The following is a 144,179-nucleotide window of genomic DNA, read 5'->3' as shown; positions in this document are numbered from 1 at the left end:
AAGAGAGTAAAGAAGGACAATATGAGCAAAGACTCAAAGGTGAGAGAGAGTACAGAGTGCTCAGGGAATTTAAAATTATTCAAAAATGATTTGAGAAGTGGCCATTTATCCCGAGATAATATAAGCCATTAAAAGGTTTTGAAGCAGCACAGTAATGTTATGAGTTTTCTCTTTTAAAAACAGACCCTCTGGCTGCAATCTGGATACTCGAATGGGGAGAAGTAATGCTTGAGACAAGGAGGCTAATTAGTAATTTACTGTACAATCAAAAAAGGGGAGATGAATTGAAGACACACTGTTGGATATGGAAGCATATGACCAGATTTGATAAATACTTAGTTCATAGACTCTCTAGCGCTTGGTACGTTTTTGGTTGTGAAATGAAACAGGATAACTTCCAGGATTTTTGTTCAGGCAATTGATTGGCTGGCTTTTCTCTTCACTAATATCAGACACAGAATAGAAAGAGAGGCAGTGGTAAGAGCGGGGGAGTATGAGTAGGGTAAGAATATAGATAATAGGTCACCATGTGGTGTGTAGAGTCCTATAAAGAATCAATAGTCATTTGAACTAATGAGAAAGGTCTAAGTTAAAGATTTTTTAGTTAGCATATAATATCATGGGTTTGAATAAATTCATTCATAGAGAATATATATAGTAAGGAGACAAGACTGATCTTAAAATCCTGGATATTTAATAACATGGTATATAAGAAATGCATTTATTATCTGAGTCAATGAACCTATATAGAATGGTCAAATCCTTTTATCATCTCTTTGAGCTTTTCCAAGTTGCATATTTCCAAGTTGCATAAAATGGCACCTCTAAAATAATAGGAAAGGGCATAAAAATGTTAGCCTCTCTCCCCTCATGGACATGTCATTGGCAGAAAATGTGGCATCATTGGTATAATAACTTAGTTCTTAAGGATAAGGAAGTCTGTTTAAATCCACTTGAGCCAAGAACTAATTTAAGATTACTGATGATATGTGCAGGAGGTGAAATAATATGTCCTCTTGAAATTCTAATCCCTAGAACCTGTGAATATATTACCTTACCTGACAAAATGGACTTACATGACAGATATTAAGATTAGGAACCTTGAAATGGGGAGATTTTCCTTGATTCTTCAGATCAGCCCAATCTAATCACATGACCCTTTAGAATTAGAAAAACTTTCCTGCCTGTGGTCATCAAAAGAGAAGCAATGTCAGGTAAAGCAGGGCCAAAGGATGTGACATGAAGACTCAACCCACTGTTGCTGGCTTTAAAGATGGAAGAATGCAGCCATGAACCAAGGAATTTGAGTCCCCTCTAGAAGCTGGAAAAAGCAAGAAAACAGAGACTTTCCTTGTACCTTCAGGATAACATGTTGATTTTAGCCCTGTAAGACCCCTATCAGACTTCTAACGCATGGAACTGTAAGATAATAAAGTTGCCTTGTTTTAGCCACTAATGTGGGATAATTTTTTATACCAGCAACAGGAAGCTAGTACATCATGTGCTGGCAATGGTGTAAAGAGTATATTATGTTGTAGGTTACAAAACCTACTTTGAACTCTTCATCTCTTCAATTTTCTAACTGGAAAACTCACTCACCAATCAAAATGTGATTTGAGCACCAACCCCTCGATAAAGTGTTCCATGACCCTTGCAGACAACACAATGGCTTCTTTTTTTATACTACTTTTGTATTTTGAATACTTCACATTGTACATATTTGGGATCCTACGTGGCTGTCTCCACATTTGAGGTTAGTCCCATGAGTGTAAATACTTTAAAAAAATTGTTTTTAATATCCTAGTGGGGCAAAACATTATCTATTGTATAGTATGTGCCAAATCAATACCTTAGGATTAAACTACTTACAAATTAGGTAAAATTGAACAAATCTTGTACTCTTTCCACACCTCCATTGTTCATCTATAAATAATAAAACTGACATTAATGGCTGCTCAGGAGATCAAATGGGATATTAGTGAAAAACAAAAAAAAAAAACAATCACTATACGTTATTTTAAAGATATGTAACCATTAGCACCCAAAAACTGGAATCAGATAATTTATATCAATAAGCTTAGAAGTAAGTTTCTGACAATTAAGTTCTGTTTAACAGTACCAAAGAGGTAAAAATTTGTCTAGCAGGGATACCTGGGTGGCTCAGTGGGTTAAGCCTCTGCCTTCAGCTCAGGTCATGATCTCAGGGTCCTGGGATTGAGCCCCGTATCTGGCTCTCTGCTCAGCGGGGAGCTTGCTTCCCCTTCTCTCTCTGCCTGCCTCTCTGCCTTATGATTTCTCTCTGTCAAATAAATAAATAAAATCTTAAAAAATTTGCCTTTTAAAATTATGATATAAAAACAATGTTGAGGAGTTATAATATTTTTCAGCAGTAGGTTTTTTTCATGAATAGAAAATCTGGACCAAAGAAAAAAAATAATCATTGTGAAGGGCTTTGCTATAGGAAGCTAATTTTCTGAAGATAGCTTGAGAAGTAAAATATCCCTAATGGTATAGAAAGAACCTGTAATATGAGCAAATGATCTAGTACAGATAATTGCAATGATCAATGTAGAACAGGGACTACTTTGCTAACTATTAATTTAGACACCATTGTCAGTGTTGATTCACATAATTTGTGTTCCACGCATTGTTCAAGAAGTAAGCAGTTCTCTTTTTAAAGTTCTATTTTTTTCCCATTTCCTATGAAGGGATGCCAGCAGACAGAACTTTCAGGTGCATGGTTGAGAAAAACTGAATGTCCATTTTACCTTTTTAGTGAAGATTATATCATATATATTATTCTCAAGTGCTGTAGTCACCCAAATGCTTAGGGTAGATTCATTTTTGTTCTTGCTTTCTTTTCAGAGCCACTTTTCTCAGAATAACTAATCTGTTTTCTTCTACTCTATATTCTTCATAAGGCATATTTCCATTGGTTGTAATGTTTTCATGTTATTGTTATCTTCTGACTATAAAAATGAAATTACGTGCCAATGGAGCAAACTTTTCACTCTGCACATAAAAGTTAATGGCTTTTAGAACTCCATGCATTTCAATCAGATAGTTTTGCAGCTGACATTAAGTTGGCTTCTTGGATGGTTGACTTAGAACATCGGCTACCTAATGTGATAATACCAATTCAAGTAGAAAAATGAAGTGATAATTATCATTCATCAATAACTGCCTATGAAGAAACGGTAATTACAGAAAAAGGCTAATCTTTCTCCATCTGAATGTATACTAAATAAGAATTATAAAATGTTATTGTTTCACAATGGCTATATTTTTATGAGATATATTAATCTTGAGACATTACAGAGATGGATATAAAAACCATAAAAAAGGTGTCTTTCAATTTCTAAAGAAACTGCAATAAAGCATTTACTATTAACATTTTTTAAAGAATATAATTTTGGTGGTTACGGCTTCTGTCTAGTCTAAAACTTTAGCTTTATTTTTTTCTCTTAATGACACAAGTGATAATTATCTCTGATCTCATCAAAGAAGTTCATGGAAATGGCATAGTCAATTCCTACTCCACCTCTGAAAGGAGTTTTAGAGTTTGGTCATCAGATCTTGCTCTTCCTCACTGAATGGTTGATATGACCTCTGCGTAATCCAAGTGGCAAAAACACAGACAATTGTGCAATTACTGGCTTGTGCCAAATGACCGTAAAGTACAGACAGACACTCAAAGTTAATCAACAGGAATTGGACTAGATAAACACCAGTTTATTTATATTTTTTTAGTGCAAAAAAGGTGTTTTTTTATTAAAGCATGGGGACAGGACCAGTGGGCAGAAAGAGAGAAAGGGCTGCACTGGGACTGTGAGGACTGATTGATTGTATACTTTAAAATGGGGGAGGGGAAGGTGGAAGAAAGTAAGTTTCTAAAAGGCTTTTCACATGTTAAAGAAGACTTAAAGGTCACGGAGAGCTGGCCATTGTCAAGCTAAGGCTGCTTTTGCCTTTAACAAAGCATTAACATTAAGACTGTTGGGAGTTCTTGGAGAGGTATCTGAAGTATTTGTCTCAAGTCTTTTTCATTGGGTTGCAAGTTGTAATGAAATTTAATTTTATAAATACCATTTTAAAGAACTGGATTTAGACAAAATGGTGAGTTGGTTATTCTGACTTTTGATCAGGTGATTGTAGAGAGAAGCTTCAGTAGAGACTAAAAGGAAAGAAGTTTGTGATATGGTCAATACATGTTTTGTATGTGCTTAAACTCAGTCTTCTGTATCCCAAACGCTAAAACATAGACTACAATTTACACCTAAGTTCTTCCTGTCCTTTTTTTGGTACAGGATACTGGTACTTAACGGAAGAACAATTTCAGAAAATTACTTCATTTTTCAGTCAAACAAATTTCATTTTAGCACACATTTTTTTATATCTCACTGAATATAATTTGAGATTATTAAATTAGTTGAGAATTTCTTTAAACATCTCAAAAATAAAGCAAAAGTGCTACAAGAAAGTGACATTAAAATTTTTCCCTTATAAGTTACTTTTGTGCTTCTATGTATGCTCTATCAGTGCTCTAAAACACTACTATTTGTATATATTTTACACTTCCTTTACTTAAAACAAAAATTTAGTATGATTAAACAAATAAAAAAGAAAAGCTAGGTTTCTGTTGAGCTTTACTATTAAGGTAGATGAGGACAGGACCTAGGGATAAATTAGCAGCCCTGAAGGAAAGGTGAGGATAGGTAAGAGGTTCAGCAAAGAGGAATGAGAGCCAATAGGCCAAAAGAGGCCTGTGTGGAAAGCTCAACTAGAGTGGATCTGATAACGCAAGCTATAGCCAGATGAGCCACTGGTAGAAGAAAGTCAGCTTGGGATATGATGCACACTAAGGTTCAAGACCAAATGAGAGAAAGAGAGTCAGAGAGAAAGAGAGACAGAAAAAGAGAGAGAGGGAGGAGAGACAGGGAGGCAGAGAGGGTTTGGAACTAGAAAAGGGACACAAAAGCTAAACCACTAGAAAATTTTATTAGTCAATGATTCTATGGTTGTATGAGATAAAAATGAACTGGGGATCCATGTAGTTGCTAACAGTTGATATATAGAGCCAAATTCATGATGTTGTGTAAACTAGCCTAATTCCCAGACAGGAATGGGCTTTGATGCGTTCCGTAATTCTTCCTGGTTGGTTCCATCTGAGCATTAGATATTCAGCTGTATTTGTCACCTGGATCCTCCCATTCTAAGTTAACAATACCTTAAAGGCACCTTTTCCTTTACTTTATAGTCAAACTGGAAAGCTTCGTTGAGAGTGGCTGAAACTATATTTTGGGAGGAATATTAAGCAGTTTACCAGACAGTTACTACACAATAAATTAGGGTTCACTGGAACAACAAGTCATTATGGGCAAAATAATAAACATCCAAGAAAAATTCAGGCAGTTGTTCCAAAGGAAGCTGTAGGTAGTTTGAGGGCACATTTTAGGTAGGGGCAGTATAACAATTTCAGTTGTCTAGCAAACTATGTTGTAGACTCATATACATAACCCATATGTGTAGATACATCTAAGTCACAAACTTGAAATATATAGTTAAATTCAAGTATTAATTTTAATCCCTAGCCAAGGTAGGATAACAAAATTATCTCTATCATCACCCTGTTTAAATCACTTTTTCATCACCTTGGCTCTGCATTATTCATGAATCTGCTTCAATGATCCATATGGTTCCAATTTGTATTCCAATCATCGCTTCCTTATTATCTCAGCTTTTATACATAATTTTTAGTGTCTCTGCCATCATTTTGTTCATGTTCCCATTTGCACTTGATCAATTGACTATCTGTAACATTAGCTACTGTTATTTTTAGGTTTCTACTACACAGCTCTAAGCAACACCAGCATTTAAGAAAGTGTGTATTCTTCAAAAGTGTTCTCTGCAAATTCTAGCTACATATTTTGCAGAAATGATTGTCCCCTTAACTTTGCAAACCACCATGTGCTTCCTTTGAAATAAAAGGAATGAGTTTGTAGATCACAATGTTGTTTGGCAAATAAAGAGCAACTATCTGAATGAGTACAGGGTCTAAAACCAAACACACATTTAGAGGAAAGTAAGATCCCTCTTGACATACGTGTATTTACACAAAATCTGAATTGAGCCCTAATGAAGCATGTATACGAGAATAGAAACAATGATCAACCAGAGAGATACATAGAGGAATGTGAATCACTAGCCACATGATAAGTGTCCCAGAGAAAACTTGGGCCTTTCTTCAGGATGACAGCAGGTGCTTTCCTGCCATGTCAGGCGAGAATAATTTGAATGACTAGTAGCTTGAGTGACTGTAGCTTACAGAGGTCAGCCATGTTTTGAGCTCCATGAAGTATGAGCTACTGGTTTTAGGCATTCTTTAGGAATTCATGCAGAGGAAGAATATTTAGTAAGCTGCTACAATCACCCTTCAGGAGAAAAGTGGTAAGATTCAGCACAAAAGAGATGCTGAGGCAGAACCCAAGTTAGCTTTTCCTGCCTATTGCCCTGCAGTTACATTAAATCATTTAATGTTAGCTGGATTTTCTTTCATTATTAGAATGTCAGCCCATGACATACAGCAGAGTCTTTCATTCTGCAACAGAATCCTACATCCTGAGAGATCTCAAGATACGCAGATAGAGATAAACCTTAAGTATTTTCATAAATGAAATTGTACTTTTGCAATAATGGATACACCCATTCCTTTGGCTTTTTCACTGAATTTCCAAATCAAAGATGAAGTCAAAAAGAAAAAAAGAAGAACCCTCTCAATAACAGCTGTTAAACTGATGGTATAAAGAATATAAGGCTTTGGGAAAAAAAACATAAAACTCTGAGCACTGAGTGATGTATGAATTTTGAATCACCATCACCATAGTTATACACCTGAAACTAGTCTGACATCATGTATCAATTATATTTCAATAATAACTTTTCAAAAGTTTTAAAAAGAAAATAATTTTTTTTTAAAAACTGAAAGAAAAATAAAGCTTTAAAAGGGGCAGTTTATCATATTTTTTTATGATATTAAAAAAGCAATTTAAAGTGATGGGATACACTGTCACATTTCACACAGGGACATGCAGAAATTCATTAATTCATTAAAATTACTCACATGAGACACAGAGTAGAAAAAAAGATATATGTGTATACTAATTCATAGTATACACGGCACATATACTATGGATATATACCTGTAGCATGTGTGGCAGTGGGGGAAAAAGCATGTGTGTGTGCATTTGAAATACTAAAAATCTGAATATTGCAACTGCTTCACTCAGGGAATTTTGAACTCCAGTTCCATTGAACCCTGAGGATAGGATGAATTGAAAATCGTTGGCCACCAACTTAGGTTTCAGAAATACTGCAATGTTTTTATCTAGTTTTATTAATTTATTCGTTTATTTTATAAACTTTTAGTGAGTGGCTAGTATGGTACAGAATTTGTACTAGGTCCAGAGATAGAGATGTGTAAGACAAAAGACTTCCAACAAGTACACTTCTGTCTTCTGAGAAAAAAAAAAAAAAGGCAAACTAAAGGGTCATCATACACTATAATGAGGACCACAGTATAAGGATGCAGATACTGAGAGAGACAGAGAAATGGCTTCTCCCTAGACTGAGCATCAGGGAATGCTCACAAGCTGAGTTGAGGGATGAGAGTAAGTGACGTGGAAAAATTGCACGGGGCTCTCCAAGCAGAGCAAAAAAGTAAATGGGAAGTTGGGAAAGTACTGGGTAATTGGGAAGTAGCAAAGAATTCAATATGGTAGAAGAAGAGTACATGTGAGAATACTGTGAGAAATAAGTCTGTGGAAAAAGGAGGAATGTTCTTACATATTTAATAAGCTATTCATCCTAGGACAGAGCAAGAGCATGATCCCCCACACATGATGAAGCATGCCATGTGAGAAAGTATAAATCAGTGCTTATGAATATGAGCTCCAGAATCAAACTGGGTTGGTTGGAATCTTGGCTCTGCCACTTACTAACTGCGTGATCTGGAGCAAAAAAAAAAAAAAAAAAAAAAAAAAAATTTTAAGATTTAATTAATTTATTTATTTCACAGACAGAGATCACAAGTAGGCAGAGAGGCAGGCAGAGAGAGAAGGAGAGGCAGGCTCCTAGCTGAGCAGAGAGCCTGACGTGGGGGCTGGATCCCAGGACCCTGGGATCATGACCCAAGCCGAAGGCAGAGGCTTTAACCCACTGAGCCACACAGGAGCCCCTGGAGCAGAATTTTTTAACTCACATGTCCCATATAATCATCTATATAATGAGGATAAAAATAATACCTATCTCATGGTTTAAGATATAAAGGATTAATACTTATGAAGTAAGTATTTAAAAGAGTGTCTAAATAAACTGCCTTACTACTTTTATTAAAAGAACAAAGGAGACACGTTTCAGAGGAGGCAAGCTCGTTTGGTCCATTTATGTCATAAGCACCAGTTTCACAGGGTCAGAGTTAGGAGTGGGGCCTTTCTGACATATTAGTCTAGGAATTATGAAGAGTTTTGCCCTGACAGAGGAAAACACTGGAAGTTCCATTAGTCATTTATTTTTTAATGGAAATGAGTACATAATGTCCATTCTTCTAAAAAGGAAACGATATGGAGAAAATAAGGGAAAACAAGAAATCTAAGTCACAAAATGGAAGAGGACACCAGAAATAGAATAAAAAATTATGAGTGAGCCCTTCCTGTCTTTCCCCAAAGTCTAGCCACAGTCATCTTCCTGTGAATGCAGTCTCCCTCCATCTAGTACTCACATGAAGCTTAAAGCAGAAAAATATTAATTAATTAATTATTTAATTATAGAGACAGAGAGTATATATATATATATATATATATATGTGTGTGTGTGTGTGTGTGTGTGTGTGTATATGAGTGGAAGGGGCAGAGGGAGAGGAAAAGAGAATCTCAAGCCAATTCCATGCTGAGCACAGAGCTTGATGATATGGGGCATAATTTCACAATCCTGAGATTACTCCCTGAGCCAAAAACTAAGAGTCAGATGTCCAACCAACTGCGCTACCCAGGTACCCAAGTAGTAATACCTTTAAAAGTCTTCCCCAAAACCCAGAATAGTTCCCTGAGGGGATTAAAAGTGCCAGCTCTGGATTGATTCTGTGCTGGTGTTGAGCAAGTCAATATAAAACTTCATGGTAAAGGTTTAAAATTTATTTATTTCAAAAGTTAAGAATTCAAAGTCTTTACTGCCACCATTAGAGACTCTAAGATAGGAATATTCATATATGTTTATATACACACACACACACACACAAGTTATAATACTATAATTCAATTCTGGCACTAAATATCCAAAATCAGTGTAAGTTTCATGGATTAAGGTACAGTCCCCAACAAGACTGCTTTCATTTCAGATGCCAGCTGTAAGTTCAGAAGTCCTCAGTCTACCCCAAATCATTTTTTAGGTGTAAACTCCGAGTAGTCATCCCAGTGGCCCATCATGAACACCAAGGACACTCCTGTCATTCAGGAAACTCCAAGGGTTAGAAGCTCTATCCCAGGAATCTGGGGCAAAGGCCAGATAAAATTTTTACAAAATGCATGCATATATATTTGTATATACACACACATATTTACTCAAATGCCATGCAGCTCAGAGCCTGATATGTTTAGAATGTACTGTTGTAGACACTTAGGGAATAGGGAACACCCTGAAATTAAAGAACTTAAGAGTTTGATTACTGAACTGGGGTGAGGGTGGCATGATACCAGGATATCTAGTAATGTTAAGTTCTGGGAAGAAAAGACAAGCATCAAAGGCCATGAGCAACACAGCAGGTACCCACTAATACAAACGTTGCCTGGCACCAGCCCTGGTGGTCGTGTCATTCCTACCCTTTCTCTAGCATAAACCTAGGTAAGAAGGAGAATGAGGACAGAATTCCATTTCTCAGCAAGTCTGCCCTCTTTAACCTAGCTTCTCTTTATAAGACCTGGAAAATTATAACCCTTTAAAACACTGAAATTTTGATTCACTTGGAAGCTTTTATTAAAATATAATTAATACTTAGAGAAATTTTCCTAGACATTTGGAATGAATTGAACCATTGCCTAATTACCATACTAAGAAATTCCTTTGAGAAAAAAAAAACTTGGGTGTCCAAATCACTTAGGAAACTTAAAAATATAATTTTAAATGATTTGTTGTGGTGTTTATATGTTGAAACTCTCCAAAAGAAGTACAAACTGGAAACTATAAGCCTAAAATGAATACTTTAAAACCATTAGCACAGTGAGTTCCTTGTTAATTGTGCATTTTTATATACAGTGAAAATTTAGAAGAGCTTAAGTTTTTCATGAGATAAGACCTTTTGAATTTGAAATTTTACCGCACTGCATTGCACTTTCAATTTATCAGTTTGTGTTATGTTAATATATCCATTTACATTTCAACATTTTTGCAAATGCCTTTTATTTTTAACTCCCCAAGAATCTAAGAACCTCTAAAACAAGTGATAGTGCACAAGCAAGGCACTCCAGCTCCACTTGTCTAACCACAGATGAAAAAAGGCATTAAGCAGGGAAAATAATCATTAAAGGATCTTTTACAGTTGGCTGAGGGATTGTTATGATTGGGATGGGGGGGACATTAACTTGCACATTATTCAAAGCAAAATATAATGATATATTTTACAAGTTAAAGAGCCTTTGCATTCTACCCAGATCATTTTCAACAATATAGGGGTAACAGCTGAGCAGTTTGAGTATCTTTTTATCTCAGTGTGTTGAATTTAAGCATAATTGATCACTAACATATATTAGGAGTTACGTACAATTGCCCACCATGAATGCAGAATCTATTCAAATATGCCAGCACTGTACAGCATATTTCTACCTGAATGACCTGCTCGGGGAGTTAGGAGCCCTTTTCCAACAGAGAGTCCTCCCAGATTTTGGTAAAAGCTCAGTGCAGCCCCAGTTTGTGATAACAATCACATCATAACCTCTTTAAGGGGGTGCTGAACAAATACTATGTTTGCAGTCAGGTGACTACATTGTTAAACTCTTTGAATCCTGTGATCCAAGTTCCCCAATGCCACAAACAGAAAAGGAATATGATCACAATGAGTGGTCTTTGGCATATATGATCCTTACAGACAAAATTGGGATAATTCAAAATTTACAAATCCTTCTTTTCTGGTTTAAGCATATCCAGGATTTCTCAAATGTGATTGTACATGGCCCTTTACGGTGCTCTTTTTCACTGATGTCACCCAAATATCCTGCTCATTTACTCAGGAAACCAAAGTTCAGAGACAGAAAGAAACTTGTTCAAGGTCACAGTTCTAAGAATGAGTGAAACTGGAAATTTAACTCACATTTTCTGAGAGCAAAGCCATTGTTCTTTCTCCTACACTAAATTTCCACCCTGACTGATACACAAAATTGGACTTTATCTAAGGTTAATCTAACTTTACAACCACTAGACAAATAGGATCATCTTCCCCTATCTCTGAAGGTTGGTTCTATTTGGATTCTGTTGTGGTTGAAAGGTTTTATTACAGCTGTCCTGGGAGTTTACCCTGGTCTGAAACAACTCAAGCAAACAGCCTTATGTTCAGTTAATGAGTAAAGTTTAAAGGAGTGCTTATTACATGCAAAACTCCATTCCAGACTCAGTGGAGAGAAAGACATACATTTATGAATGGAATCATCAATCTTACACTCATACACAAGTCACATATGCAAGGGCATCAACCATCACATTGTAATAGTGTGCAGTTGGAAGCAGTTTAATAATTTTCTGGGTACCACTAGTCCTTTCCAATCCACCCAATGAGTTGTTGTAACTGCTACTTCTGAAAGCTTGGCTCTAGGCAGCCCAAAGCTCAAAAACTCTGTTTCCTTTGCTTATCTTCACTAAATAAATGTGACACTCTCCATTTACCATTCATTGGACAGTTGCTTGGTCTTTAGGAATATATATATAATATATTGCATATAATATATTATATATTAATAATAATCAATATTTTAATGATTTTAATAAATAATATATTGTATTATATATCATATATTACATGCTATATATATTATATACATATATATGTATAATTTATACATATGAAACGTTAATAATATATTTATTTCAACCCTGGATGAATACAAAGGGTGATAGTATTCCAGCAATGTTTGTATGGCCCCTCCCACATGATTCAGCTCCTTACAGTGCATCATTCTATGGTACAAGCAACTTAAGACCTATCACAGAGGGTTAAAATACAGTCTATGTTACAACCAGGAGCTTCTTTTTCTAAAAAAAACTTTTACCTTCTCAATTTATTTCACAAGATGGATCAACAGGTGAGAAAAAAAATTTCTAATTATGGTGATTTTGTCCATGGGAGTAGGGAATAGGGAGGAAACTTAAACAGGCCCTGCCCTCCTTTAAACTTGGATTCATAATGTCAATCATGCATCCTCTCTCTTAGCCCATCAGACAAGTCTTCATTTGTCTGAATTACAACTAGAAAGAGCGTTAAGTTTCTATCCAAAGTGATTCTAGGACCTATCAAATAAGGGAACATATCAGGATTAGCAGGCCCAGTACGGAGAAAAATATTTGATGGTCCCATTTTCCGTACACAGGGGACCAAAAGTGACTTTCAATTATCAAAGTACCATCTTTCTATATCAGAATAAAAAACTGATGTGAAGAAGTAAGTCAAACATAGTAATTGGAGACCCAGAAGGAGTAGAAGAGAAAAGAGAACTATGACCAAACTCTATACGCCTGCACAGACAAACTGTAGTACTGGAACCTGCTATTCAACACCTTACATCAGCATCATCCTTTATCTTTCTCAAGGCATTTTATGTATACTATCTTACTTAAATAGAATTTCTATTGCATTTTGACAGCACTGTGATATCAGAGATGTCTATATATTAACTTTATGGAAGCTGTGAATATTTTTGGTTCCACAGCAAAGAGCAATTTTGATTGCAAATGGATAAGGGAGGTTACTTTGGATTATCCAGATGGACCACAAATAATTCCGAGAATCCTCAAAAGTGAAAGACAAAGGCAGAAGAAGAAAGTCAGAGGGAGACATGATTGCTGAAAGGGATACAGTGTTGAGAGCTTTGAAGAGAGTAAAAGGGAGCCACCAATGAAGGAAGTGGGTAGTATGTAGAAGCTAGATGAGAAAAGGAAACAGATTGGACTCTATAGCCTCCATAAAGGAACACGGCCCTGAAAGTGCCTTGATCTTGGGGAAACCCATGCCAAAATTCTGGACTAGGGACTTTAAGATAATAAACATATATGGTTTCAATACAGTACCTTTATGGTCAATTGTTACAGCATTAATAGGAAGCTAATACAATACACTGGAGAAATTTTTTTTATACATACTCCCTATTAAGCGTCTGTGTTCACACCTTCTCTCTACTGCATATGTGTTCTTTGTGGGTAGTATTGCCATAATTATTCATTTGGCATCTTTCAACCCAGAACATTTAACACAGTGTTTAATTTAAAAAGAGTATAACTGACATACCTCTTGCTTCTTATAGTCTGTAGTTAATATTTTAGATTGTGAGTCAAACTTTCAGATTTTTGTATCATACTTTGGTGTTTATATATCAATTGCCACTTTCTGTGAGCTCTAAGAGGACCAAGTTCACATTTCATTCATCTAATGCCTCGCATATAAAAGCAACTTAAAATTTGGCAAGGAAAGAGGGAATAAGAAAGTAAGGAAGCAAGGGAGAGAGAGAGAGAGAGAGAGAGAGAGTAAGCTATGACAGCTGAGGCATGATCAGAAATACTGAGATAGTAAATATTTAAGAAAGCTTAAGTTTATAAATTCACATGATGAGCAGTGCCTGCTAGTTCAGGGTAGGTGTTCTTTCCGTATTTGCTTAATGACGTTCTAAATTTGTTAATTTTTTGTCAAACAAACATATATCAAACTTTTGGAAGTTCAGCTGACCAGTGGATTCAGGAATACTGCATATTTTGTTATTGAATCTTTTTTTTTTTTTTTAAAGATTTTATTTATTTATTTGACAGAGAGAGATCACAAGTAGACGGAGAGGCAGGCAGGCAGAGAGAGAGAGGGAAGCAGGCTCCCTGCTGAGCAGAGAGCCCGATGCGGGACTCGATCCCAGGACCCTGAGATCATGACCTGAGCCGAAGGCAGCGGCTTAACCCACTGAGCCACCCAGGCGCCCCTTGTTATTGAATCTTTAACTCTTTACATGTGGATAATAGATTGACTGAGACTCCAAACGAACATGTATAGTCAGACAGTAGGATGACAACACTATGAGAATTGGAAACATTTTATCTCTTCTTGTAGGGGCAATCTGCACTTTACCCTTATTTAAAATAGAGACTTGAAATCTTACGTTGGAAGTAGGAAAAATCATCACCTAGAAGTTGCCAATTTAAGCATGAAAATTCTAATATAATGTGAACCATCTGATGCCCCAAAATTATGCAAGAAATTGTTTCCTTACAACTTAAGAACTTTCAATATTATTAGCAATGACTGTGCCAAACCAATTTTAGACTTGATCCCTGAACTCCTACCTTTTTACTCCACCACAGATGCTAATAAAATACTTCAGGTAACCTATTTTATAGGGTAAAGTGCATCAAATTGTTTCATTGCTTGAATTTTCCTGTTAGTCTCACTTCTCTTTGGGTAGTTTTTTCTTTTTCCTTTTTTTTTTTTTTTTACAGTTTTGTTTTTAGCATATAAAACTGATTTATTCCTTTAAATCGCTGATTTTTTTAACCAGATGATCTTATAACCAAGTTTATACTTATCTGAGGTTTTTATAAAACAGAGCTATTTATCCACTAACTGCAACTATATTTTCCTTTCTTAGTGATTAAAACTTCCAGAGCCATATGCTCATTCTTGTCCAAGTTGTAACCTTTTGGGTTTTGGCCTAAGTCTTCCCTGCAAACAAAAGGAAATACTTCCAGTATGTAGGGCTCCCCTCTTGTGAAACCTGTAAACCCAAAGGGGGCACTCACTTTTAGAGGTGGATTTAGTTTTAAATTACCTTTCCAAAGTAGGCAATTCTCCAGGCTCCCTCTCAGATTGATCTGCCAAGCCTGCCACTTTGTTAGCATTAGCATGGCTTCTTGAATTTGAGAACTACAGATGGGGAAGGCATATAAACTTAGTGGTAGGAAAATCAGGGGCTTCTAGAAGGATCCCTAATGAGCATATATTATGAATGTATTCTTCATGTGCCTCTGAGTGCGGGCACAACAGGCAACCTAAATGATTTACTAAGGGAAATCTACTGCTAGTTAGACTTGCCCATCTTAGTCTGTTCAGCAAGTTCTGAACGCTAAAACAGAAAACATATTTCTTTCTAAGTAGGTCACAGATCTGAATACTATTAATGAGTTGAGCATAAGGTATTTTCTATTAATAATTTATTTTATCACTGCAGTTCCTTCAGTCTTTTTATATCTCCATTCTAGTTTCCATTTTATTACTGTATTTACAGTATATACAAACAAAATTATGCCTACCTTCTTTCATTTTTAAGTCACAGTTTCCTGATTTTGCTGTCTCTTGTTCAAGCAGAACAAGCAATTGACCCTGAAAATGGTTAAATATTTATCTTCCACACAAAAATGGACAAGAAAGACTTTCTCTTTAGTAGGTTTAGTAGTCTGATTTCTCTTCCCTGAATTTTTACTATCTCATTTTATTAACTAAACAAATTGTTTGACCTCTTTTAGTCTCTATCATTTTAAAATAAGCCTAAGATTTGTTTTCATGTATTACAAAGGAACTATGAAAATAAATGTGGTCTAGTTAATATAGATGTAATTTAAATTTCCTCATAAAATCAGTACCCTCTAATGGGTACTTTTGTTCTCTCAAAATTTAAAGCCAACCACACTGGGATCTGAATATTTGCCACAGTGGACATATTTAGAGCATCATCATTTATTTAAGAAAGCTGGTAAATCTTTTTGGATGAAGAAAGATTCTTTATTTAGTTGTTTCTCTTTATCACAAAATTTAATTGCTACTGGTAGAGAAATATGTTGTATTAGTGCATTTTCAGCAGGTAAATGCTGACTGTAACCTACATATCACTCTCACTTGAATGGATTGCATTGGTGGAGTGGGTGGGTGTGGGGGAGGGCAGAGGGGTCAACATAGGTGTTGCACAACTGTTCAAAAAACTAGACATTCCAAAATATTGTACTCCAGATACACAATCCCAGGAATCCATGGGAGAATTAAATATCTAAACCACTCAACATACCTACAAAACAGTTTTGTGTTTCTTAAAATTAAATAAAACAGAAGCACCTTTTAGATATTGAGTAAAACATGTCCATTTCAGAAGTGTTAAGGAAGGGGCACCTGGGTGGCTCAGTGGGTTAAAGCCTCTCTCTGCCTTCGGCTCGGGTCATGATCCCAGAGTCCTTGGATCGAGCCCCACATCGGGCTCTCTGCTCAGCGGGGAGCATGATTTCTCCTCTCTCTCTCTGCCTGCCTCTCTGCCTACTTGTGATCTCTGTCTGCCAAATAAATAAAATCATTAAAAAAAAAAAAGGAGTGTTAAGGTATATACATGTATATATAACATTTAATCCTCACAAAAACTGTATGAGTTAGGTACTGTTATTCCCATTTTCTTGATTTGTAGACTGGGGTACATAGGAAAAAGGTAATTGACTCAAAGTCAAAAAGTCATAACTAGTAGTCATGGAGCCTCAGTTGTTATCACATTATTATTAGGTTGTTTTAAGACACCAATGGAAGATATTTTATCAGTCTCAATTTTCCTTTTCACTTGGTTTATTATTTTCAGTCCTATTACTAAAATTAAAATTAACTTTATTGCCCCGAGTGCCTAAACCTCCCTACCTCCATCCCCATCAAGTAGCCTAAACCTCCCCACCTCCATCCCCATCAAGTAATCTTCTACAGCCTTTATGAACACATAAGCACTTTTCTTCCATAAGCCATTTTTACAGTTCTCTATCTTTAAGCTAATCCTGGTATCTTCAGCACTTTGTAAAGACATCTAAGTATACAAAAAGTAATAGATGGCCAGGATATGATCTCATTTCACTTCATTGTGCCTTATGAAAAGGAACTGTTATTTTCAAAATTTGATTTAGAAACACTGTATGTACAATTGGATACATCACATAGAAACAACTAGTAGAGCAGGTTTCCATACTTCATTCAGACTTTGGCCATTTCCAGGTCATTTTATTTTATAGTTAAGCTTACTGTCTTCAGGGTTAGACAGACATGAGACTATTTTATGGTGTTGTTTTTTTTTTTAAGATTTATTTATTTATTTGAGAGAGAGAGCACGCAGGCAGGGGTAGGGGCAAAGGGAGCAAGAGAGAGAATCTCAAGCAGACTCCCCACTGAGTGCAGAGCCTACCACAGGGAAGAATCCACAAGCCTGAGATTACCTGAGCAGAAATCAAGAGCCAGATGCTTAACCGACTGAGCCACCCAGGCACCCCATAGACAGACATGAATTTAAATACTCTCCTACTACTTAATAACTCTGAAACCTTATGTAACTTATTTAATCTCCCTCTAAATTCATGACCTTGCCTTTAAAATTGAGATATTTTATTTCTTATCTCTCAGGTCTGCTGTGAAGATTAACTAAGATAATAGATATAAAATACTGAATTCAAAACCTAGCTTATGGTACTAATTTGATTATTATATCAAAAAGACCTTACAAGTTCCCGAAATAACTGACCTCCTCCTATTAGGAAGTTCACCTTTTGCATGAGATGGTACAATAGAATGTAAAGAGCACAAAGTCTGGAGCCAAATGCCTGGGTTGGAAAGACCTCTTGCCTACTTGCAAGATGGGTAACCTCAGACACATTGGTTAGCCACTCTAAATACTTCTCAGACTTTCTCACATAAAAGCACAGAGAAATTAATGCAATTTTTTCTGGCCCACTCAGGTAAATAGAAGAAGCTGTTTGCAGCCCAGCCCCACCACATCTCACCCTGCTGCTCGGTGACATCAGCATGTCCGCCCAGCATTAGCCTGTTTGCATGGGCTGCAGCATGACGGTAAATCAGATCTACTCTAAGCCAAGTTCCCAATTTGTAAAAAGGCAACAATGGTACTAAACTCCCCAGGTTTTAGAGGAGATAGATGCCTGAGAAACAGTTGACACACTGATCAGCATAGAGTAGGTTCGCAATTATTCTGGTCTCCTACTCCCTCACCTTGCCCTCTGTGGTTTATCTATAACAAGCTACTCAAACATTTACAAGACAGCCATGCTTTTACACATCTCTTCTCCCTTACCTGCCATCCCCTCTGGGAGGAATGCTGTATCAGTTACTGTGTCTGTGTAACAAATTACCACCAACTCAGAGACTTAAAAAACAGCATACATTTATTATCTCACGGTTTATGTGGGTCAGGAGTCCTAATGCAACTTTACTGGGTCTTCTGTGTAGGATCTCACAAGGCTGCAGTCAAGGTGTCAGTCAGCGCACATTCTTATCTGGAAGTCTGGCTGGGTAAGAATTTGCTTCCAAGTTTATTAACAATGTCAGTCCAGGCCAGGCCATCGAATTGTTGTCTAGGCAATACCAGTGCAGTTAAAAAGTCCTATTCATGTGAACAGACCAGCCGCACTTGGTCATCCCTTTTCTCTGTCCCTTTTCCTCTACATTCCAAGATGGCAGATAACAAGCTAGATACATGGCCTCCTCAATGCTGTGTCTTCCCAAGTTATTAAAGCAAATCCCAACCACTGATGGAAGGTCAGGAAAGAAAGACTCTGGACTCCTAAATTCTTTGCACAGGGACTGAGCCCCTCCTCTCCTCCTAAATTCACCTGGCATGCACACAGGAGGGGAAGGCCTTAAGCCTCACATAGTACACATTACCAGACAGAATAGCTACCACCCCAATAAAATGAGCACCGGGAAAATGACCAAATATAAAAGGAATACAAGACCCATGGAGAAAAGACAAACTGAATGAACCATCTGAACACTGGAATTTAAAATCAGTATGAACCTTGAGGAGATGAGGGAAAATATTATGAATATAAGCAAGAAAAAGAAATCTTTTTAAAAAAAAATTGTGGAGGGACGCCTGGGTGGCTCAGTTGGTTAAGCTGCTGCCGTTGGCTTGGGTCATGATCCCAGGGTTCTGGGACTGAGTCCCGCATCAGGCTCCTTGCTCAGCAGGGAGCCTGCTTCTCTCGCTGCCTCTGCCTGCCTCTCTGCCGGCTTGTGTGTACTCTCTCTCTCTCCAGCAATAAAATAAAATCTTAAAAAAAAAAATTTGTGGAAATGATGAATATAGGAGTTGATAAAAGAAGATAAGATAACTGAGGAATAAATATGTAAACTGAAAATTAAAAGGAAATGAAAACTGAAGGAAAAAATAAAAAGGAAAGCTATAAATTAAAGCTAAAATATATGGAAAAGAGAACTCAAAATGACAATATTCAGACCTCAGAAGTTTTGCCCTATTAAGGCCCACCTTTGGAACACTCTTGCTAGAAAGCTCACGTAAAATAAAAGAATGATGTTATAAAGTTTCTGTTCCCAAAATAACAATAATCATAAAAACAAACAAACAAACAAAATCAAAGAACAGTGGGATATGTGGTCATGTTAGGCCTCCCTAACACCATATACAAACCTCTATCATAGGACTTTCCATTATGGTTTTATATCATCTGTTCATGTACATGTCTCCTTTGACAGTCAGTAATATCTCTTAGAAGAACCAGGATAGGCATATTTTACCTCTATCTTCTAACATTTCCCCAAAGGTATTACGATCTATCAGAAATCCTGGCATATAATGGGCATTTTCCATGTACTGGTTAAATGCAGCAGAATTGGTTTTCGCCAGCCTCCTCAATCGTATTGCTCTTTTTCTTGAACTCCTATGGCCTTTGAGTTTTCAGATCTCAGGATTTAGTTGACTTCAGATAACTATTTTTTTTATCTGTCTGTCTGTCCTGCAATTGGTCCTAAGACTGCCTCCTTCTTGGACCAGTCCACTTCATCTTCTGTCCTATTACATTGTCTGAAGACAATAATTAGGTGCATGAGAGATACAACCCAGACTCGCCATCCTGTTTTTAGGTGCCCACATGCTGGCACTGACATTTAGAAAAGGCTTAATTAGGAGACTTGATAGAGGAAAGAATGAAAGGAATGGGAGACTGAGAAACACTATCAGACATACTATACAAAGTACTATGTGTAGAGGAAGGGGGGACATGCCTGAGGAATAAAAGCAGCCCCCTCCTTATGTGGACTTATCCACAAAGGGAACATACCTGCATACCCAAGAGAAACTTTGGGGACAAATTGGATAAAAGTTAGCTGCTTTTTTTTTTCTTTTTTTAATTTTCTTGCCCTGCTTTTAAAATTTTCAATAATTTACCTTGCTGTTGATTAGGAGATAGATGTAGAATTATCTCTGCAGTTAACTTTGTGTTTGAAGTTCTTACATTACAACCATCCTTCTAAGCCAATTAAGCATACCTTTATCATGCCTCCTGGTGGGGTTATTCAGTATGTGCTAAATGGTTTAATTAAAATCTGTCCTCTTTCCCTAATGCCCATTTGGAGGAATACCTTTCTCAAAATAGCAATTAAATATATAACAATCCATTACTTAGGAAGAAAAAAGAATCACCAATTGTCCCCTAAAGATAAACAAGCTGACTTTCAATTATCTCATTTTAAATCCTACTTTGCAAATATGTAATGGCATTTTTCTTTCTCTTTCTAACTGTATTGGCTAAAGTAATCCCCCAGCTGGGAATTTTGGTGTGATATAATAGAAATTGTCTTGTGACTATCATTAGAGTGGACAGGGAAATATATAGTGACAAACACAGTGATGTTTCCAATAGGAAAGATCAATGATATGCATGGTCAGGAGAGAGTAGGTTTACAAATGAGCACTAAGTAAGTCTACATTAGACAACCTCTTTGTAAATGACATTCAAAATCCTTATAAGTTATTATAATTTTATTATATTATAATTTAATATATAAAATATTATTATTCCCCTTTTATAACAGATGATAATGAAGCTTTAAGTGGTTTCCCTCAAATCAGTCAGCTACTAAGTAATGGGGCAGAATTTGAGCCCAAGTTTGTGTGATTCAGAATCCATGTGCTCTATAATTCCTCCTTCCTTTCCACAAGAAATCAACAGAAGCTTCAAGTATCTAATATGAATCCAACAAGTCAGATATGTGTTACACATTACAACCCTGGTTGAACTTTACCTTACTTTCTCTTCCAAAGATCTGAATTTAAGTCTCTACCCTTTCACAAACTAGGAATGTGACTTTAGGCAAGCAATAGCACCACTCTGGACCTCGGATTGAGTGGAATCTTTTTACTTTCACATTGTAAGATTCCTCCTCCAGGAAAGAGCACAACAGTGAGAATGTGCCTTTGGATGCTTACAAGAATTAGTGATATGTCAAAGACTAGCAGTACATAGAGTCATAAGCTAGAAGATGGACCTTAACCTAAGGGACAAAAGAGGTGAGACAGTATGGTTGAAGTAAAGTACTGAGGTATCCAATCCTTACATTGTTGTAAGGATTTTTAGCCAAATTCTTAGCTCTCCTTCCTTAAACCAGGTCTTGACACAAGATGGTTTGATATGCTTTGCAAAGTTTACTATATACACGCTTCTAGTGGTGCTCCCCAATCATGTCTAATGTGGACTGGCAGAGCAGCACCAGTGAATCCCAAAAAGCTAACCATTTCTGCTAGATCCATTATGTAAGGTATAGAAGACTTAATTCTCCAAGGCTGGATGCTCATGAATTTTCTGCCAACAATAAATTCACTGTAAATGAAAAGAAAACATTAAATTTTAAACCTATGAATATCTTTAAATGGCTAAGATACACACCAGAATTGAGTTGTCTTTGTACTTACTAAGTCTGTTCATTGATTGAAAATCATTTGAAAATGGTATTCTAAATTCAATGATTAATTTACAATTGTTCTGGGAATCTCTACTTTTGGCTGTTTCTTCTGTAGCTAATAAAGCAATCCTTGAATATAGAAGTCTAGAATTCTCTCCACGCAGGAAGCAAAAGCTCAGACTTGCTGGTGCAGGTTATACTGAGCTCCTGGAAATGCATTTTTTAACAGGCTGGTTTACAAAGGGAATTGCTGTTAATCCTAGTGCACATTAGTTTTCCCAAAATAACATCGTTTAAATCAAGAATCAGGAACATAATGAAAAACAGAGAGAAGGGATATAGAGGACGCTGCTTAGGGACCTGTCTTGAACAACATATATTTACTGATACAGAGTACAACTGATGTGGATTTTCTTTTGAGTTAGAGACTGAATTTACAAACGCACAAGGTGCACAAGGAAGAAAACATAACAAGGAATCCACTTGAAAAGATTATCTGAACAAGTTCATTCCATGTAACAGCAAAATGGAAAAGAAGACAGTATTTGAAGGGGTAGGTAGGATTCAGCCAGGATCATATAGAATCCTCTCAGAAAACCAAATGAAAGGAATCCTCCATATAATAAAAACAGCTCCTCTCACTCAACTCTGCTGCCATGGGCACATCAAGGTGATAGAATCTCTTTCGCCAAAGTTCCACTTACTTTTTCATCTTTCTTTTTCCTTTCTGCCATTTTTGGCACTAGCTCATAGGCTTCAGCCCTGTCCTATGGCCCGTGTCAGGGTCATACAACTCTATTGGAGCAAGAGTATTGGTTAGAGCTGCTCTTTCTTTGTTGGAGCTCTAATTAGTTCCCTCCAATGATACTGAACTACCTTTTCCTCTCCGCCAACCACTAGCTTCTCTGCACAAATGTACCACAGGGAGGAGAGTGGTGATTAGAAATCAGATAATCATCCTAAGAAAGGATGGCACTCATTACGTACTTTAACACCCTCCTCATTCTAAATAGTTAATTATGGATTTCAAGCATTAAAGAAAGAGCCTCACAGCCTGTACAGAAACTCTCATGAAGAGATTGTTTTCAGAAAAGTGCCAAAAGTGTCTCATCTTCTCCCATAAAAGCCAGAGAAGATGATGACAGTCCAGCTGCTCGGCAAGGATTGCTCAGCCTTTATGGGCTCCCAGAAGCTTCCATGCAACATAAAGAAATTCATATTTTTATTGCCTCGTATTCTCTCAGCATGAAGAAGAATTTACATTTCTTAATTGGATTTCTTTCTCTCGGCATGAGAAATTGCAACTATCTCACTAGACTCTACTGCTTAGCAGCCCCCAAGAAGCAGCTGTATAACTTATTTATAAGGCAGGGTGTAGGGCAAAGTTTTACAGGAAAGTCCAAGGACTACTTATAGTAGGATTGCCTAAAATGCACTGTAAAAATGTAGTTCCTAAGCTATACTCCAGCGCTAAAGAATCAGGCTCTCTAGGGATGGGACTCAGGAATCTGCATTTTTAAAGTTCTGTATGCTTTTTATGTATGCAGAAATTTGAGAATTACCAATTTAACAGAAGGTATAAGGATTTGGGAACCCATCTGGGAAACACTTCAACTGGTTTTTGTCTTGTTTTTTGCTCTTTGTGGGTTGAACAGTATGAAATGGTAACCAGTACCATGCCCTTTTAAGTTCTATAGGTATGCTATTTGGAAAAGATGACCTGGATTTCATGCAGTTAGAATAATCCTGAATGCTTTTATCCAAAAAGGAAGCTTGAGGAGACTTTTAAGCCCACACCTCTATATTACAGACACACCCAGTATCTTCTCAGCAACTGTGAACTCTGTAGCCACAAACTTATGCCTTAAGAATATTTTCTAGAATGAGACTGTTCCATTTCAAAGTGCCAGGGAAGATGGACATTATTGTTTAGGATCTGTCATTTATCACAGTTCTAGGGTCTAGCGATGGGACCAAAGCTTGGCTGCCTGTTTAGTAGTTCAGCGTAGCACCTATATTGATTAAACAACTTCCACTGGTAGTTGCAAAGATATAATGGACTAATCTAACCATAATTTTTGCTCTACATGCTGATTAGGTACATATAACCATATGAAATAACTAGATGGTTCTTTTTTTTTTTTTTTTTAAGATTCCATTTATTTATTTGAGAGTGAGAGCGAGAGTGAGTGGGAGGGAGAGGGGGAGAGAATCTGAAGCTGACTCCATGCTGAGCTCAGAGCCCAATGTAGGGCTCAATCTCATGACAGTGAGATCATGACCCAAGCCGAAACCAAGAGTTGAATGTTCAACCAACTAAGCCACCCAGGCACCCCTGAAATAGTTATATATTCTTGAAAGCATTAAATTACTGACCTGGAAACTCCTAGCTTTTCCTAATTACTAGCTGCCTCAGATTCTACAGGGAACTAAGCTGATGGGGGGGGAATGAAGGAAATGTGCCAGATACTTCTACACATTAGTCCATGTGTTAGATATTCTACATGGATTATTGCAATTAATTCTAACCCTAAAGGATGTATACTATCTCCTTATTCCATATGATGAAGCAGAGAGATTATAGAAATGAACTCATTTTTCCTGACACATTTTTATATGTGACCAAAATAAAACTTAACCTCAAAGCTGGCTGACTGGCTCCAAAGAATGTGCTTTCTTTAAACAGAAATGAAAAAAGGGGATTACCAGAAAAGGGAGGTGGAAAGAAGCAGAGAGGTAGATATCAGGAGAGAAAAAACCCCAAAGGAGTTTCCATGATAGGCTTTACTAAAATTGGAAAGATCATTGTAATGAGCCAAAATGCAGAGAATGGGAGCTACATTATATATTCCAGAAGCAAGACAGTTTTCCTACAAGAAGTATTTTGGGGCACCTAGGTGGCTCAATTGGTTGAGTGTCTGATTATTGATTTCAGCTAAGGTCATGATCTCAGAGTCCTGGGATCAAGTACTCAGTCAGGCTCAGTGTTGAGCATAGAGCCTGCTTGGGATTCTTTCTCTCCCTCTGCCCCATCCCCATCCCCCACACCACTCATGCTCACTCATTCTCTCAAAAAAAAAAAAAAAAAAAAAAAAAGAACATTGTAATGGTGTCCATAAGAATCTGTTCTCCTTTCAGAAAGAGTACAGCCCTGGAATTCCATTCCGGCATGAACCCAAGAGAACTACAGTGACTTATCAGAATGCCTTTACCATTAGTATAACAGAAAGAGAACAAAACTATCCACCAACCATCCATTTTGCAAACACAGCGCCAAGTGTTTTGCAACAAAGTTCTTTTTCTATCCACAGTGTCAACTGGAGACAATTTGGCTCCTATCACAACATTGTCACTAAATGCTTTCAGTGAAACAATTTTTCTTTCGCTTGGCCAAATATAGTTACAGTGTGTAAAAAGTAGAATTTCCTTTAAAATGTAAGTCTCCAATAGCTGAAATCTTTATATTTAGACATTTTCATTATGAAGTGTCAATGATTCTAAGGCTAGCAATGAGCCCATTGAGATTTTTTTAATGAAAGATGAGAAGTCCAAAGGCTTCATATTTCAATAAAGTTATAGTTCTTTCAAGTTTTTCATTTAGGTTTTGGGAAGTAGGGTAGAATAGTGGCAATTAACAAGAAAAGATGGGTGGTAGCTGAATAAGTCTTAGCCAGAAAGTTACCTTCCTAAACTTCAACTATTTTATAAAATGCTAGTAATATTTGTATAAAGGCCAGATCTTTCTTCCTAAGAACCTTCATGGTATATATGACCAAAGTTTTTATATCAAAACTGTCAACTCAATAATAATGAAATGGGAGTCATCAATAGTATTAAGCTCAGAATTTGGTATTTCACAAAGAGTCGAATCTAATGTAGTACGTCAAGCCCAAGGACAGCAAGTCCACAAAAACACTGTTTGGGTGCTAAATGATTGCATAACTGATTATTTAGGAACTAATTTATAAGCAAGCATTGTCCTTCTACTACAATGGGCTATTTCTGAGTTCTCTGTACTCTTAAAGCTCTTCTTTGCTGCATTATTGGCTACATCAGAGAGACAAAATGGAGAAATGAGGAAGTCAGGAGAACAAGGAATCCATTACCTCATACTCCAAAAGCATGGCTGCTCACTTATATATGGGATTTCCATAAGATTTTTCATAAAGGGCTTCCACCAGATGGAAGGGTGAGAATGGTTAACAGGATCAATATTTAACATTCTCTATAGCACAGCTGGATTAACACCTTCATGTCAATCTATAATATTTTAGCCACCTCATACCAACATCCTGGGTCATTTCTGTCCATTTGATTCATGCATTATTACTAAGTAGCCATCTCTTCCTTAGAGTGTCCACTTGTTCTTCTCTCTCTCCCCACACATTTGTATTCAATATTTTATATGAGAGAATATATTCCTACAAGTGCATGATAAAGTCAAATAGAACTACTCCATATTCTTTGCCCAGTCAGAATACATTCCTATCAAAGTACTTTTTTTTATATTCTTTTTTTTTAAAGATTTTATTTATTTTATTTGACAGACAGAGATCACAAGTAGGCAGAGAGGCAGGCAGAGAGAGAGAGGAGGTAGCAGGCTCCCTGCTGAGCAGAGAGCCTGATGTGGGGCTCGATCCCAGGACCCTGGGATCATGACCTGAGCCAAAGGCAGAGGCTTTAACCCACTGAACCACCCAGGTGCCCCTCAAAGTACTTTTAAAAGACAGCCTGAAGAGAAAAACTGGAGAATGATATAACGAAGAAATTAACATAAAAACATAAACAGGCAATATATTTGAATAAATATATTTGTGAGTAACAAAAAACCCAATTAGAAACCATAATGTAGTATCAATTCTTTACCTATCAAATCAATAAGCAGTAGCAAATGAAACTGAAATCATCAATTTTATTACAGAAAATAAATACTCTGGAGGACAAAGTTTAGCAAGAAAGCTTAGGCAGACTTCTTTCATTTACACATAATGCTGGACAAGGACATGTATATCCATTTTCCAGGTAAAATCTTGTTCCCTACAAGCAGCAGTCTCCCAACACAAAAGGAATGGAACTAATCTGAGCATGCCTAATTCCTTCTCTCCAAATTTATCTATCAGTCATTCCACCACTCCAGGTGGGTGATAAGTAAAGGAGCAGAGAGAAGCAAGTTGTGTAACACATAAAAGGCTGTGTTCACTTGAAAAGGAGTATCAGGATCTGGGGCAAGAATTCCACCCTTCCCCCAAAACAAAATCCCCATACACAAGAATTTCTCTACTTGGTCTATCACGGTTTTTGAAAATCCACTAGAAGGGGTTCATTCCTTTGAATTAAGATGCCTTAGATCGAGTTTCTTTTTCATATAAATGATCCTAGAAGTCAAAGCAACAAACACTAACTCCTAAAGTCCTTACCATATTAGCAGAGATTAGAGCAGCCCTGAGGAAGAGAGAGATAAGACAGGGCAATATAAAAGTGACTAGATTACTGATCAAGACCAGATAAAGTGTTATAATAAATGGATCACTGGGCTGAGTCAGGAGCCCTAGCTACAATATTGATAGTTTGCTTAACATCTGTTAACTCGGCTATAAAGACTGGAAGACTTACTGTATTGAGATCTAGGGTTCCCTCCAATACTAACCACCAATGATAGTGTACCTGGAAATAAATACAGAGATGGAACTGTGGTTTAAGTTGCTGCGGCTTAAAGTAGAGAGAGAAACCTAACAGGAATGTGCAGCATGATCAGACACACATAACCTCTCTTCCATTTCCTTAGACAGTCCCAAGATGTCAAGATTTGTTTCTGTTGTGCTTCACCTACCAGTATAAAAATAATTTGGAAGAAGTGAACTGTCTTCATCTATTTTTTTGAGTGGGGGAGGGGCATAGAGAGGGGGGAAATAGTATCTTAAGCAGGCTCTGCACCTAGCATAGAGCCGGGTGTGGGGTTCAATCTCCCGACCCTGAGATCATGACCAGAGCTGAAATCAGAAGTCCAACACTCAACCACCTGAGCCACCCAGGCACCCCTATCTTCATCTATTTATTTTGGATGGGCCTTCACAACTTACCTTCTTGTCACCAAAAGCATAAAGCCTAGAGAAAATTCAGGTAAAAATCTTTATAGATGTACATACTAAATATTTTTATAGATATATATGTTCTACTCTTAAGCCAAGGTCAGGACAGAATTCTCCTCGGTCTCTCTTCACTAGGAGAAACAAAAAAGGGGCACCTGGGTGGCTCAGTGGGTTAAAGCCTCTGCCTTTGGCTCAGGTCATGATCCCAGGGTCCTGGGATCGAGCCCCACATCGGGCTCTCTGCTCGGCCGATAGCCTGCTTCCCTCTCTCTCTCTCTGCCTGCTTCTCTACCTACTTGTGATCTCTGTCTGTCAAATAAATAAATAAAATCTTTAAAAAGAAAAGAAAAGAAAAGACCAAGAGAGCAGGCTGTGGTGGAGGGTGCATTATAAGCTGAAATCTGAATCACTATAATTATACAAAGTTCATAAGTGCAAATGGTACCCATTTCTTGGCAGATTAAAAAGCCAAGTGATGAGAAATATTGCTGAGCTAAACATGCCTGTTTAATAAGCCACTCAAGTCAACACTGCTGTTATCCCTTGACACACACACACACACACAAATTGTATCTGTAAGTCTAATAAGATCTCATTTGTTTTACCTGAAGTTCCTATGAACCACCTGGTGCCTCTCTTTACACTTCTTATTCTCTATTAACTTGTGCTTGGTAGAAATTAAGGCTTTTATATGATCATTCTTTCCACTAGCTTTAAATTATTAGGTCAATGCATGTATTTGGAGCCAGCAGTCCAATATGAAACTATTAGAAAAAAATGAAAATACTGAATAGTATTAGCAATTTTAGTTTGTAAAATTTAGACTATAATCAGGCCTCTGATTTTTTTTTGTAAAGACAGCTTCTTGGAAATACTATACAATGCGAAGTTATATTCACAAAACCTATTTCCAGTTCTAGATTTTGTTAACAAAATTTGATGCATTTCTGACCACTAAATCTATAAACTTTCCAGCATGTCAATATCACTACATGCCAGTATAAAATCTCTCCTTAGCATTAAGTTTAATGATGTTTCTGCTGAAAAATAACAACAAAGCTGAACATGAAAATGCAATGAATATTGTCAAACTAAAAATAATACTGCTCCAGATAAGTTTAGTAATTAGGAAAAAACCTAAGAAATTAAGATACAAATTTTGTGGCCCTTTATTACTAAGTGAAGGAGAAAATTAGTTGCCAACTATTTGCCTAGCCTTAAATTAGTTGAATTTTAGTACCTTACTAGAAAGCCAAGTTCTTAAGGAAATCAGCCATGCTAAGGAAAACCCACCAAGGGAAAGCTTTGTAAGTCAAAGAAAGGCTGGGCCTATCACAGGCTTAATTATCATACCTCTATGGAAAATTGCTCACTGGTAACAAAATATGACAAAATATTCCCAGATTCTGATGATGAATGAGCAGGGAAAGAGAAACAGCCTATCATCAAGTATAATTGTCAAGTCAACAAGGTTTGACTTCATACTCTCTATTCCGTTCTTTATGTTTTTTCATCCTGTGTTGTCCTCTTCATCTGGGATTTTGGATGTCCTGTAACCCCCTCTGCTCTTCCATAGAACCTTGATAATCAGAGGAAACGGACATAACTAGCCACAGGCTTATGTTTGGCATCTTCTCTAGTCCCATCTGTCACTGGATTATCTTCTGTAACTTCCTTGCCTTACTGCCTTCCAGAATATGAGCTGATCTGCAGGGAGCTCATTGCTTCCCAAGATTGCTCATTTCTGATTTAGATAAAACTAGTATATTTCTTTTTAAAAAGTTACTCCTTGTGTTAAACTGAAATCTTGTCCTTTTATTTTCTTCCCATAGTTTCCAGTTCTGCTGCCTGTTTTCTACATGATAGCCCTTTTAAAATATTAAAGGTCAGCTTTCCTATGTCTCTGAGTTATTTTACTTTTCTCCACAACAAATATTAGCAGTTCTCTATACCATTTTTCATACAAGATACTGCTTGTTGTTATGGAGACATGCTGTGGTTTCTACCCCAGGGCAGAGAAACTACTCAAATTTGAGATGGTGAAGGATCTTCAATTGACTGTGGGGTGGTAAGGGTAAATGGGTGGGAGAAATCCGGTTGATATAATAATTCTGAAGAAACATTAACGTAAGAACATGAGGGCAAAGAAGATATTCTTAGACAGTTCTCATTAAACTCCATATGGATTTTTTGCTCTGGGGGGGATAGTATGTAAAGGCAGAGACTGTGGTCGAAACATCTGGCTTCAACTGCTGGCTCCAACTGCTGGTCCCACAACAGCATGCTTGTGTGATGCCAACACTGCCACCTCTGAATACCATTATCTGAAAAGTGGGAATACAATAGTTAATTTGAACTTAAATGAAATAAGGCATGTACATTTACTCAATGGTGAGCTTAGAGTAGCTCAATAAATATTGGTTTGTGCTTTAAATTTTCATTAGACCAAAATTAATAGCTTTCCAGTGCAAACGAACAGTTAATAAATGAAAAAAAAAAACCTATGGATTTCATCATTTTGATTGGGAAGAGAACTTAATACCTAGAATATTAATGAATATTAGAATTTTGGGCTAATTAACTCAACAATTATGAGTATCTTTGGGAAGCCTGGAAAAGAAGCAATTTGAAAAATGAATTCAAATGACTTAGTTTGCCTTCTGATCCCTGATGACTTTAAACATGATTTTGAGGTAGTGGCCGTCAAAGATGAGGTCACAAGTTAGTAGTGGTAAAACAAATACTATTTTCTTGAAACAAAATTGTTAGAATGCATTATGAGCAGTGGGTACTGATGGTTGAAATGTGAAAATCTCAATTTTGCTCACTGAAATTGCCAGTAGCACCCAAGTTTAAGTATATATACACATATATTTAACGTAGGTTTCTATTTAATGTAGAAATAATATTAAATATATATTACATATAAAAGAAAATAATACATATATAGATGTATATATAACCATTAACAGGTTAAAAATTATAAAAATGGAAAAAATGAAAGAATTGGGTGGTGTAACTTAACATTTTCTTTATGGAATGGCAATTTATCCACACCTTCTGTTTTATTTTGCTGCTTCCATTAGATTATTGGAGTACTAATAGATGAGTGAAATTTTTCTTTTTTTTAAGATTTTATTTATTTGTTTTGAGAGAGCAAGCACAAGCGGGGCAACGGACAGAGGCAGAGGGAGAGAAGGAATCCCAAGCAGACTCCATGATGAGTGTGGAGTCCCTTGTGGGGCTCAACACTACAACTAAACAAGCCAAAACCAACAGTTGGGCAATTAACCGACTGAGCCACCCAGGTGCCCCAAAGAATTTAACTTCTAATAACCAAATATTTGTTATGCATCTGCCATTTACAAGGTACTTTATAATGTGCCTTACATAAATCACATCATTTAAACTTCCCCCCAAATCATGGGATATAATTAAAACTGTCCATTTGACAGATGTGGAACAATGACTTTCAGATTGAATAATTTGCCCAAGTCTTGGAGCTACATGGGTCTGACTGGAAACCTGGTCAATCTGAGTCTCAAATCTGTGCCCCTATCATAGGTTTGGTATAGCTTTTTTAATCAGAAGAAGTAAGACTGTGGATATTTGCATGACCTGGAAAATTAGTCTCAGGTACTCAAATCCCACTTTTATATAATGTAACAATTTCTGGTTTTAAATTTTGTGGGAAACATTTGAAACTCTTGTGACATTTCAAAATTTCATTTTATAAAATATTGACATGAATGCATTTAATAGGTGTTTTCCAAAGAGCTGTAAGTACCATATTAGATCCATATCGGCTATCTTTATATGCATTGTTGACAAGGATTCTAAGGAAAATGGCCCTTTCCCTATTTGCAGGATATGGAAGATATCAAAAGTGACTTTACCAAGGAAAAAAGGAGACAACAGAGTACTTGATAAAGAACTTTGGGTCCCAGGCTTCACTGTAAACTGTCCACTGATCTTACCAGACTATGTTGTGTTTTCTCTTTCTTTATGGAAAAGACTACTTGAAAAATTACAGATCCAGAAGTCTGCTCAGTGGGATGAGGCAGACAATCAGTGTTAAGACTTCCTGGGAGCTACAAAAATGGCACAAAGTACAGATGAGAAGCTAATTTTAGGTACCAAGGGTATACATGATTTTAGTTGTCTCTCTTATAAGTAGGGTCTTTTTTCTCACTTTATGTTCTACTTCTGTTTGAAATCTTGATTACAGTAATATTAGGCAGTATTTTCAATTATCTTTCTATTAAAAGCTCTACAATTACTAAAATTGGAATCATGAGCATTGTTCAACATATCACTCTTGCAGAATGATCTGAAGATGCTGGCTATTTGGAAGGTAAGTGGTTTAATTTACACGGCAGATTTCCAGGCTACATAATTACTCTAGTACAAAAGGCAGACTAGAAATATTTGGGGTATAAACCTTCTAGTTACCAGATGATCATAAGAAACTACATGGCTCTTGTTCATCTAAATGCTGGCCTGAGAGAAGTCATTTCTTTCACTTCTTTAAAAAAAAAAACCCTCTCCACTTAACTGAAATACACATGTGTAACTCCTAGATGAACTATAAGCAAACACTTTCTGTGGATTTGCCATGTGCCAGGTACCATGCAATGTGCTTTACCTAAATCATCCATTTCATCCTCTCAACAACCACGGAGTATAACTCAAATGAGGAACAATGACTAAGATTAAGTGCAACTGAATCTCAAAACAGATTTGCAATTTACCCAATCTATAATAGGTTTCAGTAATCTCACATTAAAAACTAAAAACACATTAAAAATTAAGGTAATTTTGAAAAAAGAGATGGTTTCAAGCAATATGTAATCTGGATTCCATTAATTTAATTAATTCATTCAATTGCTATTTTTTTTTTTCAATTGCTATTTTTTGAACAAGAATTTCAAGTCCTTCCTTAGAATACCAGTTACCCTGGAGCTGAGGTTGTAACTTATTCACACTTAATATTTTGGAATCTAGCATCTTTTTCTGTTTCATTTTCTGGTTTATAGCTCCTGCTTTTGAACTTTTTGTTACTGCTTTGAGTGTTTACTCTTGTTTTTGCATTTGACAGTTACAGATTTCCTTGTAAATCCCCTCAGTTGTGTTTAGTTTTCTGCCCCAGCCAAACAGGCAAGCACCCAGCAACAAAGTCCCTAATGTAGGAAGTGTGAATAAGAAAAGGAAATGGGTAAAGACAAACTCTTTATGACCTGATCCATCTAGCTATGAATGGGAGATCTGAGCCATTTACATTTGTTTGAGATTACAGTGTGAAATTCAAACTTTCCCAAAGGAAATAAAAAAAAAAAAATGCTGCCGTGTTCCACCTCACCCCAACTGCTGATGACTGTAGTTATCCCTGTTAATTCCCTGATCATGCTTACTTTATAACTTGGGGTAAAGATCTACCAGATTAGAAGACAACCACATGCATTGTGCATTGGGACAAGCATGTAACTGTCTGACCACTGGTCCATGATGTGAATATGGTGTTCCCTTCTCTCATCTTAAATTCCTTGAAATTATGCATTACACTCCTGCCCACTGCTTTATCTCAGTGTGAAATAACTTAACTGGAAAAGAGAATCTAGTAATAAGCATCTGCAGGTCAGTGGCTTAGCAGCAGAAATAACGAACAAACTGTTGATAGTAAGTCTGGGTTCCTGAGCTGTGAAGTTAATTTTTTAATAACATTTCTAGTCAAATGGCAATGGGGTTCTTGCTTTTGCAATCTCTGTTTCATTTGAAAACAACAGTGAAGCTTTCTGTTAAATCAAATAAATATTAAAAAGGCATTTACTGTATGTACTTTGGTAGTGGTTACCAAAAATAAAAGCTAATATTAATTTAGTATATTACCTTCCTGGTAACATATTAAGAACTTTACATGTATTATCACAGATGAGGAAGATACTCTTTAGAGAGGTTACGTAAGTCACCAAAGTAATAGAGCTGACAAGTGACAGAACCAGTATTTAAACACAGAACAGTTTCTCTTTGGGATCTGGTTCCTTAACAGCTATTCTAATACAGTTTTCCTAAATAACAGCAAACACTAAGGTTCTGTTCTCTGCCTAAAAGCTCATTTTCAATGAAAGAGATGGATAGATACAGACACACAGAAACAAGCAAAACATTAATGAAGATAGCAAATCATAGATGCAAACAAACTGTAAAACAAAATAAGCAAAGCATAATACAAAAGACATGAAAGAAGGAAGAATTCCTAATAGGAATGCTGTATCCATTCTGCCTTACATGGGGCCAGAAGGACTTGTTCCATATGCTCCTAGCTCCCCTTTACTTTTTTAAGCTATTTGTTTTCCTCCATCTTGTATAAACCCCCATCTATGATAGATGCTGCTGATTATCTCTTGGGATTTTTTCCTTCTAAAGAAAGATATATTGATGTTTTATTTTGGCACATGCCTACCTGGAATGGAAACTAAATTTCAATGTGAATCAATTCTGACTTAATGACATTTAAATAGTAGTGTATGTATTTCCAACTTAAAGAAAGTTGTCTTAATTAGAGTAGTATGCCCCTTCACCCTCCTCCCTCTTGTAAGCTAGGAAGTGGATGGAGCTGGATCAGTGTCTGAGACTATGAAGTAAGCTTGGGAGTGGAGGATGCAGGTGGGAGAGCTGTAAGATCTATGAAGTCTGACACAATGGATTTCCCTACTTTCCCTAGAATGTTGACCTCTAAAATTTTACTTAAAAATTATTACTTCACCATAATAATCAAAATCTTGTACTTTCGGCTTTCTGATTCTAAACCAAATTCAAGCCAATCTAACTTCCTTATTTGGAGTTCATGAAATCAGGGGCTTTTTTTGTTTGTTTTTGTTTTTTTAAAGATTTTTATTTATTTATTTGACAGACAGAGATCATAAGCAGGCAGAGAGGCAGGCAGAGAGAGAGGAGGAAGCAGGCTCCCCGCTGAGCAGAGAGCCTGATGCGGGGCTCGATCCCAGGACCGTGGGATCATGACCTGAGCTGAAGGCAGAGGCCACTGAGCCACCCAGGTGGCTGAAATCAGGGTTTATTAGCTTATCATTCTTCAGTGCCATCATCTGTTAAGCTTCTTATTAGTTCCTCATATTTATTAAGAACATTGTATTTGGCTTTCATACTTTCCTTCCACCCTAACTCTCATCACCACCATATATAATTTCAGTATTCCTAGACTTGATCTCCTTGGGTAAAACCCTATTACCTACACTATACTTAAACACTACCTACCTATCTTTCTTTCCTAGAACTGTCCTGTGAGAAGGGCTGGGAACAGCAGTAAACACTAACAATGAACACAACTGGATCCTAGCTTGATTTCCTAATAGCATTTTCCAACAAAAGAAATAAGTATCCATGGGTATATGGCAAATTTCAGAGCTGTATGAGATAATATGGACCTGTTATATCTTTTTATGCCAGAAAGCAAAGAAGTGCTCAAAGAACAATGAGGGCATGTCAAAAGGGCTTTGAAGCCAACTTCAATGGGCATCCCACTGTTAAATGTCCCTTTGTTAGTATCAAAATATAGTCAATTTTCATTATTCACAGATCCCGTATTTGCAAATCTGCCTGCTCCCTAAAATTTATCTGTAACCCCCAAAACTATATTCATTGCATTTTCACAGTCACTCACAGGAATACAAAGAACAGCAAAAATTTTGTGTTGTTTGACGTGTATGTTCCGAGTTGAGGTCAGACATAACATCCCACGTTCTTGTTTGAGCTCTCATACTATAAAAAGGTATCCTTTCACAGTGTATTTAATGCTGTGTTTTAATGTTTAATGATTTTCACATTTTATGCTTTTTTTGATGAATATACTGTTTAAAATGATCCCCAAGCATAGTCCTGAAGTGCTGTCTAGGGTTCCTTGACACAAGAAAGCTGAAAAGGGCCTTTAAGAAGAAAATAGTGTTAGATAAGTTTTGGTAAGGCATGAGTTATAGTACTGTTGGGGGTGAGTTCAATGTTAATGAGCCAACAAAATATATTAACTAAGTTCCCTTTAAACAAACGCGCACACACACACACACACACACACACACACACACACACACACAAAGATTATTTATTGATCAGTGAATTAAAATGTTCTAACCACAGGCTCACAGGAGCCGAGCCTGTATTTTCCCTAGGGGAAATGCTTGAATATTTGCAATTCAGTGTTCATGGCAACTTTATGGAACACAGAACTAATCACAAAGATTGAGAATTGACAGTAAATAACAAAGCAACAGATTGTAACCTATTGAATAAAACAGGAAACCAGGAAATCCATAAAAATATAATTAATTAATTAATTGGAAATCTGATGAAAAAGAGGATATTTTCATAGTCTCAGGATTGTTTCCTACCAGATACTTATTAATTGAAAGTATGCACCACCTGATAAGGTGCATTAGAATGTGGCATCTCTTCTGAGATAGTCCTACAAAAGTTGCATTTTCTGGGTGTAATCATGAGGAAACAACAGTCAAGCCAAAAAGTTTTAAGGCTATGAAATCAAGGAAGGACTGAGGAACTCTTCCAAAATAAAGAACACTAAAATGACACAACAACTTCATGCAACAGAAGATCCCAGAGTGGGTCATTTTGCTATTAAAAACAAAAACAAACAAACAAAAAACACTATTGGGACAATTGCCAAAACTTGAGTGGAGTATGAGGATTAGATGGTGGTATTATATCAGTTTTGATTATCTGATTTCTATGCCTGTGTTGCATTTATGCAGGAGAATTTCTTATTTGTAGGAAACAGGAGTGATTAGAGCATTCAGTTGGCAAGTTACTCTCCAATGGTTCGGAAGAAAAAAGTGCTTTGTGCTACACTTAAAATTTTCTTTAAGCTTGTGATGCTTTCAAAATTAAAGTTTTTTTTTGTTTTTTTTTTTTTGTTTTTTTTTAAATAGAACTACTGGTTAAAGGAAAAAAGGTATACATGCCATGTCTCCTACATATATATATATACACACACACACAATATCATTATTTTGTCTTAAATAGTATGTTAAAGAGGTTTATATTCCAATGAATACCACATGACTTTGTAAGGCTAATGTGATCATGTAAATTAATTTATACTTAATAGCATGATTATGTATCCAGCAGCACGGAGCAACTTATTGGCCTATGACTCCCACTCAATGGGCCATTTCCAGGACCCTATCCTTTTCCCCTTAACCTTCATTTTTATGTTGTTGGTTCTCTTATTTAAACTACTTTCTCAATTCATCTCAGAGGGAGTTTTCTATAGAAAATTCTGAAATATGTTTGTGCCTCATGGAATAAAAGAAATTCAGTGGTTGCCTGATACAAAGCTCCCTACCGCATCCTGTAGTCATTTTTTTTTTCCAATTCGTACCTATGAATCTCAAATTCATAGGCTTACTGATGAAATTTCTTAACTCTACTTTCTTCATTGGACAATGCAATATAAATGCTCAGTAGTCAATCTATATGCTTACACTAGTGTCTAACTGCTATTTCTTAGGCACACGGGCTTTGTTCCCAGGGGTCACTTGCAAACTACATCCACATAAATGTAGAAACATTTACACCACCTAGGTTATTATTATTGTTCCATTTTGAAATAAGAATCCTGTGCTAATTTATTTGAAAATCCTACCACCCCAAAACATTTATTCAGCCACATTCCCCGAAGAATTTTCTTAGTAACCAGGCAATATAAATGGCATTTGTATCAAATGTAATCAGAGTATCTCTGTCAGTTGCGCATCATGATTTAAACTTTAAAAAATGCAGTTGGCTGCTGTTGGTAGTGACACATTTCTCTCTGCTCTTTTTATTCTTTCACATTCCTCTGTCTAGTGGATTTACTTCTATTTATTCTTTTTTTTTTTTTTTTGCTATAGTAATGCAATTTTCAAGGTCCTGAATTTCTTTTTCATGTACAGTGATTGCTATTCTTATCCCAAAGGATCCTTCAGTGAGGTACTATTTGATTTTGGTGCTCCTTTTGTCATTGACTCTAATATGTGTGACTATATTTTATTGTTTATTTTTAAAAGGTTAAGTATACAAAAATTATAATAGCATATATTAAACTCTAAATAAAAGAATTTAAAAATATCATTTACAGTATAATCACCCCTTGCTAAATTTTAAAAGCTTGTATTTAAGTTATGAGAATATAGCTTTGTTTCTTAGTTTGGGCTGCAGTTGAAAATTCCTTTGGGGGTGCCTGTCCAGCTCACAGTGACCCCTTTTTCTGAGAGTTGTGTCCTTGTGTTTATCATTTATAGAACCAGTAGATCAAATTGGAATCAAATTTAGCCAAACCTATTCTTCTCTTAAAAATTTAGAATTGCAATTAAGAAAAACAAAATATGCCAGTCTTAGCTGGACTCATGAATGGGGGCAAAACTTACTAAATGGGGGGTGGCTGTACACACAAAACATTAAAGAAAGCAAATTTAGGCAGAATGAAGCTGATATGCAGTGAGAATCAGAGACAGGGAATGGGAACAGAGAAGAGCCTCCCAGATTCCTGACGGATTAGTTGTTCTTAGATTCCATAAGATTCCAAGGATTTTTTCTTTTTTTGGCTTAAGCCATTTTGAATTTTTTTAACTATATTTTAAGACAGAGGGGACAGAAGGACAAATTATTCACAGCCCTTGAGCTTCAGATCAAATGGTGATATCAGAAAAGTAATAACTCTATGGAGAAAGATTCAGCCATACCCAAATCCCTGCCCACTCCATCCAAACTATAAAGTCTACCATAATATTAAGAAAGAGATTAGGAGTCCAATACTGAAGGACCGTTTAACAGAAAGGAGTGTAAGAAAAATGATTCTTGGGGCGCCTGGGTGGCTCAGTGGGTTAAGCCGCTGCCTTCGGCTCAGGTCATGATCCCAGGTCCTGGGTTTGAGCCCCACATTGGGCTTTCTGCTCAGAAGGGAGCCTGCTTCCTCCCCTCTCTCTGCCTGCCTCTCTGCTTACTTGTGATTTCTCTCTGTCAAATAAATAAATAAAATCTTTAAAAAAAAAAAAAGAAAAGAAAAATGATTCTTACTCAAATCTTCTCAATAGATACCGTAAGTTGCACTATTTCACCGTAAGAGGAAAGTCTATATTTCTAAGGCTACGCACACACACAGTAATGAGAACCCACTGTATTAATGTATTTATGTGTGTATATATATAGCCTATATAGTTTGTATACGTGTGTGTGTGTGTATATATGTACATATATATATATAAAGAGTGTGTGTATATAGTCATCTTAGAATACATTCATTTGTATGTGTACATATATATATTTAGCATATATATATTCATACATATTCTATGTTGATATAGAAAATATTGATAGTGGTAAATATTGATAACTAGCTATTGTAACTATCATGACCATGGTCACCATATAGTCACTATCGTGACCACAGGATTTAGTTTATACACAGCCATATCAATTGTGCCACTGTTTGACATAATTTCAAACACTGTGTCATGAACTCATGAGAGTATTCATTTTGACTGATAAATGTTATGGTCACCCAAGTGGACATTGATTTTAAATTGTAAAAACATAATATAGTTAGGAGTAAATTGTTACATTGCACATGTAAAACAAACATAAATCAACTAATAGCTTAAATTTGTAATAATTCCATGTTATGAATTTTATGACCCCAAAGTTATAAGAACTGGAGTCTCTCTAAGTTACATCATAGTCTCTCCACAATGTCCCATAAGGACTTTTAAAATATAATGAGTTAATATATAAAGATATTTATCCAATATGATATACAAGTTACAGGTTGCCAGATGTAAGTCCTGTGGCATAACACTAAAACAGGGGAAGAACCAACAAGGATGAATAGGGAGAATTATTCCTTGAGCTCACCAAGGTCTGAAAATACTTTGTGTTTATATCAACCAAAGTGAAAAGACTTCCTAATACAGAGGACATTGGGTAGAGCCCTCAGAGTATAATGGTATTAAAAGTAAGCCCAAATTAACCTTAAAATAAAAGCTCCCATGCACTTGTCCCAAAAAACTTAAAACCAGGTTTCAAAAAGGTCAAACTAACTCCATGTAATTAACTACAATCCCAAACAAACTCAACAGCACTTAAAGGCATAGCTCAACGTCCAACATCCAATAATGGATGGTTCATAACATCTAGTACACAGTAAAAATCAAAATCAGGAGATAAATCAAACAATTTAAACACTTCTAGAAATGTCACACATGGTAAAATTAACACACAGTTATTAAAAAATCTATTATAAATAAACTAAATATAAATATGAACATGAGGAGAGAAATAGAAAATCTAAGAGTCCCAAATAGACATTCCACAGATGAAAAACATAACTAAAGAGAAAATACACTGGATGTGATTTACAGATCAGAAATTTGTAAAGAAAGAGATTAGTTAATTTGAGGACCTAGTGAAAGAAATAATCCAAATTTAATATACAAAGGAAAAAATGAAATATTGAAAAAAAAAAACAATGAACAGAGCATCAATAACATGCAGGAAGTCTCAAGCTACCTAACTGATGTATAATTGGAGGCATAAAAGAATAGTAAATGAGGAGGACAAAAGAAAGTATTTGAAGAAATAATGTAGAAAATTTGCCAAATGAAAATTAAAAGGATGCAGGCCCAAGAAACTCAAGGCGGAAGACACATTTTAAAAACATTATATGTTTTCTCTTACATTCCCACATTTGGTATTGTTGTTGTATATTTCTACATATGCTAGAAATCCCAGAATTCTTTGTTTTTATTTCAGACAGCCAATTGTCTTTTTTAAGTTAAGCAGCAATAAAATATATTTACCTGCACATTACTATTTCTGACACTTCATTCCTGTGTATGGATCTAAGTGTGTATATGCTATCATTTCCCTTCAGCCCCCAGAAATTAACTTTACACTTCTTAGGGTATAATTTTGTTGGTGAAAAGTTCATATAACTTTTATACATTTGAAAAAGTCTTTAATTTGCCTTCCTTGTTGAAGACGTTGTCTAGGTTGACAAATTTGGTTTTTGTTTTGTCGAGTTAGAGATGGCCTTCCCATTGTCTTGAACCTTGCATTGATTTTCTGATAAATCAATGTAATTACTTATCAGTGTTCTATATACAATGTATCTTTTTTCTATGATGGTTTTAAATTTTTCTTTCAATATTTCATTTTCAACAATTTAATGATCTAGATGTGGGTTTCTTTTTGTTTATCTGCTTGATATTCCTTATATTACTTGGTTTGGAGGGTTAACATTTATCATAAAACCTGAAAAAATTTTAGCCCTTTCTTCAAAATTTTCCTTCTCTAATTTCTTCTCTATTTCTTAAATTTCAACTGCATATATATTAAATTAACTTTTTGTTGTTTTTAGTTTTTGTTTTGCAAATCACTGAGGCTTAGTTCATTTTTACAAACTTTTTTTTTGGTCTGCATGAGTTTCTGTTCCCCTCTCTTTATGTTTATTGATCTTTTTTTTTCCCTGCAGTATCCAATCTGCTATTAAGCTCATCCATGAAGAATTCAATTCAGATACTGTACTTTTCAGTTCTAGAATTTTAATTTAATTTTCCATAATTATCCAGTGTAATTTCTCTGAAATTACCCATCTGTTCATTATGTCCATTTTTCCTTTATATACTTAAAATATTTAAGATGACTGTTTTAAAGTTCATTTTTGCCAACATTAACATTTCTGTTATTCTATTTTATTTGTTTTTCTTGATTTAGATCATATTTCTTGAGTCTCATTTTAAGCAGGTGTAGTGATTTTTATTGTATTCTGAACCTTGTGAATGGTACATTGATGGATGTTTATTGTTTTCTTTTTTAAAGTGTTGAGTTTTGTTCGTGAGGACAGTTAATTTACTAGTAGATGAACTTGTGTTTTAAAGTTGGTTGAGAAGGTGTTAGTGTCACCACACTCTAGAAGTAGAGAAGTTCTACTCATAATACATACCTTTTCAGGAGTCTCAAAGGTTTCCCCAACCCTGGCTGATTAGACCTCTTATATTTTTCAATACTCGAGACCTCTGGAATTTCTGTTCAGCTAATATTTCCACTAGTTCTCCTCTGCCATGCTTTATAAAAATGTTTACCTATATTTATGATCCTAGTATTCATCCAAAGAATTAATGCTACTGCTACAACAATTTTGGAGCTCTTTCTCGGTGTTCTTCTCACCTCTATGAGACTCTGCCCACACCAAATTGAGCTCTTTCTACAACCCCAAACTCAGATCTCTTAACTTCTCAGTTCAGCAAGACCAACAAAATGCACGTGAGCTTGACTTTCCTGCACTGTGGCCTAAAAATGCATCCAGGATAAAATACCTGGAAATCATGAAGATTACCCTTTTCTGAGAATTCATAGTTCTCCACGGTCTACAGTAAATTGCCTGAAACAAGCTTCACATAGTTTGTCCAGCTTTATATAGCTGTTTATACGAGAAGGGCTAGACCAATACACATTATTTCCACATGGCAGAACAGAAGTCCACCTTAAAACAATTTTAAATCATAGGATAAATGGCTTATTTTCTTCTCATCCCTAAATTGAATTGCAGCTTAATCTCCACAATAGGAGTGACTGTTACCTTTATCAAGCAAAGAAGATTTAAAAGAAACTACTTCAAAGAAGATTTTATAAGAGCCCCTGTCTTACATTCTACTTTATCTTCAATCTCTCTACAACTGCTAGTGCTGGGTTAACTTCAGTTGGAGTATTTGGCTTCTCCAAATCTCCAAGCTCTAAATCAACAGCCTTTCAGTCAATGTGAATTTCAAGCTGTAGATGGAAAAGACTGCTCTTAGAAATACTGAATTGTCTTCTCTTTTCACTTTCAGATAGATCTCATTTCAAAGCAAGCTTATTTCATGTAATTGTAAAGACTTAAAGGAAGTATAATCTCAAATTATGTTAGATTAGAGTCCTGGCTCTGTGATTTACTTGGTTTCATTCTTCGGCTGTGTGTCAGTTTCATTGCCTAGTTAACTTCCTTTATAATGGCAACATGACCACAGCATTTCTAAGCTTTACATCTACACATCACACCATACTAGAAGGAGAAAGATCGTTTGTGTAACAGAATTTCCATGAAAAGTCTTGACATGGAACCCAATGATTGGTTTAATCTAGTTTGCATGCTCCATCATTAACCTAGATAAGTTCCCAGAGGAGGCTGAGTGCTCTGGAAAAGAGAACAGCAGCTGAATGTTTGGGAGGGAATCATAGTGCTTATTACAGTTGTAGTCTGATTTTATTTGTTTGATGTTGTATCACAAGCAATTTTTAGTCTAAAATTTTTTTTTTGTTAAGATCATATGATACAATAAACTATTCTTCACAAATTCCTGTAATGTTTTGAAAACAGAATTGTTTTCTTGAAGTCTCAATGGGTAAGAATATTTTCCGAAGAAACTTAAAATAATTCCTGGGAATAGCTTGTTTGAGAGAGCTTTTGTTTTTAAATTCTAATGATGTTACTATGAAAGCTGTTAAAGAAGATATTATTAACCTACCCCACAATTCACAAATAAAATAATTATGTCACAATATGCTTACATGACTAGGCCAAATTTATAGACTAAATCAGTCCAATGTCAGTTATTAAACCAAAATTTCACTCTTCAGACTATACCAAATTTAAACATCCATGTTATAGGAAAGATAAAATCATAATTTCAGCCAATTTAGTTAAGTTTTAAATAAAGAATTTCAACTTTTTTCAAATAGTTGAAGACAAGATATTAATCAAAGGGTACATAATGGAAATTCGTTTGTGAAGGTTAATTTATAAGACATTTTAAAGCTATAAAATCCTTTGTACTACTGTGCTGTTAGTCATTATCTATAAATTATTATGTTCTATCGGATATACATCACTCTTTTCTCAGAAATTCTTTTTGTGTCACTAATTTGATACCCAGTCCTTCTTCCCTCCCTGTCCTCTTTACTTTGTCTTTCCATTTTCACCCTCCTCCCCACCCACACCTATTAACTCTGCCTCAAAGACATAAATAGGTAAAATGGAAAGACATAAGCACCAACAATTCATAAAACCCTACCACTGTAGGTGCTCAAATAAAAGCATATTACTATAATTTTATCCCAACTATATTCACTGTTTTTTGTCACAACACTGCAAAACATACTATAATACTCTACTTCAATTATATAAATATGTCTTACATAAGTTTTATCCCCTAATCCTCATATTTATTCCTAAGAGTCAAAAAGGAATCAGTTTATACAGAGTGCTTAGCACAATGCCAGGACAAAGTAAATACCCAATAAGTATTAGCTATCTTTATTAAGTGATATAAGAAAATAAAATATATTTTTAAAATCTAGAATAAAAATTTCAATAGAAAAACTCACTTAGTGAAAAGCTACCCTGCTTCCTATTCTTAAGTGTTCTTTAGTTTGTGGATGGCACTATTTCTCATAAAAAATTAGTTTTTCTACTGCTTTCCTCAGGAATCAGGGCTATCCCTGTTTAGAAATTTCAGGAGGAAAAAAATTCCAATGAGGTCTATGACTGAAGCTGTAAGAAATACAATAGGGGAATTGAAATATGTACAAGAAAGAGATTTGGTGATTAGAAGAGCCTGGAAATTAATATTCCTAAGCTATAATCAGCATTTTAGAAGAATAAGATTCTACTGGTCTTTTTGAGCTGCTTGATTCACCCGTTACTTTATTCAAAAAATAAGAACAGCAGCAAATTGCACAAGATGAAATGTTTTGCATGAGGCCAAAGACTTTGTAACCTTAAGTAAGATTAAAGAGCTTTTCTCTAGAGGATCAACTTAGACATACCCTGAAGTGTTTTCCTGGTCCTCTGACCTGAGACAGAGCTCTCCAGCACAGCCTCCCACTGAGCTAGCTGGTTACCACCTTCTCACTGTGGGGCAGAATTAATTAGCGTCTCTGAAACTCTTCCAAGCTACTGTCCAACGGACATAAATAACAGTGGACCCTCAAGCATTATCATCCTGTCAACCTTTTACCACCTCATGGCCCATTTACACAGCTGCTGTTTTAACACTCATAGTCCTGCAGTAAGTTCAGCACAGCAACATGCGAAGTGTTATTATTCTCCAGGGACAGCATATGTAATATTTTCCTTTGCAGATTAGCAGCACTAAATGTACTCTTTCCTTCGTGCTATTAAGTATAGCCTTGTATTTTAGCATGTGACCTTAATAGAAATGTTTTCCTAAGCACTTGAAACACAAACAGCATCAGAACAATTTCCAGACAGGGCACCAAATGAGTGCCTGTCGGAACAAGGGATCTCGAGCTATAAAGGGATTGAAGACAACTACGCGCAAACCATCCATCATGTTTCTGTGTGAGGCACGGAGTGGGGAGAATTTGTCGCCTATGCTGCTCCTGGGAGCGCAGAGCCTATCAATCTAGCCATTTCAGCAATGTCCGCTATGCCTTTCACTCTCTACTCGCGTGGTAGATTTGGAGCCTTTCTGCAGACGATCCCTGCCCTTCCATCTGCTTTGGCATCTGTGCTAGGAGTAGGAGCAAAGCTTCACAGCTGTGGTTTCCCTTGCTCAAGCCTCCAGGACCAACTCTGCAGATGCTCTAAGCACATTATAATTGGGATATTCTTTCAACCACTGCTCATATATTCCTTTTGAGTAATACAGAGAAGAGAATAAAATCCATCAGAAGTAATCCTGAAAAGGAAGGTTTCTCCTCTTTATCCAAAGAACCACAACAAATTACCAAGGCAAACAATTTACCAAGAATTCTGCTAAGGATGACTCAAATAACCAATGATCTCCTATGGAACCGGTAGGAAAAAAACACTCAATGGTACTAAAGATTTAAAAAAAAAAAAAAAAAGAGCAATTTAATTTAGAAAATTTTTATTTTATGATTTGTTGTTGTGTGTGTATGTATGTGTATTTATAGAACTAATACATGCTTATTATAGAAACTCGGGAAAATATGGGCAATTATTTAAAATAGGGATTAGAAAATTATAGCCTGTGAGACAAATCTAGCCCACTGTCTTATTTTTAGAAGTAACATTTGACTGGAATACAATCATGCTCCTTTGATTACCTATTCTCTATGTCTATTTTCATGCCACAACCAGAGGATTGTCTAGCTGTGATAGGGACAAGATGGCCAGCAAAGCCTAAAATATTTATTATCTAGCCTTCTGAAAGAAAAAAATAATTCATAATCTGATATTTCAAACATAACCACAGTTATGATTTGCATAATCTCTCATTTTTAGACCTATAAGGAAGGGAAATATACCCTCCTCTGAATTATACTTTAATTCTCTTTTAAGAAGAAGAAAAGTCAGATCCAAAGAAACAGATACAGGGTGCCTGGGTGGCTTAAGGTGGTTAAGCATCTGCCTTTAGCTCAGGTCATGATCCCAGGGTGCTGGGATCAAGCCCTGCATCAGGATCTCTGCTCAGTGGGGAGTCTGCTTCTCCCTTCCTCTGCCCCTCCTCCTGCTCTCCTGCTTGATCTCTCTCTCTCTTCTCTCTCTCTCTCAAATAAACAAAATCTTAAACAAACAAACAATAAAGACAAAGAAACAGATCCACATTTCCTAGTGAATGAAAAAGCTAGCAAATAAATCTTCCTTCTTCACATGGGCACTCTCCTCTCTGCTGCTTCCTGTCTTTAATGATGCCTGGCCAATGGTGAAGTCTAGATTTGGGCTGAGTCAGTGAGTGAAAGCCTTTTAGGCTTTCATCCTAAGTAGTTTGCTTTGGCCTAGGCTAACAAAGAACACTTTATCTTGGCATTTTGGACCCAAACCTAATGTCACAGTTAAAATTCAAAGTATCAATTCAGCCACGATAAACATACATAGATTTTATTTTTTCTAGTACGTAACATCAATTTTTTAGACAGCTTGATGAAAAATTATTGGTTCTTTGAGATGTATCTGTAGCCAATAAAAGATCATCAGCACATAGTATCACCAAATGCCTTATTATAATTCACTGTGCCAACACAGTGTCAGGATAGAAATGATTAGAAAACAAACTTCCCCATTTTCCATAACTTTAGTTACTATAAATTACTTTGCATTCCTTGATTCTGCTATCTAAGTCTACTCTAGAGAATAAGATGGTCTTTCTCAGAGATGTGAAATCATAGACAAGCAATAGGCTTGACTTGACCTCTGTTGGGAAATGATGAAAAGGGATAAATATAGTTTTTCATGAATAATTCACTTGGTACAACTCATAAAGACTTCTCATTTCAGTTGTCCTTCTGATTAAAAAAATTAAGTGGAGCATATAATAGATGTTGATTATGGCATCAGAGAACAAGGTTTTTAAAAATCCATTGAGGAAATTTAGAAGATCATGGAACCAATAAAATCAGATTGTGTCTTATTTAATATCTATGATAAGAAGGAGCATTTACTGAGTGTTTACTTTCCAGTTCTGTACTAAGTATTATTTTTATTGAATCAGTGTACTATCATATTAATATATTAATCCATAATATTAATATTAAATAGTATATTTATATATATACTATCTAATCAATTCTGTAAGAACTTTACAAAGAAACCAAAGTTCAAAAAGGTTAACTGAACTGTAATTCTTTGAGATGACACCAAATTATTACGATAATCATTTTGCAATTTATACATGTACCAAATCATTATTTTATATACCATAAACATACACAATGTTATATGTTAATTATATCTTAATAGAGCTGGATGAAAAAGAAGAGTTAACTGATTTGCCAAGTTGTGTACCTTCTAAGTACCGAGTTTTTTTTTTTTTCAAGTTTTTAAAATTTATTTGTCAGAGAGAGACACAGCAAGAGAAGGAACACAGTCAGAGGGAGTGGGAGAGGGAGAAGCAGGCTTCCCGCCGAGCAGGGAGCCTAATGCAGGGCTCAATCCCAGGACCCTGGGAAGATGACCTGAGCCGAAGGCAGACACTTAACAACTGAGCCACCCAGGTGCCCCAGTACTGGAGTTTAATTCAAAACTCTGGCACTCACAGATTTCCTATAGCTTTGATTTATTAATATATGTATTTATTCACAGATATTTATTAAACATGTTATGGGCCAATCACTGTGCTAGATGATGAGATACAAAGCAAAATTATACATGACTCTTGTCCTCAAGGAGCATACAATCTAATAAGATAAAATGTCCATGGAGGCTGATCTGTCTTACACATCTTTGTATTCCCAGTACAAAGCATAAAATACCTGACACTGGAGCAGAGGCTTAGAAGTGTACATGGCAGCATGTACTTATCAGAAGCGTGAATATACAATAGACTATTACTCAGCCACAAAAAAAGAACGAGATCTTGCCAATCACAATATGGATGGACCTAGAGGGTATTACGTTGGGTGAAATAAGTCAGTGAGAAGAAGACAAATACCACGTGATTTCACTTACATGTGGAATCCAAAAAACAAATGGACAAATAAGCAAAAAGCAGAAATCAGACCTATAACTACAGAGAACGTGGCCGTTTCAGGAGTAGAGGGGAATCAGGAGGGGGTAGGTGAAATGGGTGAAGGAGCTTAAGAGGTACAAAGATCCAGGTATAAAATAAGACAAAAGAATGAAAATCACAGAATAGGGATATAGTCAATAATACTGTCATAACTTTGTGTGGTCACAGATGATGACTCCACTTACCACAGTGAGCACTGAGTAATGTATAGAATTGTTGAAGCACTATGCTGTACACCTGAAACTAATATAATACTGAATGTCAACTGTACTTCAGTAAAAATAAACAAACGGATAGATTGATTGATAAAAGTGTGAAGACAGTATGAAAACACAGATTTCTAAATCAGCTGTGAGGGTGAGAGGAGCTTTCCAAAGGTGATGATGTCTATGTTCAGGAGATGTAAGGGCAGTCCAGGCAGCATGCTGTCTCCCAACTGTGACCTTGGTTGTGCACATCCGTGCACTCCAAAATGCTGTTCCTGGGGAAATTTGTATTCCCTTTTCAGAGGCTGTCTCATGTGGCTCATATTGCCTATTATGTGTCACATAGACTAATCATATCAAGGTATCCAATTAAGACTCTTCTAAGCATGGATTCTCATGGGACAAATATTCTTAGGAATATGCAAACTACTTCCTTCCACTCAATGTACAATCCTTATAAGGCCTAGCTGGAGATTCTTCTCCCTCATAAAGTCTTTCCCAACTATGTAATAGTTAAGTGAACATCCCCCTCTTTGAAGTCCCTGAGTGCTCCTCATCTATTGTGATAGGCAGGCACTTAGCATAGAGAATCTTATGCTGTTACTCTGGTTTTAAGTATATATGTAGTTTAACTACTCATTCCAGCTGGAAACATGACTCATTTCTTATCCTAATATAGCATAAGTTTTCCGAGCCCACTGTCTTATTTTTCTGTGTCCTCCAGAAATGAGATGAAGTTAGCAACCAATGACATTATTTCTATCAGCTCTATGACCCTGGAGGGGAGCACACTGCTCTGTAAACAGCATGCATTCAGTAAAAATTTCTTGATGAGAATGAATAAATGCCTAATATTTTCCTGAAATATAATCACATTTAAAATTTTTTGCTTATTTGTTTTTCAGGTTATTATGTTGAAAACGGCTTTACACATCATATGAAGGAATATCCTCCCTCAGCTAATATGTCCGATTCATATAAACACTTTTATGGAATAATCATTTTCCTCTTCCCATTAAATGATATCAGGAGATGATTTTTAAAACCTGGCCTAGTCTTTCCCTGAACATCAAATTCACCATGTTGCTGAAATTGTGATTTATTAAAGTGAAAATGAGATATCTTATGCACTACAGCATAGAAAATTTTTGCAATGCTGTTGGTATTACTCTTGTCTTATTTCACTCACAGTCTGGTACTTTACCATAATTAGTTAAATAGCTGGGATAATGTATGTAACCAAATGAGGATCATGCTCCCAATATTACTGAAATGCATATAATTAATTAGTGAATATCTGGGAAACTGGTAAAATGTTAGATCTGACAAGGAAATACAGTTTCATTTATTTCTGAGAAAACAAGTTTGTGGAATTGAGAAAACATTTAATAAACAAGGACCAATCAAGCTTAGGATGTTGTGACAATCCTGGATGTTAGGCACAGAAAGTACATGAAGATGAACATACACTATTTCACCTTTGCTTTTATCCTCCTATGTTTTTTCTATTAATATGCATTTCTTATGTGGACAGTCAAGAGCAGCTTAAAAGAATTATATAAACTTAATATTATTAAATCATTGTTTCATAACAATTTTTATAGAATTTTTTTGTTAAAGCTTTTGAATCGCAGTAAGGTAAACAGAAGAAACTGAATAATATTTACAAAAATACCCAAAACAGTAAGATTTAAAAAGACAGTCTTCATTGGTAGAACACTTATCTTTGGAGGCAAAAATAAAATAGGAGACAGAGCTTTAGGCATGGTAGAGGAAGAAGGATTGGTCACCCCTACTCACTCCAGCAGCCCTCGAACCTTCTCCCACTTCTCTTGGAATAATTCTCCATGCTTAAAAGAGAAAAAAACGGAAGTTCTACAAGTCAGGGTGCTGTTTGAGCCCCATGTACGTGGTCTCCATTCAAGCATGGATCAAGTCTCACGCATACCTAAGAGGATTTTCTTGGTTAAGAGTTTCATGCTCTACCGACTGAGCTAGCCGGGCAGTTGATTTTCTTGGTTAAGAATCATCCAGGGGGGAGGGGGTTGGGAGAGGGGGTGGGGTTATGGATATTGGGGAGGGTATGTGCTATGGTGAGTGTTGTGAAGTGTGTAAACCTGGCGATTCGCAGACCTGTACCCCTGGGGATAAAAATATATGTTTATAAAGCTGTTAAAAAAAAAAAAAAAAAAAAAAGAATCATCCAGTTGCATGAAGTGAAACACAGTGATCACATCAGCTAAGTGCAATGGGGGAGAAAGAGATGTCGGGACATTGTATCTCAATAAACCTTAGGAAGAGGGAGAAAACTAGGAAAGCAAAGTTAGCCAGAATCAAAGTAACAATTCTCTGGGGCTGCATGCTCTCCTCTCTTCTCTTCTCTTCTCCTCTATTCTCTTCTCTTCCCCTTCCTCTCCCCTCCCTCTCTCCATCTCTCCCTCCCTCCCTCCCTCCCTTTCTTTTTCCTGCTTTTCTCTGCTTTATTCTTTTTCCCTATAGACCAGCTTTTTCTGATACCCTTCTTGAGCCACCACTGCTGTGTCAGCCCCAGCTCACTGAATGCCCTGAAAAGAATAAGCAAAGTAACTGTGTCTGAGATTCAAATTCCTGGAAAAGATAATCTAACTGACTTCTTGAAAGCCAAAGGTTAATCTCCTGCTGGATTAGCTGTGGTCAGGGACTACAAATCATTTAGTACCAGTACTGTCCCTCCTAGAGCTATCAAAAATTTGAGCTGGGCTAAAATCTGACCTAGTTTCAACTACAAACTGTAAGTATAAGAGCACTACAGACTTTGCCTTAGCCAGGGCATCCATAAACTCAGCTCCAAGGGGAACAGAATCTTACCTAACTCCATCTGTGAGATTGAGATATTAGATCTAGCTTTGTTCCCAGACTACTGACTGATTCAAGTACTACTACTTACTGTGACCAAGGAAAGCTGTTTTCTGAAAATACCTTATCCAACAAATTATTGACTTTCACATCTTTTGGGATGGGATTGGAATACTACCTACATCAGTAAATATTTAGAATACAGACCTTAATTTCTGTCGCCTGTCTTACTTTATCCATGATGCCAATTCCCTCAACTCCATGAAAAACAACACAATTAAAAACAAAACTCCAGATAATTTGAAATCAAGGACTATTACCATCTTCACATTATCAATTCTTTTAGAAATTTTCTTAAGATTTATTGCATCTGTTCCCCCTTTCTTTTCTCCTTTCCCTTTCATTCTGTTCTCTCCCTTCCCTCCCTCCTCTTCTCTGCCCCTCCTGAACAATTTAGTCTAAAAGCCATTTGGTGGAACGAGCAAGGCAGGTATCCATATGGTAGGAGGGAAATCATAGCAGCCTGCCATGGTGTGCTGGAACTCAAGAGGGACGGCTATGGCATCTGGGCAAGAAAATGGCCTAGAACCAAGAAGAGGAACTAGGGCATGGATGCAGGAGGGCATCCTAAGGTGGGGTGTCAGAGACCAGTCAGGATGAGATTATCCACTTAAGAGAGTGTGGTGAAAATGGCCTGGTATTCAGGTCCCATATGAAGTGAAGAGAGTGCACATTCGAGTGGAGAGGTGCTGTAGGGATCTGGTGCAGGGTATCAAAGCCCGAGCAGGGTAAGGAGGACATCTAGATAGATGCACAGTGAAGTGGACAAAGCAGTGACAGTGGCAGTTTGGGTAAATGAATATGTAACCAAAATGAAGAATGCATCAAGTAACTCTATGAGGATAATAGGAACCAATTCTCTCATTGTCAAAGAAGAGAGAAACTAGAATAAACCCTGTGCTGTTGGGTTTAAATTGCAGATATTAGAGTTACCGTATGGATTAAAATACACAGAGATAGAGATATATAGAAGTATACATAAATAAGTATTTTTATAGCTAGATAAATAAAATCTTTAAGTGTAGATGTAATATTCTCTAGTTCTGTCTACTGAGAGGGCTAAACAGGAATTACTCCCCTCCCCCAAAGAAGCATACCTATTTTCCATATCTTAGTTTCTAAAAGCCATTCTACAAAATAAGAAGCCATGGAACCCTGGAAAAACAGTTGGTTTCAGGATGGGGACAGACAAATATAAGATGACTCTGAAATACCATTTTCATGTTAGAAAATAAGGAAGTATTCAAAGAATGATGAGGAAAAGTCAAAAGGATACAGAACCTAGAAGGAAGAGGCTCCTACTAAACAAATCTGGGACAGTTTGAGCATCAATAAAAGTAACAATTATAAATTATGAGCCATTAAATGAAATAATATTTCATAAACCCATACTGTTATAAAACATAAATGAATATATTAAAATTCTGGTGAGGACCAGAATTTTATATAGCCTCAAAGAAATTCTTCACAAATACCTAATTACAAAGGGCAAATGAGTATATTTACAGTGGAAAAGTCTTCCATATCCCACCTTAATCTAGTAATCAAATGAACACCACATATAATGGGACAAATAAAAAAACTGTGTCCTGAACCATGAGAGACTATGGACTCTGAAAAACGATCTGAGAATTTTGAAGGGGTGGGGAGTGGGAGGTTAGGGGCACCAGGTGGTGGGTATTGTAGAGGGCAGGGATTGCATGGAGCACTGGGTGTGGTGCAAAAATAATGAATACTGTTATGCTAAAAAAATAAAAAAATTTAAAAAAAAAACTGTGTCCTATGTGATGGGATGAGAAGAATATGGCATTATTTCTATGATATTCTTGCCAAAGACACACATTCTGAATCTCTTTCATGAGGATGCATCATAAACCCAAATTGTGACATATTCTACAATACAACCAACCTATAATCCTTAAAATTAACCAGATCACAAAAATTAAGGAAATTCTAAGAAAATGTTCCACATTTGATGACACTACATATCAGGACAATTAAAACACAATAAGCGTTTTTGTTTTGTTGTTATAAAGAACCCTATTGGGACAATAGGTAAAACTCGAATAGGAGATCTGATTGCAGTAATTAATAAATGGTATTTTCCTGATTTTCAGCATTGTATTTTGGTTATATAGAAAAGAATCTATTGAAAAACATGAATATCTTAAAGCTCCAGCATTGTTCGGGTCCAGAAAGCAGGAAATCAGAGACAGGCAATAGAAACAAAATGCATATAGTGATTGAGCATTTGTATTTAAAGTGTTAAGTTTAAATAACTAAATACAGATATTAAAATTCTTCACAATTATAAAAGAAAACATTTATTGAGCCCTTTTTGCCAAGGCACCATAGTATATTTATTATACATTTTCTTAATTTAAAAAAGCAGCAGCTAAAAAAGAATTATACCTTCTTTATTTCCAGCATAAAAAAATTTATCTTAATCATAAGAAACAAATTGAGGGTTGCTGGAGGGGAAAGGGGTGGAGGAATGGGGTAACCAGGTGATGGACATTAAGGAGGGCTTATGTTGTAATGAGCATTGGGTATTATATTAGACTGATGAATCACAGGTCTGTATCTCTGAAACCAGTAATACATTATATGTTAATTAATTGAATTTAAATTTAAAAATGCTTTTAAAAAAAAGGACAGTTATTTGCTTCAGATCACATCGTGTACACATGTTAAGGCCAGAAAAGTACAGTAAATGTTTAACAACTGGCTTCCTAGAAGGAGGAAAATCCCTGCTTTGTAGCATCTGCCAATTTCTGTGCTGTAAATACTCCCACCAAGGCTGATTTCAAGCTACCATCAAACATGGGTCTCTGAGCACAGTGTTAGGGAGAGATACCCACAAGCCAATGCAAGCCAGCTTTCAGGACAGCACTGGTTAAGGTTAAGATTTGAAAACAGGCAACTGAAGTCTATAGCCTACTATGTCATAATACCTGTATTTAAATTTTCATATAAAGGGTGTGTGTACCATCTAGACATAAGGGCCAGCACAGGGGTCTGTATGAATGGATAACATACTCCCTGGACCGATAAAGAAATGACAGAAAACCTTCAGATAGATAGATAGAGTCTCCACATAAAGAAAAAAATCATTTTAATACATAGCAGGTACATATTTTCTAAAAAAGATTAAGGACACATTCCCAAGACCACACTTTTTGTCCGAATAGGATCCAAATAGACCAGAATATTTGGCTAGAGTTTAACCAATTATTAGTGAAAAGGAATAAAAAATAATACAGATAAATAGATGTAGGTAGATAAAAATGAAATCAGTGCATTGGATGTTATATGCTATACATTATGGATATTAAATTACATGTTGCATGTGCAATATATAATGAACAAACAACAACAAATATGAAGTTGGTTGACATATCTCCCATCCAACCTTTAACAGTCATTTTAGGTATCAACTTGGCTATGACCATTCTGAATGTTTCTGTGAGGGTGTTTTAGGATGAGAATTACATTTAAATAGGTGGACCCAAAGTTGGCAATTATTCACTGTGGGAAGCTATCTCTAATGAAGTTTTTCCTTCAGAGACAAAGAATAACTGTAACTAAACTACTCTTTGACGTCATGATTTTTTTTTTTTTGCAGCCATTTAGCTCTCACTGATATATTTCATTCATATCTATTGTATGTTGTCATCAAATGAGCTTCCAGATCAGGAAAATCAATTAATTTGTATTTACTATTTTGTTCCCCTTTTCTAGAATCACAGTACTTCGAAAATTAGAGGAAATAGCACATTCATCTCTGGGCCTCCTTCTACAGTTGATTGTTATTTACCTGTTGATGACCTATTTCTTCTGCTTTGGGCCAACAACTCTGGTTCTCCTCTGCTTTTTGCTCTACTACCTCCAAAATGTTAACTATGGGCTGCCTCTTAATTGTGGCATCTAGAGTAAATTATGATACAATTCAGTTGTTGGATGAGGATATTGAGTCTCAGGAGATATAAGAAACCTACCTGAAGACAGGCCCAATGACAGATGATAGAGCTCGATTTACAATTCCTAGTTCAGAGTCGAGTTGTGATATTGGCAAATTTTTACAACTGAATTTTTTCCTTTGGAAAAACATCTGTCTTTAGCAATCTTCAGTCATATTTTATTTTGTATTAAGATGGCAAACTATCTTAAAATTACTGGTCATTTTCAACAAATGTCTTTTTGTTCTCGGTGCTATTAAAAACAGGCTTGTGCAGTTATAAACAGAACAAATTAAGAAAAGAGCCCTGATTCTATCTTTGTGCGTCTTACTTTATAGAGTGTATCACATAATTATAGATACATATAAAAGAGATGAAGAAAAATCCTCTGGGATAAATGAAGAAAATATTGTTCTAGATATGAACAAAATTGTCAAAATGTAGTTGTGTTCTTTCATTTCTAGTACATTCTTTGTATCTTATGACCCTAATGAGGAAGGGCACAGGGAATAGAAATTTAAATACACACACACACGCACGCACGCACGCACACACACACACACCTCCCCCCCTCCCCCAGGGGCGCCTGAGAGACTCAGCTAAGCAGCTGACTCTTGATTTCAGCTCAGGTCATGATTTCAGGGTTGTGAGATTCGAGCCCCCCATAGGGCTCCTCACTGGTCATGAAGCTTGCTTAAGATCTCCTTCTCCCCTTCTCCTTCTGACCCTCCCCCGCTTCTCTCTCCCTCTCTTAAAAAAAAAAAAAAAAGAATCAGGGAGGTTAAATAATTTTTTTAAAGATTTTTAAGTGAGAAAGTGAAAGAATAAGGTAAGAACTTGAACCTGGGATCTTATGAAATCAAACCAACATCTGTACCATGGATTTTTCTTTGCTTTGGAGTCCCATATACCAATCAATATTTGGGAAGATGGAGAAAGCATTTACAGTTATGTAAGAGTTTATACTAATTTCAACCATCCAGCCTCAAGGCAATATCTTAGTCAAAGGAACACATTTTAGAAATTTTTTTAAAAATTCCAAACAATTGAAAATCTTTACCTCCATTTTACTAGTATAATGAAGAGACTTAAAGGCCATAGCAATGCTTCTTTGGAATTTCTTTTTCATCTCTGATGAGCTTTTTTTTAAATATTACTACTTCTCTTGTGCATCAAAACTTCCAATGTCTCTGTAAAACAAAGCACCAGTCCTAAGCCACACACCATTCTTTCTTCTTCGTCTTTCCTTCTTGTTCTGAATTTCCAAGTTCCAATGATCTTTGCATAAATTATTTAGTCCAAATAACAATATGGCAAAATAAATATTAGTCTCAGAGATGCTACTTGACCAAGGCCTCACATCTAGAAAATGGTTAAGCAGATGTATCTAATTGTAAAACCATATCCTTTCCATTATACCACACTACCAGCTGTAGAGATAAAGAAATCCTAGAAACTACTATAGAAAATTGAATTTTTGATTTTTAGATGATTTCCCTTTTGAACAGTTCATCTCATACATGTATGGGATAATGTCTTTTAGTCTAAACCGAAGGAAAGAATATCAAAGTAATCAAAAGATGCCAGTTGGAGTCATGAACATCTGAATATCACCGGAGTTCACACTGATGCTTTGTATGCACTGAGCTTGATAGCATCCATAGAACAGACCAAAACTTCTACATTCTGCATGTAAGAGTGACTATGGGGTTTCTGAGGCTTAATGGGAAGGCCCCTAATTAGACAGCATGCTGAGGCCCCTTCTGCATCTTGCTTCTGTACGAATGGCTAAAAACTAGCATTAAAAACAAAACAAAACAAAACAACAACAACAACAACAACAAAAAAGAGTAGCATTTATTTTTCCATCATTTCCTAATCTTCAGAAACCCTGACTTATTTTCTAGAGGAGTCTTTTGCTAGAAAGACAATGATTTCCCAATTTAGATATTTGGTGACTGAACCCCAGTTGTGCTTGTCATCATGGTTGCCTTGGTCTAAGTTAAACATAATGGTTTAGGGATTTCAATGATTCTTAGAGCTCTAAAGATTGCATATAATGCAGCCCAAGTGGTGCTGCATTATTGGCAATCATCCTGAAACTATTAACAGTTATCGGACCCATGATCTCCCTGGAATTAACAGCCAAACTCTTCTTTTCTCAATTTGCAGGACACTGTCATTACCATTAAAAGGCAGTTAAGATGATAATGTGCTCCTGGAACCCAGACAGTGGGCAGCAAAGGGTTATAAGTGAAAACGCTGAGACAGCAGCCCTGACTCAGTCTATAGACAGAATGTTCTTCCTCTTGGGCTGCAGTTGGAAGAAAATTTTAAAGTGACAGGAAGTGAGCACTCAAGATAAATGTTTCTGTTTGTTGATTTCTTTGGGAGGACTCCCTTTCTAGTGGCACTGCAGAAGGTCGGTTCTTTCTCACTCAAATGACAGGACTTCCTGTGGGCCTCCTTATTCTAAAATTTATAACAATAACCAAGAATTTCAAAACAAAGGATTGCAGTTACAGCACACAAAGAGAGGAAGAGAAGTAGAAGCCTGAAGGGAGAAAAAGCTCTAAGAACTACCCTCAGGTAAGATGATACCATGGATTTATTGGGTACAGAGTAGAGAAAGTAACAGAGAAATGTGACTCAAATCAATAAACACTTGTTGAGTTCTACTGTGCTACCGGCATCATGCTATGTAGTGGTGATAATACAGAGATAATAAACAGCCTTCATGACCCCTTCCGTCTTGGAGCTTACACTTATCTGAGAAGATGAACACATGTGGTAACTATTATAAACACATATGATAAATATTTTCTAAGATAAGTAAAGTACAGGGTACCATGGGAACATAGAGCAAGGAATTCTAAATAGAAGTACATAAAACACTACCATGGTAATATGATGGTTACCATTTACTTAGCGTCTGATTTATGTCATGCTAAGTGTTATATGAAAGATTTTATTTGAATCTATAGACTGCTTGATCAGGTGAATATTAACATCTCCTATTTATAGGGATGTAAACTGTAATGTGGGTAAACTACCCAAGAACAGCCAGCAAATATCAAAACCAGGAGTTGAATTTGTATCAGACTAAGTATATACTTCATTCTGTTGACCAGCATACTACATTTCAATCCCCAGAACAAAATGGAGAATAACATTTAAGATTCAATTGACAGCTCCATTAACAGAACCAAAAATTACATTAGGGACTGGAGGGAAGACTAGAGAATAGAGAAATGCAATGATATTTGGGCCTCTAAGCACATGAGCTCTTTACTACTAATTTGCCGCTCAGGTAGGATTGGTTCAAATTTAGTTGGCTTTATATAGGTTACAAAGAGATCAAGTTAAATAAATATAACTGCTTTATTTAGCGTACCCATAGGTCTGCAGTATATTAATTTCTCAAAGCTTTTTGAATGATTTCTACTTGTTTAAATAACATCTGCTCCAAAACACATTTGAAACACTTTAAACAAGGATGATAATAACAGCAGAATCATTTAGCACCAGAAAAACAAAACAAGCGTCGGAAAACAGTAACGGTAGGCAAACATCAAAAATTCTGATTCAGGAGACCTAAAAAAAAAAGGAGAGAATAAGATTTCTTTCTGAACTTTGTAGAACATGCGCTGCCAAAGCTAGCACTTTCTAAGCTTTGTAGAAACAAAGGCAAAGAAAGATACAAGATATGATACATAACTCTGTCTACCAGAAAAGCAATCCATTTAATAATAAGAAATTATTTTTTTTTCAATCTAAGCATTAAGAGGAATTTGCCACTGGCATCTTCATACAAGACAAATGGAGCCACATAAAGAATGCATTAATAATTTCCTTCATAACAATTTTAACAGGTTATTTTCATATAATCTCTGTCTTTTTAAAGATGTTTGTGCAATGACTTTTGAGGTGTCTGCATAACAGGTAAACCACAGGGTCCAGCTGCCAGTGACTACATCTCTACTGACTCATGCCAGATACATGATATTCAAGTTATGACAAATGCGCACTGGTGAGCCGACTTGGAGGGGAGAGGAAGTACATGGTGGCAGAATTTAGAACCAACATTCATCTATTCCTTTTGCTGTTGTTCCCAGGGCTCCTTCCTTCCTGAGGTCTGGTTCTCTAACTTTTCCTTGAATTCCTTGAGATATTCCAAGAACCTCCTAAAAAATGCCACTTTTGTAAAGTTAGCTTGTGTTGTTTTTTTTTAATTTGTAACCCAAGTCCTTAATTAGTACAATTCCAGATTTAAGAATCATAGGTCTACTTAGAGGATACCTGAATCAGTATTGCTCCCGTTCACCAGCTGGTTTTTGCTTACTAGTTAGCTTACACTCTGGGACAGTCATGACCCGCCCTACTTACCCAAAAGAAGAAAAAGCAAATGATTCAGAGATAATATCTAAATAGGAATTGGCATATCAGGTGGTATCTAATCAAGGTTTTAATGCACTATTTCTGCTTTCTCCTTGCAATTTCTAACCAACATCAAAAGCACTAACATTAATTAGGAAGTAATACACAACCACAAGGAAAGCACATATTCCATAATTTAGGTACTTTGCATAAACTTTGTCTTTAAGAGCCAATCATTGGGTTGGTGTGTGCTGGGGTTTGACAGCCCTTTGCAACTTTCAGATACAGGAGTCAAATAGACACATTCAAATACAAAATGATTGGTGGGGATGTCATAGAGTCCCGCTTGGGCCCAAGGACAAGATAGTCTTTCTACTCCTTCCCCCTGGATCCATGTTCCTCACCAGGTCCACAGTAACTGATCAGCGGTTTCCTCCTTGACACCCCCTGACACCCCCTGTCCCCATTTCTTCACTGCAGGAGTACAGACTATGGAGCTTTTTTTGACCCAGTAAACAGATGAAAACCTGCAAACTAAGGACAGACCAAATCAAATCTAGAAAAAGGCGGGAGAGGATTTTGCAGATTAAGTTCTCTTTTTCCAACCAGAAATGAGAAAATGCACCCACTCACTCCTCTCCATGAATAAAGATGTGGAAAAAGAAAACTAAAATGTTGCCCAGGTGCCCCTGCCACCTAAACATGAGAGTCCCCTCCTCTCTGCGGTACTCCTCAGTACCTCACAGTATTATTATCTCTCCTGAGAAAAATGGATCCAAAATCCTAAACACTTTGTTGAAGTGGGTTTGAAATCAAACCTATGTATTTGAGTCCAAAGCTCATAATGGAGTGTTCTAAAGCTATCCTACTCTAAGGACATTTCGGAATAATAAATAGAGCCCAAACACGGGAATGATGAGTTCAGACAGAAAAAGGACAAAAACAAAACAAGAGCATATGTACATTTAATTAAAATTGGGAGAGGCAGCACAGTAGGTGGGTGTGCTGTCTTGGCAAGCAAGAGTCGGGCTCTGGCCGTGCCTGAGCAAATCAGCATCTGTGTGATGTGACCTGCCTGGAGCAAAACGCTGAAACCCATGGGAACACCATTCCCTCCTATTTAGTCTATTTGAAAGTGTCACGAAAGAGTTAAGCAAATTAATCATTCCTAGTTTGCCTTCTCCTCTTCTTTGGCTGTCTCTCTCTTTTTTAATGTCTTTTAAAAGTATGCTATATAATAGAAAATGCCAACATGAAGTATAGCCAGACAATCAAGCTCTGATCCTACCATCTCTTCACAGAATCTGGGACAAATCACTGAGTCGGTCACTGCCTTTCCAAAACTTCAACTCCTTTCTTCAACTTATAGATTTGGTCCAATTATGACCCAGGTAGCTAGTACTTAAGGACTGTCAGAAACAGAGAGGACTGGAGGCCTTTCTATCCTACGCTTGGTTTCCAGTGTGACTGAGAGTTCTAGGCTCAAAGGCCTTGATAACTATGGAATCTTAGTGAGCTTAGCTCAAGCATTAAATCCCTGCCTTGCTCCTACCCTGCCCTGTCTTTATTCCACAAAACAGACCGAAATACATGCCTGTACCCCTAATTCTCTAAGTTGGCACTCTTATGGACTGACCAATTATGACATAATAATAGCACACAGTTCCCTGTAAGGATTCATGGGCAACTGCATCTCCTGATGGCACACCCTTTCTACCACATTTGACTTCCTTGTATATTGTCTCTAACCTGAAGTAAGCCTGTCTCAATTCCCTATCTCCCTGCTGGTATTTCCCATACCAAAACTAGGAGTTGTTTCATTTCTTCCCACTCAGGTCACTCCTTGACCTTATTTTTTTCCCTTTCCACTGGCCTATTACCATCATCCCAGCATACCTCATAGCAGAACCCATCTACTTTATGACAACTTTATGCTTTGAACCTTGAGTTCTTCACCTATTTAATAAGAAAGGTGGGCAAAATAATGAAAAATATCTCTTTAAACTTTGAAATTCATTCACAACTTTGCATTACATACCTAATAAGTAACTCCCCAGTGTTCCTTTAGATTTTATATTTTCTCTTCATCCATATACTTTCTATATATAATTATAAGATCTTAGTGGTTAGGGACTTTTTTTCTTCATCTTTTATACCTTTGCCTTCTTTTCTCCTTTATCTAATAATAATCTTCCTGCCAGTAGCTGAAGTAATGCCTTGCATCTAAGAAACACTCAAAGTTCATACAATTAAATTGAAGCCATTTTCATTAGCCAGGCAGATTATATAACATGCTTCAGAGAGAAGATCAGGAAGCTATTGAAATAATATAGGTCCAAGATGGTAGTGACAGAAGAGATGAAAAATACTCAAATTGTGGATATTTTTAAAATTAAAATGCAACAGTATTTGTTGAGGGACTGGATATAAGATATGGGAGAAGAGGGTGTGAATGTCATTAGAATGTTCTACAAAGATTTCTTTTCTCCATTCTTTGGACATGTGGTAAAATTTTCTCTGGGATCAGATGCTTTTTTATTCTGATCAGTGAATGGAAGCCTTTCCTGGGCTCAGCAAATAACTGTTGGTGGCCCTCAAGAGCAGTTTGGTTGTTTTGTTTTGTTTTGTCTTTGGTTGTTCCTTCAGTTTGCACAGAGATCAGCAGTGTTTGAGTTGGTGACCCTCTTCGCTAAATGGGAAAATTCCCCCAGTTGACTTATGATGAACATGTACTATGAGAGAGAGAACTCTCTGCTGTTTAAAGCACTAAGATTTGGAAGTTGATTCTTAGAGCACAATACCTTAGTCTTCAGTACTGATAAAAAAAAATTTCCCCTAGAAGTACAGCGCTACTTTAATAAACTCTAAAAACGGCATTGGTTATGACTAGGTGGTGTGGAAAGAGTGATATCAAAGGGTAGAAAGATGGTAGTTCATGTTATCCAAAATTATAGCATAAAGTAAATCATCACTTATAGTGACTTGAAATGCAGATAGCGTACCCAATGAACTTGTAGCTTTATAGGAAAAGCTGAACATTAATAGGATGTGGTGGCTACTATTGGCAGCATTTGAAGAGTGTTACAAAAATAATAAGAAAAATGACCAGTTTGCAACCAGGATTGAAAAAGATTGGCCAGGTCCACAATCATAGGTTTGTGGCATTGGGAAAAGCAACTGTAAAAGTTGCTGTAAAAGTAAATGAAAATTTATAAAACATGTTGGATGACAAGACCAGTTAAATCTCAGCCAGTGGCAAGGATCAAACCAAGAGACTGGTCATTGCAGACATTTTTTAAAGGTCTAAATGAATTAACAGGTTGAATGAGTTAAGGTTGTATTTTAAAAATTCTGGCAGTTCTACAAAATGCCCTCTGGAAAAAATGATAAAAATGTGCTTTTCCACCAAAATCTCATAGGCTCAAGCATCCTACAATTTAGTTGAGAAAGAAAAGTAAACAGATATTACAAAGAGAACCATGCATTGGTTACTGGCACATGTTTCTTACTAGAATCAAACAGAAAAAAGCTAAACACATTTCTGAGTGGATACTTTGGAGGAGGGGGAGGAAAGAAGAAGGGAAGGAAGGGAGAAAAAAAAGGGGGAAAAAAGACCATCAGCTTGGACTTAAAAGAGACTAAAATTGTGCATCTGGGTGGCTCATTCAGTTAACCGTCTGCCTTAGGCTCAGTTCATGATCCAAGGGTCCTGGGATCTAGCCCTACATCTGGCTTCCTGCTCAGCAGGGAGTCTGCTTCTCCCTCTACCCTTTCCCCCTGCTCGTGATATCTCTTTCTCTCACTCACTCTCTCTCTCTCAAATAAATAAATAAAATCTTCAAAAAAAGAGTGAGAGAGAGAGAAAGACTAGACCTGCTTAAATTCTACTCTAGAATTTACTCTTAACTCTCAAGAATTTAGTCACTACTGCAAGACCTTTTAGAGCTCTCTTTTTTCATTCTGGCATAGGGATCAGCAATTTTAAGAAGGTAACTACTCCATTTGTCTGGATCCCTGAATGATCACAATGACAGAATATCCTACATATCCATAATGGAAAAGTAATGTGAGCACTTTGTTATTTTGTTATTTAACTAGTAAGATTCTGATTGATAAAGAAAGGGACATTTCCATGTAGTATGTGTTGTAATAAATAATTCATTTTGTTGTATTTATGGTAAAATGATACATATTTCTTATTACTGCTGGTAGACAGTATGCGTTGTTAAGTTGAGGTTAATGGAAAGTCTTAATTTCTGAAGAGATTCCACTTTTTTAGCTTTTACTGAAATTTGTGAAGCTTTTTGAAATTTTGATCATTCCTCTCTTGAAAAAAAACAAAAACAAAAACAAAATAAAATGGTTAAGTGATAGAATGACTCCACACCACTGATGTATGTTAACCAGGCAGGTATCTGTTTGCTTTATTATTAAAGAAACTTTCTTTTGAGTAACTCAACAATGTTAGAGTTAATTTCTTCTGGAATAGTCACAGCTAAAACTGATATGTAATCTGTTTTTCTTCTACAACAGTATGCACCAAAGTTTAAAACATAATGGGAAACTCCAGTGAAATCAAAGAAATATCAACACAACTGCAGATTATAGATATTCCTTGGATAGGAGCATGCATTTATTTCAATAAATATCATTACTAGGAAGACAAATTGATGAAACTGCAAAGACTAAAACCCTTTGGGGCAGTCAAAATTCTTTGAGTCTCTTAAAGAACAATGTCACCAAACACTATTTCTTTCATCCTAGTGGAAAGTGACAGCTTCTTCTCATTCCCTAGGGCCTATTTCAAATTCTGTGTTTGGAGATCTAACTTCTAAAGCCTAAATCATCCTTGATCCAGAATCCAACAATGTGGGTGAAAGCAATCAGCTTCTCTGCCCAATCCTGTTTCGGGCAAAAGGAAAATAATGAGTTTAACAGAATTGAATTTTATTTTTCCAGATCATAATGTTCACTCTTCAGTGAGCCAAGGCAGTAGTTTATATGAGAGCTCAGATAAAAGCAAAGTTTTTAAAATTATTTGGATTTCTTAGCCGGCCATTATCAAGTGGTCAGAATAAAAACAAAAACAAAAACAAAAACAAAAAAGATTAATTTAACTCAATCAGCTAAAACCTCTTTGGATGTAGTATGAAATCATTCAGTGGCATCAGACTGGGTATTTTTATTAAGATACTGCAAACAAAGCAGTTCAACTTTATCCATTTCTCCAAATACTTGGTTTCAATAGCCCAGTGTTTTCATTCTATTAACTAATGACCCATTTTCTGTATGAATTGCTGGGGCAACCTATTGTAGTTTTTTTAAAATAAAAGACCACTATTTTCTAGATAAGATATGAATAATTATCCTCTATAATCCTCAATCACCGAGGCCTTACTCCCAAGAATATATTAATTTATTCAACTACTTGAAAGAGGGCAATGATAGTAGTTAAGGCTTCAATTCAGACAGGCTTTAAAAAGTTAATCAAGTTCTCAAAATTTCTTTCTTCTACATCTTAAATGGGTATAATAACATCTACCATAAATGGTGGCCATATGATTTTGGTGCATATAAACACTAGCTACACAGCCTAAGGATAAGTAAGGGTTCATTAAATAACAACTTCTAATAGGTCATGATGGGACAAAAAAAAATAACACAGGATGGTTTAGGAATGATAGATTTGTATCAGAGACATAGTAACTAACTCCTTAATGTTTTAGTTGATAGTAAGTTTTCTGAGAGCAAGGATCATGTTTCACACAAGTTCTGGGTCCTTAGACCAAATACCATGACTTGTACAAAGTAGGTATTTAACAAATGTTAGACAGGTGACTAGATTTTCACAATTATGAAACTGAAATTTATGTCCATCTTGCATTTTTCTGGCAAGTTTTTGTGTTGTGGTGGCACAATTATCTTGAGTCTACCAATTTCATTAAGGTGTGGTGGGGGTACATGCAGAGAAAAGAGAAGAGATTCACTGCTCAATTTGGTGCTCTGTTTTTATTTGTTGGCTATATACTGGTGGACAGCATAAAATATTTTCCCATATTTAGAAGCTAGTCAAACTACAACCCAAACTTTGGGGTTTCTAAATTTATTCTTATTTGGCAAAAAGAGTGTTTTCATTTTCCAAAAGGACTTAAAATGCTCAAACAGTTGCAAACAACTCTTAGAAGGAACATTTTAATGAGCCAAATGTAAATATATGTAAATAAATTAAACCCACACAAATTATCTTTCCATACAAGTACTTATAATTAAGAGAAAAAGTGTCTGACAGTAGAAATTTGGGTTTTGCTTAGCTTTAGTTAGCCAAGAGAAACAAATTATGTCCAAGATTATACTGAATCTATTATGTGGAAATGTAGAAATATCACTGATTTCCTTGGGCTTTCACTGACAATGTAGCTCTCAGGACTCAGGACAAATCCAACCTGCAGGGGAAACGCATTAGCATCCAATCCATGTTTTGTATCTTCTTCCCTCCCCCACCCCTCCAGTTCAGTGCAGCAACTAATGAGAAAATTAGCCTAATTCAATAAAGATAAGCCTAAAACAAACCCAGTAAATTTATGTATAATACTAGCCCTCTGTCCTCCATGTCACTACTATATACTCCTAATATTGGCAGGTACCCCAGCCCTAGGCAAATCCATCAGTCTGTTCTTTCTATCTTAACACAGACATTGTTTTTCAAAATACGGATCACCAACCTTAGCAGCCTTCTTGCAGGTGTTTTCTCAACATCCATTTGACTCTGTCCATTCTTACTTGGTGACTTCCTAAGAACTCCTTCCTAAACTGAATCTAAACTCAGATTGCATTAAGAAATTCCCCCATAAACAGCAGTCCTTTACAGTAATTAAGGGTTTTCACAAAATTATGAATAAAACAATTAAGAAAAACCAAACCTAAGATTTCTTCTGAAGCCAAGAATCCTGGGTCCAGCAGCAACAAGGACACTGTAGTAGATTCAAAGCACAAAGGATGACATCAAAGAGAAGCAATTCTCGGGGCGGGGCGGGGGGCGGGGAAGAGAAGCAATTCTCTATTCACTAGACAATTCCTGTGACTTCCTCTCTCCCTTAGGTGTCAATAAGCCTTCTATTTCTGTGGGGTCTCTCACGAATACTGGTGATAGTATGCACATTAACCTAGATAATTGTTGTATGAGTCCCCAAAGCTCAAAGCTCAACTTTTCCTGACTAGAAACCTCCCTTTACTACAGAGTGGATCAGATGTTCTCTGCCCCCTCCCTTGGCTTCTCGACAGAAGTATAAATCAGGATTATAGGGGTCCTCTCCTGCAGCAGGATCCACTGGGTACCTAGGTATACTCCAGCCAAGCATTCCTCTCATGGGATGAGAGCTTGGGAGTCTTGCTGACTCTTTGCTTATGTCTTCTTCCCCAATAAACCACACTTTACACTCAAGTGGTATCTGTCCTTATTCTCTGGCTGCAGATACTTTTTCCTTCCTATAAAGACGACCTGGACCAACATTCTAGCTAATGCAAAATCTCTGTCTAAAGCATCCTCAACGTATTTCTTTTATCTTCAATAACTTTAACTTTTTATTACCTATTTATTCATTGTCATTTGTTACAAAGAAATGATTAAGTACCCACAAGTGCTGAGTTAGACCCTGTACTAGTAAACAGCAATTAATAATACAGCAGTCCCACAGCATTCAATATCTTCTGTGGTCTGAGAACAATCCACATTTTTCAGCTTTATCTCTCACTAGTGAAAATGACTAACATATCAAGCACCTATAGTAACCCAGGCACCATATGTTTAATTGTCATTGCTCTCAAAAACTGTCCCAATAATACCATGAAGGAGGCATACATGTAAATATGAACTTCTTACCCTACTTTTGTTACCCTTCCTGTGGACTGATTCTCAGTATGTGCTTTCTTTTCCCCAACCCCTACTGAAGAGAAAAAAAAAAAAAAAACTCAACCCAAACAAAAAAGAACTCTGAGGCTTTAAAGGCTATTTTCTTTATGTATTAGCACATACCTAATAAGTGGCAAACAGAATTCAGATATGGGTTTGCTGGTTTCAGTGTCTTAAGAGTTTCCTAGTATACCATATAGTTCCTATGTCTGGCACAGAGTAGATGTTTGATAAATATTTTCAAATATGCGGATGAATAAATAAATAAAATTTAAAAGACAATATCACTTTGCCATTTTATAACTGCTTTTGACCTGAGGCTTTTAGAAATTTGACATTATTTTCTGTACTAAAGAAATTATAGCAAACATATGTTCCCCAACAATTTCTAAGTATACATTTAAAGATTATTTTTCTCTAGTTTTTCAGTGATCTCAGAAATTGTTCTCAAATTACTCTGTATTCCCATCTTCTGCCTTTAATAAATGGATTGCCAACTACCACAAAACATTAGCTTTAAAGGGGATAAAAATGCTGTTTGACTCATAGGTTGGCTGAGCTGCAGAAGTGTGAAGGCAATGTGAGGCTACTGATGAATTTTATTTACTGACTTAAGGAAAAAAAATCATCACTTAATTTATAAGGCCTGACCTAGATGAAACCCCCAAGAGCCAGGCTCTTACTTGAGAATGCACATCAGTGTCTTCAAATTCGATTAGTGTGATTTTCCAAGACATAACCACGGCTCCCAGCAAAGTGTCCAACCACTGGAAACACAATCAATCATGCCAGGCATCATAAGCTTAATGCAAGCCCCCTAAGTGCATCATAGAAAGACATGGGGCAAACAACCAGGGGGGAAAAAAAAGGTAAAGCCTTGCTAAGTAAACATAATTCACACAGAATTTAAAATTGCCCTTCTCCCACTCAGTGAAAGAAGATTTCATGCTGATGATAAATAGTGGAGATTTGATACCTGAGCAAATCTCCTCTGGAGATATCCTTTGACAATGTAAGAAGCTAAACAGAAACAAACAAAAAAAATTAAGAGATAGCTTCTCATACTGTCATATAAATAATATAGGCAATATCTTAACCATTTTCCCCCTCACAGTTATAAAGCACCTTCAAGAGCAGTTTCTTACATGTAAAACAATTAAGTGAATAATTTGTCTGTAGTACAGAACTCCTTGAGAACAGGGCTGGAACTCAAACCCGTCTCTGGATTCAGCATTCAGAACTTTGATCACCCTATCATGCAAGGTCCTGAGATACACAAAACACTGAGCTACCAAGGGACAAGAAAGTGAGAAAAATATTATTACTTTTCTGCTGTTAATGAGCTTATCTGAAATGGGGACTGAGCTATTATTACACAAACAGGGGCTACTAAGATTCAAGTAATATTGTTAATGTGACCTTGATGGTGCCCACAACCTAGTAATACATGAGTAACTTCAGTTCACTTAAAAAAAAAAATCTAAAATAAGACTAGGAGCTGTTTAATAAAGAGTAAGCAACAGCTTCAGAGACTTGGTACCATGGAAATACAGAGAACAGCTTCATTGTGAGTTGAGCTGATCAGGGATGGCTACAATTATCTGAAAGACCAGTTTATAGAATAAATGATGAAACTGAAGAACAAGGTGGAATAAAGAAACTCCATAAACTTCAATATTTCTTTTGGAGTCTTGGCTATATCAGTGAATTCTGACTTTTAACCCAGACTAGAAAAACATTATAAATCTTCCAGTCTTCTAAAATCATTCTCAATCTTCCAAGATTCTACTACATCTGGCAATTGCATGAGACATATGAATTAAATGCCAGTTGGTGAGTTATTTGGTTAATTAAACAGATTATTTTTTTAATCTGTCTCTAAAATAAGATCACTAAGTTTGGAGATAACTCTCTACACAGTAGTAAGAAAAAAAAAAAAAACTATTGCTGGAGAAAATACCAGAGGTAAACCAACTCTTTTGTTTTTCATGTGGAGTGGATACCAGAAGTATACATGAAGCGCTAGAAATATCTACATGTCACTACATTCATGGTCTCTGATTTGTAAAAGCTCCATTAATGACTTTGATGTGCATCTCTGATTGAGAAGCTTTTATTGAATGTCTTTTCCTCCCAACATACCAGCCACAGCAAATTGGTAACCAGACATAGCTTGATATACCTTAAATGTATTTCAATTTCATTTTTGCACAGCTCTAATTATTTGGGGATTCATCCACTTGCTAATTTAGGGAAATTCCATTTCCCTATATTTTCTAGTTACTTATCTTGGTTTAAGAGCAACATAGGGGCACCCTGGGTGGTTCAGTTATTTAAGCATCAGGCCATGATTCCAGGGTCTTGGGATTGAGCCCCCGGTTGGACTACCTGTTCAGCAAGGAGTCTACTTCTCCATCTCTGCCTGCCCCTTCCTCCAGCTCATGGATACACTCTCTATCTCTCTCTCAAATAAATATATAAAGTCTTTAAAAAAAAGCAACACAGAAAAAGTCTATTTCCCTCCACACTAAGTCACCCCAACTTTTAAAATTTATATATAAGCAAACAACAATTTCAGAAGTAATCTGGCTCATGTCAAAACTGGCATTAGAACTCAAGTGTTCAAATCCTGATGTGGTCTATCCACTAGCTAAATGGTGCCCTATCTACTAGGTAGGCTGAATTCTAATTTTTCTTTCACCATTAAAATGCTACAAACTTCTATACCTTAAGGCTGTGGTTCTCAACTCTATCAAACTCAATGTCCCTTTACATAAGAAGCATTTAATTTAACTCCCTTAAAATGGAATTCATAGATAATACAATCTATCTATACACATAATTTTTTTTAAAAACAATATAATTGTGATATGAAGTAACATATTTAAAAATATTCTGTATTCCAAAATAAACGTTTGGGCTACACTAGTAGAATGCCTGCACATATGTGTAGAACTACTAGGAATGTGACAATTACAGATGCAGACTGACAGGTGTGTCATAATATCATGAGCAGCACTGTAGAGAGTCACATGCTTTTCTAAAACGATGAGTAACTTTAGGTAAGGAACAAACATTGTACAGCCTTTTCCAATTTTCACAATACCATAATTCCTGGAAAATTATTTTACACTATGCAAAATTGTTTTACGTTTATATATAAAATGGAGTTTGTTTCTCAGCTCAAAAATTATAAACATTTGTTTCATGTACATTAATGTCGTGCAAAACGTTCAAAAGTTGTGAAGGAAAGAACAAATTTATTGTTTACATCTCTTGAGCATTCAAGGTATCGGCATCCCTAGTACCACCCATTAAATGCCAGTAGTGCCACCTCCAATTATGAGAACAATGAATATCCTCCCAACAAATTTTCAAAATAATCCCTAGGGAAGGGAAACACCTCATAGAAAAAGAGAGTAACAGCAATAATTATAAGAACTACAAGAAATCCGATAGGGATTTCTACATAAACTTAAATCAATACTCAAAGAGAACTTAAATATCAGCACACTGGTTTTATTCAACATACCATCAGATACGTTAATAACTTTAAACCAGGAATGTACTTCTCTTTAAATATCAATTCCTACTAAAGTACACACTTGTGGGTTAAAAAAGAAATTAGTGAATCTTCTTCACATATTTTTACATCCCTCCCTTCCTACTTGTGTCAATAGTTACTGCCTACTCTGTGCCTTCTATTACTTTTACCGGAATACATTTCTATTTTGTCTACACTTCAACTCATTTTATAAAATGATATTAAATGTAGCCATGACTTCACTGGGCTTACACCCACAATTGCTGCATCCCTGCTACCAGCTAGTAGACATATTTTTCTAAGTATAAAATTATTTCATTAATATGAATACTAAATTAAACTGGAGTATGAAATACAAACTGAAATATGCACCTTTCTCCAAAAGAGAAGATATTTCATAAAAATTCCTTCAAACATTTGATAACATGTTTTACAGAATTAGAGATATTAATAACAGAAATTATCTAATGCAAACTCATTTCAAACCTGTAAAATGAGATGAAGGGAGATGATGTAACATACCTGGCTAAATTACATGCTGGAGCAATTGATAACAGAATAGGAATCAGAACCTGACTTGGTTCCTACATTCCTCCATAGTTGTTGTTTTTTTTTTCTTTTTTTGGTTGGGCCAATCAATTTATCTGTTAGTCTGTTAGTACTTAAAACTAGGTATGTTAGGTAATGGTTTAACTCTCAGTATTTACTTAAGTCCAAAAATTAAGTTGTGAACCTGGGAAAGACAAGTTGTGTGTGTGCACATGCATGAATGTGTTTTCAGTATTTGATATTATTTTTTCATTAAGGAAAATCCAAGTCAGAGCCATACTAAAACACCTTCATCGGTCCCCCACTGATTGGTGAGTCATGGTAGATCATATTAGGATCTTACTGCTCAGTATAGAACACTGAAATTGAAGTTTATTGGAATTGTGACGGTTGGCCATTTCCAATCTGTGTGTGGAAGACCAAGACAATGCCAATTTAATACGTGAGAAGAAACAATTAGAAAGAAATTAATTCTCGGAAACGACCATTGATTCTGATGGGAGGCAAGCATTTAGACATCCAGGTCATTGTATTTCCTTTCTGTTTTATTACCGTGCCATTCTATCTTTCTATCTCATGAGAATTGAAGTTTATATCTTAGTTTTTACTAATGCATTAATACAATGCATACATTTAAGTAAAATATTATCGGACTCTATAAATAATGGACAGACACGTGTACAGAACTCTCTAAAGACGATTTCCTTTCCAACTGCTTGATGATTTTACATTGAACATTTGGCAAATCTGAGTTTTAAAAGTAGCATTTTGTCATTCATCCAGAGGTAACTGTTTGGCAATTAATATGATCCTATGGTTTATTTTATCCCTAAGAAACAGGGCATAGTTTTCCAGGAAAGCTAGGGGTGAGGAGGGTAGATTAAGCATGATTCCAATAAGAATTAAAGAATTGAAAAAGCAAGAAATAGCACTAAGGAAATAACCATCTGAAAAGAGAAAGAAGACTCTTAAAAGCCATGTGGGTTTAGTTAAATCAGTTCAGTAGACATGGATAAAAGTTAAACAAAATGCATAGGAAAAGGAAGTCAAGATCTAAAATCTAAAAGAAAAAAAAATGGAAATGAAATCCTAGAAGCAATAATAAAGTACCAACAACAGAAACACCACTATTACTCAAAAGAGAATTCATTTTGTCTACAATTAATAATTGACATATTGCACTCTAATTTTGATAGTATTATAAATGAAAAAAAGATCTTTATTGTTCTTAGTGTTAGCCCTCTGGCATGACTGTAAAAACTCTCTAGTACCCACGATTAAGAAATAATGGTCAATGGGGCGCCTGGGTGGCTCAGTGGGTTAAGCCGCTGCCTTCGGCTCAGGTCATGATCTCGGGGTCTGGGATCGAGCCCCGCATCGAGCCCCGCATCGGGCTCTCTGCTCAGCAGGGAGCCTGCTTCCTCCTCTCTCTCTGACTGCCTCTCTGCCTGCTTGTGATCTCTCTCTGTCAAATAAATAAATAAAATCTTTAAAAAAAAAAAAAAGAAATAATGGTCAAGACTAATGAAGCTATAGATTTCTTATTACATGTTATTTCTTTTTAAAAATATGTTTCAACTCTATTGGTACTTAACAAATCAAATTACCTTTAATTATTCTGCCTATCACATCTTCTTAAAATGGTCCACCTAAACTTTATGAGTTAATGAGGGAAAATTTGGGATGTGGAAACAGTTCTGAGAATATATATTACTTTACATTACAAGCAGATACATAAAAAACATCTGTGTAGAAAATTTTTGAGAAAAATCCTATTTCCTGCATCACAATTTCACATCTAAATCAAAAGCTAAAAATAAACATTATTCAACAGGATTAGTACAAAATTAAGTGAAAAGAAAAAAAAATTGTTAAATTTAAAATAAGCAATGACTGAGAAGAGACTTTGCAGTATGTGATGACTCTCCATCTAGTCTCCAGAAACCGTAGTCCTTCACAAGCTCTAGAGAAGCTTTCTGCTCTTTTTTTAATTTTTTAATTTTTTATCTTTTTTTTTTTAAGATTTTTTATTTATTTGACAGACAGAGATCACAAGTAGGCAGAGAGGCAGGCAGAGAGAGAGGAAGGGAAGCAGGCTTCCCGCTGAGAAGAGAGCCCGATGAGGGGTTCAATCCCAGGACTCTGGGATCATGACCGGAGCTGAAGGCAGAGGCTTTAACCCACTGAGCCATCCAGGTGCCCCTGCTCTTAAAACTGAATAAGGGTGGTCTTTTTCCAGTTTGTAGAGGGGGGAAAACAAGTTATATGGAGGGATTTTTTCCCCAATTTTAACTTTTTCTCCCTTTTAAAAAAAGCTTGCAAACCTTTCGGCAACTACTTCCACACTTCCCGTGGTAAGCACTAGCAGACAACAAAGCCCCTGTTCCTTAGAAAATAGAATGCATTTTAAACAATAGTAAAATTACTATTACCAGGAGCACGGGTCTTCCTTACATCTTGTCTTTCTTATTTTTACATGTTTGTGGAGATCTTCTGTGACATTTTGGAAAGAGAATAAAATGAGTCCTTATAATAGTGTTGTGCCATTATATATTTTTATATAAATAGTCACTCCTCATATGGTTTAAAATCATAACATGTTGTTAGAAAGATTTAGTAAAAATGCACCTCCCTCATTGTGCCACCTCTCCTTATTTACATCCACACTATACTATGTGTCAGATTTAATTTAATTTCCACATGTTCCATAGCACCCACAGATAACACTCGCAGATCTCACCTGATCTTGTTCACTGTATACACAATTATGTACACACATAGTGTTAATAGTTAAAAAAAAAAGCAATGTGTTTTTCTTTATATATGTTTCCATATGTACATTTGCATATATATGCATTTCCCTAATATAAGTTTCTTCCCTGAAAAGCCAAAGGTAGCCCATCTGTTCAGGGACGTGTTTATTAAAATTAATAAGAGGAACAAAAATAGAAAGAAATAGTTAATATTCAGCTGTTTTGCTTAAAATAGGATTTTGCAACAAGAAATATGTTTGAAATCCTGGTATGACTAAAACAGGTGTTTGGCACACTTCTCAGTTTACATAAGGGTAGTCCAGAGAAGGATAAGAAGGAAGAAAATTCTAACCTTTTGTAGTCCCAGAGAATTTGGGAGTAAGATGTGGGAGAGGGATATAATTTAGAAACTCCAAGACAAGTACAGTGGTGGTCAAGAATATTCAGGTGGTGGCACCATAGCAAGGAGGGACCATGCTGACATTTCCAATTCAGCACCCAGGCATCAGAGCTGAGATAGTATTACAAGGCAGGTAGAAAGGTAAAGTTGAAGCAGTCCTGGTTTTCAATAGCCTATGTGTAAAAAAACAAGTCTTTGCATATATGGGGGAAAGAAAGCAATTTTTTTAAAGTTTATTTATTTATTTGAGAGAGAGAGCACCAGGGGAGGGAAGGTCAGAGGGAGAGAAAAATCACAAGTAGACTCTGAGCTAAACATAGAACCCTACATGGGGCTTGATTTCAAGACCCTGAGATCCCAACCTGAGCTGAAATCAAGAGTCAAATGCTTATTAACCAACTGCACTACTCAGGGGCCCCAAGACAGGAAGTTTTAAGAAAACACCCTGGACCCAGAGAACAGAAGCTAAGTCTGGTGGGGACTTCAAGATCAAAGACCAAAAGTACCAGAGCCCTAGGCTCTATGAGAAAAACCATATGTTTATCCATACAACTAGGAACAATCAATTTCAGCGCAACAGGCATCAGTCCCAGGAGCAAATCGCATGAGTATCTAGAAAACAAGAGGATGATAGGAGGGTTCTATTTTCTTTGCTGCCAGCGAGGATGCCATCAGCCTCTCTCCCTCTCACTATATATTCAAGCACTTCCTAGCAATGGAGCAAATTTGAAAGTCTGAAGAAGATTTTGTGTTATACATTGCTGAATTACCGTGAAATCAGACAATGAGAATAAAATTCTTTCTCTGTTACCCAGTGGATTATATCTCTTAAAAAACAAGAACAATTGCAGGAAATATGAAGAACCTATATATTTATTGCATGTGAGAATTATGGTATGAATAAATTTGGAGCCTCAGCTTATTCACTAATTGGCTTGCATGCATGTCATGACTTGCATACATTTCCAAATCCAACACAGTGCTAGCCACAGAGTAGACATTAATAATTGATTAGCAGAAATACACACAACCCACCAGTGTCCTCATGGAGCTACAGTCTACCAGTGATTCTCAACAAGGGATGGTACTTCCTCCCTGAAGGTATTAAAAATGTGAGGAGGTGTTTTTGCTTTTCCCAATGGCTACTGGCATGCTATAGCATTTAGTGAGTGGGAGACAGGGTTCCTAAATGTCAAAAATCAAGAACCAATATTCTTCAACAACCAATATTGGTTCACCCAAACTGCCAATAGAACCCCTCTTGAGACATATTGAGAAATGAAGGCACTATAGTTACAGATGTAGGACAGATAAATTACAGAAGCCAAGGGAATGGTATGCAAGAGCTGAGGGTATGGAGGGGAGATGGGGGGAGAGAGATGAATGTATATCAATACTGCTAAGAGATAAATACTGACAAATCTATAGAAAATTATTTTAAAGTAATTCCCAAACTATAGAGCACTACTTTAAAATGTTCACTCCTAAAGAACACTATTGCTAACTTTTGAGTTATAAGCAAATGGCTCTCTTAAAACTCACTTAAAATCTCTAAGGGGTGCTGGGAGGCACGTGGACAGTGGTGACAGTCACCACAGGGTAGGGAGGCAGAGCAGGATAGATGGCAGAGATGGTGAAAGTGTCAGGTCAGCAACTCCCTACTCTGTAAAATTAAACTTCTGGGTAAAGATGTCGACCTCCTGATTTTTGTGCAAACCAGATAGTGGCTAAATTCATAAATAATGGGTTCATGGCCCCGCCATGGTAAAAAGAGGGAAAAAGGTTATTAAACAAAGCTCACCCAGAAATTTCCATACTTGAAGTCAAAATATATGAAGAGAGACTGTTGAGATCTTTTTTAAAAAATGAAACAAGATGAAACCAGAGAGGGAGAGGAACCATAAGAGACTCTTAATCTCAGGAAATAAACTGAGGGTTCCTGGAGGGGAGGGGGGTGATAGGGATAGGGTGGCTAGGTGATGGACATTGGGGATGGTATGTGCTATGGGGAGTGCTGTGAATTGTGTAAGACTGACGAACCACAGACCTGTACCCCTGAAACAAATAATACATTATACGTTAATTTAAAAAATGTCCTTTCTTAAACATGTTTACAGTAACTCTTCAAAATCTGGGACTGACATCTGCTATAGAAGTTTTAATGTGACTGACTTCCCTCCCTCAACTTCATATATTCCATTACCAACAGTGGATGTGAAAAAGGATGCAGTTCTATATATCACATTCTGGAGCCTTATAATATTCACTGTTATGCCCATCAAATATACATATTTTACCCCCTCCTAAATAAGAACTCATAGAAAAGTTAAAAAAAAAAAAGAGTTGAATTTTACTTTCTCTACCATCCTTGCCAACTGATTTTAGCAAATTATAAGCAACAAAAAACTCACTGTACTTAATAAGAAACAAAAAGAGATGTTCATCTTTTGCACTAGGATGGAACAGCCATGTGCCTTTAGATTCTAATTTTCCTTATGGTTTCTCTAATGAGTCTTTATAATCCTGCACTGACCTTGAACCACATTTTTCTTTTCTACAAAGTGTTTGGCTATATATGAATAGCAATTGCAACCACTACAAAAACAAACACTAACTCATGTAATGAAAAGTTTAAGGAAATAGAGATGAAAGAAATAAAATGGTGTATAAAAAGACATTGAACATATTTTGATCCATGTCTTTTAATTCCTCCTGCTTTCCCATGGAATTTAAGCAGGATCTCAGAGATGAGAGAGTAAATGCCTGAATTCTCTCAGCAGAAAAGGTGGGAAATAATAGAAGATGGGATCAACAGACTTGGACATGAGCTCTGTAACAAATGTGGGTCTAACCAATTCAAACTTTGTCAATTTGCTGGTTTGAGACACATTTGAACTAAAAAAAAAAAAAAAAAAAAAAAATCTCCAGAACTATATTCATAAAACTGATTAAAAGGGAAAAAAAGTTCTCAGTGCAGGAAGCATTTGTCTGGTCTTGGTCACTTAAGCATCTATAAAAAGTCACACACACACACACACACACACACACACACACACCCACCACAAAGCAGGTTCACTCTTTTAGAAAATACAAGAACCTTAGATTGTACCATGTACAAAGATTTAAAAAGCAGGGCTCAATCCATATGAAGAGTCCACATTATAACACCCAACTCTAAAAATCCTGAAGGTAAACTTTCATCCAGAAAAGCAAAATCAAATATATTAATTTTTCTTCTTCATATGTTATCTTTAAGAAAAGAACATGTTAAAATAAACTTCTTCATGAAGAGTGTTGGCATGTGAGAAATTTGATCAATGAAGTTTCCTGCTGGAAATTTAAGGCAAAATTTAAAGATATTTATGAAGCTAAAACATGTATTTATGTAACATCATTAGTCTTTGTCAAACGAACTGAGAAATAACTTTAGGTATTAAGACAAAAGTTATTTTTAGTTTGGTGACTTTTCTTACAGCAATTTAGTCTGTGCATTAACTCAAACAGCAGGAAAATTCATGTCTCTCTTCAGTAACAGTCCAGAGTTGGCTGTAGATAGCAGATGGGTAAATTCTGCTTTAAACCAGGGACAATTCCATTTATTCTGCATAACTGAGGTGGATCGCCACCACTTCAGTCACATTATAGACCATGGAGGGAAACAAAAACAGAAAGTAAATCATGTTCCTTTAAAAAAAAAACAACATTATTTGGAACTTACACACATCACATCACATTACTAATTTCCCATTGGCAGGGGTTTAGTCAAATGTCCATGCACAGCTACAAGCTAGTAAGGCTAGAAAGAGCAGTGCAGAATCAAGCTCCATGTGGCCTGGTAAAATTTAGATGGTCAGTTACCGAAAGGAAAAAAGCAACTTCAGGAACTGGTGGATAATAGCAGTCTCTGACAAGAGAATAACTGCCTCTGGGAAGGGAGACTAGAGACTCATGATGGGGTAAGAGAAAGACGTGCTTTCATGCTATCCATCTTGTATTTCCATACTGCATCTTGTGTAGCACCTATTCTATTCCAGTCCATGTGAGCTTTAATTCTATTAATCATTTCACTGAAAATTTTGTTCTTTAAAATAGTTTAAAAGAGATTTTATAAGAGTTAAGATTAGGGGTGCCTGGGTGGCTCAGTCAGTTAAGTGTCCAACTCTTGATTTTGGCTCACGTCATGACCTCAAAGTCATGACTCAATCACTGTGTTGGGCTCTATACTGAGCACAGCATCTATTTAGGATTCTCTCTCCCTTTCCCCCTCCCTCCACTTATTCTAAATTAATTCTAAATTCTAATTCTAAATTAATTAGTTAGTTAGTTAGTTAATTATTTTTAAAAGGCCTTAAAATTAAATAAAAACATATAATGGCTTTTTCCAACGAGCTTTGTACTCTCAATACTAGCTAAGGCTTAATACTTAGCCTTAAAACATACAAATGTATCTGCATGGGCTTTAAGACATATATTCACATACCTTTAAATATTTTTAGTAGAATAATTAGGATCACAATCTGGAACCAGGCTGCTAGATTCAAAACCTGGCATGACCATAGCATATATAACACTGTGACATAAAGCAAGTTACTTAATCATTCTGTCAGTCTAGTTTCCTCATCCATAAAAGGGGTCAATAATAATTCCTTCTACAGTAATCTGCTGTGCAGCCTGTTTAATAAACAATAAAGCATTTCTGACAAGTGTTATCATTGCTTGCTATTACTGTTATTAAAAATTATCATTGATTATTAAAAGATATCACAGCAATCATACATAATTGTTTGCCCAATAACCATCTTCTCCCTCCTTATTAATTCACAACTTCAGTTTTATTCTGTATGGCAAAGTATTCAATTAAAAACATTAACCTCCATGCTACCCTTGGAGCTAGTAAGAAATATCTGACACTGTCCTGGCCAAAGAGATGAAAGTAGAAGTCACTCAGTAGGCAAGCCAATTAAGTTATTGTCATCTACCCTGAAGCTAAAAATGTAATTTTTTGAAAAAAATCCCATAAGCATAGGAAACTACTTATCAAATCCAACAGAAACTTATAAAACTAAAACAACTTCTCTGGCCATTCTATCTTTGTGGCATTCATATTTTAAAATTCAGGTTGTGGTTTGCAAAAATGAGATGCTTCTCATAAGATTTGGATTGCATCTATAGAATACCTAAAATGTAAAGTGTTCTTTCATCTGATAGGTGGATACTATATATATGTGATTCAGATTTTCATTTACTTAAAAGTTTATTGGTTACTCTTCGGAAAGCAAACCATCCTTGGTTTCTAAAATCAACAATATCCTATTCTCAGTATCTACCATTAAAACTGATATTACAGAACTACTATCATGTTTATTATCATTTTTGTTCAGGTAAATACGAAACTTGTTTTTAATATCCTCTTTTCCTAACACATCATTCTTATTTATTCCAAACTGAGTAAATTCAGCTTTTCTTAAAAGGCAACTTAACTCCAAATTTAAAAAGATACTGTAATTTAGAAATTCAAAAGAAAGGAAAAGAAAGGAACTCTAGTGTTCACTTTCCATTCTAAATATCAGGGATAAAGTAGTAAGCAGAATATATAATTCCTGCTTTCATAAAGTTTATATTTTAGTGCAAGATAAAGAGTTAAACACTTAATTGCATAATGAACAATTTAATTACCATGGTAATAACAACTAATCAGAAGGTATGCAGAGAGACTGTTAAAGGCAGCCAGAACTTAAGAGTTCAGAAAAAGGTTTGAAAATTAAATAATATTTAAATTTAAAATTAAACTTAAATCTCAAGGATCAAGGACACACCTGGTAGGGAGGGGAGGGCAAATGTTCCAAATTGAGTCAACAGTGTGCTTGAGAGCAATACTATAGGAAGTCACATGGTACAACCAAGGGACCACAGAGCGAGCTAGAATGTAGCAGCAAAGAGGCAAGTTGTGTGAGATAGTGCCTGTGAGGATTTCAGAATTTATACCAAATAGCACTTCACACATTGTGATGACTAATTCCTTGTGTCAACCTGACTGACCTAAGGGATGCCCCAACAGCTGGTAAACATTATTTCTGGATATGTCTGTGAGGGTGTCTTCAAAAGAGATTAGCATTTGAACATCTCTTTCACCAATGTAGATGGGCATCATTCAATTCACTGAGCGCTTAAATAAAACAAAAAGGCAGAGGAAGGGGGAATCTGCTCTCTTTGCTTGAGCTGAGGCAACCATCCTCTACTGTCCTTAAACATTGATGCTCAGGGATCTAGGCCTTTGGTCTAAGACTTACTGCATCTTAAGGTCTCCCTTTCCTCCCTCATCTCCCCTTGTTCTCAAGCCTTTGGAATTGAACTGAATTACACCACAATTTTCCTGGTTCTCAAGATTGCAGAAGGTCAAGCCTGTGATTTCTTGGCTTCTATAATCACATAAGCTAATTCCTATAATAAATCTCCCCTTACCTATAACTGTATCTAAATCTATTTCAATCCTATTAGTTCAGGGTTCTGTCTTTTTTTGAGAACTCTAATATACCTGTATTATTATTATTATTCATCCTATTGTCATAGCTAGCTTATGCTGAATAATAAAAGATCTCAGTGCCTTAAAGTTATCTTTTTTTTTTTTTTATTTCTTATCCCCACTACTTGGCCACCAAATTTAAAATGGAGACCCTGCTTGCTTTGTGATGTAGACTGACAAAGCTATAACTAGCTGGGACATTATAGGTTTCCGTGCAGAAAGTAAAGAAAGCTATAAAAGGACTCAAATTGACAATATAATGCTTGGGCCCCAAACAGCACAAATTGCTCTTGCTCACAGTTATTGGCCAGAATGGACACGTAGGCCAACCAATCACAGTGTGCCAAGAAATGCAATCCTACCATGAAGGCAAAAACACTGTAATACTCAGTAAGCAGCATTAATGATGACCACATCACTAAAGGAAAGAAAAAGAAAAGCTCTATTAATGATTAAAGTGGAGGGTTGAAAACATTATTTTTACAAAAGTTCAAGAGAAAATATTGAAATAAAGCAAAACAAACAGTAAAAATAACAATAGAAACTTCTTTATGGTGAAATTATGCATGGCTTACATTTTATTTTATATATTTCTTTGTGTTTTTTAAAATGTTCCCCAATAAATATTTTATTATTATATATTATATATTATTATATGCATTATTATAATATATATTATTACAATATATTATTCTTGGCTATAAAAAAATAGAAAAAAATCCTCAAGAGCAACTAAAATAACATAGAAGTTTTTCAGAAAGTGTAGAGGTAGTCATCAAGGGATGTTAGAATACTCCAGAATGTAAGGCAGCTAGCATTCATCCTATCTTGCTGCTCAGATGTACATGGTTTCCTTCCACTAAGGACATCTCATAGTGCAAGATGGTTGCCAGAGCTCTGGTCATTACTGATTTCCCAGGAAGCAGAAAAGTGGAAGAGAAGTAGAATTTCCCTGTAAAGATATTCCCCATAAATTAAGCATACTACTTCCATTAACATCTCCTTCAACCATGTGACTGGTAAAGTGGGCTGGAAAATGAAGTATTTACTCTAGATAAACATACATTACTCAAATATCAGAAATTCTATTACTGTGAGAAGTTTTTTTTAATTGTTACCTATTATAACTTTGATTGGCATCCTTGTCTCTAACATCAATTTCTTTCTTGTCTTTCCCTCATGCTGCAATCTGAGATATAGACATCTTTTTCAAATGGCTTACCTTTAATGATTCAAAAAATGGTCCAAAATAATCTTTGGATACTTTCTTCTTATTCTCCTTGTCTTGTCTAGGGAATATATACACACACCAAATTGTAATATATCAAATTTGCCTTATTTTCAATAAAAGCATCACTTGCCTCCCCACCGATTAAAAGAAAAACAACTTGGAATAACAAATTAATGCAATCAAGTTTGAATCAGTCTCTGCCATGGAAATAGATAATTTATACTTCATAGTCCAAAATGGACTTGGAAGAAGGAAGAAGATATACCATCATGGAAGGGGAATAGGTGTGTTTGATCCTGGAATTGTTCTCCTTTAGTGCTCCATTTAGTCTAGTATTTAGGCATTGATTTCTGTCCCTCTACTCTCCGCTGGAGTGTCTACAGCTGGTATAAATCAGCAGCCATGATCTTGGCAAGAAAAATGCCAGATGATTACTCCCAAGGCACTCAGCCACCTTCCCCATTGACTAGGTCTTCCCCTTACAGCTAGCTGGCACTGTAGATCCCCTGAAGCCATACAGTTATTGCAATTTAATCCATTTAAGTCCTATATCTTCTCTGAAAATGGCTTATAGTATGACTCCATTTTCAGGCCTCCTAGAATTTTATTTTTAATGTATAAAGAGAAGCTTTGGAATGCAAAAATCCCTTTTCTTTTTCACCAAAGCTTAGTTAACAAGCCCATGGTATCACTAAGAACTTGAGAAAATCAGCTTTAAATCTCAGAGCTCAACAAAGATTCATTTGTTTTGGGCATCATGTTCTTAATACATAGCATGGAGAAGGTGCAAGACCCTATTATTTAGAAGAAATTAAATATAAATCATTTTAATATTAAAAATATTACCCCAATATATGCATCTCATGCCATAACACCCACATATAATAAATGTAGCTAATATTTTTGATCATTCATTCTGTGCCAGACAGAATTTTAAATTGCTTTATAAGTGACAACTAAACTTCCCAACAAAATTATAACTGTTATCATTTCTATTTTTTAGAGGAAGAAACTAAAGCACAGCTAAGTTAATTGCTCAAGGTTGCACAGATTATGTTCAGAGCCAATCTGGCTGCATAGCATGTGAAACCATACTGCTTTCCACATGAATATGCTCCGTAGACATAAATACCATCTATAGGCTAATGAATTCTAAATTTAAATATCTAGCCTTGAAGTCTCCCCTAAACTTCAGACTCAAATACTAAGTGGTAACTTAATTTTCACTTGGATCCCTAATAGTTATCTCAAAAATAGCATCTTCCAAACCATATGCCTGGTTTCTATGCACCACCTCTTCCAGCTTGCACCTGTCCTTATCATTCCGGTAAACAGCCTCATCATCTTTCCAATTGCTCAAACCAAAATAATAGGATCTTGACTTTTTTTTTTTTTTCTCATACTCTGTTTCCAGTCTATCAGAAAATCTTGTTGGCTCTACCTTCAAAACACATCCAGAATCCAACCACTTCTCAATCTCCATTGCTACCACCTGGTAGACGGTAGACGGTCCAACAAACCATAATCACTCTTCTAGATTACTGAAAAGCCTCTCACATGGACTCTCTGGTCCCACTCTGCCCCCAGGGCAGCCAGGACAATCATTTAAAACATAATTCATAAATTTACAATGCTCCTTTGCTTAAAACCTTCCAATAGACTTCGTGTCACTCAGAGTAAAAGCATAAATCTTTACAACTGATTGTGTGACACTACATGGCCTGGCTCCGCTGCTCTCCCCTGCACCTCATACTTTACTATCTTCCTCCTCATTCACTCAGCATCTCATTCATCACCTCTTCTGTCATTCGACTCTGGACCCCGTGGCTTCCCTGATGTTACTCATATCCACTAAGCATGCTTTTGTCTCTAAGTCATTGTACTTGTTCTTCCCTGGACCAGAGGGGTCCTTACCAAATATCTGCTGCCTTCCTTCTTTTTTCCAGGTATTTACTCTTGGATACAGTCACTTTATCTAAGAGGCCTTCCTGACCACTCTATTTGACATGGCAATTCATGCACTCCCTCCATGCTTGGTTCTTTCTCTCCCCCTTTCTCTGCCTTTTTTTCATTATATTACCATCTAACATATCATATCAGTTCATTGTGAGCCTCTTTACACTAAAATGTAAACAGGAAATATTCTCTGTCTTGAACATAGCCATATCTTAGCCTAAAATATATCCAGCACATGACAGGTATTCAAAAAAATATTTGTTAAATAAATTAACAGTGCACAGGGTCATATAGACTACTTAGAATTTCACAAAAGTGTTTTATATTCCTTTGTCTTTATGTGCTCTATTCCCTCTGCTATAAATACCATTTCCTATTTCTTTCGTTGAGCAAACTCCTGCTTGTACTTCAAAACTTACTTTTAGCTTTGCCTTCTCAAGGAAATCTTGTTCATATCTAGAGAATAATGTTCTACAATACTTACCTTCTGGCCCCTGTCTTTGTTGATTCACTTGAGGATCTCTCCTCTAGACTACAACATCCTTAAAGTAATCCCATTTTATGTAATTTTCTCTCTTATTTGATTCACAGCCACACTACTTGGGTAAATCCATACTTCAAGTTTCCTACTGGTCACATTTACCCAGAGACCTGTCCTACCATAGGAGGATTTCATGCAGAAATTCCAAATCATGCCACTATTTCCCCAAATTATTAATAATGTAACATGTATAATATGTAAAAATTTAATATTCTAAGGAATATTGGTCATCTTCACAACCTCAAAGCTTATTTTACCAATTATTATCTATGTGATTATTAGCATTTTCCTTTAATAATTTCTTTACCTATGAAATTAAAAAGTTGGAATAAATGATCTCTAAGACTTCCTACTTTCAAAGGTTCTTTGATATAATTAATAGTAATACTTATAACTGATAATCATGAATTATAAATTGAGAATATATAGTATCATTTACTGTATTTTTTCAGCTAAAATTATAATAATCAGGCATCTTTTGGCTCCAATTTTCTTCTTCTTTCTTTTTTTTTTTTTTTGGAAGTCAGGAAACTTGTTACTTGACTTTGTCCAGTGGGGGTGAAGGTGTCCTCTCTTTCTGTTAATTGGGAAAAAAAGTGATGACTGTCCAGTAATCCAGTAATTATTTTTCATCAAACTCTTTTGATTATGCATTATCAATTACTTGGAAGAATCAAGTGTTCAGTCGAGTATTTTATAAAAGTCTAGTAACACAATGATAAATGTTTGATTAAATACAGATGAGATGTTAAGATCACACACACATATAAAGCACATGGTTTTAAGAATTTAAGCAATATCAAGAGATACCCAGGAACTTCAAACAAACAAAAGAGCAGAAAATCCTTCTTATAAAATCTCAGATCTTTTTGGAGAATAATAGCCTAAAAGATTAGGCCGGAATAACAAGTCAAGCACTTCTTGGGAAGAACTAGCATATTTATTTATACAGGGACAAAAGAAAATGTAATAAACCCTCTAGCTGCCTTGGGTCACAGCTTGTGGCTTATAACCCAAACAAAGAAAAGAATAGAACAGATCCTACAGGTTAGTCATGATGGAAATAACTTTCATGATTTAGCTGACAGGTTCTTTAATATTTTTGTTGTAGGTAAAGTGGAATGGAGAGATATATTACACTCCTAGCATGATTTCAGTCTGCTTTTATTCTACAGCTTTAGTTTCTTCTCTCATTTTCTCCCTTCATACTTGATCTTGTTCCCATTGGAAGTGAAACAATAAATCACCTGGCTTGCTTCCCAAAGGGCGAGGATAGGATTAGAATAAGATGGAGCACAAGATTCTTATTAATTTCCCTGGATCTATAACTGAGAAGACATTTGCAGCCTGGGAGTACTCTGCCTTTATGTAAGATTTGAGCAGATTCTATGATTGTGTGGAGAAAGTCATTCCAGATAGTTCGTGGAGTCATCTCTGTCACTATAGTGTAACCTTGGGCAATACACATAACCTCTCTGAGCTTTATTTTCCTATTGTGAGAAATGGGTATGAAATCATATTTTGGGGGGCAGTTTATTGAGACTTAATTGAGATCAAGTCCACAAAGTGCTTAATATACTGCCTTGTATATTTATTCTTTCAGCAAATATTTGAGTTCCTACTATGATCTATACTTTGAGCTATAGTAAACTCTCAGTAAATACTACCCATTTTATGTTTATTACCAGCAGTATTAGCCTATCAATGCCAGGAGAAAAACATTCCAAATTATTCGCATTGCAATTTCAAGAGTCCCTTTGTCCAAGGGAGAGGAGTGGTAAATAAAAAGATAACTTTCAACCTGCTTAAAAAGGCTTGCCTAGAGGAACAACTATGTTGGTGCCTTTTCTGGACCTCTTTTTTAAGATTACTCGGATTAGTTCTGATTTTGAAAGCGAAACAAAAGTTTGCTGTTCCATAATTAATATTTATGCATTAGGTATTTGTTAAAAGGCTATATCAGGCTATTAGAGAAACAAACAAATGCAAGTTGTCTTAAAAGAGGATATTTTAAAACTAATAAGGGAAATAAAACAAGTATAAAAAAAGTATATGATAAATGTTGCATCGATGATAGAGTACTAAATAAGAAAGCTATACAAGAGTATACGCTAAAAATAAGCTTTACAATAGCTTCAATTGCTGTGACTCCAATCTAAATTTGAAGCTAGTACTTAACCCCCTCCCCTCTCACCCAATGTGACATCAGAAATCAAATCAGTTTTTCCAAATGGAATTCCCAAAGAGCAAATAGAGGGCCTCCAAACTGCCACTGGAAGCTGCTGGTTTTCAGACATTTTATGACTTTTCTTTTTAAATTGATTGTGAAGCCTCCATTTTAGTGAATTTCTTTGGTTCTGCTCCTCTTTCTTTGTAACAAAAGGATAGTTATTTTGAGTCAATCCCTTGACGCCAAGTGAAAAGAGAACAGTCTTGTATAGGAGAATTAGACACATTTAGAAGCTAAATATGGCACTCCTGTTAAGCAGTCTTGGAAAATTTCAAGGCAAAGGGATTCATAAGGAAATTGCAGTTGGGAAGAGAATAACAAGCATCTGAAAGTCAGAGAATAAAATGAGAGGAATAGTTGTAAGTGCAAGTATAGAATCAGATAATTGAGGCAAATCATGCACAGTGCTTTGAGATTTTCAGGAGAAAGTTACCACAATATATAAACTTAAATTATTATTCGCTAACACTGAACTTTCTCAATATAATCAGCAGCTGAGAAAGGTAAGGACAAAGAAAGATTGTAATGTAGCAACAATTCATTTAAACTTTAGGGCATACAATGGTTTAGAAAAAGCATTCAGAATATCCTCGATGGGTGATAAATGGGTAGTTACAGAAGTTATCTGTCCCACCTAAAATTAGCTGAGTCCATAGGCTAGCCACCTTGGAACCATTTGTTGTGCCACTATTCAGAGTCATGATCTCCATTAGATGTATTGGTACCACATCTGTGGAAAGGTAGCTGTACATTTCAAATCATAGGTGGCCAAGGAGTAGAAATTAAATCATGTACCAATAGATTTTAAGACATTTCCCTATAAAATGTTTCTAAATAATAACAGAATGTTAAAGGTCTATGAAGTACCTCTAAAAATAAATTCATACTAATTGTGTCACAATCTATGTTGCTCCAAAGATATTTCTTGTTAAAACTTTAGGGGCTAAATCCCTGGCCAATTTTTTTCTCCCTCTATAGTTAATCTCTCTCTCTCTCTCTCTCATTTATTTTATAATCTCTTGGATTAAATTACAGTGTATTCTCTGGTGGTATATCTCCAATCAAGGCTCCACTTCTAAACAAAAATGTAACGGTATATATTCCACTGCCTCCTCAATTTATCCCCCTGGATATCTTACAGGCACTTCATACCCAACATATCCCAAAATGAATTCATGAGCTTGATCCCCAAGCCTGTTCCTCCTCTTGTCTCCATTATTCTGTGAACAGGTGGATCATGCACTTGTTTTTTTAACACAGTTTTAGCAGTTACCTCTGACTCTCTCTCTCTACAAAACCATCCTATGCCCTGCCCCATCTAATTAATCACCAAATCCACACATTCTCCTCTAAATTTTTTGAATGTGTCTATGACTATAATTATAATAAGAGGAAATATTTATATAGCATTTACTCTGTGTCAAGGCCCTGTTCTAAGTAACTTTGCATATATTGACTCATTTGATCCTGTCAATAACTCTAAGTATTAATGTTGTTACTATTCTTATTTTATTGAAGAGGGTATTTTGGCCAAAATAAGTTAAATAAATTCCCCAAGGCAGCCCAAGTGTTCTGGTGGAAATAGGATTTGAAACCAAATAATCTGACTCCAGGTCCCATGCTGTTAATCACCTGAGCTAGTGTTACCCCAGACAGGGTTGACACCAGCACATGGAATTCCCAAAGAGCATACATCTGTGGAAGCTGTTGGTGTGCAGATGTGAAGTTTTTACTTTAGTGAATTTCTTACCTAGATTATTCAATATCATCCTGTCTTCTCTTTTATGCACTTTGGTGTTTTTTGGTTTATTTTGCTTTGTTTTATGCCCACCCATACCCATTCTCCATTATATGCAGAGTGAGCTTTTTAAAATTAAAATCTAGCTAAGATATACACTAGCCCAAACCCCCCCCCCAAAAAAAAGAAAAACAAAAAAAACACTTTCAATGTCATTCCATTGCTCTTAAAATCAAGGAAAAAGTTCTTTGCTAGGCCTATGTGATTAGGCCCCTGTCAGCCTCTTCAGGCTTCTCTTCTGATACTGCCTTGGCAGACTCCCTACACTATGGTTTTGTATCAGCTTCTTGAATACAACATTTTCTTCCTAACTCTAGATCTTGAAGATGCTACTCAAGTCTCAGCTTAGCTAAATTCTAGCCATCATTACATCATAATTTAAAAATCATTTCCTGGGGCACCTGGGTGGCTCAGTCGTTAAGCATCTGCCTTCGGCTCAGGTCATGATCCCAGGGTTCTGGGATCGAGCCCCGCATCAGGCTCCCGGCTTGGTGGGAAGCCTGCTTCTCCCTCTCTCACTCCCCCTGCTTGTGTTCCCTCTCTCGCTGTGTCTCTCTGTCAAATAAATAAATACAATATTTAAAAAAAAAAATCATTTCCTAAGGGAAGCTACTCTTGATATATCATATATATGATTTGATAGAACCATGCAGCATTCATACCAATTTTAATTAATTAAATATTCATTTAACATTAGTCTTCCACACTAAAGTATACAGTTCATAAAGCCAAGAACTCCATGTCTATCCTGATTTCTGAGATATCACCAGTGTCAAGCATATTGTCTGGCACTTAGTAAGCACTAGATGAGTATAAATTTAATGATTAAAGAAATGAAATACCTTTATTTTTGTGCTGATTAGAAATGTGAGCCATGTTCACAGAGAAAATATAGAAATTTTAAAACAATAAATTTACTCCCCCCAAAATAAAACAAAAGGGATCATCATTATTAACATTTGGGTTTGCATCTTATGGGTATAGATAGCTTCAATGGCTAAATTCTATTCTAGTTCCTTCTTTTTTTCCTTCCTGAAACCAGGAAGTACTTATCACCATGTTTAATTATAATTAGCAGATAACTACTGAAGTCTCAATTTTTATAAGGCACTATACTAGAAGTTTAACTTTTAAAATGTGTATATGAAATAACCCTTATTCATGAGACATCAAATGGAATACATTGTCTGACACATGATTTGATGGAACAGAATATTCAAATTTGTGATTGACCTAAAAATCAATATAAATTATTAATATCAACCCATGACAATGTTTCTGTTCCATAAGATCTCATAGGGCACCTGGCAAGATGAAATGTACACATGGAAAAATAAGTAAATAAACAACATATGCTAAGTGCCCGGATTAATCATTTGAACTACAGAAATTCAGAAGTTTGAGATATTGGCATGGGCTGACATAATCATGGCAAGCTTCACTGAAAAGGAAGAAGAGGAGATTCTACAATATAATTAGAATGATACGTTAGATTTAGAGGTTAATACATGCTTTATCAATCCTCCTTTCAATATTTTCTTACTTTGAACAATTATAATTCCCCAAAGAGTTTCTATTTTCAACTCTATTTTGCATTATTTTTCTTTATATTAGCATTTCCTAAAGTGAGATATGGAGGAATACTAGCTGCACGTGACCTTCCATACACACACACACACACACACACAGGTTTTGAGCTACAAATATGTTTGTGTCAAACATATTACAAACTATTTCTGCTTCTTGGATAATCATAAAGCCTCAAAGTAAACTGAAGAAACTTTTTAAATTTTATTTAACCTGGTAAAGCTCACACTTCTTCAACCATGGACTCCATCTTTAATGAGATATCTAATAAGACAAAGAAACAGAAAATATATATATACTTCAGATGTTGACTCTCAGAAATATACTTGGAGACTCTTCCCCAACAAGCATGTAGTTTGTCTATATTTTGTCAGTTCAATAATCTGACTCTCTGTTTTTTAAAAATAACCCTAATAGTACTTGTTGTCATACTCCATCTTTTTTTTCCAACCTCATTGACTTCAATCACATTTCTTTTTTAGGCACTCCAAAATTCTAACATAATTTTTCATAATTTTCAAGACACTTCATCCAGATTAATAGTTTATCACAGGAGATTTGCAACTAAAATAGTTTTCATTCTTTGAAAAATTTGTCTAATTTTCCATGATGCCATGTGAATTTTACCTTTGTTATGTGTCTCTTCCAACATACCTAAATAGAAAATAAACCATTCTTTGTCAGTATCACAGAACGTTCATACAAAACAAAAGGAAAGAAAAACTGTAGTGCAAAATAATTGTCTTATTCCATTTCTCTGGTAACTTAGTGTTATAAACTAAGTAGTTTTAGGTCTGAAGCATTAGGTTAACACAAGTGCATAGAAAAAAGAAGAAAAATAAGGGGTCATAAATGGGAAGAGAAAGAAACTTCTTATCTAGAAGGGGACTGAAAAGGTCTCTAAGAAGAATGACAATAAGATACAGAAAAACAAATACACACAAATGTACAAACAACCCTAAATACTTACTCCATTCTCCTCTTCATGAATTTTACCTCCCTGTTCAAAGGCCAGCTCAAATAAAACTTCTCAGAACTTACCACCATGACAGCACCCTCCCTCACTGTCTGGTCCAGCAAGAATTCTCTCTTCTTCATCTGCCTCCTAAGGCATTTTGTGCACTTTGGATCTACTTGTTCATTATAGTATATTTCAGGTTGCATTGCATATGGTGAAATGCTCATATGCCTGACTCAACTAGACTGTGGTCTTCTCAGCTTCGTCTCCCTTTGCCCCAGGACAGTGTTGCAGAGTGCAAAGCATGTGGGATTTGGAAGATAACTAAAGTTAACTTATAGCTCTGTGACTTACGAGATGTAAGGAGTTCTCTCAATAACCTCCACTGTCGGGGAGCCTGGGTGGATCAGTGGTTTAAAGCCTCTGCCTTCGGCTCAGGTCACGGTCTCAGGGTCCTGGGATCGAGCCCCACATCAGGCTCTCTGCTCAGCAGGGAGTCTGCTTCCCACTCTTTCTCTGCCTGCCTCTCTGCTTACTTGTGACCTCTGTCTGACAAATAAGTAAATAAAATCTTTAAAAAAAAATAACCTCTAGTGGAGGACTAGGGGGAAAATTAAATGAGGTAGCTTGTATACAGTTCCTTATACATTGTAAATATTCTGTAAATGGTAGTCACTATTAGCTTTTCTCACAGTAGTATACGATCAGTTCTATCAAGGACGGAAGAGAAAAAGAAGGTAGGAAGAAAAATATGGTCCCAACTCCTCCAATCACTCAGAACTCAGCGCAGGTTCCATTCCTTGATGAGGTTGAGCTGGACTGAGGTGGGGGGTGGGAGGGATGGAATTCATAGGTACTAGGTGGGAAAATGTACCTAAATAGAAGCTTCACCCTGCATCACACATCTAAGACCTTTACTAGGATATGTGGGAGAGAGGGAAGTACTGAAAATTAGGAGTCGATATCCAATGTTTGTTGGTGGTAAAAGAAATTAGAAGAGTAACACAGAAGCCCGGCTGTGCAGACTGGATTCCAGATTCTGAGTGTATGAATTAATTCCAAGGTGGTGGGGGTGTGGTAGAACTATAAATATGTCTATACAGATGGGCTTGGAAACTAAGGTCTTTTTGAGCCTGTATCTGGGAGCAGTCTGGTGAATACAGTTGCAACATGAATCTGGGGGAATCAGACATGGGAGAAACAAGATAAAAGCTGAAAGCTGAGGAGTCTGTGCCAGAATCAGGCACTGTAAAATCCAAGAATTCCTGGGATGGAACCAGAGTGTAGAAAATAATTCTTTTTTTTTTTAATCCAGTTTAGGGAATAAAATAAAATAAAATGCTTCTGGTCACCTATGAATCCTCAGGGAGTGCCAGAGATCTGATTGTCAACCCTGTAGACTGGGAGCCCATTTAAGTGCCAAAGAATTTCCTATGTTCATCATGCTCTCAAACTAGAATCCAACGGAGTGCCATAAATGTTCTCACACTTTCCCAAAATTACACCAGTAAACATTCCCTTCCCATACAGTAGTACCAAAGACCAAACAGCCCTGAGCCTATCTGCGGCCCTAACAAGTGCTGAGAGATTTGGCACAGCCTTGGGGCAAGTTCTGCATCCTCCCCAAAGAGGAGCTAAGTAATGGTTTCAAACAACACAGTGGGAAGAAGTGTTTAGAAGGGAGATGGTGGCAAACAGTGGAAGGGGAAGTAGGAATGAAATTGTTGAAAAAGAGAAAAGATGAAGAAAATCAGGAAGAAATTGTAATTATCATAAATTCTCAGTGTCAATTGGCATGAAAATATTTTAGTATCTCTGAAATGGAATACTTGGTCATGTAAGGAAATTAACCAGCTCCCCCAAACCCAAATTGAATATGTGATCAACTGTTCACCTGCCCAGTGGCTGAAGGGCAATGAGAACACCAAGGTGCAATTAACTCACAGGAATAGGGGGAGAAGACACTTGCCCATTTTAATCTGAGCTTGTGGCTTAGCCACTGCATGGGGGCCATTGCATTTCTGTTCCTTTTTACAGGAACTTCTAGAGAACAACTCTCTGCAGCTGTGTTGATGCTTTTTTTCTAAAAGGAAATGTCAGAAGACTGTCTCTTTAGTGCTATTTTAATTAGGCTCTGCTTGAAAGTATTGTGCGTGTGTGAATCTTGTGATCACGATCTTAATTAGGATCATATTTAGATTCAGATTCAAACTGGACTGGATAATCATCTCCATTACCTTGTATTAGATATGAGGAATCAAGCATGTGCCACTTGTACTGGGAGTATTGTACAAACACAGGATCTTATTAGGGTTTTGTTCTTTCTAGTTCTTCCTCATCTCTCTCCTCTTTCTGAAACCTGATATTATGTGTGTTAAGGAAGCAGTGAGAGCATATGCACCAGAAACGGGGGGGGGGGGGGGTGGGAAGAAGAGGGGGACAGGGAGTGACAGCAGGGAATAGAGACCACATTTTCAAAACACATTTCTAGCATGACTATTCTCTGATGAGAGCCGCGTGTTCTCTTTCAGATGGCAGTTGCCACCAATGAGATGCACTGTTTCCCCAAGTCCCATTCGGCCCAGAATTCTATTGAAATAAGGGTCATAGCTTTTCTTAAAATATCGAAGTATTTTACATAAAGACATTTGATATGGCTGGAAAAGAAATAATTGCTTCTCTCTTGAGAAGATGTAAAGGATCATGCTGGCCTGTGATAATCTACTCAGGAAAATATTTCTCTAGCTTAAAAATCATGTATAACTTGTAAGTGGCCACTAGCTCTTATGGTTTGTGTATTAATATATTGTTTTCCTTTTAAAGGTAATGAAAAACGAGTTTCTAGGGGTTTATTCTCTTGCTGTAGAGGACTAACACAAAAGAGAAGGCAGGTAATGCCCCTGTGTGGCAAAATCTGGCATAGCAAGCTTCCTTTCACAGTGGGAGGAAGCAAAGCCACCCAAACTCACCCAGTCTCTTCATTTATAAATTTCTGGTTGAAACTGAACTGCCAAAAGGAACAATCTTCACTAAGCCCAGGAACATCAATGATTAATTAGAGGGCAATATGTTTGAGTAAATCTTACTACTACAGAGAGCTTACATATACTCAGAAAATGATAATGATAGCGGAACTTAAAAGCATCCACCCTTAATATAAGAATGGCGAATGCATTACGTACAGAAACCAATGTTCTTGACTATGAAAAAAAATGCTTAAAGGGTCACTGATGATGGATACAATGAGAAACACTAAATATATATCCCTTCTTTGTTCAATTCTTCGAACCTTAAATACTAAATAAGTAATTAAAAAGAAATAGTAGAACAAGACAGTATTTCCTTGGAAACATTTATGATGAAGTCTCATAAAGTCAGCTTTATTAGTAAATAAACAAGAGGCAATTCCAGATAGCCCATGATTAGGATGGGGGATATTAGTGGTTTAATCATGCCATCTGTTCATTTTGTCCTTTTATGTATGTATTCTTCAAGACTTTATTTATTTTAGAGAGAGCATGAGCAAGGGGAGAAACAAAGGCGGGAGGGGAAAGAAACTCAAGTAGATTCCACACTGAGCCCCTGAGATCAAGACATGAGCTGAAACCAAGAGTCCAATGCTTAACCAGCTGAGCCACCCAGGTGCACTTAATTTTGCCTTTTAAAAGGTATCCCTTAAAGAAGGAATGAAAGAAGGGAGGAAAGAGAGAGGAAGGGAAAGAGGGTGGAAGGAAGGAAAGGAAGAGGAAAAGAGGGGCTAAAAGAGAAAAACAGGCTAGTAGCATGAAAACCCAGTTTCTGGGGAGGAGGAGCAAGATGGCAGAGGAGTAGGAGACTAAAATATCATCATGTCCCAAGAGTTCAGCTAGGTAGTTATCAAACCATTCTGAATACCTACAAACTCAACAGTAGATAAAAGAGAAGAGCAGCAATTCTAGGAAAAGGAAATCTACCACTTTCTGGAAAGTAGGACTTGTGGAGAAGCAAATCCAAAGTGGCAGGAAGATAGACCGTAGTGGGGAGGGGCCACCTCCCAGCAAGTGAGAGAGCAGTAGAGCACAAAATCAGAACTTTTAGAAGTCTGCTCCATTGAGGGATGTCCTCCAGAGGCTAGGGGATGAAAACCTGGCGAGGACAGTGTGATCTCAGGACCCGTGGGGACTCAAAAAGACCAGGGGTGTCTGAATGTGTCAGAGCTCCCAGGCATCGGAGGGGGGGAGCTAACTGCAGAGATGGGGCCAAGGAGTGGGCTCTCAGCTCAGGCTTACCTTAAACTGTGATCCGTGGTACAGTCGGGCCACTACTCTTTAAGCAGGGAGCCCACAAGTAGCAGATCTGGAGAGACCCCCTCCTTCCTCCTCCGGGAGGTGTGGCATGGGAATTTGCTGCAGGAATCGGCTGTGTACCGGAGACAGAAACACTGGGTCACAGGCTGGGTGAGCTCAGAATGTAGCCAGTGACCTGGGAAATGGGAGGGATTGATGGCTTTTTTCCAAGGGCACATTAAGGAGGAGGAAGGAGGGGGTCTCTCCAGACCTGCCAATTGTGGGCAGATCTTCCCCAGAAGATTACAAAGAATATCCACCAAAACCAAGTTCACCAATCAATAAGAATTGTAGAATTCCAGAGCTAGGAGAAAGCAACACATAGAATTCATGGCTTTTTCCCCATGATCATTTAGTCTCTCAAAGTTAAATTTAAAATTTATTTTTCTTACTCTATTTTTCTAATTTTTCCTCTTTCCTATTTTAATGTTTTTTTTAACTACTTTATCTTATCAATACCTTTTAAAAATATTTTTAAATTTTCATTGGTATAGTCATATTTTATCACTTCAACATATTTAACCTTATTTGTTGTATACATATAGGTTTTCTTTAAAATTTTGAGATACAATTTCTTCTAACAGATAAAAATATACACTAAATCTAGTTCATGGCTTTGTTCTAGTCTCCAGCCTGCTCACATTCTTTCCTCTTTTTTTTTTCCTATTTTCAACCAACTTCTAATCTTACCAATTCCTTTCATTTTCACCTTTACAATCCTATTCCATCCCTTCATCATGTTTACCATAATTCCTGAATATATGTAAGTTTTTCTTTCTTTAAAATTTTGGAAGGTAGTTTTTTCAAACAGACCAAAATACATCCAAAATCAAGTGTGTGGCTCCATTCTATTCACCTGTCTAAAATATATATATAATTTTTTCTTCCTTTTTTCCCCTTTCTTCTCCCCCGAGTTTTGGGTCTCTTCTAATTCGGTTAGTGTATATTTTTCTGGGGTTGCTGCTACCCTTTTAGTGTTTTGTTCTCTCATTTATCAATTCTTATTCGGATAAAATGACAAGGCAGAAAAACTCACCACAAAAAAAAAAAAAAAAAAAAAAAAAAGAACAAGAGGCAGTACTGATCGCTAGGGACCTAATCAATATGGATGTAGTAATGTGTCAGAGCTAGAGTTCAGAATGACAATTATCAAGGTGCTAGTTAGGCTTGAAAAAAGCATAGAAGATATTAGAGAATCCCTTTCTGGAGAAATAAAAGAACTAAAATCTAACCATGTTGAAATAAAAAAAGCTATTAATGAGGTGCAATCAAATATGGAGGCTCTTACTGCGAGGGTTATGAGGCAGAAGAGAGAATTAGTAATATAGAAGACCAAACAATGGAGAATAAAGAAGCTGAGCAAAAGAGAGACGAACAACTACTGGACCATGAGGGGAAAATTCAAGAGATAAGTGATACCATAAGATGAAACAATATTAGAATAAAATAGGGATCCCAGTAGAAGGGGAGATGGGAGCAGAAGGTATATTGTAATAAATTATAGTAGGGAATTTCCCTAAATAGGAAAGGGAACAAGCATCAAAATCCAGGAGGCATAGAGAACCCCCTCAAAATCCATAAAAATAGGTCCACACACCATCATCTTATAGTAAAACTTACAAGTCTCAGTGAAAAAGAGAAAATACTGAAAGTAGCTTGGGACAAGAGGTCTGTAACATACAATGGTAGAAATATTAGATTGGCAGCAGACTTATCCACAGACATCTGGCAGGCCAGAAAGGACTGGCATGATATGTTCAGAGCACTAAATGAGAAAAATAGGTAGCCAAGAATACTATATACAAGCTAGTCTGTCAATGAAAATAGAAGGAGAGATAAAAAGCTTCAAGGACAAACAAAAATTAAAGGAATTTACAAACACCATCCAGCCCTACAGGAAATATTGAAAGGGGTCCTCTAAGCAGAGAGCCTAAAAGTAATAGACCAGAAAGGAACAGAGACAATACACAATAACAGTCACCTTTCAAGCAATAAAATGGCACTAAATTTATATCTTTCAATAGTTACCCTAAATGTAAATTGGCTAAATGCTCCAATCAAAAGACACAAACTATCAGAATGGATAAAAAAAAAAAAAAAAACAAGAACAATCAATATGCTGTCTAAAAGAAACTCATTTTAGACCCAAAGACACCTCCAGATTTAAAGTGAGGGGGTAGAAAACAATTTACCATGTTAATAGACATCAAAAGAAATTTGGGGTGGCAATCCTTATATTAGATAAATTATACCTTAAGCCAAAGACCATAACAAGAGATGAGAAAGGACACTATATCATACTTAAAGGGTCTGTCCAACAAGAAGATCTAACAATTTTAAATATCTATGCCCCTAACATGGGAGCAGCCAATTATATAACCAATTAATAACAAAATCAAAGAAACATATCAGCAATAATATAATAATAGTAGGGGACTTTAACACCCCCTCACTGAAATGGACAGATTATCTAAGCCAAAGATCAACAAGGAAATAAAGGCTTTAAATGACATGCTGAAACAGATGGACATCACAGATATATTTAGAACATTCCATCCCAAAACAACAGAATACACATTCTTCTCTAGTGTACATGGAACATTCTCCAAAGTAGATCACATCTTTGGTCACAAATCAGGTACCAAAAGATTGGGATCATTCCCTGCGTATTTTCAGACCACAATGCTCTGAAACTAGAACTCATCACAAGAGGAAAGTTGGAAAGAACTCAAATACATGGATGCTAAAGAACATCCTACTCAAGAATGAATGGGTCAACCAGGAAACTAAAGAAGAATTTAAAAAATTCATGACAACAAACGAAAATGAAAACACAATGGCTCAAAATTTCTGGGACACAGCAAAGACGGTCCTAAGAGGAAAGTATATAGCAAGTATTTCTCAAGAAACAAGAAAGGTCTGAAGTACACAACCTAACCCAAAACCTAAAGGAGCTGGAGAAAGAACAGCAAAGAAAGCCTAAACCCAAATAAAAAAAAGTCATGAATGAAAGAGGAGAGACCACAACCAACACCAAAGAAATACAAACAATTATCAGAACATATTATGAGCAACTATACACCAGCAAATTTGACAAGAAATGAATGCAATCCTAGAGACATATAAACTACCAAAACTGAAACAGGAAGAAATAGAAAACCTGAACAGACCCCATAACCAGTATGGAGATTGAAGCAGTCATCAAAAATCTCCCAACAAACGAGAGCCCAGGGCCAGATGGCTTCCCAGGGGAATTCTACCAAGCATTTAAAGAAGAATTAATTCCTATTCTCCTGAAACTGTTGAAAAAAAATAGAAATGGAAGAAACACTTCCAAACTCATTTGGTGAGGCCAGCATTACCTTGATCCCAAAACCAAAGACCCCACCAAAAAGAAGAATTGTAGACCAATATCCTTGATGAATATGGATGCAAAAATTCTCACCAAAATACTAGCCAATAGGATCCAACAGTACATTAAAAGGATTATTTACCAAGATCAAGTGTGATTTATTCCTGGGCTGCACAATATCCACAAATCAATCAACGTGATACAATGCATTAATAAAAGAAAGAACAAGAACCATACGATACTCTCAATAGATGCTGAAAAAGCATTTGACAAATACAGCATCCTTTCTTGATCAAAACTCTTCAGAGTGGAGGGATAGAGGGTACATACCTCAATATCATCAAAATCATCTATGAAAAACCCACAGCGAATATCATTCTCAATGGGAGAAAACTGATCTTTTCCCCTAAGGTCAGGAACATGGCAGGGATGTTCACTATCACCACTGCTATTCAACATAGTACTAGAAGCCCTAGCCTCAGCAATCAGACAACAAAAAGAAATAAAAGGAATCCAAATCGGCAAAGAAGAAGTCAAACTCTCACTCTTTACAGAGAATATGATACTTTATGTGGAAAACCCAAAAGTCTCCACTCCAAAACTGCTGGAACTCATACAGGAATTCAGTAAATTGTCAGGATATAAAATCAATGCACAGAAATCAGTTGTATTTCTATCCAACAACAGCAAGACAGATGAAAGAGAAATTAAGGAGTCAATCCCATTTACAACTGCACCCAAAACCATAAGATACCTAGGAATAAACGTAACAAAAGAGGCAAAGAATCTGTACTCAGAAAACTATAAAGTACTCATGAAAGAAATTGAGAAAAAAAAATGATAAAACATTCCATGCTCAGAGAATGGAAGAACAAATAATGTGAAAACGTCTATGCTACCTAAAGCAACCTACATGTTTAATGCAATCCCTATCAAAATCCCAAAGAAATGTAGAAAGAAATGTAAATGTAACAAAGAAATGTAACAAAGAATCCTAAAATTTATATGGAACCAGAAAAGACCCCAAATAGCCAGAGGAATGTTGAAAAAGAAAACCAAAGTTGGTGGCATCACCTTTCCAGACTTCAAGCTCTATTACAAAGCTGTAATTGTCAAGACAGTATGGTACTGGCACAGAAACAGATATAGATCAATAGAACAGAAGGGAGAGCATAGAAATGGACCCTCAACTCTATAGTCAACTAATTTTTGACAAAGCAAGAAAGAATGTCCAATGGAAAAAAGTCTCTTCAACAAATGGTGTTGGGAAAATTGGACAGCCACATGCAGAAGAATGAAACTGGACCATTTCCTTATACCACACACAAAAATAGACTCAAAATGGATGAAAGACCTCAATATGAGAGAGGAATTCACCAAAATCCTTGAGCAGAACACAGGCAGCAACCTCTTTGACCTCAGGCACAGCAACTTCTTCCTAGAAATTTCGCCAAAAGGCAAGGGAAGCAAGGGCAAAAATGAACTATTGGGACTTCATCAAGATCAAAAGCTTTTGCACAGCAAAGGAAATAGTCAACAAAACCAAAAGACAAGTGACAGAACAGGAGAAGATATTTGCAAATTACATACCAGATAAAGGGATAGTATCCATAATCTATAAAGAACTGATCAAACTCAACATCCAAAGAACAAATAACCCAATCAAGAAATGGGCAGAGGACATGAACAGACATTTCTGCAAAGAAGACATCCAATTGGCCAACAGACACATGAAAAAGTGCTCCACATCATTCGGCATCAGGGAAATACAAATCAAAACCACAATGAGATACCACCTCACACCAGTAAGAATGGCTAAAATTAACAAGTCAGGAAATGACAGATGTTGGCGAGGATGCAGAGAAAGGGGAACCCTCCCACACTGTTGGTGGGAATGCAAGCTGGTGCAGCCACTCTGGAAAACAGTATGAAGGTTCCTCAAAAATTTGAAATTAGAGCTACCCTACGACCCAGCAGTCACACTACTGGGTATTTACCCTAAAGATACAAATGTAGTGATCTGAAGGGTCATGTGCACCTGAATGTTAAAGCAGCAATGTCCATAATAGCCAAACTATGGAAAGAACCTAGATGTCCATCAGCAGATGAATGGATAAAGAAGATGTGGTATAGGGGTGCCTGGGTGGCTCAGTGGGTTAAAGCCTCTGCCTTCCGCTCGGGTCATGATCCCAGAGTCCTGGGATCAAGCCCCACATTGGGCTCTCTGCTCAGTGGGGAGCCTGCTTCCTCCTCTCTCTCTCTCTCTCTCTCTGCCTGCCGTTCTGCCTACTTGTGATCTCTGCCTGTCAAATAGATAAATAAAAAAAAAGAAGATGTGGTATATATATCTGTGTGTGTGTGTGTGTGTGTGTGTGTGTGTGTTTGTGTGTGTGTGTGTGTATGGGAATACTATGCAGCCATCAAAAACATGAAATCTTGACATTTGCAATGATATGGATGGAACTAGAGGGTATTATGCTAGGTGAAATAAGTCAATCAGAGAAAGACAATTATCATATAATCTCTCTTATGAGGAATTTGAGAGGCAGGGCAGGGAGTTGTGGGGGGTAGGGAAGGAAAAAATAAAACATAAACAAAAAACATAAAAAAATAAAATAAAAAAAAGATGGGATCAGGAAGGAAACAAACCATAAAAGACTCAATCTCACAAAACAAACTGAGGGTTGCTGGGAGGTAAGGGAGTAGGGATAAGGTGGCTGGGTGATGGACACTGGGTAGAGTATGTGCTATGGTGAGTGCTGTGAAATGTGTAAGCCTGATGATTCATAGACCTGTACCCCTGGGGCAAATAATAAATTATATGTTAATTTTTAAAAAAAAGAAAGAAAGGAAAATAAAATTCAATTTCCGGGCTTTATGTGCATTTCAAGACATAAAATAGGGCCTTGCATAAAGTAGGCACTTCACAAAATTTGCTGTGTATTCAAACACCACCATACCTAGTTTCAATGAAAAACAAAAAGTTTGGCACCTCAATGGGCAGCTACATGTCCAGCTAACCCTCTGGGGATTGGAATACCAAAGGAATAGGGACAACACATGTTGGAGGATGATTAGCCACCACCATAGGAAGGACACACACTGACCCTCATGTGGCAGATGAGGTCTTCTATGGCCTATCTCTGCTCGCCCCTGCAGTTTCACTGTTCTAGCATCGGAAGGTTAGGGTGCTCTCTGATGTTCTGCTCTAGTTAGAGAGATCCACTGGGATCTAGCCTCTGCTCAGTATATCTCACCTTCCTTCTCTCCTGACCCTCAACCTGCAATTTTTAATGTGCTTATATTCTTTCTGGATGTAACATTCCATTACACAGCTCTAGACTTCTGCCCTTGAATTTCTTGTCCCTTAATTTCTCTGGACTATTGATAGTCTTCATTGAAACTCTGCTTAGGTGCACTGTCCTTCAACAAAGCACCCCTCCAACACATACTCTCCAGATTAAACTACAAGACCTTTCTCTACTCTCATAGTATCAAATCATTATCTGCTCTGCCCATTATAAAGAGTGCTCTTCTGCTTAATAAATTCAGGTTACATAGACTCAATTATACAAGAAATAGAACACAGCAAAGAAAAAGAATGTCAACTTGATTCATCATCCCCGTATCATGAGTGATGGTACTCCCAGTTTAGATGTAGTCTTTGAATAGTTTATTGGTCTATGGCATATGCATGTATCTGAAGCACTGTTCTGTTATTTATTTACTTATAATGAAAAGTAAAATACAAAATACAAACATCCACATTTATAGTTTTTATAGGATGGAAAAGAAGCAAGAAGAGTAAAGGTCAGTCCAATCAACATTTACAGTTCTCACAATAACTGTAGGTATGTATATACAAACCATTCTGAACAAATGAACTTGTGCATGCCCATATTTTCTCTGGTGTCTAATTTTTTCATTTATAAAAATAAGTATCTATATTGAAATGTTCCATTTACTTGACTATTCCCCTTACTAAACTGCAAACTCCTTAACTCAAGATTCATGTCTTGTATTTCCTTATATCACAGCACATAGAATAATACCTGGTATGCAGAATCATTTCTCACTATATAAAAGCTTTTATAGAATGACAATTGGGTCACATTTAGAAGAATTTACATAGTTTCATTACAAAGCATCACCCATGTCAGTTTCCAGAAGAGATTTGCTCACCTTGAGTTCAGATGTCCCATAGAAGTAGAAATCTGAAGTCAATAAAACTAAGCTTTAAAGTATACTAGTGAGGTGAATGTAGTAGTAGAATTTTTCTAATATTAACACCTAAGGTTTCTGCATATATGAGTTCTGCGTCTCCAATGTAGGAGAAAGTACTAAAATCTCCTACCCCTCTCTCTCCCCCACCCAGCCTTATAACCTTATATAATCTTGGTTCCAACAGTCAGGTCATCCTGACCTTTTGTGGGGAAGACTTTTCATTACTACAGGAGCACGGGGTGGGTAAAATCAAAAACAACTAGATTTTGGAGGGCCACATTGAATTCATGCTGCAGAACTGGCATCATCCCTGGCATCATGAGTAGTTGCAGAAAAATCTAATTCTTGAAATACATAGCTAGATGGTACCAATAGAACAGGAAAAATTTTCCTCATCAAGCCCAGGAGAGTATGGGGCATTATTCTTAAAAGTTTGGCCTCCAGTCTGTTCCTCTAGAATTCCCAAGAATTCTGAAAACCTCTCCTCTCTTTTAACACATGATCCTCAAAGTATGGTCCAAAATCAGTACCAGCAGCATCTCCTGAAGACTTATTAGGAATTTAAACTATTAAGCCCCACTTTAGACCTACTGAATCACCAATCTGTTTTTAAACAACCTTTCCAGTTAATTCTAAATGCATGCTCAAGTTCCACAACATTAATGAATCTCTTTTCTACTATTTGCAATTAAGAGCCCTGATTGGCGTATCTACCAATCACTACTTCCCCTTGTTAGGAGACTGCATTTTGCTGGGTTACCTAATTAAAGGCCTATGGTGTTTGAATGGCTTGGCAGAGTCAAAGAAAAAAGAAAAAAAAAAATCAGAGAATCTCTAACCTAGAAATAAATAAAGACATTTCAATATCTTTTATTCTAAACTGAGTTTGTGAAGTGAAACATTTATAGAAGGGAACACTGTTATGGTTCATTTTTGTTTGCTTATTTGATTTAATTACCCAGAGTTTTTAATGAAGAGGTTCTTCCAAATTTTATTATTACTTGCTTTCTAAAGCACTCAACTTTGTCTAGAATCTGAGAATTGTTTCATTCAGTCACATTTTTCTATTGTGGAATTTAAAATTAAAATTTTGAAAAGTAGGGGAGCCTGGGTGTCTCAATCAGTTAAATATCCAACACTTGATTTTAGTTCAGGTCATGATCTCAGGGTCATGAAACACAGCCCACTTCGGACTCTGTGCTCAGCAGGGAGTCTGCTTGAGATTCTCTCTCTCCTTCTCCTTCTGCTCCTCCCCTCACTTTCTGTCCCTACCCCCCTCTCTCTCCCTCCAATATGTAAATAAATAAAATAAAATCTTTAAAAAAATGAAAACAAAATTTTGAAAAGTAAAAAGGTAAGGTAATTTTTGATAATACTCTAAATTTAAAAATCTGAATATGTTTTTAGCTAAAATGGGAAAGAAGCAATGAGAAGTTGCATCTAAGGTGAAAAATGAAGGAAGAGCCGTTTTTGCCTTAAAACATCATCCATCCCATGTAGTTGTTACTGTGTCTTAAATTATCTTATAAGTCATAAAATCTCAAGCTAGGAAAGATTTCACAAGTTATCACATTAGACCATTTTTTAAAATGTGTTTGTTCTACATCTCTGACACTGGCAGTCCAGTCTATCTAGTACCATCGAGAGAAACAAATTAGGGGTAACTGGGTGGCTCAGTCGCTTAAGCATCTGTCTTCAGCTCAGATCATGATCTCAGGGTTCTGGGATGGAGCCCCATGTTGGGCTCCCTGCACAGCAGTGAGTCTGCTTCTCCCTCTGCTCCTCCCCCACTGCTCATGACCAGTCTCTCTCTCTCTCTCTCTCTCTCTCTTACTTTCACTCTCAAATAAATAAATAATAATAATAAAGAACAAATTATCTCATGGAGACTGCACCCTTCTTGGACAGTTCTTATTGCTGAAACATTCTTCCTTATATTGAGTTACTGTCCACCAATCTGAAATTTCTCATCGATCTGACTTCTTCCCTCTGGTCACACCAAAAATTTCTAAATGATAACAATTTAAATATTTTTAGATGATGACTTTGGTACATCCTATTCTTTTTCCTTTTTAAAGACTTATTTATTCATTTTAGAGCATGAGTGGGAAGGGCAGAGGGAGAGGGAGAGAGAATCCCAAGCAGACTGCACTCAGTGCCTAGCCCCACGCAAGGCTCAATCCCACAACCCTGAGATCACTACCTGAGCCAAAACCAAGAGTCATATGCTTAACCAACTGCACCACCCAGGAGTCCCTTATACATCCTATTCTTGTCTCTAGGTCATATAGTTCTATTCCCTGAAGTTCAGGCCGGAACCCTTCTCATGCAATACAGTTTGAAGGCTTTACATTCGGTTTCTTTCTAACGTGTTTCAGTTTGTCTACCTTGAGTATATTATCCCTGAAAAATCTGAGCAGTCTTAAGAAAAGTGGGTCTGTGCCAATCTTCAATCTACATTCTGTTTATTCAACTGATGCATCCTCTAAACTCAGAGTAGCTTTGAGGGTATCCACATTACATTGCAGACTTCTAGAAATATGACTGTCATCTAATACCTCTAAGCATTTTTACACATTCTGCTCAGAAGCTACAACTTCATCATCCCTGGAAAGTACAATTATATTTCTGTTTTTTGACCCAAGTACAGGACCTCACATTTATCCCTGTTAAATTTCATTACTTTTTTTCACTTCAAAATGTTCCACCTTGTCAAGCTCTTTTGGGATCCTAATTCTGCCATCCCACACATTTTTTATCCCTCACAGCTTTGTCATCTGCAAATTTGGTAAGACTTCCCTCAATAGCTTCACCCAAGTCATAAATTCCCAAAGCAGGGAATATGACAAGACTATGGAACACAACCCTGAGACTATCAATAGAAATTTCTCTCCAGATGGGTGTTTATCTATAAATCAGGTCATTTGGTTAATATTCTGTCAATTATCCACTTAATTATAAGACACCTGATTCATACTTACCCTTCTTATCCATGAGAATACATGATATACTTTGCTAAGTTCAAATGCTCCATGTCAAATGCTTTATTACCAGTCTAATAACTCTATCATGATAAAGAAGCAACTGAAGTAAATCTTAGCAACCACAAGGTGATTCCTAGTGACTATCACTTCCTATCATTGGCTAGGATTCTAGGATTAAAGAAAATTATTGAGTCTCATGACAAAAGGGCATGAGGTAAAAGGAGATAAGCCAGTCAGTATTTGTAAGTTGTCTTTAAAGATTAATTTTTTAAAAATAGTAAAACCTATTTTTTAATTAAGTAAATATGTATGTATGTACATAGAAAATATACGTATATATGTACAACTTATTTTATAAAAAGTAGAACTTTTCTGATGAAAATTGGGATTGGTGGTGGAGTACCCCGAGTCACTGGTTTGAAGCTGCAAATCCCTGCAGCTCTTCATTAGACCTCCCTGAAGATGCCCCAGGAAGTATCAGAACACAGTTTAAAAAGCACTGTTTTAAGCCATTTTTAGTCACTTACCAATACAAATTGGCTTTTAAGTCAGCCTTCCAAAAAAGCAGATAGCTGTGAACAGTGTCTTAAAACAAAAGCACACTTTGGTGAGACAGAGAAACATGAATATAGATAAGGATCTAAAAACAGGGACCATGGAGCACCGGGGTGGCTCTGTTAGTTAAGTCTCCAATTCTTGATTTCAGCTCAGGTCATGAAATCGGGCCTAGGTGGAGCTCTATGTTGGCATGGAGCCTGCTTAAGATTCTCTCTGTCCCTCACCCCCTACTCCCGCTTTCTCCCTCTCTTGTTCTCAAAAAAAGTAAAAAGAAAAGGGTAAAAACAGGAGTTATGTCCAAACTCTCCAATTCTTTAAAGGACTGGTAAGGTAAGATTCCTCTGAATTCTCTACTCACCAAATAGCCAGCAAGTCAGAATATCCCTTCACATTTTAAGCCATAGGCTTGCTTCACAGATGAAGAAAGAGGCTTTATACAATTACAAGGCAAACATGTAATGCAAATTTTCACATTCACCCTACAGCAGGGGCTCCTATGTCTTTTATTCCATAGACAGTTACTGAGCACCTACCATGTGCCAGGCACCCTGTTAGATGCTTTTGAAGATGGCAGCATCATTCAGCATCACCAAGCCAGTAAGACACACATGAAGAAACTGAGACTCAAAGCAGCTAAGTCTCTTGCCCAGGTTTGCCAACTAGTAAGAAGTGCAATCAGGATTTAGACCTGAAAAAGATCTGGCTCCAACTCTCAAGAAGCTCCCTGTAGAATCAAAAAGATAGTTATGTAAGTAAATGACTGCACAGATACTGCATCTATAGATTCATATGGACAGCTCTCCTGATTTAACCGGGCCTTTCTTCACCAGGCTGGACAGAAGCACAGAACACGGAAGGGAGAGCAGGCAACAACCACGAAATCTGCTCCCACACTTAAAAGAGGCAGGTGTTGGTTGCCATCCTATAGAGAAAACAGAATGTACATTTCCTTCACGTTCTATGCATTTGAAGTGCTGTCACCTAATAGGCAGCTGTACTGAAGTATGCCCACGACATCTGCTTTTAAAATGGCTTGCCAGAGAACGACTTTTGAGACTCTACTCTTAAACATCTCCAAGGTTTCTGCTAATGCTGTGGTCCTGAAAATGCTAAAAAGACGTTAAATCATGTTTATCTCAATGGCAGCTCTAAAGGCCTTGGTTAATTTTTCTCATGGCAGCAAAGCGAAAGAAACGGGACCTGCATTTGGCACCAACACCTCCCTGGCTTCCTTACTGTGCCAACAAGCCTGACTTGAAGCATTTGTAGCGGCTTTCAGCTGCTGCAGACCACCTCTCTGCAGCTTAGCAGATGGTTAGAGCAGTAGCGAAAGCAACAGAGGTCATTTCAGGCTCCAGGAAATGTAGCAGGTGTTTCAGGTTCCAAAAGAAAATTATGCCCAACTTTGCCCTTTCATCATTTCTTTTTCTCTTGATGTGTGAGGTATTTTCTCCCTATCTGTGGCCTCTGTCTATACCTAAAATGGTAGTAGAGCATGTCAGCTAAATTGAGAAAAAATTATGAATGTGCAGGGATAATACTTCTGGGTAGCTTATGCAGAATGCTCTCTGTTAAGATATTTTCTACTTGGGGCTTATGGTATTTCCTCCTACGAATGCATAATTTCACCTTCCCATGAATCCAGAGTTTGACCTGAGAGAAATAACAGAGGATTTGAGATCACAAATATTTTAATGAATAAAAACAGGAACATCTGGGAAAGTAATTTTAAAGAAATCTGAGATAGAATTAAGTTTCTATAACTGGTATTTAGGGCTTTTGAACTAGAACCTCTTCTGTATGTGCTACTGTGCTCAACCAAGAACGGTTTCTATTCTACTGTCTCCTGTCTTTTCAGGCCACTCCTTCCCAGGGTCCTCATGTTCCTGCTCTTTGATAATTTTACTATTGCACAGGGTTCCACTGTTGGGCCTCAATGCTTGGCATTCTATGAATTCTCCCTGGGTGACTTCATCTAAACCCCTGGCTTCAACTACCATCCATATGCTGATGATGGCTGGGGTAGTCTTTGTTCCAGATCTACAGAACCAGCCAACTCAAACCAGTGAATTCCAAGTTTAACCAGCTCCTTCTCCTCCCCCTCCCCACACCAGATTCACTGTTTAAGGAAGGAGCATCACCTTCCACCCAGTCCTCCAAGCCAGAAACCTGGGAGACTATGGCTTTCTGTCCCTTCACCCCAAACTAAATATGTCACCAAGGTTTGTCGCTTCTTCCACAGTACTATCTCTGAAAAAAAATTTTTGTACTTTTTATCTCTACTGCTATTTCATGGGCCCTCACCACTCCTTGATTAGTTTATGCTACTAGCCTTTCCACTTGACTTCCTATTTTGTTCCCTTTTTATTTTATCTAAAATGCAATCCAAACATGTTAATTTCCTGCCAATATTTCACAACTTCCCATAACCCTCATAATTTAGCCCCAGTCAACTTCTCTTCCTCCCTTTCCTAGCATTCATGAGCTCCATACTTAAGCCACATGAGCTACTTAAAGTTCCCGTTAAATTCTAATTTATTATATACTTCCATGTTATTTCTTCTGTCTAGAATTAGGTACCTCTCTTTTAGGCAGCCTCACTATTCTGGAAGTTCATGTACTCTATACTCTAAAAGAAGGTAGATGGGAAAATTGGTAAGCCATGTGGGTCCTGGAGGGCAGAGAGATTCTAGTGGAATTCCCAGTTGTGTCTTATACTATTTGTGTGCTCTTGAGCAAGTATCTTCACCCTCCCTGTGCCTTTGTATTTCTCATCTGCAAAGTGGAATTAATGATAGTTCCTATAGTTTGGGATTATTGTGAGGCTGAAAGAACATATGTGTAAAATTTTTAGAATAAAGCCTGGCATATTCAGAGTGCACAGTAAGCTGTTGTTATGACCATTATTGTAATGATCAGTTTACTTTTTTATGAGTTCCCTGAAGGCCAGGCACCTGACTTTCACCTCCATACCACAGTGCCAGGTGCTTATTCAACAGATGTTTCTGTGAATGGGTTAAAACTGTTCTTTAAAAATGATCTGTGAAAATCATTAAGGATATTCAAGACTCTTTTACAAGAAATGTTAGCTTCATTGGTTTACCATTAACTATTTTGATAGTGGATCCTAAAATGCCTAAGATGTCTTTATAATTTTTCACAAAAGATGCTGTCTCAGTAAGATAGAACTAAAAAAAAAAAAAAGTCTAGACATTTCTTGAACCCTCATTAATTATTTTTTATTCTGTTAATTCCTAGCAGCTTACCGCAAATTCCTTGAGTTAATATATTATGTGTTGTTTCATCATTTTGTTTATAATTTATTTTTTCAACATCTACCAGGTACTCCGTTCACCAAATGCCTCGTTATGGAAAATAGTCTTCCCTTCTAATCACCATCTTTATGATATTGCATAGATTGGATATTGCATACGAGGATGTGGGGAAGAGAGGTATTTGAGGGTGATGAACTTATTCTATAAAGGAAGGTTACTATACTCAGTTCCCAAAATCATAATGTAAGACTACATTAAATATAAAAGTATCAGTCCCCTACTGATAACATACAGTAAAAAAGAATAAAAATAATAGTAAGTGCCTAACACACAGCCAAGCATAGAGCAGTAAATGTTAACCAAAATTAAATCCAGAGCCCTTGCCACCCTGAATGATTCTGTGAAAAGTCTATGTCCAAGTATATGAAGATAATAGCATTCATGCACACTGCAGGTACACCATTTATTTGTCTTTAAAGACTTTATTTCAATGGCTGAAGTCCACTGAACCAAAGATAAGCAACAGAATACAATAGGTCTAATATTAGACTTCAGTGTATGGAATGAAGGTGTTATTGCTGAACTGTTGGTGTTTATCCCATTAGCTGGAAAGGAAACAGACCCTTCCATTAAGATGTTAAATTGGATTAATCACTGATGTAAAAAGCATCATAAGTAAACACCCTGTTAAAAAACAATCTATTGACTAAAACATTTATTCACTGAGCAAATGCAGAGGATCCATTAGATTCTGCTCTATTCTAATTAAATCTAAATTATGTAAACTAATTAGGACAGCTAGAAAATATACATTTCAGATTTATTAAAAGAAGAAACAGACAATATTTTAATATATATCAATATAAATTTCTTCTCTACACCTAAGCCAGATAACACCAATTTTCATAATCGTCAGTATCTTCATTTGCCCACTACATATGTGGAGGTTCACCATCAAGAAAATAACCAATGGTACCACAATTAGAATGATGATAGCAGGCCAGTAGATGACATTCAAGAGAGTTGACCTATCATATTTCATGACTGCTACAGTTCTTCATATTTTAATGCTTCTATTGCCCTTCCATGATAGACTTCAACATAGTCATACTTCAATACTCAGTTTAGCTCTTACTTCCTCTTGAAACTTCTCCAACTGACTAAAGCTGAGTTAGTAGATTTTTCTCCTTTCGTCTTTCTTTTTTCTTTAGCTGGGTTAGTGACCACTGAAACATTGTGTTTCTATTTCAACTGCAGTACTTATCACATTACAATCTACTGATCAGTCGCTCAGTTAAACTGGCATGCTTTGTTTGCCTAATATAATACAGAATGCCAATCACACATGTGATTAATATTTATGAATGAATAAGTAAATGAAGGAATCAATCAATTATTGGGCTTTTTAAAATAACAGATTTTAATGTTTTAGAGTAGTTTTAGGTTCACGGCAAACTTGAGTGGACAGGGCGTCTAGGTGGCTCAGTCGTGAAGCGTCTGCCTTTGGCTCAGATCATGATCCCAGGGTCCTGGGATCGAAGTCCACATCAGGCTCCCTGCTTGGTGGGAGGCCTGCTTCTCCCTCTCCCACTCCCCCTGCTTGTGTTCCCTCTCTCTCTCTGTGTCTCTCTCTCTCAAATAAAATCTTTAAAAAAAAATTGAATGGACAGTACAGAGAATTCCTGTATATGTACTCCCTATCTTCCCCTCCACAGTTTTACACCAGTTGCAATCAATGAACCTACCTTAACACGGCATTATTACCCAAAGTTCAAAATCTGCATTAGGTTTATTTTTGGTGTGGTATAGTCCATGGGTTTGGACAAATGTCTAATGACACATATGCACCATTACAGCATCATACAGAAGTTTCACTCCCCTCAAAATCCTCTATATTCCATCTATTCTTCCCCCCTTATCTCTCTCACTCCTCCCAAGACCACTGATATTTTTCCACCCTTTTCCAGAATGCCATATATTTGGAATCATACAGTATGTAGCCTTGTCATATTGGCTTCTTTCACTTAGTAATAAACATTTAAAATTTCTCCATGTATTCTCATGGCCTGATAGCTCATTTCTTTTTGGCACTGAATAATAATCCATTGTCTGAATGTACCAGAGTTTATTCATTTACCTACTGAATATTTTTTTAAAGATTTTATTTATTTATTTGAAGAGGGAGAGACAACAAGAGCAGGAACAAAAGCTGGGGGAGTGGGAGAGGGAGAAACAGGCTTTCTGCTGAGCAGGGAGCCTGACGTGGGGCTCGATCCCAGGACACTGTGATCATGACCTGAGCCAAAGGCAGACGCTTAATGACTGGACCACTCAGGCGCCCCGATCTGTTGAGTATCTGAGTTACTTCCAAGTTTCGGCAATTATAAATAAAGCTTCTATAAATCTTCATGTACAGTTTTGTGTGTGTGTGTGTGTGTGTGTGTGTGTGTGTGTGTGTACATAATTTTCAATTCACTTGGGTAATACCAAGCAGTGCCATTGCCTCATCATACAGTAAGAGTATGTTTAGTTTTAAAGAAAATGCTAAACTGTCTTCCAAAGTGACCATTCTGCTTTCTTACCAGCAATGAATGAAAGTCCTATTGTTTCACAGATTGCCAGCATTCAGTGTGGTCAGGATTTTGGATTTTGGCCATTCTAATGTGCAGTAGCATCTCATCTTTGTTTTACACTGCAATTCATTAATGACATACGATATGGAGCCTTGTTTCACATACTTAGTTGCCATCTGTATATGTCCTTCGTTGAGGTGTCTATTTAGGTCTTTTGCCCATTTTTTAATTGGGGTTTCCATTTTATTGTTGTTCCTTGTATATTTTGGGTACTAGTTCTTTATCAGAAGTATCTTTTACAAATATTTTCTCCCAGTCTGTGGCTTATCTTCTCACGCTCTTAAAATCATTAGGTTTTTTATTTAATTCTATAGGACTTCTGTTGCATACTTCCTAAAATATAGTCTCACAATTGAGGACTTTGAGGCTGTGCCATTCTAATGTTTCAAGCTAGGACCTACTACCAAATCATTATTCCCTACCAAACCATTCTCAACAAGAAGCACATGCAAGTCAATTAAAACACACTTTCAATGGCCAAACACCTAGCATATCTCATATGGTTGGTCTGGAATATGATCAGAAGTCTTCAGTTTTTAAAATCACTACAGGCTTTCCCAATTCAAGTGGCTTTTAGAGAACACTTCCAACAGGACCAAGCCAGGAGGTGACATGGAGCAATTTGGTTCCCTCAGGGAAAATATGCAAAGGCTGCAAGTGAATCAGGGATACCTTTCAGCTCTCTTATTTTTCGTAATTTATTTAACTATTCTTTTCATCCTCCCCAGGTTCGCGGTTTTCTACAGTCTGAGACTGTAGTTCATTATGTCTTCTCAAACCTTATGACAACAGATTATATGGTTGCTATGGCAACTGATAACCTGCATAAGGATGATTAAGTAAGTCTATCTTTTTCCTTCAGATCTCTGACCTTAGATCAGACCAATATGTACCTACTGATCCTTTCCTGTGCATCTGGCACCATGCAAGGTGCTGAGGACTCAACGACAAAAACAGGTTCTATATCTCATGATGGGTACAATCTAGACATTCTTTTCTGGTCTTCATTCACCATCCATCTGTCCCACTTCAGGCTGACTTGTTCATTTCTCAATTATAAATTCCTCCAGAGTAGAAAGCACAGCTTGTACACTATGTTTCATAGTGTCTTCACTTATTTGACTCTTTCAAAGAATTAGCAATCTAGATAAGCTTAAAAAATAATATTAACAGACACCCATGATTCCACTACCTAGATTTAATTACTAGTACTTTATTACTTGTCATTCAAGTTTTTACTCCTAAAGGACAGAAAATATTACAAATAAAACTGGAGTCTTTTTTTTTTAAGATTTTATTTATTTATTTGACAGAGAGAGATCATAAGTAGGCAGAGAGACAGCCAGAGAGAGAGGGGAGGAAGCAGGTTGCTTGCCAAGCAGAGAGCCTGATGTGGGGCTCGATCCCAGGATCCTGAGATCATGACCCGAGCCGAAGGCAGCGGCTTAACCCACTGAGCCACCCAGGTGCCCCAAAATTGGAGTCTTTTTTGAAAATTTCCCCAGTACCATTCCCCTCCCAATACCCTACCATCTAATCCTACCTAATTATTACGAGAAATTTGGTATATAACTTTCTAATATATTTGTGTGTTCTTTTAATATAATCCATAAAAAATTATATATATAACAAATGCAAATATTATAATTCTGTATATTTTTAAAGGTACACAAATGCTACCATATTGTAGATATAGTTGATGTATTTATGTATTTATTTATCTCACCTTGTTCTACAAAGGAACTTAGATTATACCAAAAGTTATATATTGAATTTCAAATTTTATACTGGATCTTTTTTTAAATCTGTGATCCGATTATTTTCTAATGGGTTAACCCTACTGGCACTGGATATACAAAATCTCAGCTAAAAATATGTGGATTTTATTATAGTGATTTTTCACTAGAAAAATCTAGATTGTGATTGTCTAGATTCTTTCAACAGGATTCAAAATTACTTCTGTCTCCTCATCAGTGTTGTAATTAAACTTAAAAATCTACATCTGAAAACCTTACCAAATTCTCCTGTAAAATGTTACATTTAAAAAAAAAGTTATGTCCCAAATACAAGCCAGAAATTATAAATGAAACAATGCAATTCTTTAAAGGACAGAATCTGCATTAGAAAACAAATGTTTGTGGAACAAATGTAATAAGGATAACTATTGCCATAATTCAATATAAAGAATACACAAAATTGCAATTTGCATCTCTGTCAGCTTTATAATTTGCAGAGTACTTTCATATATATTACCTTGCTCCACCTAAAATACTAATCAAAAGAAATAGAGCAGCCACAGTTTTTACCTAGTTGCATGCAGCTCAGTTTCCACAAGTCTACTGGGCTCCCTTCCTATCTGATGTAGCTACATTTTAGCTTCTTGGTTATGTATTCGGAGATGCTATTGCTTCCCATGATGATTTCTTTCTACACAAGTTAATCAAGCACGACATATGGGATGTAATAAAAATATATCTTTATTTTTTACTCCCCCTGCCCTTTATAATTTATTCAGTAGTGAAAGATTTTTTTCCCGACCCTAGATTAAAAATCTGCAGGACCCATGACTTTCAACAGTTGTACAACCACTTTAAATTCAAAGCACAGTATAGATTCAACAATTAGAACATCCTGTCCCATATAATGATCAATATACTGAACTTAATCTAAAATAGGATTGTCTCCCCAACTGCAGCCCTGACTGCTATTGAACCTTGGAGAAGGGGGAATACTAGGTTTCCTCTGTATCTCTAATGCTCCTCACCCAGCATGTTAACCTTGACTTCAGGCCTCTGCCTGATTGTGGCACAAAGAGAAAGAAGAGAGAAGATAAGAAAAGATATGCTAGACATTTGGAATGGATAAAGATGTGGTGTATATATTACAATGGAATTGTTCAAAAAGAATGAAATCTTGCCATTTGCAACGACATGGATGGAACTAGAGAGTATAATGTTAAGCGAAATAAATCAGTCAGAGAAAGATAAATACCCTAAGATTTCACTCATATGTGAAATATAAGAAACAAAACAGATTAACACAGTGGAAGGAAGAAAGGGAGGCAAACCAAGAAACAGACTCTTAACTCTAGAGAACAAACTGATGGTGACTAGAGAGGAGGTAGGCAGGGAGATGCGTTAAAGGGGTGATGGGGATTAAGGAGGGCACTTGTGGGGAGCTCTGGCTCTTATACATAAGTGATGAACCTTAAATTCTACACCTGAAACTAATACTTCACTGGATGTTAAGTAGCTGGAATTTAAATAAAAACTTGGAAAAAAAAATAAGGACTATTTAGAGTGCTAAAAAACAAAACAAAAGACTTACTACAACTGGCACTCTCATAATTGAGTTTTGAGGCATCTGGATCTGTAGCATGTTTAAAGCTGGCTGCATCATGAGGCACTTTTGTTTACTGGGAAATCCCAGGTAATCTTCACAAGGAGATGTGACAAAATCATTCATCATCAGGGTTAGTTACAGCAGCTATCTGTGCAAAGCAAAGGAAAGGATGATACAACAATGCCATAAAAAAATCCTCCTGTGCCTCACACCTGCTCTTACTAAGCCTTTCTTTGGCACATTTTTCTTTCTATGTGGATATCTGAAATATCCCCTGCTCAGAAGTAAACGACCTTTGTTCTATGCAATTTCCAGAATTTTCACAAGCCAAAATGACCTCTGAAAGAATCATTTCTAATTCATCCATTGCCATCTACAATATCAAAATCCAACATAAGCTAGGGGACCAGACTGACTAAGTTCAAATCTCAGCTTTTCTGCTAACTAATCAACTGACACTGGGCAAGTTCCTTAAATTCTCAGTGCCACAGTTCCCTATCTGTGAAATAGGGAGGATGATAATAGTATCTATCATAGAAGGCTGTTCTGAGGATTAAGTGATTTAATACATGTGCAGGGCATATAGTAAGCATCAGTAGGCATCAGTAGACATCAGCTCATATCAAGTGGGTTGAGCCAATGTAACAGAATGGGTAAAGAGGCCACTCATGGATCATTTCTTAATACTACCTTTCCCTAGAGGATATTATTTAGAATGTTTAATTCTAAAATGTTTAAAATTCTAAAATTCGTTAAAATGTTTAAAATCCTATTAAAACTATTTCATTTTTTTCTCCTTCTTCCAGCAATTAAATTCCTAATCACTCCTAAATCATTAATAAATGATTTTGCTTTTAAGGTTTTACAGCCAACTGTTTAAATAAAGAGAAAAAATGTTAAAGAATTATGAAAATAATAGGAGTGGGAACTGTGCTAATACCTTTATTAGCTAAGTGCACAAGAAACTTGCTATTTAGATCATCTGAATGCAATCAAATTAAGCCACTTATTTTTTGGAACAATACCCTAATTCCAAGTAAAGTATCTAAAGGAAATAAGGAAAATTTGGGGTGTTGGGGATTTGGATGAAGTCTATATTATGGGAATATTACAGCAACAGCACACAATACAGTGAAGCAGTAAAGGTGACTACACAAGACTGAAATTACTATGACATACATGAGAAGGTTAAAGTATATCCAAATCAGGTAATGGCTACAATATCACATTCTCTATACAGAAATGTTAGAACTGGTTGTTCAAAAACATTTTGCTTCTTCTTCTGAAAAGTCTATATGAATTTATCATTGAAGACTGACCACTGGAAGAAGAACTGTCCCCAGGTGAAATGTTTCAACCATCAAGCAACATGCATATGCATGACAAGTATGTGACGTGACTTTTACAACATATGCATGCTTACCTAAACTGCCAAAATGTATCTTCGAATTACTCTCATTCAAAAATTGTGTTGCTCTCATTATGGTAATTTTTGTTAAAGCTTTCCTTCCCCCATCTCCTATGCACATTCTATGAATCAGTGGAATGGACCACAGGTACTTTAAAATCATCAGTGTCTAGATCACCAAGCTGTGTCCTCAAAGATCTGTACATCCTTTCATATTAAATTATAACTCCCATAGAAAATCATTTATTTCGAAAGTCACCATAGTTTCAATCCAATTTCATTATAGGATTTTTGCTTGCCATTATGTGGGGGATAATCTCCCATCAAAAACAATAAACATGGACCCTGATTACTGGTAAAATACAGACAAATGATCCCCATCCTCATGGCCACTTTGGATAAAAATTCCTCCAAAAGATGTGGTCTAGTGTTTCATCATAAGAAATTCAGGGCAAATGTCCAAAGGCATTAATTCCCATAATATTTCAATGGATAAGAAACGAGGTCCAATATCCCTAACCAAATAGTCACTGTGTAACACACACCAGATACTAAATTCAATTTTCTGCTTGGGTAAAATGGAATAATAGTTTGCCTCCTGTTTCTATCTATGTCTAAGACTACCAATGCCATGCAAAAAAAAAAAAAGGCTAAAACTTCAAAATAGTGATGTTAGTGATAATTTAAAATTAAAATAAAGTACTAAAATATTATTAAAATAATAATAAATTATTATTATAAAATAATTATTATATATTATATAATATTAATATTAATATTTTATTAATATTAATTATATTATTATATTAATATATAATATATATAATACATATAATATATAATATATATTATTATGTTAATATATTAATATTAATAATAATATTAATATTAATATTTAATAATTAATAAATAATAAATAATTAATATTAATATTAATATTATATATTAATAATTATAATTATTATAAAATAATTATTATTATAAAATAATAAAGTATTAAAATAAAGCTACCAAATCAAAGCTCAAAAACCAAAGCCAAATGCACTTTACTTAAAGGATCTGTTCAACATATATAAAGGATCTGTTCAACATATGTAATAATTCATTTCTATCTATCAAATCTACCTCAAGCTAGAGCTTTCTTTAAATTATCTTTTTCTAGATTTTAAGCCCCTATACTTCCCAAACAGATACTATTCACTTTTTGCTACACCAATTTATGTAAGAGTGTAGTTAATGGAGTTATCATATACAATCTGGTAAACACACTTGGTACAACATACCTATCATTGAATACGCAACCACAAGTACACACAGATAAGAAAAAACAAAAAAGACTACTCATGTCAGCCACGGTTTCAATAATTAGCTATCTGAAATGCACCTCAGATAGAAAGAAATCAATCATATTTCTCATAAAACCAATTTACCACATATTGAAATACTTAATGAAATCCATTTGTCATACATGACTAAGTATGCAATCCTATCTTAGAAAGACATATGTAAATCAAACATTTCTTTTTTTATTTAAATTCGATTAGCTGACATATAGTACATCACTAGTTTCAGATGTAGAGTTCAATAATTCATCAGTTGTATATAACACCTGGTGCTCATCATATCACGTGCTCTCCTTAATGCTCATCACCCATTTACCCCTAAATCAAACATTTCTAAAGGACTGTGCAAACAGGCTGAGATAAATATTTACAACATACAATAAAACATAATAACAACTCATTAAATCCTGACCCACAATAATCTAAGACACTAAATAGCACGATTTAGTCTCTCCAGCCATTAAACTAATTTACCCCTTGAAGAAATAAAAATACACACAAAAGACATTATTGCCAGTTTCAGCTCTTTACAAAGAATGACCCTGAGCACTGCTAAGAATCAAACTCTATCAACCCTCATCAGATTAAATTTTCTGTATTTTTCACCCTGAAACATCTCCTTCCAATGCCAACTACCTAAACTATCTAAACCACCCTTCCTATTGAACTTTCCATCATATTCGGCCAGTGTTAACTACTTCTTCCCTTAGTGCATTGTCTGTGGTGACAATAGACATCCTGGTCTTCTTCTTTTTTTTTTTTTCCCTTTTTCCAGCTTTCTTGGGTATAATTCATCTTAGTCTTGAATCTCTCAATTTTTTCTCAAAAGTTTCATTATTAAATTTCTAATTTCAAATGACAAAACTAAAATAGAATCACCTGTTATGTGGTCCCCCAAAATCCTAATCTCTGTAGTTTACAAGTAAATAAATACAAGAAGAACTTTTTTAAAGTGATATTTTACTAACAATTCCAAAATAAATATTTCCACTTTACTCACCAGGAACAAAACAAGTAGCTTATAAGATAAAGCTAGAAATGTTGCTTATTTATTTTGGTTGTTTTGTTTTGTCTTATTTCTGTCTTTGTTTTACATAAGAGCATTTTAACTTCAACTTCTTTGACCACTTAATCAGATTTCTCACCAACAGAAAATATTCATAGAAACGACTAAATAAATTTCACTTATAAGCTTTTGTACTTGCAATTCTCTGCAGAAAAAAAAAACTGTATGCTTTCAATGCTAAAGATTTTGGTGTCTTTTTTTGGTATCCAATTAACATATTAATTTTGTCTACTATAGTCTGTATATTAAATTGGTCACATCATAATCAATGTAGAGGATTTCAGTCATATTAAAACTATTTTTCTACAGTATTGAATCACGTAGGACAATATATATTATTCACTTCGTTTATCTGTATGTCTAGTCTATACATATCCCAGAATGTTTCTTCTTTGCAGCTTGATATATTCTTTGACTCTAATGTTTAACAGATACTGCATTTGGCCAACTTTCATGCCAAATCATCTGTAGTGGACAATAATTTTTCTATTGATACCCACAGATTCCATTATATTAAAATATTCTTTTTTCATTTGTTCTATCATTTTCACAGTAAAAAAGGAAAATAAAGAAGAGGGCTACAAATTGTAATAAGTGTGTATTCATGTATTTATTAACAACAGCTATCATTTGTTCAGTGTTAACTCTGAGCTGTGAAATTTATATACATTTTTAATATTTAATCTATATACATGGAAACATAGAAAATACTTGCAAATTATACATCTGATAAGGAATTAATATCCAGAATATATAAAGATTTCCTATAACTCAACAATAACAACAAAATATAACCAATTAAAAATAAGACTAAACACTTTGTATTAGTTTGCTAGGGCTGACATGACAAAAACCACATACTTGAGTAACTTCAACAATACAAATTTATTTTCTCATATTTCTGGACACTAGAAGTCAAAGATCAAGGTGTCAGCAAAGTTGATTTCTTCTGAGGCCTCTCTCTTTGACTCATAAATGTCCATCTTCTCCCTCTATGGTCTTTCTGCTGTGTGTTCATATGTGTGTCCCAATTTCCTTTTTTTATAAGAACACCAATCACACTGAAATAGGCCCAACCCTAAAGATCTCTTTACAACTTAATTACCTCTTTAAAGACCTCATCTTCAACTATGATCACATTCTGAGCCATTGGGGTTAGGGCTTCAACCTATAAGCAATTCAGCCCACAAAAGACCTGAAAAACTTTCTTTCCAAAGACATACAAACTGCCAATAGGCATATAAAACCATGCTCAACATCACCAATTAGTAAGAAAATACAAATCAAACTATAATGAAGTACAATTTCATACCTATTAGGATGGTGATTATCTAAAAAGCAGAAAGTAACAAGTGCTGATGGAAGAGATGGAGAAAATGGGACCCTCATGCATTGCTGATGGGAAAGTAAAATGGGGCAAACATTTGAGGAAAACAGTTGAGCACTGCCTCAAAAAATTAAAAGTACAAGTACCAAATGATGCAGCAATTTCACTTCTGGATAGAAGGCCCAAAAGGACCAAAATCAGAGACGTAAAGAGATATTTCTACCCATATTCATAGCAGCATTATTCACAAGAGCCAAAAGCTGGAAGCAACACAAGTGTCAACTGATAGATGAATGAATTAAAAAAATGTAGTATATACATATAATGGAATAGTATTCAGCCTTATGAGGAAAAATCTGATATATGTTACAATATAGATGAACCTTGATGACATTATTCTAAGTAAACTAAGTCATCACAAAAAAACAAATACTGTATGATCACATCTATGTGATACCTAAAATGGTTAAATTCATAGGGACAGAAAGTAGAATGGGCTGGGGGGAGGAAAAAAAGAGGAGTTTTTTTTTAATGGGTACAGAGTTTCAGTTTTACATGATAGAAGTTCTGGAAATAGATGGTGATGATGGTTGTACAACAATGTAAATGTAGCTATGTCACTACACTACTAAAAATGGCTAAAATGCTCAATTTGCACTGTTTATTTCACAACTGAAAAACATTTTATTTCTGTTATTTTATTTATTTCTGAAAAACATTTAATCTATACAGCAAATCTAACAATAACTCAGCAAATATATATTCCTACTTGAATTTTTCAGATGAGGTAACAGAGGCTCAGAAAGGTCTAGTGTAAGAAGTAGAAGATCCAGATTCCAAATTCATGTCTATCTCACATTAAAGACTTGCATGTACAAACAGACAACACTTAACCCACACTGACCACACTTCCTCAACATAGTTCAAATAGTTGCTGGAGAAAGTACTGAAAATTATAAGACACTTTGAAAAATAAAGGAGTCTATTGAGAAAGTCTGATGTTTTGATGTTGTATTGTTCATATGTGTTAGTTGAGCTTTCTCTAATGACTTCTTCTGGGCAGCAATGATGTAACCTCACCTGTACCAGAATAGTTTATCATTTCACAGTACTATTAGTATACAGTTTTATGCATCAGTATTAAGGAGAAAAACACACTCCATTGTTGCTTATTCTCCTTTGGAAACCAGTACTTGGTTTTCCACCTTCCAGGTGAGAGAAGTCATTATTAAACTGCTTAGGAAACTGAACTACAAAAGATCCAATGCTTTGGCCCAGTTTGTAGAAGAAATTAGTATAAATGTTTCTATATCTGAAATGCCAACCTTTGTGCTTTATTTTCATCCTAATAAGCCAGACTTCTCTAAGGCTCCAAGGTTAGACTCTCAAGACAAATTGTTTCTTTAGCCAACCTCTTCTGACTTTATAGTTTATAAAATAAAACAACATCTGAGATACAAAGAAAATACAAATTAATAAAACACAGAACCAGAGTCATATCAGTGTGTAGAAGATTTATGCACATAAACTGCCAAACACAGGTTTTGAAACAGACCCTATAGACTTCCAGTTGCCATAGTAACTGCACAGCTTTATGGAATGTAAAGTGTAAACAGATGAGCACATCTCAGGTAAATCATCAGTGTTGCCATTGTTGGCCTCTGAGTAGCAGAAATAAGTAGTACATGCTGTCACTTTCTGAAATAAAATAATCATGATCATAATTTACACCTGTGACTTCCCGGTCTGTGAATACCTTCCCCTTAGAACCTTCTTTCAGTGCTACTTGACTAATTACTCATGAAGAGAAAGGTTCTAATGAATTATTAATAATTTTATTATTGAAACAGGTTGGAAAACTACGCTGCAAACAGCAACTACTGTTAATATGGTAATCCTGCCAAATGCTTATATTCTGTTCTCTCATTCTCTTGATCACAAGAGAAGGGGTGTGGTGGGGACTAAAACAACTTTTAGATGTGCAAGCCCTCCTCTGAGATGGTTGCAGGCTATTTTCAGAAAAAAATAAAAGGAAAAAGCTTTTAGTTGGAATAATTAAAGAAAAGAAATGTTGGTGGAGACAGATGTTAAAGAACTATAATCACTGAAATACTTGAACACAAAACTAATATTCCTACTGTTGTTTCTTTTTCATGATTCCAAACACAAATTTTTACTCAGAGTTTTAATTCTATATTTAGGCCTATTATAAAATATTTGGAAGAGATAATAGAAAATAAGTAACTCAAGCCCCTTTTTTGGAGCGGCAAGGATAAAACCTGGAATGGTAAAAATAACATACTCATAGTCACAGTATTAGTTAATTCCACAACTAAGATTTAGATTCCGCAATCTAAGTATTTCTCCTTTAGAAACCAAATGAGGAGGGTACCTGGGTGGCTCAGTCAGTTCAGATTTCAACTCTTGATTTTCAGCTCAGGTCATGATCTCATGGTAGTGGGACTGACCCCCACGTTGGGCTCCATGCTCAATGCAGTGTCTGCTTCAGATTCTCTCTCTCCCTCTCTCTCCCTCTCTCTCTCAAATAAATAAATACAATCTTAGAAAAGAAAATAGGAAACAAATTAGGATATGGAGTACTTATTCTTAATGCTATGAAGTTGTTAGAGAAAAGTATGTTTGATTTCCTGTTTGATCATGGAACCGAGAATGATAAATTTCCTAACTGTTTCATTTACTGAGAAATACACTACAGGACCGTCTTGCTAAAAATATTAGCAGAGTTTATGAAAGTATGTGATAACAGAAAGAAAGACTAAAATGCATTCATTCAAGAGCAGTCCATAGCACACCCTCAAATCCTATGCAAAGACATTCTTCATGCTGATAAAACTGCTATCACTTATTGAATATGTAAAATTAGTTTGTCATTGTGTTAAATACTTACATACTTTAAAGTTTTTGATTGAGGCCTAAGTTTTAAAGTCACTGTTGGGTTCACATCTTTATCCCACTGATTATGAGTTATAATCTGGGGCAAGTTGCTTAATCTCTAAAGCTTAGTTTCTTTGTAAAATGATGATGATAATAATAACACTAACTCAATGTTCTTCAAAGGGTTATAATAAGATAGTAAATAAGATACCATGTAAAATATCTAGTTATAGTATTAGTGACATATAATATTAGTAATTTTATATTATTATCACACTTAATATTCACATGATAGCAGAAGACTCATAGGATTATCCCCATTTCACAAATAAGAAAACCAAGACATAAAGGATTTAACTAATTCAGCCAGGTAGGAGAGCCAAGGTATAAACTTTGAGATATACCTTGTTCTATAACTGATGTTTTTAACTGCCATACATACTAAATCAATGTGAAATCAGATTTTGTGAACTTCTTGTATTTCCTATTCTTCCTCTATAGTCTCCACAAAGTTCTTTAGTCAATTCATAGTATTTATTAAGTTCCCACAATGCTTTAATTATTTTCTAATAATCAAAGGGATACAAAGAAACACAGTGCATGACCTAACAGAGGTTACAATTCATCTGAGAAGATAATGTGAAATAAAAATTCAAGGATTAAACCACAGGGTTTCATTTCTAAGATTTAGGATTCTGGGGGCGCCTGGGTGGCTCAGTGGTTTAAGCCTCTGCCTTCGGCTCAGGTCATGATCCTGGGGTCCTGGGATCGAGCCCCGCATCGGGCTCTCTGCTCAGCGGGGAGCCTGCTTCCTCCTCTCTCTCTGCCTGCTCTCTGCCTACTTGTGTTCTCTCTCTGCCAAATAAATAAATAAAAAAATCTTTAAAAAAAAAAAAGATTTAGGATTCTGTTACACAAAGCAAAGATTTAGGTGTATAAGCATCATCGGAGAAGAATCTATAGAAATAAGTTGAGTTTTGGGAGATGAATATATATATATATATATACACACTTAGGGAAGAAAGGAGGATATTTTAAGTATAAAAAAAGAATGAGGAAAGACATTAGAGTGCTCACTGAAAGATAATTTGGACATAGATTTGTAAGTTCTAAATTATGGAGCTAGAAATGGGTAAATTAAGATGTAATTGACAGGAAAATCATAGAACTTAGAAAAAGATTTAATAATGTGAAGAAAAAAAAAAAGAAACAAACAAACAAACAAACAAAAATGGCTTGAAATGTTCTGGGACAGGAGAAAATGTCTCCATGTACCAGAGACAAAAGCAGAGAAACTAAAAAAGAGAATACTTGTATTGGGAAATAGGAAGATGTGAGGTTGATATTTTCAGTTTAGGACTTATTGAACTTGAGAAGCTGCTGGAATAACCTCTGGCTTATTCTGAACACAGTTGTAGGGGCGCCTGGGTGGCTCAGTTGATTGAGCAACTGCCTTCAGCTCAGGTCATGATCCTGGAGTCCAAGGATCGAATCCTGCATCGGGCTCCCTGTTTGGTAGGGGTTCTGCTTGTCCCTCTGTCCCTCCCTCTGCTCATGCTCTCTCTCTCTCTCTCTCATTCTCTCTCTCAAATGAATAAATAAAATCTTAAAAAAAACACACACACACACACACAGTTGTAAAACAAAGAATAGCAGCATAGATAATAGCCAAGACCTGGATAAAAATGTAAATACTACAAATATAATGATTAATAGTCAAAGATATAAGATAGGTTTTCTCACTTTGCAAAATGATCGATATCACCTTGGGAGAATAAGCTAGGTCAGTAGAGATGTTAAAAATAAGAACAGTCAAAATCCAAGGTAAACAAATTACAGTCAGAAAGGAGAAAGATAACCAGAAAAGTACAGTTTTACATACGCCAAGGAAATGTAACCAGGATGTTAAGGATGATTAAAATACAGGTTTATTAAAACACTTCTCCTTCTGTCACATCTGCCCTCCCCATTCTTGAATCTGAAAACACAGACTTAATATAACTTATAACAGCTTGAGTTTAGGTTTCATAATTCCTTGATAGTGTTTCTGTACTATCATCTGCAACCTATATTATCCTAGGTCTCTGCTACATGGACAAAGTTATTTCCTTATTTGTAGAACAGGGAAATTATACAGTCCTTTGAAAAAGTCACAGCAAGATACTTGGAAGGTATTAGTTACTCAATAAATGGTAGTAATACTTATTTCTGCTTTTATCTGAACAAAACACAGAGCTGACCAGGGTGATTATGTGACCAAACAAGTACAAGTCAGGTCTCCCTCAGCCTGAAATATTTCCTATATCTATATTCAGGGTGGTTGAATCAGCAAATATTTTACAGACCAAAACAATCCCCATCCCAACCTTAAAGGACACTGATATGCCACTGAGTACACAGAGTACTTCAATACTATCTCACATTTACCCTTCAATATCCAAATGTACAATCAGTTGCAATGCCCTTCTCTATGTGACATCTTCTCTGATGTCATCTTCAGTATTTAAGATTATTCTTTAAGACTTCTGAGAAGACTTCCTAGCCAAGGTAGTTGTTCAATTATTTTGTCCATGGGACCTTCTCATCCATTTTAATTAATAATACTTGCCCTCTCTAGCCCTCATTTTATGCTTAAATTTACAACAGACTTATTATATGTATATGGATATGTGTGTGTGTTTCATAGAACAATAGTATGTTCCCATAAACTTTATTTTCCATAAAAAACTGAGTTTATAAATAGGTGTTGTGGAAATATTGAGAACAACTTCTGTCAAGTACAAATTTCTCCCAAACTCTCCTCCATTCTATAGTTACTTCAACTAGGCAAATAATAATTTGCTGTTTCACAAAACTGTTTAGAGAGATACACTCATCCAGTACTATAAAGATCACACAGTATATCAGAACTACTTTATACTAAATTATGTTTCTTATTTACGCAACGTACCTGGGTTTAGGTCAAACCGACTACTTAAGCTTTTCTCCTTTGAGTATGTGTTGAATTCCAAAATTGTGCTTCTTTTTACACTAATGATGTTCTGACTAGTTTTAATTGCGAAAACAGGATTACTTTTGCATGACAATAAATTACTTAACTTAGCTAGTAATTGCTTATTAGCCAACTAAAAGAATAAAATTTCAGAAGACCACTGAGTAACAAAGTGAATAATGCTCCCTATATAAATTTTTTTTTCATTTATGCAGGTTTTTTTTAAACTATGCAAAGAATAAACTTCGAAATTTTGTATATATTCTCTTTGACACTTAAGTTCAAGATAAACAGATATGGCTTGAAACCAGTAAAGCCAAGCAGAAGCATCAACACTTGAACACATATAGTAGACCTTAACACACAACATACACCAGCTGCTCAAAAAAATCTTTGAGAAAAGTAGAAAAAAGATTATTTTTTATATACAGATTAAAGTGTTATATAATAAGTGATTTTACAAATTAATCCTTTTGAAAGATTAGCTTAAATTTGTTTTGTTTGTTTCCTTCATAAAATATGTTAGGACCAGAATGTTAAGTAGAATTGGTTTTTTAGAAAAATTCATTTGGAAGACTTCAGGAGAAGACAGCAGAGTAGGAGGATTCTAAGTTCATCTCATCCCATGATACAACCAGGTAACAACACCCACATGAGTGTAAATACCCAGAAAATGACCCAAAGACTGGCAGAATAGACTCTCTACAGCTAAATGTAGAGAGGAGGCCACAATGAAGAGGGTAGGAAAAACAGAGATGTGGTCAAGAGATAAACAGACTGCAGGGCTGTCCATGGAAGGGAGGGAAACAAGAGGCACTGAGAGGGGAGAGAAAAAGACACTTAACACCTAGAACCCCAGGCCCAGACCACAGGAAAGATAACTCCCCACAACATTTAGCTTTGAAAACCAGAGGAGTCTAATAATCATAGTTCTTATCATCAGTGGGGCTTAATATCTGGAACTTTAAAAATCAGCAGGCTGGGCTTTGGCAGAGATGGGAGGGTGAGGGAAAACTCAGTCCCTGCTCTTAAAAAAACAGCACAACAAATAGCCCCTTGGAGATACAGCATTGAAGCAGCAGGTTGAAAATACCTGGGGTATACAGGAGGGAGATATGTACTAGTCTCAGAACCTGTGCTAGGGAGCAGGGATCTTTGGGAAGAGTCACCAGGCACAAAGGAGCTGGCAGGCATCACTTTCCCCAAGGCTAGACATATGAACACCCATGGGAACCAGCATAGCACCATCTTACACCTAATGTGCTAATAGCACACCCTGCCCCTGCATTCTTTTGCAGATCAACCCCCTCTAATATACCATTAGCCAGAGCCCTTCAAAGCAGTGCCACAATCCTGGCAGTATGTAGTATGCAAGCAACCCTGAGAGGGGCCAGCACCACTCCAGAGTGATTCTTGCCTGGGAAGAGGGGAAGATAACCACAGATACGGGTCTGACTATATCCCCAGCAGTGGGCTGGGGGCAGACATTTGGTATGACTGCAGACCCTACCCTGCCCACCAGTGAAAGCTTCCCAGGGAACAACACAAGGAAATTGCGTCACAGTTAGTGCTAATGAATCTCTAGCGAACACCTGGTCTGACTCAGCTCAGAACCAAGCCAGCCCCAGACTGGCCCACTAACAACACAGGGAATAAACCCAGCCTGCAACAAGCAAAGAGCCATTGCAGATGACTGGACTAAAGGCAGAAGTGGCTCAGCCATAACAGTAGGGCACACACAACAGAGACAGGAGACAATCCTGAAGCACCAGATTCTGGTGAACAGGAGACATTACACTGCAGAGCACTACACAACCTGTTCTTCATAAAGTCACTACTTTTAGTAAGATATAGCTGACTTTCCTAACACACAGATACAGACACCAAGAATTAGACAAAATGAATAAGTCTCAAAGGAAAGAACAGGATAAAGTCACAGCAAGAGACTTCAATTAAATGAAGATAAGCAATATGCCTGATAGATAATTTAAAATAATGGTCATTAAGATATTTACTGGACTTGAGAAAAGACTGGAGGACCTCAGCAAGACCTTAACAGAGAAAGAAAACATTAAGAAGAACCAATCAGAGATGAAGAACTCAATAACTGAAATTAAAAATACACAAGATGGAACAGATAGCAGATAGGAGGAAGCATAAGAACAGATCATTGACCTGGAAGATAGAGTAATAGAAAGCAATCAAGCTGAACAAGAGAGAGGGGGAAATATAATAAAAAATGAAAACAGACTTAGGGAATTCACCATTACCATCAAGCATAGTAACATTCACGTTATGTCTCTATAATCCCCTAGAAGGAGAAAAGAGACAAGGAGGGCAGAAAATTTATTTGAAGAAATAATAGCTAAAACTACCTGAATCTACAAAAGGAAACAGAAATCCAGGTCCAGGAAGCACAGAGAAACCCCAACAAAATCAACCCAAAGAGGTCCACACCAAGATACATAGTAATTAAAATGGCAAAAACTAATGATAAAGAGAAAATTTTAAAAGCAGCAAGAGAAAAGGAAACAGTTATATACAAGGGAAACAACATTATTTGCATTTAACCTCCGGTGCTCATTACAACATGTGTCCTCCTTAATACCCATCACTGGGCTAACCCAAGCCTCCACCACCCTCCCCCTGAAACCCTCAGATTGTAATGAACACTGGGTGCTAAACAAAAATAATGAGTCATGGAACACTACATCAAAAACTAATGATGTACTATATGGTGACTAACATAATAAAAAGAAACAAATAAGGGAAACCCCATATGGCTATCAAGTGATTTCTCAGCAGAAACCTTCCAGGGGAAACTTTGAGGGGAAAAAAATCTATAGCCAAGAATACTTAGCAAGGCTATTATTCATAATAGAAGGAGTTATAAAGAGTTTCCCTGACAAGCAAAAGGCAAAGGAATTCATGACACTAAACCAGCCCCACAAGAAATGTTAAAGGGGAATCTCTGAGTGGAAAGGAAAGATCATAAGTAAGGGTAAGAAAAGTAGGAAGTACAAAAGTAAAATTAAGTATATCCATAAAAAAAAAACAAAAAGGGATTCACAAAATAAAAGTATGTTCAGTATAACACCACATACCTAAAACCTGGAGAAGGGAGGGGTAAACAATGGGTTCAAACTTAAGTGGCCATCAACTTAATATAGACTGTTATACACATAAGATATTATACATAAACCTAATGGTAACCACAAATCAAAAACCAGTAACGCATATTCAAAAAATAAAGAGAAAAGAATCCAAGCATATCACTAAAGAAAGCCAAGAAACCATGAGAAAAGACAGCAAGAGAAGAAAGGAACAGAGAAGAACTACAAAAACAACCATAAAGCAAGTAACAAAATGACAGTAAGTACATACCTATCAGTAAATACTTTTAATATAAATGGACTAAATGCTCCAATCAAAAGACTTGGGTGACTGAATAAAAAAGCAAGACCCATCTATACGCTGCCTACAAGAGATTCATTTCAGACCTTAGAAATACATGCAAATTGATGGGCGACTGGGTGGCTCAGTGGGTTAAGCCTCTGCCTTTGGCTCAGGTCATGATCTCAGAGTCCTGGAATCGAGGCCCACATCAGGTTCTCTGCTTGGCAAGGAACCTGCTTCCCCTTCTCTCTGCCTGCCTCTCTGCCTACTTGTGACCTCTCTCTCTCTCTGTCAAATAAATAAATAAAATCTTTAAAAAAAAATACATGCAGATTGAAAGTGAAGGGATGGACAAGCATTTATCATGCATATGGAAGTGAAAAGAAAGCTTGGGTAGCAATACTTATATCAGACAAAATAGATTTTAAAACAAATATTGTAACAAGAGACCAAGAAGGACTCTATATAATCATAATGGGAATAATCCAAGAAGAAGATAAAATAATTATAGTTATGTACCCAGCATGACAGCACCCAAATAAATAAGACTGCTAATAACAAATGAAAATGAAGTAATCAACACTAATACAATAATAGTAGGGGATTTTAACACTACATTTACATCAATGGATAGATCATCCAGACAGAAAATCAACAAGGAAACAATGGCTTTGAATGACACATTGAAACAGATGGATATAACGGATATATCCAGAACATTCCATCAAAAACAGAAGAATACACATCCTTTTCAAGTGCACATGGAAAATTCTTCAGAAGAGATCACATATTTAGCCACAAAACAAGTCCCAACAAATCCAAAAAGACTGAAGTCATACCATACATGTTTTCTGATCACAACACTATGAAACTACAAGTCAACCACAAGAAAAAAAAATCTTTTTTTGTGGAAAGGCCACAAATACATACAGGATAAATAACATGCTACTAAACATGAATGGGTAAACTAAGAAATCAAAGAGGAAATAAAAAAAATACATGGAAACAAATGAAAATGAAAATACAATTGTCCAAAATCTTTGGGATCCAGCAAAAGCTATTCTAAGAGAGAAATTCATAGCAATACAGGTCCTCCTCATGAAGCAAGAAAAGTCTAAATAAACAAACTAAACTTACACCTAAAGGAGCTAGAAAAAGAAGAACAACAACAAAAAACCCAAAACCAGTATGAAGAGGGAAGTAATAAAGATTAGAGCAGAAATAAGCAGAACAGAAACTAAAACAACAAAAACAAACAAAACCAATAGAACAGGTCAATGAAACCAGCAGCTGGTTCTCTGAAAAGCTCTATAAATCTTTATCTAGACTCATCAAAAAAAAAAAAAAAAAAAAGGCAAGCAACACCAAAGAAATACAAATAATTATAAGAGAATATTATGAAAAAACATATGCCAACAAATTGGACATCCTAGAAGAAATGGATAAATTCCTAGAATTTTATAACCTCCCAAAACTGAACCAGGAAAAAACAGAAATTTGAATAGAGTGATTTCCAGCAATGAGATTGAATAAGTCATCAAAAAACTCCTGACAAAAGTCTGGGAACAAACAGCTTCATAGGGGAATTCTACTGAACATTTAAAGAAGAGTTAATAACTAATTTCAAACTATTAAAAAAAAAAAACAACAACAGAAGAGTAAAGAAAGCTTCCAAATTCAATCTATGAGGCCAGCATGACCCTGATACAAAAACCAGATAAAGACACTACAAAAAAGGGAACTATAGGGCAAACCTCTGATGAACACAGCTACAAAAATCCTCAACAAAATACTAGAAAACAAAATCCAAAAACACATTTAAAGAAATCATTCACCATGATCAAGAAGGATTTATTCCTGGGATACAAGGATGGTTTGATATTTACAAATCAATGAACATGATATGTCACATCAATTAGACAATGGATAAAAACCCTACAATCATTTCAATAAATGCAGGAAAAGCGAATGGCAAAGTACATCCATTCACAATAAAAACCCTCCACAAAGTAAGTTTGGAGGGAATATATCTCAACATAATACAGGCTATACATGAAAAACTTACAGCTAACATCATACTCAACAGTAAAAAACTTAGAGATTTTCTCCTAAGGTTAGAAATAAGACAAGGATGTACACTCTCACCACTTTCATTCGACATAATATTAGAAGTCATAGTCACAACCATCGGACAACAAAAAGAAATAAAAGGCATCCAAATTGGTAAAAAAGAAGTAAAGTTTCCACAACTTGCAGATGATATAATACTACACATAGAAAACCCTAAAGGCTCCACCAAAAAACCACTAGAGCTGATAAATAAATTCAGTAAGGTCACAGCATACAAAATCAATATATAGAAATCTATAGCATTCTACACACTAATAATGAAGTAGCAAAAGATAAATTAAGAAAACAATCCCATTTAAAACTGCACCAAAAATACTAAGATACCTAGGAATAAACCTAACCAAGGAGGTGAAAGACTTATACTCTGAAAAGTATAAAATACTGTTGAAAGAAACTGAAGATGACACAAATGAATGAAAAGTTATTCCATGTGCCTGGACTGGAAGAAAAAAATACTGTTCAAATGTCTATACTATCCAAAGCAATCTACAGATTTAATGAAATCCCCATCCAAATATCAATAACATTTTTCAGAGCTAGAATAAGCAATCCTAAGATTTGTATAGAACCACAAAAATACCCCAAACAGCCAAAGCAATCTCCAGCAACAAAACTGGAGGTATCACAATTCCAGACTTCAAGATATGCCAAAAAGCTGCAGTAATCGAAACAGTATGGTACCAGCATAAAAACAGAGACATAGATCAACAGAACAGAAAAGAGAGTCCAGAAATACACTCACACTTATATGGTCAATTAATCTTTGACAAGGGAAGCAAGAATATGCAATAGGAAAAAGACAATCTCTTCAAAAAATGGTGTTGGGAAAACTGGACAGCTATATGCAAAAGAATGAAACTGGGCCACTTTCTTGTGCCACACACAAAAATAATTGGATTGAAGACCTAAATGTGAAACCTGAGTCATAAAAATCCTAGAAGAGAACACAAGCAGGAAATTCTTTGACATTGGCCATACATTTTTCTAGTTAGGTCTCCTGAAACAAGGGGAACAAAAGCAAAAATAAACCATTGGAACTATGTCAAAATAAAAGGCTTTTTGCAAAGCAAAGGAAGCAATAAAAAAAAAAACACTAAAAGACAACCTAGTAGATGGGAGAAGATATTTGCAAATGCCATATCCAATAAAGGGTTAGTATCCAAGATATATCAAGAACTTATACAACACAACACCAAAAAAACCCCAAATAATCTGAGTAAAAATGTCAGAGGCTACCTGAGTAGACATTTTTCCAAAGAAGACATCCAGTTGGCCAACAGACACAGAGGAAGATGCTCAACATCATTCATCATCAGGGAAATTCAAATCAAAACCACGATGAGATATCACCTCACATCTGTCAGAATGGCTAAAATTATAAAAAGAAGCAAGTGTTGAGGAGGATGTGGGAAAAAAGGAACACTCATGCACTGTCGGTGGAAAGGCAAACTGGTGCAGCCACGGTGAAAACACTGTAGAGAGTCTTTAAAAAATTAAAAATAGGATTACTATATGATCCAGTAATTCCACTACTGGGTACTTACCCCAAAAGTATGAAAACACTAATTCAGAAAGATATATGCACCCCTATGTTTATTGTAGCATTATTTACAATAGCCAAATTATGGAACCAACCCAGTGTCCATCAGTGGATGAATAGATAAAGAAGATGTGGTATTGAGGCACCTGGGTGGTTCAGTTGGTTGAGCACTCTTGGTTTTGGCTCTGGTTGCGATCTCCCAGCAGTGGGTCCAAGCCCTGCACTGGGGTCTATGTGCTCAGTGTGGAGTTTACTTGAGTTTCTCTCTCCCTCTCCATCTGCCTCTACCCCCTGTGTACTCTCTCTCTCTCTCTCAAATAAATAAATAAATCTTTTTTTAAAAAGGATGTTATATGTATACCATGGAATATTACTCAGCCATAAAAAGAATGAAATCTTGCCATTTGCAACAACATGGATGGATCTAGAGAGTATAATGCTAAGCAAAATAAGTCAGTCAGAGAAAGACAAATGCCCTATTACACTCATATATGGAATTTAAGAAAAACCAAATGAGCAAAGGAAAAAACAAAGTGAGAGAGAAAAACTATGAAACAGACTCTTAACTCCAGAAGACAAACTGATGGTTACCAGAGGGGAACAGGTTGGTGGGGTAGGGGTTGGGGGTTGGGTGAAATAGGTGAAGGGGATTAAATACGATAATTAATACTCAGTATTGTATTGTTGAATCACTGTATCATACACCTGAAACTAATATAACACTGCATTAACTACAGTGTAATAAAAAAAAATTTTAAAGATAAATTCACTTGAATTATCTATAGATGTTCCCTTTCATAAACATATGAGATAGAATATAAACACTGTGATTTAGGGGACTATCTTAGTTTAAGGCCAGTTAAAAGAGAAAGCAAGTAAAGTTCTGATCATCCCCTAAATCTGAATACCAATGGTTTGCAGATTAAGCTTTCCTCTGTGTTGAAGAGTTGAGTTCAAATGCACATCTGCACTTTCAAAGCTCTGAAGAGAGTCCACTTAAAACCTCAAGATAATGGCTTCATCTAGATTTTTTTCTTTACAAAGACTAGAAAATATAAATATGTAAGTGTGTATATAGTTGGTTTTGTCAAAAATTCTTAAAATTTAGAAAAATTCTGATATGTCTTATTTCAAATATCTCTTTAGCCCCCTTCCTCTCCTATGCACACCCCAAGAAATGATAAAATCCTAACTCTTCTCTAGGAAGGGAAATATCTGTCCAAAAAAAATATGAAATCTTGGAAAGTAACTAAAGTCTTGGATACAAAGAAATGTTTGTACATAGTTATGTGACTTACTAATCTTTTGTTTCTCTTCTCATCAGTCTTTTAAAGATACTCCATAGTAATATATGGAGCTAGAATTTTTATCTGTGTGTAACAGGTACTTTTTATGGAAATCAACAAATGTAAAACCTCCAAAGGATGCTTTAGAAAATGTAAATCATATTTTTGCAGGTCTCAAAGTACTTGGTTGAATCACAATATTAACCTCTTAAGGGCAAAAGAACAAAATTATCATAGAATCATTGTGCTGGGAATAAAAAGGAAGGCTGAATGGCAGAAGGTATCACTAGTGATAAAATTGACTGCCAAATGTATAAACTGTGATTACAGTAATGGACATTTGCCTAAGACAAGCAGATAAATACCTACCACCTATCAAATGAGCTCTTCTATTTACAACTGTTGGTGCGGGCTTTAAAACTTGCTACCATCTTTGAAATCAGATACTTGTCACACAATCTCTCTGCATAGCATTTGATAGGTATGCCTCTAACATCCTCAGCCAGAGAACAGTGCCTAACAACAAAGCACTCTGAAATGCTAGAAAATGTTCAACCCACCAGAACGGAAACTTTTTGGAAACAATTTGCTCTACTTTACATTCCCACAAGTTTGTAGATTCCTACAACTTTACATCACATGGCAACAAAAATCACTCTACTTTTCCTAAAGTAAATATGGCAGCGATTCTTAATCAGCATCTTTAAAAGCCCGAGCCTGGCTTATGTATTTATAGATGGCAAACATCCTAAAGATACCATAGGCTAAACTAGATAAGCCTTGTCGAGGGACTCTGTAGCTTTTGCTATATATGCAGAACCCATAAGAATGTGCTAATGCCATTACCAAATGCAGCCCTATCAGTACTAAACACTTGGCTTGGCAGTTTGATAGTAACATTTTAAAGAAAGTGAGCAAAATGGGATTCTACTTCATATTGCAAATGTATAATAAAGAAGCTTCTCTTACTGGTTTAGCAACTGAGAAAACTTGATGAAGTTTGTGACATAAGTAACATAAGAGATGGTATCTATGATAAATCCTCACAGGGGGAAATGTACTCTCTAAATAGCTGTTTCTGAATTTATGCTGTCATTCCAATTAAAGGACTGTCTGTTACATGACTATTTCACAAGTGATATTTACAGGCTTTGAAATGTTAATACAGAACGATCCCAGCACTACATTCTACTGGAACTCTAGCTTATTCCAAAAAGGAAATTATAAGGAAACCCTTTTTCACAATTTATGGAATAAAAGAGCAAAAATCCCTTCCATTGGAGAAGGAACACTATTCAGATATAGTGGCAGAAGTGGAACTAAGGAAGTTAGAAAACTGTAGATATCACTTGACCACAGCAAACCCATCTTCATTCACCAGCCTACTTTTCTGCATTCCTGCTTGACCTTTCCACTATGCCAGTTTACCTCATGACTCTTCTTGCTTCTTGAATTGAGGAAAAGATGTTTGATGATTTTTAAATCTTTCTCTCACTGATATGTTAAAAACAAAACAAAACAAAACCGATCACTAATTTGAGAGTTGGCAGTTTTTCTATATCCCTCAGCAGGTGGGTGGGTAAGTGCTGCTAGAAGTCCCATAACAGACGAAGAAGCAAATCCAGAAGAACAAAGAGGCTTGTCCACAACACACGTTGAGCACAAGGCACCAGTACACTGCCATTCACCTTCTTTGAAATCACATCTCATATTCCTCTCACACCACTATTTTCTCCCCTCAAAAAGATGGTACAACAGAAACAAAAATTGTTGGTGTGGCTTTTCTTGTGACCAAAGTTCTAAAGAAATCAAAACCTGGAAACGTAATCCCATATCACCTTATGGAAAGTACCTTCTTCCCATACCCACTGTTCTCAATCTCAGCTCTTTATCTCCATCTTGCCACCTACCACAATCTGTAATTATTTTCCTGATTACTTGCTTATCTGTCATACACTGGAACATAATCTCTCTTGAGGGTGGGGCAGCAAGTGTGTTTTTATTATATGCCCTTGTATCTAGCTTTTAGCACAATTACTAGTACATAAGTAGAGTTACAATAAATAGTTGTTAGATGTAAATAGTTCAATTCCTGCATAATTTACACAGAAAAATCAAGCAGAGTTACATATGATATCACTTAGAATCAAATCCTCCAAGTGCAAGAATTATTTGATAGGAATAAAAACAGTGCATTTTAGAACCATGAAGAGCTTTAGAAAACCACATAGCGTAACCATTTCATATAACTGATGAAGCACTGAATCCCAAAGGTTACCCAGCTTACCCAAAGTCACACAGTCACAGAGTGGGGACCAGAACCTAGTGAAAGTTTATTAATTTTGTTGATTTGTTCACATGTACCCTGTATTACTAAAGAAAATATCTAGGGAATTTGACTAAAAATGTTGAGAAAAGGTAGAAGTTAGTATGCTGAAACAAAGTTCAATAGCATTTTTTTGTAGCTAGAAATATTTGATTCAGTTTCCAAATAATACTAATTTATACAAGAAAATATGTTATATTGTATATCACTGATGAAAATGCACATTTATAACTTACGACACGGTATTTCAGAATAAAAGACATATTTTAACATGCCTTAACCCCTCCCCCACAAAAAGAATCCATCATCTCTGAAATAAAATCATTTAGGAAGGTAGGATAATGTATCAAATAATGCCACAGACAGGGACTTTATGTTCAACCTTCCAATTTCTGCACCAACTCAAAGAAAATCTTTAAGTCTCTCCGTGGCATGCATAAAATAAAAGCAAGTGTTTTCTCACTTACCCACTAAAGATACTACTTGGGTACTTCCAAATAACATTTTGTATCTCGGAATGCAGGGTGCTTATAAATAATATACCAAGGATTATTAATCCTATTGTAAGCCAATACTATCATGCAATGAAAAGGGAAAAAATACTCAGACTGAACTCATCTGTAATTCACACCACAGCAAGTAGTTATTACGGCCCATATGGAGTGATGATCACCCACTGCTGAAAGTTCCATGAAAGTGTGACAAGGTGACACACGGGAGTTAAGTGCGGTATGCTGGGTGGCGGCTCATTTCATACCAGGGTAGAACTTGCTATTTGAAAGGGATGTACAGAAAAGCCACCATGCAGACAGGGGTGAAAACTGCAGAATCAAACAAATGTTGCTGATTCAAAGTCGTTCTCCTACAATAACAACCAGCACCAAATGAGTTGCTGTGGTGGAGAGCAAGCTGTGCTCAGAGACTAATTGCTACACTTGTTAGAGTGTGCAAGAAGGTGTTTATTTGTTTTACATGTGTTTGGTGCCAAGACATCCCGGGGATCTGGAGCTGAAGTGGAAACAGAATGACAGTGTTTAGAAAACTAAACACAAACAAAAGGGAAAGGGAATATTTTTTTTTTCCTGAAGTGACTTACTTGAGCATTAAATGTATAAAAACCTTGAGGCTCTTATCCTGGGTGATTAATTCTTCAGGCTCTTTCAGATCAACCCGTGGGAACCCAAGCTGGAATGGAGTGTGTTAAGTCTGAGATGCTTTGATGTTGTTACTTTTATTTAGATAATGAATTATTCAAAGCAGGGAGGATCGATCTAAGAGCTACCAATAGAAATAAAAGGGAATGAACTCAGGAAGAGGCAAGAACTAAAGCACAAAATGTGGGTGTTCAAACAGTTCCATCTGAATGGCAAAATTTAGAATATGTACTATGGGGAATTTGCCACACTGTATCTTTCCAGTTTCAGAAATAATATCTTGGTTTTGATTGACATTTTTAAAGGTTTAATGATGAAAATACTTCTACCAAACAACCTTGTTTTTCTTCACTCATACTTCACAGGCCTCCAGAGTCTTCCTTTGTACAGAAATTAACTATTCCAAATATAAGCCCCAAATATTTCCAGAATATGATTAACAAGTAAGTTAATTCCTCCATCCAATGAACATGGTAAGTATTAAAAACAATCATTGTTACTTATTATTTTTCTTTGGATACTCAGAGATATCTGAGGACTAATTAAACTCAACAACAAATGTGATATGCTTATATTTTCCATATGATTAGCATATTATGTGGATTATTTTTAATAATCTTAATTTTTGATATTAGGAGGCCAGGCATGCCCCAAGCTCCAGAGTCAGATGAACCAGCCCCTTCTCCTGGCCCTGGGGCTACCTTTACAGATGGAATCCCAGAGGAAACTGATGGGGATGGAGATGGAGACTAGACAAAAAGCTTGGGCTGAGGAAGTAGAGCTCCAGAGTCAGGACATCTCAGATTTAACATCAGTTAAAAGGGGAGACTCATCATTATTTACTCTTGCAGCCAAAAAAAAAAAAAAAAAAAAAAAAATGACAATAGATATCAAAGAAAAAAAAGAAAAGAAGCAAAAAGTGAAGATGAGTTTTAAGAGATATAAATCCTGGTTTCTTCTTTTTCTGAGGAGCAGTTGAACCTTTATGAAATATATCACCGGTCAGCTTTCCCCTTGGCAGCTATAAAAAGGCTGATCCAGAGGCACCTGGGTGGCTCAGTTGGTTAAGAGTCTGCCTTTGGTTCAGATTCTGATCCTGTGGTCCTGGGATCCAGTCCCTTGAACTCCCTACCCCAGGATCCTGGCTCAGCAGGGAGTCTGCTTCTCCTCTCCCTCTGTCTCTCCTCCTGCTTGCCCTCTCTCTCGCTCTCTCTCTCAAATGAATGAAATAGTTAAAATGAATGAATGAATGAATGAATGGCTGATCCAGTCCATCACTGGCACCTGTGTCTCAAAGTGTTGTTATTGCCATGTCTGGTATTTCCAGGGTTTTCATCGAGGAGGTGGTAGAAGCAGCACTGGATATGTGTGAGAAGTGGGGAGAAAATGTAACCACTACAACCCAAACATACGAGGGAGGCTGTTCAGAGGCTAAAGTAAAGGGGCAAATCCCAACTCAAAGCACAAAAAAATTATCTTCTAGACCAAAGCCTACAAAGGCCACATACTGAAGGAAGAAATACTGGTTCCAGGCTCCTTCCTATTGCGTGAGACTTTTGCTCTGGTGCTTTAATATCTCAGCCCTGTAAGAATTCCATGACGGTTTTAATGTCTTACTCAGAACTCTGACATTCATCATATCTAAAAAGCATGCAGCCTGTTTCATACTTGCCTTGACTAAATATTGGGACCTCTTTGGGCATTTTTTGAGGCATGTAACGGTCTCTTGGCTATCTGGAAGAAAAAAGGTGCATGGGCCTTAAGCATCTTCTAGACAGGGAAGCAGCTTTCAGAGAGAAAACATTTCACAGAGAGCTTTGGCAGCTTCACGTTGTAGCATGAAGTTGTTATGACTTAGGTTATTTCTTCCAACTAGTTTTAAGTAGATGAAACAACCAGAAACTTTTGACTTGTGATATTCTATAATGAAGAACATGGTAATAGCAAGACTAGTGGAAAACTTTATCCCTGTAAACATTTAAAGTTCTCTTATGGATTTTAGTGAGTGATCATTAAACTGTTTTCTAACTTGCAAATAAATAAATAAATAAAACAAAACTAAGAAATAATATGAATAATATTCATTATGTATCACGTATCATTTTGAAGTACCTGTTTTATATAAACTGTATCACAAAAAAGTAATCAGATTTTTCTCAAGTTCCCTTTATTATCTCAAAAAAATTTTTTAATTTATTATTACCTCAAAATTTTATACAAAAACTTTACTTGGTTTGATACTCCTTCTCTCTTGTATCTCTCTTTTTTTCTCTTTCTCCCTCTCTCAGGTATGTAAAAATTCATCTGACAGGAGAAAGCAGTAACCTTTATTTTTCATACAAGGACAATAATGCAAATCTATACCCTCTATAGATTTAAAACTTCATTTTAATGTAAATTACTTTCTATTTTCCACTGCTTTCTGCCACATATAGTGTGAATGGTTCATTAATGTGTAGTGAAAAACATATGCCAAATTGGGATCCATGCAAATCACCAACCCTATACAAAAAGAAAAATTTGTATCCATAAAAATCTAACAATTTCTCCAAGATTCAATTTATATTTAACCTTGAAACTCTACTCCTGTGGTCTTCAAAAAAGCCATCAGGAAGAGGTTATGATTTTTGCCCTCTCTAATAAAAATTAATTTCATGCTTTTTAACTGGTCTCCTACACACATAAGGGAATATAGTTTGCAAAAACGGGCTTATGGCAAGAATTAGCTTTTGTCTCTGGTTTAAGGCAAAATATATCAAGTAAGTCAGCCACATGTTATTAGCCCAACTATTACAACTATATAGGAACTCTTCTGCCTCAATGAAGTTCCAAAACTAAAAAAGAACCAGAAAAAAACAACAAATGAACCTGTATGTATAAGGATGTATGTGTATTAATATGTGTTTATGATGTTTACCCTGATATTTGTAATTCTGATCCAGTGCCACAGAGCTCCCCCTGTTCCCGTATTTTCTATTTGCATCTCAATGCTATCTGCACCCCACCAAAACACACATCCAGGCACTCAGTTCCAAGAGCAGGAAGTATCACTCAGAGAAACACTTGCTGCCATCTCCACTACCAGCTCCAGAGCGCTGAGTCAGATATTTTGTATGGGGGAAGAACAGACTGTAGAACAGATGGCTGCTGATCTCTTCCCAGAGGAACTGACTTCATTTGCAACTGCATATGGAGAAGTTTAAACCTGAGGGTGCTCTCAAGAATAATGGAGGTTGCAGTTGAATAAAATAAAACCTCATTTAAAATGGAGATGGGAAGCCAGAAGGGGGAGCTCCTATGCCATACCATTCCTTGTAGTTGTTCGCAGAACCAACAGAAAGAGGCACACTTTGCATTTCAAAAACGGAGAAGCCTATATTTTACTAACCTGGAGAAGGAGGAGGGGGAGGAAGAGGAGGAGGAAAGATTTTCTCTTTGCCCAGCAACAGCCCAGCCAATGAGAGACTTACACAACTTAACCAATGAAAAGCCATTACACTTCAAACTCCCAGTTTACTCCAACTGACATTCAATTACAACAGCCCCTCTTAACTCCCCTTTCCTCTACAAGAGAGAATTCCCCTCCTTGCTCTCTGAACCTGCCTATGTTTTGTCATAGATTACAGGTCCTTAACTACAATTCCTCTATTATAACTGAAGAAAGCCATTTTGCTGGTAAAATAACTGGCTGTTTTATTTTTAAGATGAACATGGTGAAAGAAGATTCAAAGATGAAAACATTCATGAAGATACAGCCTAGATCACAGATGCTATCGCACAGGAGATAAATGGGAAAAAGACAGCTGGGAAAAATTCTTCTAGGGTCAGAACAAATATCAAACACTGACCTCAGAAACTATTCCATCCACGGAAAGAGTCACAATTTGATTTGTTAGTTGGTAAAGGAATGTATGCCCCAGGGTATTGTAAACAAAGCAATCAACTGGAAATCAGTGGAGTGTAACAGGTGGGTGGGGTCAAAAAAAAAAAAAAAAAAAGAGGGGAAGAGGGTTCTACCAATCCCATTGTTATCAGGATGACTGTGGGCATATCCAAACCTATGCCTCCATGAAAAGCAACTTCAGAGGTTTAAAATTGGGAGGTGGGGGCAACAGACTATACTAATATGACCCTGCAACTAACTAAACAAATGAACAAGTAAATAACAGTATCAGCCCTGGAAACAGAGGAGGAAGAGAATACTCAGAATTGTTACAATGTATTATCTAAAATATTTAGTCTCCAAAAAGGAATTATGAGGCATGGAGTTTCCAAAAAGGAATTATGAGGCTTGCAAAGAAACAAACAAAAAATATGACCCAAACACTGGGGGGCAAAACTGCCTATGAAAGTGACCAGACCTCAGATTTAACAGGAAAATATTTCAAAGTAGCCATTGTAAATTTGTTTGCAGAACTAAAAGAAAGTATGATTAAAGAAATAAAAAGATGTGTAATGACAATGTTGCATCAAATAAAGAATACCAATATCAATACAGAGATTAAAATTATAAAAATAAATACAATAACCAAATGGAAATTATAGAGCTAGAAAGTACAATAACTGATATAAAAAAGAATCACTGGGACTCAACAGATAGGAAATGACAGCAGAAAGAATTAACAAACT

The 144,179-nt window shown here is 36.2% G+C and overlaps 1 pseudogene; it reads left to right on the top strand.

The window, feature by feature from the left end:
• The first annotated feature begins 140,195 nt into the window (after positions 1-140,195).
• On the top strand, positions 140,196-141,033 carry LOC125082971 (transcription initiation factor TFIID subunit 11-like; annotated as a pseudogene).
• Positions 141,034-144,179: the final 3,146 nt, after the last annotated feature.

The sequence above is a fragment of the Lutra lutra genome, chromosome 13 (genome assembly GCF_902655055.1).
Source record: "Lutra lutra chromosome 13, mLutLut1.2, whole genome shotgun sequence".
Classification (NCBI taxonomy): Eukaryota; Metazoa; Chordata; class Mammalia; order Carnivora; family Mustelidae; genus Lutra; species Lutra lutra.
Note: the sequence above shows the minus strand (reverse complement) of the source record. Positions and strands in the feature narration are given on the sequence as shown.